Source organism: Parambassis ranga, chromosome 24 (assembly GCF_900634625.1).
Source record: "Parambassis ranga chromosome 24, fParRan2.1, whole genome shotgun sequence".
Taxonomy (NCBI): domain Eukaryota; kingdom Metazoa; phylum Chordata; class Actinopteri; family Ambassidae; genus Parambassis; species Parambassis ranga.
Genome location: NC_041043.1, coordinates 4,269,711 through 4,402,147, shown reverse-complemented (window position 1 = coordinate 4,402,147; position 132,437 = coordinate 4,269,711). Strand labels below are relative to the sequence as shown.

The 132,437-nt window shown below is 42.8% G+C and overlaps 5 protein-coding genes and 1 pseudogene across 8 annotated transcripts in view; 3 read left to right on the top strand and 3 right to left on the bottom strand.

Moving 5' to 3' along the window:
• Positions 1 to 3,426: 3,426 nt before the first annotated feature.
• Positions 3,427 to 9,081, top strand: tram2 (translocation associated membrane protein 2). Its single transcript, XM_028397150.1, has 11 exons — positions 3,427 to 3,649; positions 5,289 to 5,352; positions 5,575 to 5,684; positions 6,118 to 6,234; positions 6,914 to 6,972; positions 7,138 to 7,222; positions 7,366 to 7,436; positions 7,554 to 7,658; positions 7,780 to 7,923; positions 8,185 to 8,342; positions 8,425 to 9,081. The coding sequence occupies exons 1-11, from the start codon at positions 3,530 to 3,532 to the stop codon at positions 8,499 to 8,501; spliced, it is 1,110 nt and encodes a 369-aa protein (XP_028252951.1). The 5' UTR covers positions 3,427 to 3,529; the 3' UTR covers positions 8,502 to 9,081.
• Positions 9,082 to 9,569: 488 nt separating this feature from the next.
• efhc1 (EF-hand domain (C-terminal) containing 1) lies at positions 9,570 to 13,149 on the bottom strand. Its single transcript, XM_028397496.1, has 10 exons — positions 12,942 to 13,149; positions 12,265 to 12,477; positions 11,898 to 12,185; positions 11,521 to 11,670; positions 11,229 to 11,415; positions 10,877 to 11,103; positions 10,449 to 10,589; positions 10,098 to 10,311; positions 9,859 to 10,011; positions 9,570 to 9,737 (listed from the first exon to the last, which is right to left on the bottom strand). Exons 1-10 carry the CDS (start codon positions 13,005 to 13,007, stop codon positions 9,715 to 9,717), a joined length of 1,662 nt encoding a protein of 553 aa, XP_028253297.1. The 5' UTR covers positions 13,008 to 13,149; the 3' UTR covers positions 9,570 to 9,714.
• On the bottom strand, positions 11,712 to 11,823 carry LOC114429284 (uncharacterized; annotated as a pseudogene).
• Positions 13,150 to 15,378: 2,229 nt separating the features above from the next.
• On the bottom strand, positions 15,379 to 75,605 carry eva1aa (eva-1 homolog A, regulator of programmed cell death a). 3 transcript variants are annotated; one of them, XM_028397216.1, is made up of 8 exons: positions 75,380 to 75,605; positions 54,634 to 54,857; positions 53,013 to 53,136; positions 51,769 to 51,921; positions 45,863 to 46,006; positions 19,973 to 20,107; positions 17,910 to 18,107; positions 15,379 to 16,924 (listed from the first exon to the last, which is right to left on the bottom strand). In XM_028397216.1, the coding sequence occupies exons 1-8, from the start codon at positions 75,486 to 75,488 to the stop codon at positions 16,545 to 16,547; spliced, it is 1,467 nt and encodes a 488-aa protein (XP_028253017.1). In that variant the 5' UTR covers positions 75,489 to 75,605; the 3' UTR covers positions 15,379 to 16,544. The 3 variants fall into 3 exon arrangements, with proteins under 3 accessions (XP_028253017.1, XP_028253018.1, XP_028253019.1); XM_028397217.1 differs by lacking the exon at positions 51,769 to 51,921; XM_028397218.1 differs by lacking the exons at positions 45,863 to 46,006; positions 51,769 to 51,921; positions 53,013 to 53,136; positions 54,634 to 54,857; positions 75,380 to 75,605 and adding an exon at positions 36,483 to 36,872.
• Positions 75,606 to 76,148: 543 nt separating this feature from the next.
• On the top strand, positions 76,149 to 78,127 carry mrpl19 (mitochondrial ribosomal protein L19). The gene is made up of 6 exons (XM_028397520.1): positions 76,149 to 76,272; positions 76,442 to 76,562; positions 76,672 to 76,790; positions 76,959 to 77,093; positions 77,345 to 77,526; positions 77,621 to 78,127. Exons 1-6 carry the CDS (start codon positions 76,194 to 76,196, stop codon positions 77,840 to 77,842), a joined length of 858 nt encoding a protein of 285 aa, XP_028253321.1. The 5' UTR covers positions 76,149 to 76,193; the 3' UTR covers positions 77,843 to 78,127.
• Positions 78,128 to 129,432: 51,305 nt separating this feature from the next.
• The window catches only part of mycn (MYCN proto-oncogene, bHLH transcription factor), a 4,588-nt gene continuing 1,583 nt past the window's right edge, over positions 129,433 to 132,437 (top strand). For both annotated transcript variants that reach the window (XM_028397788.1, XM_028397786.1), the window contains exons 1-2: positions 129,433 to 129,563; positions 129,975 to 130,620. In XM_028397788.1, coding sequence (XP_028253589.1) covers positions 129,996 to 130,620 — 625 coding nt within the window. In that variant the 5' untranslated portion in view covers positions 129,433 to 129,563; positions 129,975 to 129,995. The remainder of the gene's footprint in view (positions 129,564 to 129,974; positions 130,621 to 132,437) is intronic.

The following is a 132,437-nucleotide window of genomic DNA, read 5'->3' as shown; positions in this document are numbered from 1 at the left end:
GGAGTATCCAAACAGGGGGAAGTACCATCGTTGTAACTTGGTTGGTGTCTTGTAAAGGTGAACCAGCATGTCTGAAAGGTCAATGCCACCCATATGCTTAAATTTAAGCAAGAATTAGTGATAGGCATTCGCTGGGAATCCTTGCTTTGCTATCTTTGCTCCAACGTTGGACAGTTGCAAGAGGTGTGATCCCACAGGCATTGCTTAGAAGTGTGACACATTTGTTGTCATACCATTTTACAGCAAGCTCCACGTCCTCTCTTCATCAGTTTGTCTTCCACCAAGGTAGCTCCACCAATGCGGTTTGATCAGACTGTGCCAATGGACTTGATACCCAGATTTGTGAGTTTCCACTCAATGTATTCATTCTTTTGACGTGAAATTATTGTAGGTCTCTCATGTAGGAATCTGTTCTGACAGATGTGGTCAAACTCTGTAGAATATACTTGTTCCTCCATTGCCCAGAGCAGCATCAGCAGATACAGGCAGCATAATGGTCACAAAGGAGCAGTGTGCTGTCTCAGAGAGAACAAATGGGAGGGACTTTACTCCTTTAATTCAAAACAAGTGTTTTATCTTTGTGGATAATTAATGCATCCAGAAGCAATGGGTAATTCTGGCACAAAAATGTAGTTCGTCTCTCGGGGGTGTCCTCTTAAAGAGGATAACTACAATGGATGGAGGCAAAAAAAAGAATACTCGGCTAGCAGTGCTGGTGATTGAAAAAGAAAAAAAAGTGTGTGTGTGTGTGTGTGTGTGGGGGGGGGGGGGGTGTAATAAGAAGTCAGTAACGCTTATTCAGCAGCATTGATTGGTGTGTGATCCATGTGATGTGAAGAAGCTGACAGACCTCCACCTTATATGAGGCTTAATTGGAATGTTAAGATCAACATTAAGATCATGGTCAGGCTGTAAATGGGCATAGAAGGTGCACTTTCCTTTGATTGCATGTCTATGAATTTCCAAATGTCAAGAGAATAATCTTAATAAAGTGGAAGAATAATAAAGAAAAAGAAAAAAGAGCAGGGAGTAGTTCCTTATCAGCTACAGTATGAGGAGCCTAGTATTGTGTAACTGAAATGACAGGGGCACAAGCAGCTAGTGCCATCTGGTGTATGAACAATTAAAGAAGAAGGTCTATGCCTTTACACTGACCACACACACACTTATTATATGTGTATATATTTATATACACATTTAGTATGCAAACCCTGTTTTTCCGCACAGCTCTCAGAAGTGACCCGTGGACTGCACATGCTGCTCCTCGGCTGGATTGAATCCTTCTCTGAGCAGCTCTGTGAGGCACAATGGCCACGTGCTGCCTGTCTGAGCACAGGCGTGAAAGCCTGCACTGCTGTTTAATAATGCATCAGGTTCCAGTGTTGTTGGTTTGCAGGACGGGAGGAGAAGGAGCGGTGGTGTGGTCAAACTGGCCCACGTGTCAAAAGATTAATTTACTGCTAAGATCTCATCCAAACTCACACTAAATATCTGCCATGGAGCTGCCAAAGCACAGCCAGGTCCTAAAAGGCAAGGTGTTGAATAGGAATATATTATATGCTCATGCTGTGAGTGGTTTGGCTGTTTAAGTGGCTTAATCATAGTTTTTTACTCTGGACTCTGCATTGCAGTGAAAACATCAGATTGTCTGTTGGACACACTACTCTGACACAGCCTCCCTCACAATTTGTGAATGGTGATTACTTAATTCTGTTGCATCCAAGAATGTGGCTGCAGATTTCATATCTGTTAATGGCTTTTACCAGGCGAGGAACACAACTGAGACTGAGACACAACAAAATATATTTCCTAATTATCCAACATTTACCATATTTAAGAATCAGTTCAGTGTTCCCCCATCATGATATCAGGTTAAGTCAAATTCATTTCTTTTTTAATTCTATATAGCACCAGATCATAACAGGAGCCATTTAAGATAACCTTTCCTACAGAACAGGTCTACACCTTGTTCTTTTATTAAACAAACTAAACAGCTCATGCTATTTATCTTATTTGCACGGCAGCATGTCATTTCTGTCTGCATGGTTGTGCGTTTACAACTCAGCGCTGCTGTCTACACAATGCACGTACACACAGGCACATGCACAGACAAACACAAACACAGAGACATGTGCGCACATACTCCCACCGTCGGACAGAGAACGACATGCTAGTTGGATGGCCTGAACTCTATAGCTGTGTTCCAATTCAGGGTCTGCATCCGGTCTAGGAGGCCGCGTCCTCCTGAGGATCCTCCGGAGGATCCTCAACCCTTGGTAAATGGGACGGTTTAGCCTTCAAAGCACTTCCTGATTGTGGCGCGACGTCATAACTTTTGCCCCCCAAGCACGGGAAAAACAAAAGCAGCGACAGCGACACAACAAGGACTACACAACAAACGACACAACAGACAAACGAGACAACAGTGTGGATTTAGACATTTGGGTTTTTTAAATATATTTATTTGTTGTTGGAGGAAGAGGAGAGTGGGGCTCCCTGGCAGGATCAGCTGTCTGTGCTGGAGGAGGTGTACTGACCATCATCACCTTTGGAGGGTGCATAGCTTTTCATAGTTTAAGCTGCTTCGGAAACCGCTCTGTTGAAGTTATTATTATTATTTTTGCCATTTTTAAAAACATTTTTAGTAACATGGCAGCCGCCGATCGTCAGCTCTGCTGTTCTTTGTAAATAGTATTTTCTGCTGATCTTTTATAAATAATACATTGTACATTTTCATAATGCCCACTGGTAAATAGTTAGTCTTTGTAAATATTGTACATAACAGAACAATAAATTATTTACTGTTCAAAAGAAGTGTTCAAAAGTTTACTTAAATTATAAATAGGTAATGAAACACATAATGTAACAAGGTTAGAAGAGTTTAAGAACACAAAGACAAAAACAATTTAATATACAATTTAATAAGTAACACAGAACATCAAAAAAATCACAGCCTGTCAACCATCCTCTCCAATGAGCTGAAGTCTGTCTGTTCTCTGTCCCTCTCTCTCCAGCCTCATGTCCTCCGTTATCAAATGTCAGATTTCATCTGTTTCCCTCTGCTCCTCCTACAACAAAATGACAACAGGCAAAATGACCGTTTGATGTAATAACGATAATATTGCTCCTAAAGTGAACTATGCTTTATACTATACTACAGTAAACAGTCAAGAAACAACATTCAATCAAAACATTTAGTTTACGTTTACAGCGCCTCGTATCAACAGGACGCCATGTTTGTAAATATAAAACTATCATTTTTTTAATGCCGCTATCACTACTAGCATTTTTAACATCCCTCGAACTACTGCTTTACTTATATTTAAATGTGAATTCGACTCTACTGCCGGTGCGCACTCCGAAGGATGCAGACCCTGAATTGTGTGAATAGCCTCAAAGAAGGTATTTATGGCACTCGCCCTTTAAGACGACGCGCATGCGCACCTCACTGAGAAAGTTAACTCCTGAACTTCGTAGTCAGAAAAATTTTGTATTTATAAAATAGCAGGGAAAACTGCTCCGAGTTGACATGGCATTTCGCCGAAGAAACAAGAGTTACCCTTTCTTCAGCCAGGAATTCTTAATTCAAAACCATGCCGACATCGTCTTCAGTTTGGTGATTTTCATTTTGATTGGATTGATGTTTGAGGTGAGATGAACTCTGATTCTTTTTTCCTCTCCCTTTCCCTCGTCTCACTCAGCTGTTTTAAGATGGCATGCATGTTGCACGTTCAGAGATAAAACTTGAAATCTTTCTTTGCCTGCATCTGAGAGCATCTATCTCTGTGACCAGCTTCGGCGGACGTTGCTACAGATTTTTACTAGTTTTGTGAACAATGAAAGTTGCTGCTGTTCGCAGTCAAGTGATTTAAGCTAAGACAGGAAGCTGCAATTGAAGGAGCAGGGCACAAAGTGTAGCTTTTACACGTGTATTCCTATACGTGTTAAACGTTTTCGGTGACTCTTAAGATTTGACTCGTTTTTAAATCGGGGTATATTTGTAACACTGTTTTGTGTACACAAAAAACGTAAGTGGTTACACACAAAGTACACATCGTAACTTATTCTCCTTTAAGACGAACATTGTACCTTAATGACAGTGTCTTGTTTCCAGCAGACAGTTTGCTCCAACATTTTAATTCCAAAATGTGTCTGCTAACACATGTTAGCTAAAATTAGTTTGGAAGTAAAGTCGTTTCCGTATTCAAATTAAAAGCATCTGTGTCGCTTCGTGTGTGGTTTGCATTGCTCTTCTACGCGCAGATGTTTTATTTTGAAAGTACTAAACGGAAGTAGACTGGCTCGTCTTCGCTGACTTAACGCTAGTCGTTAACTGCCACGTCTCAATCTTTGAGCCGCCGCTGCTGGCTGCTGTGGGCTCAGAAAGCTTTGACCTGAACAGATTTCACCCCTGACATTAATGTTACCGTTTCATTTAACTATTTTTTATGTTACTACGTGCGCACGGACACTCAAGAGCCTTCGTTAGGGCATTTAGCAAACTTTCAATCCGGAAATCTGGTTGTGATCACACAGCTGGTCTAGCAGAAAATAAAACAGGGGGTTTCCTTCATTTTTCTCGTTTCGGAAAAAAAATGAGAACAAATGCTGTAGATATGAATTTCAGAGGTTGGTGACAAGTCACTTGGCGTGCAAGGAATAGCTGGAGACTTACACAGTGTGGTGCCAGGGGGGCCCACAGGGTGCCTTCAGGGACCCTTATTATGAGATAAATGACATGTGTTGAGATGTATGCTTGGCACAAATAAATGAAGATACCCTATTGGATGTCATAGTTTCCAGCTTCACTGGATCTGTCTAACTGAAGTTTATCGTTATGTTTGGCAACAACAGCCCAAACTTTGGTCTGGCAATAAAACAACAATCTGTGAAGGTATTTTTGTTGTCAGGAGGTTCATAATAAAATAAGCAATACATGAGTCATCAGCTCCTTTATCCTCATCAGATCTCATAACACCACTTCAAATCAAACAATCATCAAAGCATGATTAAAGGCATTTGTCAGTGGAGGACATTTTTTCCCCCCAAAACATTTACATATTATTAGATAAGGTTACAGTCACTGATTGCAGTGTGTGAGCCCAGTCTTGGGAAGATTAACCTAAAACAATTTGTAGGGGAGCAGATTGTGAGGAATGCAAAGAACCGATATGCACACACATGCACACACTTACACACACTCCATCATTTATTAGAAAGAATGCAGTTGGATAACCTTTTAATTTGCGTTAACCTGTGCTGCTAACCACATCCTGTCTAATTTCCAGGCAACAGCCAAGACGGCCATACTGTTCATTCAGCCTCAGTACAATGTCACCACACAATCGGCAGGTATGCCACGTCATCATCAATAAGTACTGACTGCTTTTAATGTTTTAATACTGTCTGTAACTCTCATCATATGACTTGTTCAGTTTCACTTCTGCCACTCCTGCACATTGCTCCATTGTATTACTGTCACTGGATTGTGATTATACTGCTGCTCCAGGATTTTTAACACACACCTCTAAATTTACAAACGTGTGTTTTCCTTCTCCTCCTATGTGTGCTTAGAGGGAGAGGTGACGTTGTACCATTACGGATGGAAGGACTGTGCCACCATCCTGTTCTACTTCTTCATTGCCATCATCCTCCATGCAGTAGTGCAGGAGTATCTTCTGGATGTAAGCACAATAAAAGTCTGTATAGTGCAAAAGCACAATCAGTATTAGGATCTAAGTCTTGCATGTCATACATACAGAGAAGTGATTTTTCTTTTTTCTTCTTTTTTTTTAAGCATTTGATCTTAAAGTCTGAACCCCTTCAAGATGTCTTTGTTTAGAAATAGGCCAGCAAGGAGGAAGGAGGTTTTATTTTAGCACCATTGCCACAGTTTCCAAAGCGTCTTGAAAGGAATACTTCTCCAGAGGCGGGTTTTCAGCAGCAGCCATAAATAGTATCTGCTGTCTTTTCATGTCCTACTTATTTGTGTTACGGTGACACTTCCTTGTGTGTGTGTGTGTGACAATGGCAGAGTAAACTTGTCACCTGTAATGGGGCAGGTTCTTGTCAGGTAGCGCCCAGCTCACATGATGTACTGTGTTGTTTATGTTGCAGAAAGTGAACCGACGTCTCCACCTGTCCAAAAGCAAGAATACAAAGTTCAATGAGTCCGGTCAGCTGTGCGTGTTTCACTTGGTGTCTAGTGTGTGGAGTTTCTACATCCTCATAACAGTGAGTGAGATCTTACAGTGATACTGTACGACTTCCTGAATACTGAAAAAACACACACAAACACACCTTATGTAGGACAAACACACATACACACACACACTACTATCTTTGTGAGGACATTCATTGTGACACTGTAACTCTCTTTACTGCAACCTTTTAACCTTTAAAGGGATTGTTTGGATTCTTTGATGTATCGCTGTGTGAGGTGTTTCTTGTACACACAGAGAAACTGAAACTATATCACATTCTGATAAGCCACCAAACTTCATGTACAAAGACCGTTGTTTTAATTTGTACAACACTGGAGTTGCTGGGCTGCTCTTTCCCATTTGTTTGTGTCATTTGATGTGTTAACATTCATTCAAATGAATGAATAAACATCACAGCGGTAGACCAAAGGAATGTTTTTGTTAATGCAATCTGGTGTCTTTGACGGCACAGCAGCATCACTGTGTGTTTGGAAAAGACTGGCAAACAGCAAAATAAAGCAATGATAATATTTTACATAGTTATTTGGTGCCAAAATACCAAAATACTTCCTTCCTGCCATCGGCAGTCCATCCTGTCTGAATCGGCAGACTGAACTGTTCCCTTTAGGCCCCATTTTCATACACACATACACAATGGTAAATAGCATTGTTAAAGCTTTTACGTGTTGTGTTTTAATTTGTTCACACAGGAAGGATATCTCCTGCATCCCAGCAGCCTTTGGGAGAACTATCCTCATGTCCATCTCAGGTATAACAAATAATAACCGTTTCACTACTATTTAGTCCATACACAAACAGCCAGGTTAAGACAGACGCACTTAGCTGGAGTAACCTTCTCTCTGTTTATCACTGTGTCAGCATGGAAATTGTACTGATTTATTGCCTCTTCTCTCTCTCTGTATTTCTGGTCTAGGTTTCAGGTGAAGTTTTTCTACCTCACTCAGCTGGCCTACTGGCTCCATGCCTTACCAGAGCTCTACTTCCAGAAAGTACGCAAGGTCAGTAAGGAGGCCCTGGGAACCGGATTGAGCTGTGGAGTGTGACTAGATAAGCTCTGTTGATGTTTCTGTGGTTTGAGGGCTACATGTACATTAGACGAGAGGAAAGAGAATGTAAAAATGTTGTACCTTTTGTTTTTCAGGAGGAGATTTCTCGTCAGCTGCAGTACATCTGCCTTTATCTGATGCACATCTCTGCAGCCTACTTGTTAAAGTAAGCATTCAACACAAGGAGCGTTTGATGATCCCTAAATAAAAGGAGAAATGCACAGAGGGGGGAAAATGTGTCGCCAAATATGTCATCTGGATCTGTTTTCTTTGTTTTTTATAGTTTGAGCCGTGTGGGTCTGGTGCTCCTCTTCTTCCAGTATGTGTCAGAGCTGGGATTCCACATCGCAAGACTTTTGTACTTCACTGACGAGAACCATCAAAAAATGTAATTAATCACAGTTGACACAATTATAAATTTGGCAATAACTGACTGCAGTTACACTGCCTTGTTTTGCTTCGATGACCCTTTGACTGACCACAACTACTGTGTTTGTGTTGTAACTCAGGTTTGATCTGTGGGCGATCAGCTTTGTGTTTACACGAATGGCCACGCTGACCCTGATGTTTCTCTCTGTGGGCTTTGGTTTGGCTCGTGCAGAGAATCAGGGGCTTGACCTGGAGATGGGTAATTTCAACACCGTGTTGATAAGGTGAGGTCAGGAAAATGACACAACGTCCAGCATCTGTGCATAACGATTCATTTTCTGGCTCTACGGTTACTGTTTACAGCTACTGTGACAACAGTGGAGTGTAGTTACAGCTTGTGGTCATTTTACATGTAGGGACACATGATTTGCAGTGTTTGAGGAGAACATTCTACACAGATGATGGCCATAGAAGTGGTAGGACTGTCAGACTCCTTTTCTCCAAACACTAGTGCCACTAATCTTCTTGCATTGGGCCCCTTTCAGGATGACTGTTCTACTGCTGGTATGTTTGACCCAGTCTTGGCTACTCTGGAAGTTTATCCGCTTCCAGCTGAGACGCTGGAGAGAGTTCAGACACGAACAGGCTGTCCGTAAGAAGGCTGCGGCAAAACAATCCCTACGGCCACTAAAGAGAGACTCGCGTGAGTTCAGTCACAAAATTGTATCAGTTTAAATAATTCTAGAATAATTAGGATTCACATTCATTTTTCTCTCCCTTTTCAGTTGGTCACCATGAAAACGGAGTTCTTAAAGCTGAGAATGGAGCCTCTCCTCGGACAAAAAAACTGAAGTCCCCCTAAGATAACACACCGACTGGCCTGAACAGTGTCCTTAGCCGTGGCTAAGATTTCTCATCAGCACAACGGTGAAGCTGGCGGCCACTGGCCTCCAAACTCCTGGCTGAGTATGTCCTGAGACGTTACAGGGGCTTGGTCGCTACAGACTTTTTAGGCTTGAATGCTGGAAAATGAAATCCAAGGAAATCCCTCGAGCCCAACAGACATTTACTCTTCTCATCATATCAGTATTTTTTTATGCACCCACGCAGCCTGCTATCATACCCAAGGCACGCCATTTTATGCAGAATGATTTAAAAATGATGTGAACACAGTGTGTGGCACATGTAAATGTGGTGTGTCCATATTGAATGTGTTGATGCATATCCTCATACATAAAGTACTGTACTGGTTGTAGTGTTGTCAGATATTGCAGCTCTTCTTACTGAGCTGGCTTTGCTTGTTTTCCATTCTGGTCCACTGGAGCAGAAAAGCGTTACTGATGATATGGTATGATATGATCTTACTGTCTAAAAAGTATACATTTGGCACTGGTCACTTAACAGACATGCATCAAGTATGTGTGATACTGCATGCCATTCCATCTCCATGTTTTTTTCCATTTGTTTTGTTAATTACTTTAATAAAAAATGCAATTTTCTCAAAGAGTTGTTGAATTATTTGTTGTACTTTTATGCACCAAAATGTATTATGGGGGCCTTGAGCCGGTCCCAGCTGCCAATGGGCAAAGGTCGCCAGGCACAGAGAAACAAAAACACCTCACACCTTCAGCCAATTTAGAGCCCCAAACTCCACACGACCTGAGCATGTTTAGAACCAGAAATCTTCCAGCTGTGAGGTAACCCTGCACCACTACGCTGCCCAATTTGAGAACCATTTTTTTTTCTCGATATAGTGTAATTGATGTTCATGATTCTAACTTATTTGTTGCTAATCTTGTTTCTCAAGATGTTGACTTCTCTCAACCCTGTGCCAAAGTCTGTTGGCCTGATATAATGATTCTGTCAAAGTGTCTTCAGTAAGAGACACTGATGTTTAGTAATTAAACTGAAAAATCCCTGGATTATAAAATTCACCACATAGCATTGTATATTATTTATTACCGGTAATTCATAATTTCCATGTTCATTCTATTAGGATAAAAGCTGGGTTCACACTGAATAAATTGCATTAATTCACATTTATTAGTGCACAAGAAGAAATACTTAGAGTTCCTTTATGGTTCTTCTACTTCGCCTTCTGTGGAAAGGAAAAAAGTATCATTAGAGCTGCATTTTCTGTTTTCTTTATTTGGGAAGAGAGCAGCCTACTTTAAGAAATGTATACTAGGTTTCTACATTTAGATATCTTTTTTTCTTACCATTTTGTTCAGTTGGCTTGTTGTTTGACATCTCCACACCCAGCTTGTGTCTTATAGAATTCAGAGTCTCAGAGGGGATCTCACTTGAGATGGACTCCAGGTATGTCAACACGTAGCGGTCAGCATCAGTCAACACAAAGCGGTGGTTAAAAACTACAAAAATACAAAGATAAAGAAAAGATTTAGCAGATCTTTTTTCTTTGTGTATTGATTCTCCTCGTGGAAAAAGATTATGCTACCATCAAGAGTGGCTCCAATGGCAAAGTCTGCAGGTGAGTAAAACTGAGGATTTTCCACAGTGGAGCCTGGTTTGGGGACTCGGGCCTTTTCCAGGAACATGCCGCGAAGATAACCTGAGTTGCGGGTGGGCTTTTCAAAAATGCTGATCATGTCATTGGACAGGTAGTAGGACAAGATGAATCGTCGGCCTTCATTAGCGGGATTCTGGGGGTCCTGAGATGTAACATAGGACAACATGAAAAGAACTTAAGCTTTGAACTAAAACTAGCCATCAGTAAAGAATTAGCTTCTATTTTAAATTACAGCAATAGGCTAATGAAAAGGTTTATCATTATGGGATGCAGCCTCACCAGCCTGGCACTGTAGCGCAGTACTTTGTGGTCATTCATGAGCATCTTTAACACGTCCTTTTTGGGAGGTTCAGGAATCAGATGCAAACAGTTCTGGAGAGAGTCTTCTAGTGAGCCAAAACCATTGTAGGGAGGAATCTCCTGCAAATGTGGGCACCATGAACAGGAGAGGGTCATGGACAAGAAGAATAAACACACACAGACATGAAAAAGTACAACATTTGTTTGTTTTTTTGTTGTTGTTGTTGCTGCTGCTTGTTTTTTATTGTTAGGAAAAATAAAAATAAGAAAACTATCATGGCAATTGAGGCCAGATGTGAAAAGGTATGTTAGGTTCTACTGGATGTGAATGCCTGACTTGTCAATAAATGTCAATAAAAAATCAATTACAAAAAAATAAAAATAAAAAGTACATTCCAGTTTCCTACCTTATTCCTGTCCCTAAGTGGATAAACCTTCTTTGGAACCTCTAAGGGTTTCATCTCCATTTCTGGGTAGTTCTTCTGGTAATAATCTTTGGTGAAGCCATCACAGTCATACAGCAGGAAGTGATGACTGAGCAGTGTTATACTTTGACCCACATGAAAGTCTTTTGGGGAGTAATACTCATCCACTTCATTCTGTGAGATCTCCATCACACTGCTGGGGAAAGTCTCTGGAAAGACATAGAAGCTACGCTTAAGCAGTAATAATTGCATAAGAAGAGACAAGACAGCACACAAGAGCAATTTTCTGCACGAGATACATTTGTAAAGTGGTCTATGCATATGCATCTCGTACCAGGCTTGATTTTCTTGGGTAGCCTTTGTCTGCGCAGCAGGAATGGGGTGTTTTCCCGGCCACAGTTGGGTCCGAGAATCTCTCTGATGTCCACCGTGTCATCCGCCAGGTAGTATCTGATGATAACCGGCCTGATCTCACAATCCACAGAGTCAATGCCCTCCAACAGGGCAAAAAAACGAAGCACCTGACCAAAGTAAAGTTGAAAACATTCTAACTTGCATTACAGTCATTTTGATCATCCTTAACCATTACTGTCCCATGAGTTTGGAACAAAGGGAATTATGTTAACCTTGCCGTCCATGGTGAGAAACTGGTACATGCGGCCAGGTTTGGAGGGTGTAGTGTAGCACTGCTGAGGGATTTTGCGGCGTTGGGTGTAAAGATCCACTGGCATTGGCTCAGGGTCATTCACAATGATGCCCTTACGTTCCATGAAATCCTGTGCAGTCAATTATTAAGAAAACCATTACTTGACCCACAATGGGGAAATCGCTTAATTTAATATAAAGTCCCTGGGTAGGAGACGTATCAGATGTTACACTGAGAAGAACAGACCCTACACTTGATCTTACCAAAAAGGAAGAAAAGCAACAGACAGAAAATGTATTTACAACAGCAGAATCAAACAGACAGAAGCATCAGACACAGAGAGAGTGACTGTTGTACCTTTGTAAAGGCATCACAATGTGTGATGTGGTACTTGACCCCAAAAATCTCCAAGTCCACACCAATATTGAGGTCTGTCCACAGGTAATATGCTCCATTTTTGGTTTTGGGTATTCGCTGGCGTTTAAGCCGCATCCCCTGCTGCAGCCCAGAGTTCTCCACAGTGGGCTCATAGACTAGCATGGTGTCATCCTCCAGGAAGTACTGAATGACCACACGGCGCACACGGAACTGCTCATCTGGGGAAGTCTGGACATCCTCTGTGAAGTATGCAAAGTAGCGCAAAACCTACAAGACAGGCAGGTGGTGAATAACTGACAAACAAGCTCTTCGTTTACTAGTCTCACAGTCTTTGGTGTTACCAGACCTTCTTGTCCAGGGCAACATAAGAGGGCACAAAGTGAGATGCTGTTCCTTTAGAGTAAGCCATGACTGGTGTCTTAAAGATCAGGTTACTGATCTCCTGTTCAGTCAGCTGCTCCGATATAAGTGGTTCCTGGCCAATGCCCACAGTGGGGCGACGAGGCATAGCGCAGCCATTATTGTAGGTCAGCGTCTGCTGACGATGGAAGGCGGACTTCTGTGGACACAGACCATGAAGGAGGGAATACAATAAATACAGTATGTATGAATGTAAAACCAGAGGCAGGCAGAGTAGCATTACTTCAAAATAATATTAATCAAAATTTACTCTAGTAAGAATAAAAAACATGTTTGTAAAAAAGACTACTCGAGTAAATGTAAGAGTAAATGTTACTCGTTACTACCCATCTATGCTAAAACGTTACATTATTGAATTATTTGTGGTGGTTTAGTGTGTATATTCAGTGACAAGCCTAATCTGGATCAGTTACAGCAGAGTTGATTAAACAGAAAGTAGCCTAAACTACTTAGTGTCTGACTACTCAAATTATGCCACACACAAACTCCATGATAGTTAGCCTACATGAGTTAGCAAATGTCATTATCTTAATTCAGCTACTTGATCACTTGAGGAATGCGGGACTGATACAAAAGCGAAACAGCAAAAGTTATGTTACTTACCGTCACATCCCGGAACGTATTGCCAGGTAAGAAAGGTAATCCGTGGTTGTTCCAGCTCAGAGACATTCTTGGTGTTAATATCTTAAACTTCTTTACCAAACAGTAGGTTGACGTTTACAAAAAACAGTTTTTACTGTTGTTTTTGATCGGCGTGTACGTGTCTCTGTGGTGCTAGGCCACCCGGTGCTACGTTTGTGGTATCTATGGAAACAGCAGGACCAGAGAAAGAGTCGCAACACACTTGACGTCACCGCTACAGTGATCACGTGGTTCATGTAAGCCTAGATAGTTCCAAACAACTCCGTGCTGCCGTTTACTTCTATGGGAAAGATAGCAACGAGTGCCTTATTTCATAGTATATGTCAAAATAAACCCCACAAAAGCATATGCCCCGCCGTTATTTGTGTGAACACTGAAAGTACTGCATTTATTACTTTGAAAGTGTTACATTTTGGAGGGAAAGGTTAGCTTGGGTCGCTACTCATGTGAGTGGTGCTAACTTTACAGGTTCGTTCATTCTGCTCGTAAAAAAGTAGGGTGACAGACGTCCCAGTTTGACCAGGATAGTCCCGGTTTTGACCCGAAGTGGGCGTGTGGATACACTAATATGTCCCGGTTTGTCCCGGGTGAGTGAGAGTGAGAGACTCAGGGTGAACGTCGGTCCTGTGTGGTATTTGAGCAGATACAGTAACTTGCGTTAGACAACCTCTAGCTCCCTCATTAGGCTGTTCAGTTAACATCAATGAAAGCTATGAGCTAAACAAAGGAAAAAAAAACTTAACCCACAAATAAATGCTCGTGCCTCTGTGGCGATGAGGCCATTCCGCAGAGACTTGACTCTGTAGAGTGGGTTATGGACTGTAATATAAGATTTAAAAATTCTGGTCACTCCTATCATAAGGTGTTTTATTTACCATTGCAGTTTTAGTATTACAAGACTCTAGGAACCACCTGCAGTATTATGCATGAATACTTAGATACATTTTAAATAATAGCATAACAACAAAATATCTCAAGCAGCTAATTGATGACACTTGCAATTTATGTCACAGCTGATGGACTGAAAAAAGGATGGGTGGTTACAAGAGTTGTCCAATGAACGTATTTATTAAGGAATTATTGAAATGAACAATTGTGTGTGTGTGTGAGTGTGTGTGTGTTAACCTGTGAACAAGAAAATAAAGAGAAAACAATTCAACAGAATTCTTTCACTGCACCATATATATAACAGCAACAACTCCTTGGTATTATTGCAGATATTGAGGGAGAACAGTTTCTCAGTTAGAGGCAAATGAGGAGACGATGAAGCAGAGGTCAGCGTGTGGTCAGAGTGCCAGGGACCAGTCAGTCAGGGGCCGGCATCCAAGGCACCACTTTTCCAGGGGCAGAAACCAGTCACTCAGGAGACACGGCCTGTCATGACAGGGCCAGTGTGGAGGACCTGCTGAAGGAACTAAGGAGGGAAAAATATATGAGGATGAAAGCAGAGAGGGCTCTATAGCACAGCAAGCAAACTGTTTCTTTACCTTTTGCATTGTCTATTGACTGAAGTTACTTCACTTTGCTATTAAAGCTGTTTTCAGTGACTTCTTATGAGTTATGTGCTTATTAAAATGAAACCTCCTCCGTGAATTAGCTTGGCTTACCCTGATCACCAGCTCACTGCTTCTTGACATACTTAGCCATCTAGCTAAAACGAATTTAATAATTTAGACTCCATAATTTGTAGTTAGTGGTTATAGTGGTTAAATCTCAGCAGCTGGCGAAGATAAAAGTTGAAAAAAAATATTAACGAAAACTACATAAATTATTGAAAAAGGAAATTCTGAGTGAACTTCAAAATACTGTGTTTTTTCAAAAATAATATATAAAAAATTATCTTTATTCATCTTTGCATACATTGTTTTATATATATAATTAACATAATATAGGCAATTTGTTTTTGCAGATGGCCTTCAAAAAACAATGTAATCTTGTAGTAATGCACATGAGATTTCCTGTAACGATTCTTTATCATTTAGTGATGTACCCTTACCAGCAGAGGGCGTACTCCTCTAATAAAACTCAGGCTTGTTTCTCACTGACAAAAGTACTTGTGTAACTCTTCTCTAGCACATACATTTTTACATCAAAGCTAGCACATCTGATGTAATATTAAAAATGTTTAGGAAAATTGGTGGTGATTCAGCAATATTGAACAAAAAAACACAGCTTAATTTAAAACACAGTTTATTTTAAACTCAGGAGTCATATTTTGGTCTCATGTAACCAGGTAGTATTGGCACTTTTTGATCAAATTTCAATACAAGAAGTGTCTATATCTATCTATATCTATCTATATATATATAGATAGATATATATATCTATCTATATATATATATATATAGATATAGATATATATATATATATATATATATAGAAATAAAACTGTGTTGACTGTCTTATAAGGACGACCCTAAGTAATTCTATTCTTGAATCCACAAACAGATGTGGATCTGACATTAGCTTATATTATTTAACTGGCATTTAAGAGAAGCAGGTAACAGTCTGCAGTGCTGGTTCCTTATTCAGCATCTGTTCACACATGGAAGTCTTCAATGAGAGTGAGGACCATGCCACTGACATATTCTGGTAAAATACACGTATATCTGTGGAGACAGCAAGTGGTGAAAACGGGAATAAAAGATAAATTTAGGATTTCCAATCTATAAATACTTTGATTAAATGACACACTGGCTGCTATCAAGACTTGATAGCTATAGAAGGCACTGCACTGTGAATTAAACAAAAAAAGGTTAAATCACTACAACCTCTTTGAGGTTCTTTAAATGATATTTCGTTTTCTTTAAATGCTGACGTAGCTGTTTAAATGGGCTGATCCCCTTTTATAGGAAGCAAATACATTAACCAAACACTAGGATTGCATCCCTGAGGTGCCGGACAACCTTCGCCAAGTATAAAAATATCTCATAATAAATCATACTTGAGAACAAAAATACACAACAATAAACTATTAAATATTATAAAATATATTTCATAAGGGTTGAGATGAATTTCCCTCCCACACACACACAAAAAATATCTTTTGGTTTTAGAAAGCTGAAAAGGCAGCATGGTTATTCACTGTGGAAAGATTGTCTTACAATATCTCAGAGCGCACTGGCTTTACACTGCTCCTCTGTTTGAGTTCACACTTGAATACTGGAGGGTACTGAGCATAAAGTGTCACAGCTGCCCTGCGTTCTGTATAAAACAGACCCACGTAAGGCCTTGGTCCTTCAGTCACCGTGTAGTCTCTGCGGGCCTGTGTGTCGTAGGCAGTGTACCCATAAACCCCCCACTTCAAAAAAGGCCGGCTGAGGTCACGGGAGAGGCAGTGTACCCTTTAACCTCTCACTTCCGGCAGTAAGAGGCTAGCATACCATGCAGAGGGGGAGCTTCTAGTCCTACTGAATGGGGTATGACTTATGATACCCAGAGGAGTCTGCAAAGCAGAAGTCTGCATCAGTGTGTGTTGCCTTTGCTTGTATCCTCCCTCTATTCTCCTCCGAATCAAGTGCGTGCTAAATTTTGTTCAAGTAAGCCTTCTGTAAAAAAAAACCCTCAGTAATATCGATTGAGGCTCCGTGTCCCTGGGATGTCCGGCTGCCCATTCATCCAGATCTCTCTGATGATCCTCTCCCTTTCCTCCAGCCTCTGTGCTCTTTCCAGCTCTTCTGCCGACGTGAACACGTTCATGTTAAGTGTGCGCTCGAACCGCCGGTGCCGCCGAGCCGACAGGTCCGAGGTGGTGTCCCAGTCCGAGTCCGAGTCGCTGGAGTCGGAGGACGAGTCGGCGGTCCGCGCCTTTTTCTTTGCAGGAGGCCGTTGGCGGGACTGGCAGTCCGTGCGACAGGAGATCTGGACCACGAGGGCGAAGAGAGTGAGGAAGAGGCCCAAACACACCCCACAGACGAAGAAGAGAGCGGCCCTCTCTGGGTGGTCTGTTGTAGAGGAGACAGAGCAAGAAGACGAGTGTTACATTTAGTTGATTTCTGACAGAAAACATGTCAAACATGTAATTGGAAGATTCTGACTGATGTTGGGTCCTCTGGTCTGTTTAGCTATGTAGATACATATATATCACCTGATGGCACACTCAGTCCAGAGGCTGCTATGTTTGTCCTCCCCTCCTCCTTCCACTTAAACAACCCCTCATCTTCCTCTTTTTTTTATCTTTCCTCCACAACGGCAAGAACCAGAATGACAACTTCTGCATCCTGTTCATCTCTAATATGATCTATAGATAACTCGTTTGCATTCTTGTAGTTCATCTTGATAGTAGGTCCTCCACTCCCTGTGCTCTGACTCACCCTCCATTCATGTACATCATTTGTTTGACTTCAACAAACATGAGCTTGGTTCCAAAGCAAACATAAAGATCAAATACAGTATATGTCGAATGTAAAAAAATAATGGTGGAATGAAAAACTACCTCAGCATGTGCTTTGTCTGTATTTCACAAAGTATAAACTGTTTATTTTAGACACAGAGTGGAAGGTAATAAAACAGGAAACACACTAACTATTCCGGAGGCTGTTTTAGCAGCTGCTTGGAGCAGGTGACGGACGGTGTGTGCAGCCTTTATCTCTGCCTAACATCTGCATTCCATAGGCCCACATTAACCCGCATTTCAGAGCTGGGAAAAGGGAAATCCTCACCCAAACAAAAGAACACCACACACACACATATATGCTATACGCTACATGGGTATGTAGACACCTTAGCCCTTGTATGTGTTTCCTAGTCTCCATTCTTTTGGAGGTCAGGAGAAGAGGAAAGTTCTTCCACATGTAGACCATTTTCTAAACTTTATGCACCATATTGAATCGAAATCCAAAGAATTATTTGAATTATTAACGGTATGCCAAGGTGGGGGCCAAGGTGCAAACATGCACCCATATTGTGATTAGGTGAATCTTGCCCTACCTGATATGTAAGTGTAGGCTGCCAGTGCGTTACTGATGAGGGCCATGTTGGCACTTGAAGTGGAGTTGATGATGGGATTCATATCCGGAGGCTGCTGTGGACTTTCTCCTCCTATTCCTCCTCTTCTTCCTCCTCCTCCTCCTTCTCCTCCTGCTCTTCCTGTTTCCGAAGACTTTGTTTCCCGACTCTTCTTCTTATCTAGAAATGAAACGACAGGACAGCATTTGATGTCACAGAGCAGATTTCTAATGAATTACTGACCTATGATCAATCATACACAAGAAGCAGTTGTCATGTGTACAGTCAGATTATGATGTTTCTGCTTTGGTCATCAACAGTAAAGAGAGAGTTTACGGTCTCTGAACTGCTGTTACAACATCGGTTCAAATACCAAGTCATCTCCAGTCTCTGTGGTTTTTAGCAGCTTTTCGGGGAAGCATGCATCACACATAAGACGCACACATGTGCACAGGGAGCGGTGTGATTCAGAAGATAACACAACATCCGCTTCTGTCAAATTCATTCTGACTCAGGCCGTTTAGAAACAGAGAACCACATGGAAAAAGACTGCACACTGGCAACATTTCAAACAATCTCACAAAAAAAGTTCTATTTATAGATGGGAACAACTGCTTCCCCCTCTGGATTTTCATCTCACTCGAAGTTCTTTCAGTGTTTACATGCTGCGCTGCGTTGTGTACACCAGAGAGTGTCTTGAGAAGACAGGAGCGCAGGGATTTCTTCAGAGGAATTCATTCTCTGAGCCCAGCCCCTTCTAGTTAAGATGTTCAGGTGAGATAATGTGACTACTAGAACTAGAAAATGAGCAAAGCCTCGCTGAAAAACAAACTAAACAGAAGCTTTGTCCTGCGCTCTAAGAATCTGTATCTGTGTGTGAGTACAGTCATATCTGCAGGTAGGCATGCTTTGGCCAACTGTCACACACACACCAATGACCTCTAATTGCAGAGTCTCTAAGGTGTGTCGGGTCCTCTTTATCTGATAAATGCAGTTTAGACTGGAATTGCTCACTGAGGAGGTAAACGTTTCCACCTGGACCCACTGCTGTGGTGCACACATCAGTACATGCTTAAACACAAGCTCTCTTTCTAATAAATGGAAGAATATCCAGGAAAATGTGTCAATAGAAACCTATTCAAATACATCATGGTTTATGTCACTATGTCACACTCTAAAACATTTTTATTTGGAAATTTAACACAGTTTTAACAATGGAATGCTATGTGTCTGTGTGGACATCAGTTCACTCAAGCTATAAGATCAAATCTGTTTTATTACACATCACTTTGGTTTGTTTAAACTGACCAAACAGCATAGCACCCATGAACTCAGTAGAATAAAAGCGAAAAAAAATTACATCTTGTAATGCTACATCCCTTGTTTTTTAGCCATTTTGCCCATTATCACACAATCACAAGCCGGGTTTTTCACCTATAGGTGGAGAGTTCAATGCCGATGCAAGGAAGTAAAGCCACTCATGCCTTAGAAGCTGTCAGCACCACAGCACACATCTCCTGTCCTCTCCCTCTCTTAACTCCTCATTCATTCGTCTATCCTCCTAATCAGTACAGTGCCGGTAGCTGAGCAGAGTAATTAGTGTGCTGGATGCAGGCCACCATCCCTCATGAATAAAGCTTTGTTTGAGGTTCCCTCCTGGCTGGCTGGCGTCTCGTCTTTTTTTCATTCTTTCATTTTATTGTTGTCTCCCTCATTCTTTCTTTCTCTCTCTGGGACACGTTAAAAGACTGACTTGGACTGTGGTTACATATAGTGCAGTCATTGCCTCTTGGAAAGCAGTATATTTTTTAAGACCGGTGATCATAGTAAGTGGTCCTAACCAATGGCTCTGTTAGGATATATACATATGGAAACAGTTGATCTCATGTGACTTTTAATATACACACACGTATATGCCTTGACTTGAGACATGAGCTACGGTTTCTCTTGATGCCTGGGAGGCCTTGAGAATGTTTAGTGTTAACTGCTCACCACAGGAGGCTGTGACTTGGCCTGAGCGTTTAAACGCTCGTCATTTTGCTCACCTGGAACAGAGTCAATGCTTTTGACTAAGCTCCCTTCCGGAGGGCCGTCTCCCACCACGTTGGGGTCATGGGCACTGGATGGGGTGTGGTACACTGATGGTCTGGGGCCCTGCTCCTGGAGCAACTTCTTTGGAACTTCAAAGAGAAGAAGAGCAAGTGTAAGAAGATAGCTGAAACTGAAACGTATACAGGTAGTAGTTATTTCTAGTTAGAGTTCAGAGTTCACCTGCTGATAATCATCTACACATATCAAAATATGAGTTGCAGTTAACCATGGAGAGGCATGGAGAGGTAGAGATACAAAAGTACAGTATAAATTCATAAACCAATACATTAAGCAATGAATCAATAAATAATAAATATTTTATATATAAATATAAAATAAATATTTAAAAAAAAATCCAACACTGACATATTCAACAGTTTTAAATTTGGATATGGTGAAACTTTCAGAAAAACATCATCATATGTCTGGAGACATTATTCACTTGTTCATGACACCCTACCCACTACATGGGAGTTATCTGTAGAGGACTATGCAGTGAGCTCAATGGCAAAATGAAGCATCAGAATAGGGAAGGAGAAGCAGCAAAATGTCTTCAACAAACTCTACTTGACTGAACATCAGTGTTTTTCACACTGTACAAAACAAAAAATGTACACAGATCTATCTCACCACTCATCAAAGAAAAAGAATCTTAACACCGTTAATGCCTCCACAGTCTATATCCTACAGCAGATGCTGTTGATGGATACTCACATTAATGCCTCATGCTTTTCAAAGCAAAAACACTCAGAGGAGTAAGGAGCTATGAATAAGACAGCTGTAGACAGCATGGTGGCAATGATTCACACACTCCGCCGACCTTGCACGTTGATTCCCAAAACTTAAACTGCCCCCCCCTCACCAAACTACCCACCTCTCTACAGCCCCCTGACCTAACAGAGTCCTGTGAGTCAGGGAGTCTGCACTCTTTTCCCCAGACACCAACCCACAATGCAGTGGGCTACACATTCCTGCCCGCTCACATGTGGTTTCAGAGGCCGGGCCATGCTCCGGTCACTGTGTTTGTCTGCCCTGTCAGATCAGCGGTGGTTTACAGCTCAACAGATGACTGTCTGTCCAGCTGTCTGTCATTCTTGCATTTTCATTGCTCTGGACAAACGGAACGGCCGTGAGGAACAATGCTACTGCGTGGTTTTGCTGACATCAGTGGTACTAATATTGAAAACTGTGACATGTGATTTGGGGTAAAAATGGACCATTTGTTTAAAGGCCGACGAATAAACACACTGATCAAATTTCCAAAGACGTATCTTGGCAGCGATCCAAGAGCCAATCAAAGCGCAGGAAGCGGCCGAGGAGACCACAGTGCCTCCCCCTGTTCACTGGATACTACTAATGGCCTGGACACATTACAAGATTTTTCCAATTGCAAGCAATGATTAAAAGATTGAGCAGGCACATTTAACTACTGACAAGAAGTCCTTTAAAGTTCATTTTTACGACATTCTTTGGTTTTTATTAAGACAGCTGAGAGGAATGCAGACCAAACAGATGATGTGGCAGTTTCCTGGTGTGTAAGTCATTGCATTCAATTTTTACATTTAATTAATTCTCATTGCAGAAAAGCCCTGTATCAGTATTAACATAAAAAAACTGACATTGGGGCTCTTGATTTTTGACAGATTTTAACTCCTCTCCACTTCAAACTGTTTCTTCAGCCAAAAAAACTGTAAAAACTCAAATCTTTGATATCTGCTGCTGGGATTTTACTCTTTGACAAGTGCTTGTTCAAACATTATGAAGAGAAGGGCCCTGGAGTAAACGCTGTAGGTTTAATGGTGACATTGCTATTGAGTAATTCTCTCATAATTTTCATTCTTTATTTGCATTTTCTGTCACTATAGTGCAGCCAGTGAGAAAAGCTGGGATTACCTATACATAGAAATAGGCGTAGTGCACATTAAAAATGTTATTTAAGCTATTTTTGTGCAAAAAAAGAAACCTGAGAGTCAACCAACAAGCTGCTTTGAAGTGTCACTAACTTGTTCCTGTCTTTTTTTCTACATATTATGAGCCCAAAGGCTGGAGTTTGATGCCAAAACATGGCACAAGTGGTAAATGCATGTTTCACTGTACCGTGAGAATAGCATTGTGTAAAAATAGCTTTATTAATAAGGTGGCAGGTTTGTTGGGCAGGTGGCAGGTGGGTTGCAAAAATACAAAGAGTGACTAGCCTTCATTTACATATGATTATCACTATATGTATGCATTGTGAGAAAAGCATTGTGGGAAACAGCAATGAGGGGCTGGCTGCAAAAAACACAAACAAAAAAACCATAAAAAAAACCCATAGTATCTGGTTTTTATTTACATCTAATAATCATTTTATGCCATTGCTTTGTGAGAACAGCATTAAGATCACAGGTATGTTGCCATGTTGTGAAAACAGGTCTGAAGTCTTTGTTTTGAACTACTAGTCACTATATGCACTGGTGATGTGAGAATAGCATTGTGAGAACTGCAAAAGCAATATAGCATGAGACAGTTGTAGAACCGTATATTCTTACATTTAAAAGCCTTAATGTAATTGCGTCATCTGCTGTGGGGAACCGCAGCAATCTGTCAACTAAATAGGTTAAAATATAAAAAAATTTAAACCCCATTCAACTCTGGTTGGCTCCAACTACATAAACACAGACCCCCACACAAGGATGGAGAAAAATGAAGAAATGGGATTCAGTCTGGCAGTGCCCCCCCCCCCCCCACCTCATCAGTCTGACACACTAATCATGGGTCTTACAACTCACCGTGCTGCCGCCACCATCCCCATGCCACGCCCTGATTATAGCCTTCTGATTGGTCCTAATTGGGTGCACATGTGGCCCTGGGTCACAAACTGAGAGACGCCATAACATGACATACCCGCTCACTCACACGTTTTCACAGTTCCAGGGCATATAACTGACACACCATAGAGCACATGCACTCACAGTCAAATGGACAGTCCAACACACTTGTCTGATAAATGTTCGTCTTCCTGACAATTTCTCATGTTGTTCTCTGGGCTTCCCATGAAGGCAAAAGACAACAGATTATGTTGCTCCTGTAAAAATAATTGTCAGAAAGCACAAACCTCGCGAAGTAAATGGCCACAAACCACACTTAAGGAGCCAAGCAGTTAAAACTGAACCAATAAAAGAGAGACAGAGGAGTGCAAGGGAACAAAAACCAAGCACATAAATCACACTGTGCAGCATGCATTATAATGACATGGTCACATAAACGCAGGGCAAAATGATTCCTCGCAATTCTTAATATAACTCGCTATTTGGGACCAGTGCCTGAGCTGTACCTCTCAGAGGCCTGTATCGCCACAGGGAGCGAAGATACGAGGCGGGAAAAGAGTGCCCATAACAATGGCCTGTGTTTACACTGGCAGAGCCCGGCTTTGTTTTCACTAGGCTCTGCAGGCCAGAGTGTGTGTGCATGTCTGTGTTTGTGGGCCATGTGCTGACCATTGCAGAACACAGTTGGGACAAAGCCCTGTAAGCCAGCGGGGATATAATGAAATATTAAACCGCGCAGAATCTGAGGTGAGATCTGACCTCGGCCAGCAATTTGAACTTACTCTAGCCTTTATGAGTGTACATGGAGGTGGGTGATAGTGGCAACTGAATATTTTGGATATTGTTTCGAAGCTTAAATACTTGCTCTGCTTTAGCTCTGAAACTGAGCCCTAACAAATGACAAGTTGAATCTACAGGGAGTTCTTTTGTGGAGCTCTCTCTTCTAATTCTACTCAAAGCTTGACTAATGTGGTTAAAATGTGCTATGTGTTCATAAAGCTGCAGGAAAGGTGTGTGTGCACAGACACATTTGACAGAGATAACCCCTCTGCATAAAGTTGGTTTCAACTCAGATATAAACCATCTGCAAAAAAACCCACAAATCTTAACATTTCAGATAATGCTTAGATGACAAAACACTTTGAGAAATTTGTTTCCCTTAAACGGACATTTTGGAAAAATGTCCATTGAAACAATGTGCTGGCATATGTGTGTGTGTGTGTGTGTAGGAAGTCTGAGCAAAAGCGTCTGGTTTCAATCAGCATACAGCCAGTGCCTACTTAATCTGCAACATTAAAGTGCTGGTTACAGCTCCACGTTCACTTGATACACACATACGTGCAGTGCCTCAAAAACTCAAATCAATGTTTATAGACACTTTAGACTCACAAAATGCTTTTTATTCCCTTTTAGGTCTTTGCTTTCGGCTTCCCACTCCAGACACCACACAGACAGGCATGCAGGAATCTGCACACTCACGTAAACCCATCCACCACCCCACACACACACAGACACACAGACGTAGCCATTTTTCACTTAGCTAATGGCTTTCCTGCAGAATATCATGCAAGGTGAATAGGGCAAGAGCTAAAGGTGTTGAGATTGAATTCCTCCTCTGCCTCCCTTTTCTCTCCAACTCCCTGTGCAAAACTAACACTATCCAGCTGACAACAGCTTATTGGGCTTTTGTGTGTGTGTGTGTGTGTGAGCACCTCTGACAGCTTTGTGAGAGACTAATTATTCAATATACAGCCAAGATTGTGTGTTGCTTAGTTGAGGATGGCGTAGTATGAAGCTGCAAGTGTGTGTGACTAAGCGGCTCACTGACCTGAGCCAAGCTGTAGTATTACACTCATGTTTACCTTCCCCTTCCAGATGAAGGCACTGCCTCGACCTCACACTGTGAGAACTAATGGTTTTGTAAATGCCGGCCTATCTAAATGTCACAACGCTTGCTCGGCTGAGAGTGTGTGTGTCAGAGGGCATTATTAACACACTCCATCTTGTCTTATGTATACAAAGTGGACCAGCTTTAGCACCAGTAATGTGAACTCCACTAAGGGACCAGCGGGCCGCACTGAGGGCTTTTCCTGGTTCTGCTTCAGTTTTATGTTCATGTTTTATATCCACATCACTACCAGAGTAATAACATACTGGGACTGTGGTAATTGTAAAGAGCCTTAAAGTTACTATGAACTGCATCTATTTTATATTGCTGTCAACAATTTCCCAAAGAACATGGCTCTGGATTTATCAATACAGAACATATGGAAAATACATACTCATAAATTAAAGTTACTATATGTAAATTTTGTAGTTCAGTGTGAGTGTAATCACTCAAGATCAAGAAAAACTATGATAGGATATAACCATTTTGACATTATTTATGTATTGCTTTGCAGAGATATCTACTGAAGCTAGCATGCTAAACAGGCCATGTTTCTATCTAGCAATCAAACTGAGCCAAATGCAGCAAATGACAATATAAACAACAGCACTACTTTATATTGATCCTCTACTGAAAATTTGGAAATGATATGGTTACATAGTGCACTTTTAAGAGAAAATTTAAAGGGCTAGTTTGTGGGGTTACTGGCATCTAGCAGAATGCAACCAACTGAATACACTCCCTTTCAGTTGCAGTACCTACAGTAATTGCCACATTTGACACAGACATTTTGCTAATTGATTCTGTAACTCTTAAACACTGGACTATAAGATGGCCATTAAAATTATTATGCAATAATGAATATGAACATTACCAGTAACAGTGTGTCCTTCAGCAAGAAACTAAATCCATCCCAAAGGTCCTTCTGGAGCTGGAGCTAATCTAAGGTAATTCTCAGTTGGAAAACTGGCTAAGCTTCATGTAGGAAGTTTCCTGCACTGAGTGAATGAATGGGAAGCAGGCATTGTACAGAACATTATGGCCTTAAACCTTACATTTTGTGGAACATTTCAGTTTTTTCCTCCTGGCTCAAATGCTTAAGTGGTTTTAAACAAACCAAATTATCTAGTCAGTGTGAATTGTGTAGAAAAGTTGGCAGGAGCTTCACTCTTCGAGTGCTGAAGAAGCTCAGGGCGTGTTCTTTAATAGAACACAGGTATACAGCATGGTGTCTGTGTTTACTAAGGCATAGCTGGGAAGTGACACAGTCTGCAACCATCCAGAGTCAGTAGTGAGGTCTGGGAATACATTCCAGGCGGGAGAGACTGGAACAGCTCAACCCCCCATCCTGCCCCACTAAACCCCCTGCCCTACATTCAGCTGCAAAGCGTAGAATTTTTCCCCCATTTTCTTTAATGGATAACACACATCTCTCCACTGTGAGACGCCCACAAATGCAAATCTGTGCACACACACACACAGATGCCACAGCATGGGCCCTGAACGTGATCACTCTCACTTCACCACAACCCTCAGTTAAACTGCTAAATCCCAGCTGCTTTGGGTATTTAAACACTCCCCATACATAACACATGTGAACACACACACACAGTGAGCATCATTAAGATGCAAAGACAGAAATAGATACTACACTCACAGTGTGGACCCCACACAGACAGCACTGAAAACATGGTAGACCCCTTTTTTCATCTTTGCAGACTTTTTCCTTGTTTAATCTTTTAAAAAGACATCTATGAAGCCATCCTCCTCATAATACAGTGTTTATGAACCTCTGAATCCACAGCTCATTGTGACCTCTCACTCAGCCTGAGTGGAGGTTTTAAAAGCTCTAATTCTTTTGTATATATTCCACATCTTTACTGGCTGAATTCAGCACAGCTTCAACACTATCTGATGTTCCACTGGGTCAACAAGGATGTGACCAACGCTGAATCATCAAACCGAGCCACCCGCCTGAACACAATCCTTCATATCAGGGTTATGAGGTAATGGTTGCTGGGACAGAGAGCTGCTGAGGTCATCGAATGACAGTATCTTCTACAAACAGTAAAGACGAGAGATCGTCATTTGTTGTCGCTGATATGAAGGTGGGATGGTGTCTAGACACTCTCCCGACAGAAATAAAACATTCAACAAGCATGTTCCAACATATGTCAAGGCCGATCTAAACAATGGTGCTATCTTTAGCCGAAGGCAACAACTGGTCGCACAAGGCAGTTATTAAAATCAACACTTGGCAGCATTAAAGTCTACTGGGACCCGATGAGTGCATAATGTGTGTGCGTGTGTGTGTGTGAAAAATGAATGTTTGATACTGGTTTCAGTAGCACTTTGTTGTATCATCCATGCTAACAGTACAAAAGGAACAATATCTCTGCTCTAATGAGAACATTGATAATAAATAAGATTAATAAGAAAACAAGATAAAAACTTTTATAAAAGAATAATATCTATAGAGTTGACATTGCTGTTGATGAAGAGATCAAACACCACCAAAAATGTGCTTCAACAAGTGAACACACAAAAGAACCCTTCCTTTAAATTAAATCATTTAGGACAAATCAAAAGCCCCACAATGTTATTAGTGACGTCTGTGTGGAACAGAGGAGTCTCTAAAAGGAGCCAAGTGAGACAAAGATGATGTTGACCCTAACACACACTTCTGATATACTTGGAGTGAGACTGATGTGTTCTCATTTGTTTGTGTGATTGTCTGTATCACACTTTTATTCAAATCTTTCTGTTTAACATACTGTGAAATTTCAGGAAGTATCTTCACAATGACTACTACTGGGAGTCAAAGCAGCAACTATCTCAGACCCTGTGACAATATGACCTCACCGTCAGTGTAATTAGATTACAGGCCATTGTCCTGAGTGATGGAGGATATACCCATAACATCGTAACACAGCCGAGTGTGTTTCAGCATCTGTGTGTCATTACGTGCTCTATGATTTGATACAGACCATCGCACTTGAGTCTCTCTTTATCATTCTGGTAAAACACTACCACATGTAGTAGTCAGTGCTAGGCGCTCCTGTGCCCTGTCATTGTCAGGTAATTAAACAAACCCTAAAGTGAGAGTGAATCACAGCTTTCACAGACAGAGAACCAACACCAGCATCGACACATTCAAACTGCAGTCTAGGAGCTGGTTCATGTATACAAGAATATATTTTCCCCTCACGTGTTGACAGTGTGCTGAGCCATATTAGCGGTCAGGCCTGGTCAGAGATAATGACAATGAAGTCAGGATGAGCCTGTCATCGGTGTTATCACGACGAATACACACAACACCCAGAAATGGAAACACCTTGTGTTTAGTCTCCAACTTTTTTCGATTAGCAGCATGCCAAAAATACAAGGTTTATGTAAAAAATTGACATACTGGACTGAACCTGTCTCATCTGAGCCAGTTCTAAGATGATTCTATGTGCTATTATTAGTACCAATTCCTAAAAAAGACTTTAGCGAGCAGGTGCTGTCACAGGCTACACTCAGCAGCTGTTTGCCATCAAGACAAAGGGAGGACAGATGAGAAGGAAAAAGAGAGGAGAAATTGTCTATAAACATTGCCTTTCTGCATTTATAGTTTAGGTCTCCTGCCAAATTGGAGAACATATATTAAGTGGGTCTCTTACACACTCACTTGAGTAAGTTTTAGGATTTCCATCCCCACTGCAGAGGCTGCTTATCTGTATTTGTCCCGTCGTCTAATGCCCCTGTCAGATCAGCTACGCTCTTAAAACAGCTTGAGCTACAACAGATGCAGATGCATGTCCTCAGGGTTAAAAGAGGAGAGCATGGGAGAGCAGCAGAGAGAGAGGAGTGATAGACACAGAGGCTGCCACAGACACTTTTACAGCAGTCTTTAAAATAAACACCTGCTGCCGCGGCTGAACTGCCTGGTGGACATCAGAGATCCTGCTGTTTGTAGCCATACGTCTGTGATTAGATAATGAAGCAGAGCTCAGGGAGGTTATATTATCACAAACCATCTCTTAAATCCTTATGTCTCCATTAAATATCCTGTACAAGCATTGACTTAAACGGAGATATGGAGATAAGGAGGGATGCACATAAAAAGCTCTTAAACTCTGCAGGGCAGTTATGCACGGCTTTTCATGTTCAGTCCTGTCAAGGTGGGAGCAAGGAGGTACAACAGGAAGTTTGTTGTCAGATCAGGGAGGACACTGAGTGTTTTGGAAAGGACAGATGATTGTACCTTCTTGCTCCCACCTTGACAGGACTGAGCATGAAAAGCAGTGCATAACTGTCCTGCAGAGTATTAGGGAGGACACTGAGTGTTTGGAAAGGACAGATGAAAGTAGTTACATCTAAAGCACGCCTGTATCTGGCTGTACTTCCTCCAAAGTGCGCTGATTGGTCCAATTCACCAGTGGTTCAGCCACATGGCCACATGGCGAATGGAGTGGCAACATGGATTCATGATCTTACAAGAACATTCATTAATAAACGCTGTCTGATGACTCAAACGTTATCAAGTTTGGTTGCAGCACCTCAGTCAAGTGATCAAAGGGACACTGTATGTATATTAAGACAATGAAGCTGTGTCTATAATAAGGATAGCGGTTACTAAGGTTAAAGGACAGATGGATTCTGACAGCACCCACCATTCTTTATCACTTCATAACTTCTTCTATGACGTGCTGCACTAACAGTAACAGTAACAGTAACAAACAGCTCTCTGCCCAAAAGCAATCAACATCTTGTTGCAGATCTGTCTTCTCAGTCCAGCCTGCGGTGTTTTCATTCCAGCTGTGCTGTAAATCTTTCCGGTATCAAACAGCTGCAGAAATCCACCAAGAGTGCTCCAACTGTGGCTTACAGACTTAGAAAAAGCAATTTGATCTGCAATAGTTGTAGTTTTTTTTCCCTCAATGCACTGCTGCAGGGGGTGGGGGTGGGGGGGTTCACTGCAGATTTGATGTAAGGCAGACTCACACAAGCACACATTGACACATGGGTCAGCACTTGACACTTTAACTCAAACACATATTATGCAGAACACCTTCTCCAGCACCTCTATTCAACCCTGAGATAGAAAAAGACAGGAAATGAGAGTCAGAGGGATGGAGAGGGGGGAAAATGATGGCCTTCCCCAAGGGCTGTGCCGGCAGATTAGCTCAATTTTATTGGAAAGGATGCAGAAGGTGCAGGCAGAGTTTTGATGTTCTGTGAAATAAGCTCATGGGATTTGTGGTTGACAGACACTTACAGAGACTATAGGAAGTTACTTATCCTGGTCAAGAAACATCCGGACACATAAGACTTTGTAGAGCCTTGAACTTTACAAAGATATTAATTACGGTAATGCACTTTTGATAAGTTGTTGGCAGATGAGCCATGCTTTGTCTTCAATGCTAAGCTAATACAAATGTGCTAACTATTTCTTTCAATGTATTGTGTTGAGTTTAATTTTAAAGCGTGTTAGCAAGGTCAAGAATGTGTCATCACTTCAAGGAGCCATAGTTAGATTTAAAGGAGACCACCCATGAGTTCATCACTTGTGACCTCTAAAGGGCAACTGTCATATTAACACTAGCAGAAATTTTACTAGGCAAATGAAAGAGTAGAAATGATGTGAATCGTGGTTTTCTGTAACATTTTAAAAGGGGTCTTTGTGGGCCTTTTTACTTTTATCATGTAAGAGCAGATCTTGAGGAATCACTGGGATCTTTGATCTGATGTTTCTACTGTTTCTGTCTGTGTGGTTAGTTTTGTTGTATCCAAATATTGGTACATGTCTACATTCAGCAAGTTCAATGTTAAAAATGCTTAAAATTAAATTTAAATAACTATTTTTAATAATAATGTTTTAGACTGAGGTGATCTGACATCAACAGTGTTTACAACCAAAACTTCTGGATCATCCCAGAATCCGTCAGGCTATGAATGCCTGGATCCACAGCGGCCTCGCCAAACACAACTTGGAGGTCTGGCTTTAGCTTTAGCTGATGGACGTCTTTATGTGCGTCGATTAAAAACAAACACACTGGGAGAGAGGCGTCCAGCTTTTCAGTGTGGGCCTAGGGGTGGAAAATCCCTGTTGGACAGGCTTAGACAGGGGAAAGAGTGTAAGACAGTGAACAAGGCTGCTTCGGCCCAATGGACAGGGTAGTCTAGCTTTTGTATCACTGCAGCTATTACTACCATGCTGTACAGCAGACTAACACATGCAAGCTGCAAGACTTTTTGTGTGTTTGTAACACACAGTTCTTCCTAGAATACAACATTTACATGACTTAAGATGGTTGAGACAGAAAAAAAGCCTTCCTAGTTCACATCAGAGCGAATAGTGAATCAATGATATAGACATCAGCAGTTCCACACACTCTGGATTAAACATGTCCGCTATATCCCATCTGAATCACATGTGGGCCGGTTTGTATCAGCATAAATGACTAGGTGCATTAGCATAGCAGCTATTCATAAACCCCACAATGGCACATGGGTACTGGTGTCATGTTGCAGACAGGAAACAGATGGCCTGCTGGGAAAAAAAAAACTCTGCCAAAGAAGGCCACAGAAAACGCTTCCCTCCCTCCACCATCTCTTCATCCACTGTTGGAAGGAAAAGGAAGAGTGGTGGCGCTTGGAGCGTAGATCAGCAGGCTCTGGCTTGAGATCAGAGTGATGGAGTTCTCTGGTAGATTTTTAAATAACAGCCCAGTGTGGTTCTACTGTACTGGGTCTCGGCTGGGGCTCTGTGCCTGGAGGCTATTTAAGAAAGACTGTACGACACATCCCAGTGGGTGAAAAATGTATTTTAAGCCCACTGGGAATAATGTTGCAGTCGTGAGCAACATAGACACCATAAATACAAGTGCAAAGTAGAAGTGCAGCTTGTTGAAATAAGAGAATACATTTAGAAAAGGGAAACATTTATAAACAGAGACTTCAATGAAGAGCTTGATGAAGACACCACCAGCACGTCTGTGTGGTGACCACTCAGCTGAAGCACCTGAAAGAGCCAGTGTGTGAAGTTTACTTCCTCGTGGCCTGACCTATCAGCTGTTGATGACAGATAACCTTTAACCCCAAAAACCAACTATTAGAGTTCAATACTGTCCTGAGAAGAGCCACCGTCCACAGAGGACATATTGATAAGCGAAGTGACCCCGGCTGTTTGTGGTTGTGATTCCATCACGTGTTTACTCAAAGCTCTGTGTCCTGTGTTTTCTAAATCACAAGCCTCGGATCTTTATCATGGTAAAGCTCCTTATCGGATTAAAGAGAAGCTCGAAGAACAGAAAATGGCAGGTACCCTTTAGGACACCAGTAGGATTTTAAGATTTTTAGATTTCATTCACTACTTGCACGAATGTACATGTCAGCAGATGTTTGCTGTTCCTCTCCACCAGAAGACATCTGAAAACCTGCCACGCAGCTGCAGATAGTCATTTAATGCTTCATTCAAAAAGCCTTGGCTGTAAAATCTACAGACATCATTAAGCATGTCTGCTAATTTCTAAAACCTGAAATACGGCTGCAGTAAAACTACTAAGGCAACACAACTGAAAACACATGTTTACTGTATATTGTAATGTAAACGTGGCCTGACTTGAAACACATGTTTAGATAGAAACCTCCTTCTTGTAGATGTTGAGTCTTCATTAAATTTGCACCCTGTAATCCTGCAGCATAACATTTCAGCCTTTATTGGAGGACTCGGTGGATTGAAGGAGTGTTTGGGCTTTTTAAAAGTCTCCAGACTTCTAATGAGGAGTCACCCGAGCCAAAACATAAAAACTTTGTTGAAGTAAAAAGAGAGCTCTGTCTGGACTCCTCTCACCGTGTCTTCGTCTCTCCTTATGTTTCTCTCACTTAATTTCACATAGATCATAAAAAGTAGCTGGCATATTAGCCTAAGTATATCAACAGCTCATACATTCAGACTACATTTTGATGACTTGAAAACATAAATGTCTCTGTCTTGCAATCAAAAAGTCAACGACCCTCCCACAATCCTCCTCTAAATCAAGTTCTCCTGCCTTGTTCTGCGCATGCAGCACATGTTTCTGGGCTCATAGCGATCCTCACCTCTCAGAACAAATTGAGTTTAATGGGGGTGAGGCAGGGTGAGCTGAGAGGGGAAAAGAGGGGAAAAGAGGGGAAGGCGAAGAGAGGGTTGTAAAAACACACCACATGCTCCTTCATGCCAGTCCCTATGAACGGAGCAGCAGACTAAATGGTGTTCAACAGTTTAACATTCTCCTGCTCTCCAAATGTCAAAAAAATCCTATGATATTTTACACACAGAAAATCACATGAAGTAATCAATAAAGGTTAACTCCTTTACTAAAAATACATACATACATACAATAAAAAATACAGTGTAGGATCAAACTTTCAGTCTTACTGGCAAATGCCAGTGGACCAACGACACACACACAAACTTTGCCAGACAGGCAAGTGAGCAAACTACACACCTTTGGCATCGACATGAACACACATAGTTGGCATTTACCTCACTGCTCTTTTTCTGCCTTCCTCATGGCACAACACTCTGCTTTAATTAAATAGACTACTGTGAAGGTTCTTCTGAGGCCAACACATCCAGGAAAACACACTCATACACACACACACACACAGGCTCTCTGCAGCGTTCTTTACCCTTAAACTGGGTGCCTGAAGGAGAAAATTAATTTCCTTGGGTGAGCATGGCTGGCTAAAGGGCAACTCAAAAGGCAGAAACCTTGCTGAATAAAGCCTTTCAAGAGGTCCTCTGGCACGCTGTTCGCATGTCCACATCTTCCAGATCTCTGCATGACGTGGACACACACATGCTTCTGGGATACTTTAAATGGGAAGCTATTCTTCCAAGATGAAGGAAACTATCCCCCCAGAGCCGATTGAAGAAGAGCTGTCCAAGTTTCTGCTTGTTTCTCCCGTGAAAGATCTTCAGTCTGCTTGGGGCCTAAGGTCATCCCGTGTCAGCATCCCTTTGTTTTTTGTGATTCTTTTTAAACTATTTGTATCAATGCAAGAGAGCCTGAACAGAGTATCCGTTCAAATTTTTGATTTTCAACTTATGTAAAACATGTACACAGCCCCACCACTCACCTTGATGACCTCTCATCAAGGTCGAATCTCAATGCAAGGCTATATGCGCCTTCTGAAATCCCTCCATTCTGGAAAAGTCCAGGCAATAACACACACATCCGAGGAGGCAGTGATAAAGCATTGCTGTCCTCAGAAAAACAGTTTGTTCAAAGTACAAAGAACTGGCCCAAGAGGAAAGGAAAGGCTGCAGTCCTTTAGGTGAATGAAAGGCTAAGGGTTTGCAGTCGTCATATTGGCTTGTAATGTTGGACTTGTTAACAGTAAACTCAGAGTGGGGTACCTAAGGGGCACACTTATGATTTAGGGATGATGTCATGGCTCCATGTGAGGAAGAATCTGAAGCTGAGGCTTCAGGTAGTGACATGAGATGGTGGTGGTATAGGGGGAGAATAGTGTTGGATGTGGGGGGGGGGGAAATCCCAGTTAGCCTTGCAAGCAGCTGCATGATGGTGCTCAAGAATGCCAGGAAGATTTTCAGGGTGCACATCTGCTTTGGCCATCAGAAGACCTCTTCACCCTACATAGCATTTTTTAAAGAAGAAGAAGCTGGAAGTAAGGATGGAAGGAACAAGGGAAGGAAGATCAGTAAAGGAAGGAAGGAAAAAAGAAAACACCCCTTGAGGAGAGTCGAAGCCATTAGGAATGCATGCTGAGTTTCAAAAACAGAGAACAGAGGAGAAAAGGATAAAAATCAAATCAAGGGTAGAGAAAAAAAGAGGGAGTTGGAGAGGGGCTTTGCTTTTCTGTGAGAGAACCAGGCCAAAGCTTAGTACAGTGCCAGGTTCCATTCAGACTAGACAAAGTAAATAAAACCACTTGATGAAAAAGAGCAAAAGGGAGCAAATGGATGGAGCAGGGGGTATGAAGCTGTATGAAGCTGCATGAAGCTGTGAAGATGAAGAGGAGGTCAGTCTTTCTGCTCTTTGTATTTTCACAAGTAAGCCTTATCTGATGGACGGACAAAGATTTACACAGATTATCAGAGCAGGAAGTCACATCTGTGCAAAAGCAGAAGCAGAGGTAGAAAGACAAAAGCCAATTGTTTGGCCCATTAATCATGTCATGTCAATCTCCCTTTCCATCTGATCTGGAATAATAAACTAAAGTAAGCTAATATCCAGCTAATCGAAAATCTGCGGGGCTTAGTCCTGTTCCTGTTCCTGTTCCGTCAGCCTCTGGCCTGCCCTCTCTTCTCGTAACCCAAACCACACACTAATTCATAAATTACAAACAAAGAGTCCCTTGTGGTTTGGGAGGGACCGGGGCTGGCACTGCAAGCTGACGCTACAGCTCCAATTAGAGGGAAACCTGGGAGGTGTGGATGCATACGCGCCTACTAACAGGCTCACACACTTACAGTCAGCCAAACATGGAGGCAGGAGCCCACACCTACTGTATACACATGTTCACAACAAGCAGTAAAAAACACACACAGTCCATTTGGTAGCCATCTGAACAATTTTGTTATTTTGGACCCAGGAACTGACTGCAGCATTGTCTGGTCTCACTGGGCTCCTCAGGCCTGTTTATGAGGGCTGATGTGTGCATGTGCATGCACTGCTAGAAGTTAAGCCTGCGTTTTGCTTGTGAGATGGGCTTCTGTGGAAAAGCACAGGCTGAAACACCCCTGAATGGTTGCTTCAGGTGTGCACGTGGATTAAACACTGAGCCCGTCAGTTTAAAGGGAACAGCACGGCAGAGCTGAAATCTTTATGATAAGGATGTCGCAATTCCAAATGCTTGGTTTGTCCAAGAAACAGTTCAATACTGCTTATATTAAAGCAACAGTGTGGACTATCTGACTCCCCCTACTGACCATGAGAGCACCTACATGAACACTTCTTCTCATTGGAAAGATTTGGCTGAGGGCAGACATGGATGTCACTTCATCACCCTCAGACATGTTGGTATTTGCAGCTTTTACTCTACTTGCACAACATATTATTGTCTGGGTGTTTTTTAAACATGATGCTGGGGATACTGCGTCTTTTTTTTTCTTTAACTCAAGCATAAAATCTTCTGCCGTAATGATTTTCTCTGTCAGTAAGTTTGCTCTCAACATCAAAGAGGTTGTTGTGTTTACAAAGAAACAGTCATCACAGAGTGCAGTATGGCAGAATATCAACCCCACTGTCTGCTCTGAGCCAGCACTCAGAATGTGGTGTATGTAAGTGAAAACACACATACACATATGAAAACATGATTTTCACTGTTATACCACGATGGACTGAGGCATCATTGTGTGTCAGCTGAGTCATGTGCTGCCTGTGTTTTCACATCCTGTTAATCTATATGATAGCTCATCTGAGACCTTCAGCATCTAATCCTGTCAGATCTCCCTGACAGCTCCTGACCACCTGATTCCTCATGTACCAATCTAAAGACACACACACACCAACTCCCAAACAATCAGCACACACTCCCACCTCATACATTCTTACATCCTACTGCGACAGCTCCAACAGCAGCCACATTCCTGAGAAGATTTCAAGGTGAGCAAACCTGAAGGTAAAAAGTTTCATCTCATTTCAAAAGCTAAGCAAAGTGTTTTAAAGTGTATCAGAGGGCTGGTTCCTAAAATCACACACAACATTTCAGCACACAAACCAGCAGGCAGACATTTAAAGAGCCTGTTCAGACAGAAGACGAGGTGACACTTACACACGCATTACTGAACAGAAAATCCTCCAGGGTCCGAGCAGCAACTTTCTCTTTGAGCTCGTGTCTGCCTGTCTGTCTTGTCAAACACTTCCCTCCTCCTTCTCCTCCTCCTCCACCTCCTCCTCCTCCCGTCCGTCCCGCCAGGAGAGCTGGAACTGACTTTTGCCGTAAAAACAAGTGTTCACGTGAATAGTCCACCGTGGGTCTGACCAGAATGAGTGAGCACAGCCCAAAAAAGGAAAAGAGAGGCGGGAGAGAGGCAGGGAGAAAAAAAAAAGGATAGCACCCTTTAAGAAGGTATGCTCCTTTATGGTGACTCCCCTTTTTAAGCCAAATGGAGTGCGAAGAGAGTTTCCTCTTCTTTTCTTCTTCTCATCCGGAGAGAATAAAGCTTTTCTAATGCCTCTCCTTTTTTGCCTTCCTTCCTACTCTCAGTGAGAGAGAAAGTTAAACCCGGCTTTAGACAACTGGAATGTGACAGCAGGAGAGAGCAAGAGAGAGAATGAGGTGGTGAGGGAGGGAGAGTGTGTGTGTGTGTGAGAGAGAGAGAGAAAGAGAGAGAGAGGGACATGTGTAGTGTCCACCTACACAGCCCACTGCTGTGTGAGTGAGCAGTCAAAGAGAGAGGTACAAAGGGGAGGGAGAGAGCACGCAGGAGGAGAAAGAGGAGGAGGAGGAGGAGGAGGTGGGTGTATGTATGAGAAAGAGAGAGAGAAACAGAGAGCAGTGAAAAATTGCGGCTCCAGGAAATGATCTGAGAATTTCATTCAGCTCAGGCTGGAAATCTGGGAATGTGGTGCACCAAGTAGCTGGAACATGCCGCTTCAGGCTACATGTAGCTAAACAAGCACGGCAGGGCCAGCCAATCAGATCCCATAATCCATACTGATCATAACATGGAGTCTTAGTATCCCTGCTGGAATGACTGTTGGTGTTTGACATTTCACTTCTGAAAGTACAGTACATGAAAGCTGATATATTGTGTGTATCAGACTAGAAGGTTTCAGTGGTGTCCACACCTGTCCCCGTGTACATGCCTTATTGGGATTGTTACTGACTTCACAGTGTTGATAGAGGTATTTTCATGTGAAGTTTTAAGGTTGTTTAAGCAGTTCTATGTAGGTTTTTTAAATGGCATATCAACTCATAACAAGGTGACCAAGCAATAGCCCAGGCAATACTGAATATCAGACCAGCTCATGCTTTTTGGCTGAAAGAAGAAAAAGGATGCAAGAGCAATTTGTGATGCAGACATGTTGTTTTTGGTTAGTGATTGTGTTTGCTTTATTGTCATATGCTTTTGAGCTTATTTGATAATTAGCTATTAATAAAGTTGCTCAATTCTAAGTTTATATTCATAAGCCAAGTTGTTGAAGTTATGGAGACTCGTACAGAAGTTATGTGTGCATCACTGAGATTTGTGTTTCCATAAAAAATGTGCGCTTTCTGTGTTTGCCATTCCTCTTTTTCCTTGTCAAAACACAAAAATGTCTTTCCTAACATTTCTATATTCACTAACTTTTGAAATTAAACTCCAAGTAACCACAGAGACATTTTCATGTATCATTGCAGAACTCTAATTCAGGCTCAAGATGCCCTGGGAATTTTTCTCTTGGACTCCTGGCCCCCTACACACACAAACACACACAGACACACACATACACACTGCCCTCTCTCTCATAATCTCTCTCTCCCTCTGTCCTCGTCCACCGCAGGAAGAAAACTGAAACCAGCCACAGACTGGAAAGCATTAGTCCCCCTCATCAGATTCAACACACTCCCCATACAAATGAAAACAAGAAGGATGGATCGCACAGAAGGAGTAGAGAGTAGCTTTTTGCTGTGAGCACAGAGTGACACGAAAACAGTAGTGTACACAGTTTACAAGTGTGCAAAGCCGACAAAGTTCTTGTCCTGAGCTTTGCTTATTTTGCAGTTTCCAGCCCAACAAAGACGCAGTTGCTCATTTGGGAAAACAGGCCGAGCAAAAGCCACAAGAGGAGGGGTGGGGGGGTGTTTGTGCATTTGTCTGTACAGTGCTGGACTGTGTAATATTTGTTTTTATGTCCATGCAAACATGTGACTCTATGAATGTTAACTTGCCTGCATGCTCCTATTACACAACATTATCTAAAGAAGACACACAAGTCCCAAAGCTAAATGCAGAACATTCCTTCTTTCTAGAAAGAGCTTCCTGCGCTGGGGGCTGGAACAGTTACATGATGTCAGCTGCAGGAGAGCGACAGACCCCTAAATGCCCATCAGAGGGGCCCACTATCAACAATTTCAACAGACAGCATTGTTAACGTGGCCTGTGTCCTCAGTACAAGGGCCACAAAGAACCAAAGTGTCAGAGTATTAAGCAGGACAGACACTGATTATCCACAAAGTCACTAGACTATCTGAAGATAAATGGTGGCAAAGGAAGATTTCTGCACAACAGCACATATCAAATTATAAATACATTAGACTCTTGGAGTTTCTGGTGGACATGACAAGCTTTTAACACCTTGACGACTGCTACAGAGACACCCGGGGCCCATGGGTGATCTCTGTCCCTGATGGAGCTGCAAAGAAAGGGGTCAACAACTTCTACCAAGAGTTTTTCTGCAGACACTCAGCATGCCATCCTGTTTCAAGGCTAGATGCTAAGTGTTAATGTTTAGAGTATGGCCATGTTACACACTTGATTCTGATTGGTTATTGTAATAATTGTAATAATAAAAGCAGGACAGCAATACAGCAAATCTTCTGTGTATTGTCCCTTATTTCTGTAGTAATAAGCTACAGATCAAGGAGGAGTAAAACAACCCTAACTTCCCTGTAATACACATCCTGATTGATTGAATCACTCTATCTCATCTTAACAGATAGTTATTAGCACGCAGAGCTAATGAATGTGCTGAATGTCTCAAAGGCTGAAATTAAGTCAATCATACTCATGCTTTGGCTCTCATCCTAACATGCTTAACAGGTCACCTGTGCTATCTGTCTGTATTTTGTTGTTGCCCACAGTGCAGTGTCTGTATGTAGTGGAATCAAAGCGTCTGGTTGGCAGATGATACAAAAACCCAAGAATAATGACTGAGCTCTGACTGTTCTTTATTTGCACTAGTCATAGATGTTGTGGTCAGTTACAAGGCTCTGCGTCATACAGGCTAAAATTATTATTAGTTACAACAAATCGCTTTACTGTAATTAGGCAAGTTTGTGCGGGGGCACTTCAAAAGCTCCCCGTTTAGCAACTAATGACTCCCATTTATTATTTATTTAATTGCTTTTATTCCCACCTAGTTTTCACTTTTTATGTTCGCCTTTATGTTAGCCTCTCAAGTTTAAGTCGCATTTGACTATCCCTTTGAACATGTCAGTAGAACACTGTTATTTACAGCAGCAGCGCACCAATCATTCCAATAGTCAGAATTCATATTTCTTCACACAGACAGGGACAAAAAAAATCAGTCAGGGAAGGCTGCAGAAAATATGGAGACATAGAGTCATACAAGCCTAATTATGTCGACTGATCGAAACGTGTGAGAGGAGGAGGGGCAAAGTAAAAAGGACAAAAAGGGCAAGAAAAGCTGTGAGAACTTAAAAGGGAATTTAACACCTTGTTTTTTTCATATTCTCTTTGTTCAGGGTTCATTATAATCTGATTAAAGTTCTTACCCCGGGGGTCTGTGATCACACTGACTAGGTATTCAACTAGATTTTGGCCTATGACCACATATAGCTAAGTGTGTGTGCATTTGAGGCAGCAAAACTTACCAAATTAGGGTGTGACCGAACCTGTTTTCATTAGTGTGTTGCATGTTGCTTGTGTGAGCCAGATGGTGTAAGTCAATGAGACATGGTGCAGGGCAGACATCAGCTGACTGAACATGCTGGCAAAGCATGAAAACCCACAACAACCTCTGTCAGCAAAAATTCCCCATGTGTTCCTCGCCCTCTTCCAGAGAGGACTTTTTCACTCCACCGGTGGAGAAAGATGATGTTATGCCAGTCAGAATCAGTGCCTTTTATGGACATTGGCTGAACCCACAACTATCCATATTAAAGCAGCACACCAGCACACACCTACTCAGGTCAGCCCAGGTCACATGCTCTGTGTTTTCCCGCAGCACTGTTCCTGAGTGTGCCAACTGTTACCACAGTTTCTGCACTGTCAGGTTGGTGTTACGAGTTTTCACAGAAGCTCCACTTCAGTCTCTCTGGTCCACTCATAAACTCACAGATCACATGTGGGTCAATGACTGTTGTTCTTCTGTTTTGCCCTTTAAAGATTCACAAAGGGTGGGGTTGGTCATACACTGTATGATGATGCACTGACGTTTCCACTGAAAAATGTGAGGGTTAAGTTAGGTTATCCTGTGACTGACTCTGTACTTGGTATAATCAAACCACACCCACTCTGGCACTCAGGTGAATAGCAAGGAATGTACAGAGTCAACATATTATAAAGAATACATAAGATGTTTCCCCCACAACGGTTTCTAAGATCTTCACACTAACTGAGTGTCATCCTTTACTCATTTCAGTCATAAAGCAACAAAAAGTGTGTTTATTACAGGGATTATGTTATGTTCAAAATAACACACACACAGGTCAGACACTGCATCCCCTGGCTGAACTGCAGTTGATTCAGTGTTTTTCTTTGGATAGGTACTGACCACTACAGATCAGGAGCATCCCACAGAGCTTGAGATGCTCTGATGGTGTTCCTCTAGAGGCCATCACAAGTCACTCAAATCTGTCTGCTTGCACATTTTTCCTGCTTCTAACAAATTCAAGGACAAAATGTTCACTTGATGTCAAATATATCCAACCGACTGACAGATAATGAGATAATCAGAGCACCTGTCAGTGCTCATAATGTTACGGCTGTTTAGTGAACTGTCATTAAATGTCTCTGACGCTGCATTGGCTTAATATCTTGTCCCTTTTGCCAAACACTGTTGCTTGAGTTGCTGAGAGAAAAGAGTTTAGGGGTCCTTACATGTTAATTATGGGTCAAGTTACTGTGGAGAGTTTTCCAGAAAGTATAGTATAGTGAAAAGCATAAAACCAATCTAAAGCTGGAACAAAGCCATTACAGTTTATTATGTTTTAAAAAGGGTGCAGTTCAGTTCATGTCCCATTTCTGAGGCCTCTGTGTCTGACAGGTCAAAGCAATACACAACTGCCAAACCTGGTGACATGGCGGCAACCTGTCAAACAGGACAGAGGCATAGAAAGGCAGTGAACCTCAGTTTTCCATCCTGTCCATGTGGTTTTAAAAACTTTGACCTCTTTATCTCCTCAGTCCTTTGTTAGCTGATCACTTAGCATTTGCTATACTATACTGCAACCCACCTCAACCCTCTCATCCCAATGTGGTCACTACAGGCAGCACAAAAATCTAAATACCAAACAAACAGTGGTTCACAAACCACTGGAGACCGACTAGCTCTTTTATAGCGTCTATAACCAGACTGTGGTTTAAGAACCGAAAGTCCTGCAGTGTGAAACTACTGTACCAAATGTGCCACACCAGCTGTGTATGCAAACCGGTTTCCTCTCTGACTATATGTTCTGGGGTGTTTGCTTCACTGATTTCAGTGGTTTTGGTATAGTGTGTGTCCACCAGTCATAGAGCTATAGAATAAGCTATAAAGGGGAACGATGGGGCGCAGCAGCAGCAGCTACTGCCTGCCGGACTGGACTGCAGCTTCATACAGCCGGGCCAAAATAAACATCTTCCCCACAGTTTCCACTGCTGACATGACATAAATGTGTGCAGGGCAGCTAGAGGAGTGAGTGGCCTGCAGCAGTCGCACATCAAGTATCAGTGTGCATGTATATTTGTGTGTGTCTGCATAACCAATTGAGAGGCTTGTGAATTACATCTTTATCTTCCTCTCAGTTCCACTGTTACATCTAAATCAGCCCCTGCTGAGCCATGTGTAGACAGTCACAGCCTCCATGGCTTATACCGTGTTCATTAAAAACAAACACCTCCATCAGCCCCACCTCACACTCCATTGCATTAGTTACAGAAAAATAAAAGCATGTTTAGATTTATTTATACAAGAAAGTGTCTACCATGCCTGGTTTGAGCTCAGGTCGACGTCTGTCACTTTAAATACAAATGAACTTCTACTCCTCAAAGAGGGCTGTGGCTGTTCTGCAGGTGCCATGGATACCACAGCGAAAACAAATCAGGGGAAGTATTACAGCTGATGGTGAAGACAAAAGAAATATACAGTTTAATTGCTATGGATGAGGCTTAGCCCTTTATGACATCATAAGGGGCTGCAACCCCCAAAGACCTCATTTAGAAAATAGTTCTTGGACAACATGTCCTCCTTAAAGTCTCTTTGAAAGAGTGAAATGTCTCTACATGCAAAACCATGCAGTCAAATTGTTTTGTCAAAACAATATTTTAATTGACAATAAAGGTTTAGGTAAAATTACTTCATGATGTACAACAGTGTTTGGACCCAGTTCTACATCTGAAAACACACATAGGATATTAATGGAGTCATTATACTTTCATTAGGCATTCTGGGGGATCCTATTTCGATTTTGAGGTTTTAACCTCAGGGATGGAAATGTCTGAGTGATGATTCACAAAAACCCGCCTCCCAATTTCCCTAACAGCAGATCTTATGTTAACTAGAAAAACGCCACTCTTAATCAGTTTCCTGCTCAGCAATTAGACAGGTCACTACGCTTTCCACAATTTATTTTGTTTTTAAATTTATTATAAAACTTAAAACTCTAGAGGGAAAACCTTGGATGGATGTTTAGGAGAGAGGCCTCCTCATTTTGATAAAAAGTCTGGAGTTTTAATACCAACCAGGGGAGGAAAGGAACTGTACTGTGGGTAGAAAGGCCTGAGTCTGATACAGGAAAGAGGAGGTGAAGGAGAGAAGGATTCCTCTGGACATGATCTGATTAACATGGATGTCCATAAATCATGTTTTGCTAAATTTAGTGACAAAAACTAGGATACCAACACCCCTACCTATAAGACACCTTTACATTATCATGCATAACATATATTCTTTACACAAAATGAGTTCAAACATGCTGCAGAGAGCCAGGGGTTTGCACTGAAACATGTCCACAAGGTACAGGTCAATCTTTGACAAAGTAACCTTAAAAACATAACAAGAAAGAAACATCAAAGGGGTCATAAGGAAACCTGCTTTCTGAAAAACATGACCTAAGCAGTCATTCATCAACTTAAAACCACCACACATTCAGAGTATAAATAATTTGCACACAGAATGTATTGTTAAGCAGGTATTTTTTTTCTTTCTTGTTAAAATCTTCAAATGTAAAACACTTAGAGCAGCACACTTTAGGCCATGGGACTCCTGACCGAGGCCGTTTTTTAACAAACAAACAAAAGGGGGACTTCCTCCTGGGAGTGCGGATGTAAATGAAGCCTGACAGTGCAGGGAGTGTGTGATCTGACGGCAGGTTCCAGGCCATTTGCTGCTGTGTTATTCCTAAGAAGCAAGTCCACCCCTGGGGATGTGTGAGGAGGACGCCAGGGCTCGGAGGCTGATGGCTTTATAAATCACAGACAAGCTGAGTCAAACATCAGGCCTGTGTGTGTGTAAACATAATGTATATTACTCACGGCTGTAGGCAGCCACCATTCAGTCAAGATGCAGTGTCCATGTCTGTCCAGACCAGACTCATATAGTGATAACTAAGGGATTTCGTTACATAAAATAATTTGACTTCACCGATTCTGATTGAGCTACACTTTGTAATGTTTACCGATGATGCTTCAAATGGATAGAAAGAAGCCACAAATTCTGAATGGATGTGGATGCTTTTCACACAGTTACAACACAGGAGATCTCTACGATCATGGACATGGGGGCCTTTACCCCAAGATTAACTTCAACCTTGAGACCGGTGGGACATTTTCTGGCAATGTTGAAGAAATTCCCTCAAGGTGTTTTTGTGATCAGTTCACAAAAATGTAATCGCTTTATCTTTGAGCCCAAGAGGACTTGAAGAAGTTTGGCACAAAGTTTCCCTCAACACATTCTTAAGTTATCAGCCTTAGAAGGGGATGACGTACACTGAAAACATGATAATAAATGCTGTTTTCGTGAGTTTAAAACAGCACACAGGACTTTATGGGACAGTAAAGATTTACAGTGGGGTAACACCTCCTTAAAGAAGTGTGACCCACGCAGCCCATTTACTCGCTGACACACAAACATTCGATATTTCCCCATAAAAGTCCATAAACTGCATGCCAATTAAAGGTATTGAAAAAAATATATTGCAGAAACCACCACACACATAAATACTGCTAATCACGAGCAGACAGACGTGCTCCATCTCCTGCTCTGACAGAAATGGGGTCAACTCTACACACACACACACACCACAACCACCAATGAAAGAGGATCCTCCGAAATTACCACTTTGCCAGAGCCTGGAGCAACCAGTGACTTTATGTCTACAGCAGCATTACTGATTTACTCACGTTCAACCATCTTAAGTCCCACCGCAGCACACGGCACACACCATACAACCCTCCTCTCAGCTCTATGTGTTACCATCCCACATACTTCCTCTTTCTCCCATACAAGCAGTCACACATTTACCATCCCAACTCAGCACCAGAGCTGTTAGGAGAGCATGCCATGTTATCAGAGACAGATAACGCATGTCAGATGGAGATTTAGGCCAAACGACTCCATAAACAGCTCAACAGTCTGTTGTTGTTGGAATAAAGGATGGAAGAATTCTAAAGAAGACTTTTTGACAATATTAACTTAATGGAGAAATATCTGATCAGAATATCAGGATACAGGCTGAAGAAAGGATAGAAAAGAGCTGCTTGCCCAGAAGGAACAGACAAAAATCTCAAAATGTGAACTCAAACATCTCACTGAAGCCTAACAGCACATCAGGGGCCGGTGATTTTGGTGGATTTGAGACGCTCCAGGCCACAGTGCTGATTGGGTAAGATATACAAGCGTGTGTGTGTGTGTCTTCAAGCATGTGGTTAATGAATTACAGGCTTGACATGTCAGGATTAGCCCAGGGGTGGGGAAAAAGATAAAGCAGGAAGCCCATCAATTTCACTCATCTGCACCTAGACAGAGGACACACAGCCAGATTCTGTTTTTCTTCATTAACACTGAAGAGAAGCTTTAAACATCCTAAATGTTCCATACACAAACATACAAAACCATACACTCCCAAAACAGAAAGGCTCACCAGGTTCTTTAGGACAGAACCTATTTTAGTGCCATCAATTCTGAAACAGAGCTAATGCAGCTTTAATAAGCAGATCCGTTGGTGAACATCGCCCCCTGGTGGATGGAAAATGAAGCTTTCGGTAAGGGTGTGCTGGGACTCACCACAGGTATAGATGACACTGAGGTACTTCCTGGTGCCTGCGTAACACGGATCCCCAAAGTCTCTGGTGGAGGCCCGGACTAGACAGCTTTTCTTTCCCTGGCAGCGGGCGGTCAGAACCTGCAGGGCCACAGACGACTGGCATTCTGAAAAGACAGAAGAACATTAGGAACTGCAATGAAAGTAATTTTATATGAAGACTGTGTATTTTGCAATCAGGTGATTAATCAATTACTCAGCAGAGAAATCAGTTGGATGATTTGAGCAGGGGTTTACCTAGGTAAACATGTAGGTATATTATCACAAAATCATGAATAAAAAACTGATTGAACTGATTTTGCTGCCTTTTATTGATGTTTGGGTTTATAGTTGTTTGCAGGCTGTGCTGGTCCACAGGCCACACTGAAGGGACATTGGGGTCTGTCCTAAGACCATTTACAGCTAAAAATGTCTGAGTAGTTTTAAGAGTTTGTGGTTAATCCAGGTCCCAATCATGTTCTGATTGGATGGTTTATAGTAGCTCTGTGTGCTGCAACTTCTATTCAGAGCAAAACAGAAGGCTGAGTTACATTTTAAATTGGATGTTATAATATTAGAAAAACCTTTCCTCCAATAAAGTTAATGTGTTCTCTGGTTAAGTGACAGAGTCCAGTCAGTGAGTCATTTAAGAAGTCTAGAAATCAACAGCTTCTCAAGCTCCATGTTACTGTATCACTACTATATTATTTCTGTTTTTTTAATGAATTGTTTACTTGTAGTGTTGTCAAATGCCACAACACTGCCAACAGTAGAAGTAGTGGTAGTAGTATTTCTTCATCTCTCTGTTCTGTTTGACAGACAATACAGGATCCTGTTTTCCCGTGTGTTGACATCAGTTTGTGTTATTTAACATCAAACATGAAACTTTGGATTCTATATGTTAGTGACTGTTATTCCTCCAATTATGACTGCCAGAAATATAGGTGTAGAGTAATTGATGGATATGTAGCACCAAGACAGAGCAGCAATGGACACACATAAACCCACAGCTTCCCACCATGGAGAGTCCGTCCACATCAGATCCACACAAGAGAAACCTTCCCAGGGCCTTACATTGTCTAAGGGATACCTGATCCATCATATGTGTGTGGGTGTGAGTGTTTGTGTTTGGAGGCCAAACAGAATAATGGATGGGCCTCTTTAGATATCACCACTAAGCACCCACCAACTCCTCCAGAACTACCTCTCACACTTTTTGGAGACTGTGGATTTACAGGTGAGGCCTGATTTGGCAAACCTTTAAACTAATTTAATTATATTTCAGCACTCAACAAAACAAAAGGGATTTATATTATACATTCTTCACATGATCCTCTGTGAGATTAAAGACAGACATGCTAATAAAGTCAGGAGAGCCTCCTGCTGTGTTTTGTGGTAATGTCAATTCACGGTCCATGTAACTCCTAAAAACAACACAAGGAAGCCAGTCTTTGAAAGTGGACACCGGGGCGGTCAGAATGTCTGTCCTGCTGGGCCCCAGAGAGACAGAAATCATGAAGAAAGATAAAGAGAAGAAGCTTGGCTCAAACGTCAACAGCCCACAACAAATGACAGCACGGGTCAAAGGTCAAATGACCCAGTCAGGAAATGTATGAGGCCAATCTAGTGGCCATTAGTGTCAACACTGGGAAGTCTTTTTATATGGCGCCTATGCTGTGGTCTAAGACAAGACAGCACACCGGAATCTAAATAGTATGAAGAGAACCTATTGAACCTATTAGACGTAGTTCAGATCCGGACACTGGTGTGGGAGCCTACAGGGACAGGTGAGTGTAAGTGGATAGCAAGAAACAACGCACCTAATGGGTTAGTTCCCCCTGTAACATTAAACATCTGCACCATAAAATCATTCCCCGATGATACTAAAGAATCTCTTTTCTGCTTTTATTTTTTTTTGTATTACAGCAGACTCATACAAACGGGGTGACTTGCATCCTGAGGACAGAAGCAGCAGCACTGAACAATCTGAACATAATACAAAAAAAACCTTACACCCATCAGCTGATCATCTGCTTCTACCTTAGGCTACAAACTTATCAGTTGCCTCATTCATGTGGCTGCATGTGCAGATTCTGCAGTACAGTGACCTTATGTTCTGCTTGATGTGCTTTCATTTTCTCTGCCTCTTTCTTTTACTTTCCCAGAGGGCTTGTTTGGACGAGCGAGTCCACTGACAGACGGGCCCCCATTAGCTGCAGCTTTCATACCCTGACTGGGTGATTAGCTGAGCACGGGGCTTACAGAAAACGGGTGGGGGCTGAGGGGGTTCAGAGACTGATAGAGACATTTTTAGCCAAGAAGATGAACACACATGCCGTCTTTGTCCACTAGTTCAAACACACACACACACCCATGTTGCATTTCCATGTAGCTTAAAGGAGCTTTGACCTCGTCTGGCTCTCATTTGTAGTGTTAACGCAGAAAGTCAGCCATACAACACACACACATGAAATACATGAACAATCCCTGTTACCTCTAACCTTTACCCTCAACCATTTTCCGAGCCTGTGCAACCACCCCTCTGTCCTCCACACGCCCAACAAGGACAGGCCTATAGTTTAGAAGAAAAGGTCCAGTCAGGAGGGGCAGCGGCTGAGGAAAGGGAGGAGTTTCCTGGACAAATACACATCTATTCTCATTGACTGCAGCATGAAACACAGAGTATGTGTTTTTAAAGTTACTGACATCTCATAATAAAGTAAAACAAAAGCAAAAAATACATCAGTATTTAAATCTGTTTGTTTCTCTGTGAAGCGTGTGCATGTTCCTCTGCCTCTCTGCATCTCCGTCACATCAGTTACACAACTTTCTGCTTGCTTGTATCCAGACACACACACACACACACACACATCCACCGTAATCTTTCCCAGAAAGTCCCATAGCAACACTCCACAACAATCCTCCAGATCTCCCAACCCACGCACACCTTTCCTGAAATTCCAAGACAATGGACAGCCAGACTTGTCACAGGCGTTCATCTCCTCTTTCCCTCTGACTCACCTGCTGCATGTATCATTTAATGGGGAGGTTAAAGTCATTGTTGTGGGATTAAAAGTCTTTGTATCACAGGGGAGTGCCTTTCAGACTGCTGTGATGGGACTGAAGGACCACCACACGCTCAGCACATTTACTGTGACAGATGTAAGGTATTTAAATTGATAAAGTCTCCTGCAGAACATACACACTCCCTGACACAGCTGAGCACACACACACACACACACATACAGTAAATGTGGGCATTTCTCTTCGGCTGTGTTTGTCAGTTGACAGCGGGTCATGCTGTATGAAAACTGTCAACTCTGCATGAACTTGTTATCATGGAAAACATATGCAGAGAGAAATTCTTGGTAGCAAAAGTGCAGATGTCAGGGATGTTATTTTAGCAAGGTGAAGCAGTCACTGCTGGACTTCACTTCTCTTTCATTTCAACTTTATCTAATCTGCAAAGTCCGACACAGCACCGGCATCCTGCTATTTATCACAAATGTCAGCGATAAACGCAGATAGAGTTACAGAGAAGCTGCTCACACCCTGCTATGGGAACGATGCCTTCTGCGGAACCTAAATCTGAACTGCAGCTGTGCATTTTCAGCTTCAAAAAAGCTAATATGATCATCTGAGGGACCAACCGGCTGCTGTCTGCGGTCTGAAATATCTTGTTTGAAGCGCACACTCAAAAGTGAAAGCATGGTAGCCTTCAAAAAAAATAAAAAGAAAAGAAAAGAGAGGGACAGAAAAAAGCAAGTCTGAGATCCTGAATGCCAAGCATGGGGGGCTATTTAGATGTCAAGAGGTGTGTGTGATGGTGGGGTGATGGGGAAGATGAGAGAGGAGGGCTGAAGCAGGCCCCTTTTACTTTGAGGATTCTCCATCACCGCCAAGAGCTGTCCAACTCCACCACTCCCACCCTAAAAACCAAGGAGCAGACAAGATCAAAGAGCGCGTGCCTGTGTGTGCACTTGTTTTTTTGATGTGTACACTTTTTTTGTGCAACCACATAGCTGCTCTGCAATTTAACAAACTCCACAAGTTAGAGGTGTAAATTGTTGACAAAGCTGGTGTAGTCTTTGTAAGGAAACGGTCTACAAGCAAATCAGTGTAAAACCTGTCAACATTGCAGTGAGCATAGAACACCTGGGCAGGTGCAGCCAGCTGTGTGAGTTCAGTGGTTTATCTCACACCTCAGGCTGCGATGAGTTTGCCAGGAAGGTGCGGTTAAGGAGATTACTATAACCTGTCCCAGCGGCACATTTAAACACATGCTGAAAAAAAAAACAATAAATCAAATCATACAGACACGCAAACACCTACACAGAGTGTGTAAGAGGGCATCTCGGGAGTGCAAAGAGCATTTAAAAATAATTAAGAGTGTGTGTCAAAGCTGTCACTCAGGACACCCTCACTTCCTGCCTCTGGTGACATGGAAGCCACATCAAAGGGGCCGCTGACAGGGGAAATCCCTTTACAGCACCACGAGGCTGTCTGGAACCGCCTGAGGAGGTGACTGTGGGTGGCTGGAGTGTGCACACACACACACACACACACACACACACGTATGAGTTAGAGAGCACAACAAGCTATATGTGTACTGTACGTCCGAGTTGCTGTAAACACAATCTGACCTGCATAGAGTCCCTTTTCTGTGACTGCTGAGAGCTACTGCATTTAATCCCGAGTCTGAAACCAGATATCAGGCCGGCCCAGTCTCACCTGCTACACCTACCTGTCGCACATTCCACCTGTATGAGGAGTAGGCCGCTTCAAAGCAGCCCTCAGTGCTCATATAGAGTACAATAACACACAGAGAGACACATACATGCTCACACAATGCCATTCTTTATATCTGTCTCTGATTACCCTGTGACTGACGCCAGTGTCAGCCTTTCGACCTCAGCCCGACACCTCTGTCATCAAGAAGCTAACACACACACACACACAAACCAGTTATCATAAAACCGACTTGAACTATTTTTAAGTAGAAACCTCATATACATTAACACAACAAAGGCAGACAAAATATATGAGCCACCAGGGCCACCACCACCACAGTAGCTATGGTTATACTAATGCTTGTCATGGATCCAAGCTTAGAGTCATTAACATTCCCTTAAACAAGGGCAAGGGTACATCTGGAAATCCACACGCACTCGCACATGCACATGCACATAAAACACACATACATGCTTAAGAGGAACTCAATATGTCCCTTTTTTACGGGCCAAACGCGTTGCTTTGGATGACACAGACATCTGATCTACATTCCACCTAATTCCCCTGGCAATGTTTGTGTGTGTCTACCTGACTCTGAAAGGTGGTTTTCTATGTCTCTGCAATCCTTCAGAACCAGATGAAGAAATGTAAGTTTTTTAAATGTTGTTATTGAGGTTAAAGTAAAAACAACTGATATCATGGCGGCAAAAAAAAACCTGAGAGGAAATGATAAACCACAACAGAATATCAAGGCAATCTCAGCCAAGAGGAGTAGATTCAAGAGTGTTTGTAGTTTTATTTTGTGTGGTTTAGAGGTGTAGCAAGTCCTGACGTGTAAAAGTCATCAACACAACTGCTTCATTTTCCACATCTCCACAGTGTAATGATGTCTGGTGTGCTTCCCTCACCTTGGCAAAAAGAAGTTCCTCTCTCTACAAGTTCATTAATATGTATGAGCAGAACAAGGACTCTCATTTTAACAACATGCAAACACAAGCAGGCCTGATTTACATTCTCAGCTTGTGTCTTCATGTTAGAATCAACCATGCCTCCCCTGACCTCAGCCTGACTTTAGGACTGATGCTATGAATAAAAGAAAATAACGATACAGCCAAAAAGTATTGCTGCTGACAGGTGTGAGTGTGAGTAACTGTCTCACCTACTGATGTGGCCCTCCTGTGGTGAGGGGGACACTCCAGAGTCCCCTGCTGTGTGCGGCCAAACATGGCGGAGTAAACTGCGATCTGCATGCCCCGTTTGCAGCTCAGCCTCATCCTCTCCTCCTCACAGACCACCTTACTCTTATACTCATCTGTAGAGAAAAGAGAGCAGAAATACGCTGCTGAAAATCACTGCTTCCACCATTACTACCCCTACCATGTGACTACTCTCACCTGCATGCAAATAGATACTCTGATGCATATTTAAAAATACAAATGTGAAAAGGATTTGAAAAAAAACCCATCATATGCACAGATAACAAGAAATAGGGGAAACACTTCAGGTTTCGTTTTGGGTAAAGACAGAGTTAGTGTGTCTCTGCGGACATGTAGAGCCATGCAGAGGCATTCCTCACACACATCCAGCCAAAGTGACCTGTGGAGGCGAGGAGCAGCTCCACTGGACTGCAAATAAAAACACAACATCTGCATCTATGTGGGGAGTGGAACAGGAATGCAGAAAGAAAGAGAGGGAGCGATCAGAGAAAATGGGCAGGGCCGGGTTGTTATATCTCTTGGTGATGGACACACTCTTGTTCTCCTTCACCCTCCCTGGTTCCCCTTCACTTCCTCCATCCTCCAGCCACCTTTCCTTTCAGAGGCACTGACACCTGCCCGTTGCACCTCACTAACAACCCATGCTGCCTTTTTCTCTCTCCCCCCCTGGAAGTCATTGGTTAAGTGACAGTGAACAAAGAGCTGTTGATTGGCCCCGGGGTTCGGTGCAGAGAGAAAAAGCAGGGAGGGCAGGGGGATCAGTGGATTAATGCTCACTTGTGGTCACTCTAGTGTGAACTTTTGCACAGCTCAGTGCGGCTCGGCTCGACTCAGCACAGCGCTGAGCTACAGATGGACACTAGAGTCTGGGTGGGATTAGTGCACTGTTGTGGCTCCCCTCTGGAGTGATACTCTTAGCTTCCTGGCTCACAGGGAGAAATAAAGAGAGGAATAAAGGAAAAGGCATGCAGAGTATTTTAAAGGAATTTAAGAGGCTCTCTGAGTCAATACATTCATGCATTGCATTCATAATATGTGTGTTCTGGTTACTGGTTTCCTTTGATGCTGCCCGATAGGCTGACCCCTCCTTACTGGAGGTGTGCGAGACAGAACAGAGAATGGTCCGAGCACAGGGAGGGACAGAAATGTGTGTTTCTGTCAGGATGCAGGGCGATGAGGGACTTACTAGGTCTGCATTTGTACCAGACAATGAGGTATTTACTGCTGCCAGGACACTGGTCCGTCCCAAACACGCGGCTGTTGACAAGGACTTGACAGCTCCTTCTGTCTTGGCACTCGTCCAGCATTTTCTAAAGAAGGAAAGAGTGACACAGAGAGAGAGAGAAGACCAAAGACATGTTTAGAGGGAGAACAATAAGCCAACGATGGTGAGACCAGTAGCAGGCAAACCTAAAACCACTTCAAAAAGGCTGCTTATAGCCATGGGAATACAGGAGAGGAGAGGAGAGGAGCAGGTACGTGGAAAAAAAAAAGAAAGGGAATGGGAAAAAGAACACTCTGGAAACCCCACTCTACTCATTTCCTGGCATCGTTTTGCTTCTCTAGTTTCATCATCTTTTAGGCTGCTGTATCCCAGGTGAGCGCATTCCAACACACTGCAAATCTCCTGTGCTGAAATCCTAGTTGTTTGAGGCAGAACTGCAGAGCAGGGAGCTGAGCAGAGGGGGTATGAATAAAATACACATGCAGGCTCTCAGAGACTGTCAATAAATGGTATGAATAAATCAATAAAATCACATGATGGCCATCAAAGTCTGCAAACAGAGGAGACAGTGCTGGAGGATGGATCTTCCATAAAGATGACATATCTCTTTAAATTTCCAGTTATTGTTCGGCATGGGTTAGACACCAAAAGTACTTGGAGTCAGCTGTTTGAGGAAACCATTTAGCCTGAAAACATCACAATATATATGTTGTTTTTTAGAGCTTAACAGCTAAAAGAGGAATAACAGGATTATGAATGAGCCCCATATGCAGGCTGAGGAAGTTGTTGCACTGAGGGATGGCTCTTGTTGGTTTTGGTCTTTCTGTTTGATTTTTCTGACAGAAAAAAATAACTAAATATTAAAACATACAGCTAGAGCAGGCTAACTTACATTAACCGCACTCAGATAAGGGAAATAAACATTTGGCTCCATTCTCCAGTGTGTGTTTTTTTTTCTATAGGGATTTTCTTAATGTATTGTCAACAAACCAGGAGTCATGAACAGGTGGTCCAATGGGATTCTTGAGGGTTGTGCTCATGTGGGTGGCACAGCAGTCAGTCATTCTCAATTCAACACAAAGCTGTCTCTGTGTCTGTGCATTCATGGCTGTCCTGTCTATTATGGAAATGGGAGGGTGTTTAAAAGGCAGGGAGACTAAGAATAAACCAAACAACTGAATGAATGCTGAACAGGAAGTGTCTGTGTGCTTCTGTTGGTGCTGAAACAAAAAATGGGAAGCTTCTGGTCCAGCAGCATCCCAATTTAGGAGAGGATGCTAAAGGCAAAGACCCCATGAAATCGCTTTGTGTCATAGGAACATACGAGCCAGCTTCCTCTTTAGAGGGTGTAATTTGCCGGAAAACATCCCCACAAAGCATTACATAATCAAGTGGTCCTCTAAAGTCTAACCCTTGGCCAAGTTGACCATTTTACAGAACACTTCCTCTCCGGGAGATTTGCAGCCCAAAAAAAAGAGGTTGTGTTTGTGTGGGAGGAGTGCAGGAGGTACATGCCAGGCACTGATATCCAGCCTGAGAGCACTAAAACTACACACAGCAGTGCCACAGTGATGCCATTTACCTGTAGTGCAGTGGACATAGAACAATATCGATCATCCTCCCGAGCGTTGTGGGAACTGAGGAGGGCCTGGTAGGTCTGAGGACACTGCTGAGGATCAGAGGCGCCTCTTCTCCCGTAGAAAGCTGATTGGACGGTGATGGTGGTGCGGGGTGGACAGCGGACGGACAGGAGGTCACCGTCACAAGCCTGCTCAGTGTAATTCCTCAACACTTTGGACAGGTAGCCTGTGAAACGAATAACAGCAGATGATCGTTGAGTGCACTACACGACGTTCTAAAAGGCTGTGCGTGTGCAAAGGCTCTCCTATTTTAACAAATGTAATCGAACAGCATTCAAAATACATAACCTAACTTCAACAACATGTCACACATAACAATCATCACACAACAAAATCTGATATAACCTCCTCAATTCCAACCTCAAAATTAAAGATGGCTGCCCAGAACATCAAAAGCATTGAAAGCTGCAAAAATACACTGATATTTAGCACTTGTATGTCCTTCAATATGTTGTACATACAGAGCTTTCCACAGGTCTATCTGTGGATATATATGCAATGGTATTGCCAACACTAGCTAACCTGGATAGTAAGCTGTCCTCAGTGTACTGATGCAGCCCAGCTTCAACCTCCAGCTTCTGAAACCCAGCATTTTACCATCATTTTGCTTCACACAAGCTATATCACAACTGCAAGCACTTTATTTCATGATATATCATAGGCAGATAGAGAGAGTATGGATGCCGTATTTTACTTGCTTCCACGGTCAATTGGTGGTGCTGCATCACAACATGCCCTGACAGATGACTGCCTACATCTCTAAGATGCCTCCAGGCTTTAAATACCACAACAACACAGATAAGTAAAGCTCATTCAGCTGTTAGTGCTCACCCTCTGGTCCTGGCTGCAGAACAGACTGCTATGTTTGATATTAAAAGTGAATAGCTGCCAGGGATGAATGTTAAAGTCTGACATTATTACAGTATTTATAGAAGGATACAGGGCATGCTGGACCTTACCCAGCAGGCTTATAAGAGCAAAATGATACCAGTAGGATGATCAGTTCCTCCTTAGAATATCTCCTTGGTAACCATGTTTACTTCCATCACACATGACTGTGAATAGCAACAATACATAAACCATTTAATGGAACAAGCACAGAGTGAACTTAAATTTAATCCTGGATGCTGCTTTAAATGAAAGAAAAGCTCCCATTTGAAGACTCCCTTCTAAGTCTGTTACCCTATTCTGTGATAGCTGCCAGTCGACCCGTCAAGTCACTCAGGAGAACTAAACCTGTCACAAAGCCACCATTAACATTCCAGTCTGGGAGAAGGAAAAACAGATAAAGGAGAGCGCTGATCTCCTGTACAATGTCATATCAATGTGTTTCTGGGCTCACATTTTCAGACAATAATGAACCTTTTTGTTTCTTTTCTGGCTTCCAATTTTATATAGTTTGTCATATGTGATAGAATAAATACACTTTTTGTTAAATTGTGTTAAGTCTACCTTTCAACAACTTCCAGAGTGATCTTCCCTCTACAGTAAGTGCTCAGCAAACATTTACAGAGAAGTCAACACACACACACACACACTTACAAAGTGGACAGACTGTGATTCAATTACCTTTATTTGGTTAGTGTTTGGTAGGAAAGAGGAAATAACACAGTCACTTCAAACACACACGTTAGCACACATGCACTAACACACAGGCGCATGCACAAAACACACACATTGTCCCCTTATCACCATGGCCACAGTTAAAAGGAGGAAGGGGAAACAAGAGACATTCTCAGGCTTTGAAAGGTCAGTTGCACTCCAAATAGAGATGGTTATTAAAGCAGCATTTCTCCCAGTAACAGGTTTCCACCTGTGGCTGCTGGGTGGTGAAAATGGGAAAACAGGTGCACAAGCAGTGCTGCTTTATTTAGAGATGCCAATAGGATGTGGAGCGGAGGCCTACCGCAGTAGGTTTTATTAGATCCTATTTGTAAATGCATCTTATTGATCCAAGTCGTTGTAGAAATTGCATGCATGATGTGACTATGGCAGTTCTTTTAATTGAGTGGGTTTAACTAGGCTCCCTTTCATCATAATCTCATGCACACACACACGGACACACACAGGTCTGCTTCAGCTAAAACATTCCACACAGGGTGAGAGGGAACTTGGCATTCCCCCTGGCAGCGGGACCACACACACACACACACACACACATACACACAAACAACGTGGTAGAAGCAAGCCTCTGCTGCTTGGCTCTGGAAACCTGTGTGTGTGTGTGGTAATGGTGTAACAGTATCACATTATTCAGAGCTGGTTCTTGGCAAAGTGCCAGTGCCATGAGAGACCACAAGTTTTTTTTGTTTTGTTTGTGTAACCCTCCACTTTGCCAGGCCTCGGTTAAGGTCGTGCAACCATGGAAACGGACGAGGTTATGAAGGAGGTGAAACCGAGACAGATGAGGGAATTTGCGCGGGCTGCTTGGAGGTTTCTTGAGAGATCCTTGTGCAACAGTTTGAGCACCACAAACACACCGATACGCTTTCCTCCACCCTACAAAGGGGGAGTAAAAAGCAAACAGATTATCTCACACAAACCCTCAGGTGCTTTCTAAAGAATCCATTTCTTTTTTTTTTCCTTTCACCATCCCACCCTCCTCCCACTCGTTCTCCCTCTCTCTGTCTCCCTCCCTTCTTCAGGATCATCACTATTGTTCCTTTCACGCTACCTGTTGACTGAAGCCTCCTTTCAAGGCCAACAAATCAGGCGGCGTTAAGGCACCTGTGTGGACCGCCCAGCCAATGACAGGTGTCCCTCAAAGGCAGAAGGCTGAACAATGCTGGAGGAACACCCAGGCACCTCTCCTCCTCCCTTTTAACTCCTCGTTTCTTTTCATGTGGAGCCAGACCCCTTCTTTAACTAGCTCTCTGCCCTTTCCCCTTGACAAAAGAGCACTGTGCTTATTGTGTCTGCTCGTTTGTTTATTCGCTCATTAAAAGACAGGAGGTTGCGGTCGCGATACAGATCGTGTACAAGCAGCTTGCTCTTGCCATGAATGGCACTGAAAGGTCCATTTAATCTCTGCACAAGCAGCAGAAGGATTTGTTATGAATTTGCACCTGCCTTTTGTATCTATCCCCCCCAACTCAGATGAGGATGTCACATGATGCAGTGAACAAGAATGTCCAGCCAATCATAAAGCTAAAAAATAGAGACACTAGTGATTATTAGCTCCTCATTTGTGGTCATGTGACAGACCTGAAGACCTAAAGTCTGACCCGGAGAGGGAGGGGGGTCAGGTATGATGGAGATTAGTGATGGGCCACTGTGTTGTGTCAACATGACACAGAAAGAAGGCCTACTTGGAAGGGGTTTCCTTTGTGTGATCAGTGATTAGACACAATCTGCTGCATATCACACACCGATGTCAATTTACGGCTGAGTGTGGGTAACTGCTTAAAATCAGTGAGGGAAAAAAGCTGCAATCTAACCTGCCCCTCCTTCCAAGTCAGGAAGCTCTCAGTAATTCTCCTCATGGTCTGCTAAGCTGAGGTGTTCAGTGTCTGCTTAGAGTCTGACAGGTACATCTGACATGAGCAGAGGGAGGGCGGAGGAGGAGGAGGAGGAGCAATGAGTGAGGAGACAGTTTGGGTGGAAAGTCTGTGTTACTCATGCTCAGGGCTTTCCCCCTCTTTTTGAAAGATGCCACCTCCCCCTATTGGTTCAGCTCGAGTAAAGGAACAATGCACCGCAGCATTACTGACGTGTTATAATAGCATTGGCTTCTTTTTCAGCTCAGTTTTATCTTGCTTGTGAAGTAATGTTTGCAAAGCCTCTTGTACGGGGCAAGAATGTATAATACTGCACGATATTAAAAGATTACAGCTTAGCTTAAAGCCACAATAACTGCATGTTTACATTATAGTTTAGAGATAATCAACAAGCTATCGCTATAAACCTCAACAGCAAGATCATGTAATAAAAAAAGTATCTGTAACAGCACCTCAGAGTGCATTCCATAGAACGTAAGCGAGGCAGAGCAGTGCTGCAGAATTAGAGGCTGCAACTGCGTTTCATCTTAGTACATTTAGGCATTTACAGCTTCATAACTTTATTGGTGTTATTTTAAGCAAATTATAGCCATCAAACCATCAAATGTTCAAAGATACAGAGCTGCAGGCCTGCTGCTGCAGAAGGAATTCCCTTTAAGTGGTAATTTCTGGAAAGAACTGAGGTTTCCCTCAAAGACACAGGCCGCACTCCGGCAACGCTCCAGAGAAGGCTGGCGAGGAGACGAAGAGGAGAAGAAAAGGCAGAGATCAATGCAAATAAGGTGGAAAGGGGTCGATATACACTGCATGATAATTAAGTGTTTTATTTAAGTGTATAAGAGAAGAAAGCTGCATATAGATTCAGAGCAAGACAGCAGTATGGACAGGGGAAGAGAAAAAAAGAGAACAGCCACTGCATACAGGATGTGGCAACAGAGGTCCAAAGGCCAGAGCTGGTGGCTTTAGGCCCTGTAGTAATTACTTTCCTCCACAAACCACAGAGGCGGTGCAGAGGCCTGGAGCTCGGCATGACTTTTAGATAAAACAACCACCAGCTATAAATCACATGAGGTCAAAACTCTGCGTTTACCTCTGCAGACCCGAGGTGAACATTCTATCATGAATGCTGAATGAGACGGGCTAATGAGGTGCGGCGACATGAAATCAGATCCTCACAAAACTCCTGAAGGTTCACACAGATGTCACAAAGCTACACACTGAATGCTGTAAACATGCCAAGTACAGTCCTCACTGTTAAGCCATTCAGATTTGGGACAAAAAAAACACACACACACATTCCTAAAATACATCACATTCCTCTGCTTACAATACATTAGTCTTGGTATTATAGTCACGTTTTGGATTAGCCTACTTTCTAGCCGGCCGCAGTGTGGGGGCATAAAAGGAGCACAGTCATCATCAGCAGTTAAATTTGATGCAGGGATTAACTTTTTAAACTATACATGTACTGTTGTAGTCGCTGTGCTCCCTGAAAGTCCTTTCAAGACCTGCAGAGCGTGATGAGTGAAAAACTGCTTGACAGCTTGAATATAACCAGAACGTCTATACATGATGCCCTCTTTTTCTATCATAATGTATCCCCAAATCTGAAATAAAAAACAATTATTAAATCCACATGAATACAAAAATGTAAAAATGAGGTAATATTGTGATAGTATGTTAGCATGCGGTGCATCAGCATCACTCAAAATTTGGTCAAACTACATAAAGGAACTGGCTTATTCACATGTGATGTTTCTCTCCTGGATGCAACCCTCAGCTTCACTGCTTGTTTCACACTTTACTATTAACACTGATCAAATCGTGAAACCAGAGAAGCATGGCAGAAACGAAAAGAAGCTGAGGGCGCTGCTCATGATTCAGGAAGTATATTAAGATTTATAGGTTTGACCCTCATCTCTGGGTGTGTTTGTGTGGGTTTCAGTCAGCTAGTCATTCAACTTGTCACTTTGAGGCAACAGCGTGAAAATTCATAGTGGCAAAACATGAAACATAAGGGTTCTGCATTTATTCTCACTTTTTCTTCAGCTAGCTGTCACCAGAAGTGATATATAAAAATGCAAAATAAGTCCAAATGTTTAGATTTGGTTCACTGATGCACTGAAATTCTGCGCTGCTGGAAATCAGTGGTATAAAAAGGAGTGCGTGCAAACCTCTATGTTTTATCGATATCCTTATGTGATGGCCGCCTGAGGCTAAACCCACATTACAGTGTTTCAGTTTTTTTAATGTTTAAAACAGAAACGCACCTAAAAAACATGATCAGTCTCATACATAAGTTAGGCTTGCTCGTTAAGGTTTCCTTCCATATTTGCCGTGTTTCCTTTGTTTTGGTAGGCTGCATGGTTCATGTTCAAAGCAATGGCAACTTTCAAAGTGACTATGTTCACATGCACAGCAATACTCCAATATAACCCAAATAAGATCATACTCTGAATAATCCACTGCCATGAAAACACCTTTTCTGGGACTTCCGGGTTGGTAGGCTAGAAGATGGCAGCATAGAGAACGAGCTCCCGACACTTGAGTTAAAAATAGCCCATAACGACCCGAATTTATAAAATAAAAACCGGAAAGAGCATGAAGGACGTTTAGGGCGTTAAGATGCCAAGAGGAAAATACAGCAAGAAGTCCAACGTTGTACAGCACGAGAGAGACCGAGCTGAACAGGCTTCGCCGGTTAGCAGCGCCATGGAGGATAACGATGGGCTACTTGATGAAGGGGAACGCAATAATGACGCGAGCCTGGACCTTATACTCAGAGAACTAAGGGAATTCAGAAAGGACAATGGCACACAGCTAAAGGGAATCAGAGAGGAAATACTCAACACAAACAAGAGAGTGGAAGAGGCAGAAGAACGGATAATGGAGGCTGAAACGCAGATACAAGCTAATGAGGGCGCCATGAGGGAGATGTTAAAACTGCAAACCGAAATGGAGACCAGGCTAACGGACCTGGAGGGACGTTCAAGAAGGGAAAATATTAGAATACATGGTGTCAAAGAGGGATCGGAAGATGAAGCCCCGTCAATGGTTTGCTTTGTGGAACGCTTATTGAGAGAAAACTTAGACCTGCCCGACTCAGCTGAGCTGCGAGTTGAGAGAGCGCATCGGGCGCTTGTGCCAAGGCCACCACCAGACGCGCCGCCGCGATCCATTGTTGCCAAAATAGCCAGCTACAGAACAAAAGAAGAAATACTAAAACTGACCTGGCAGAAACGTGGGTTTGAATACCTGGGAAACAAGATTAACCTAGACCACGACTACGCGCCCGTGGTTCTAAAGCAACGAAGGGAATACGCAGAAGTGAAATCTGTGCTGAAAGAGAGGAAGATCAGGTTCCAGACCCCATTCCCGGCAAAGATGAGGGTTTTTTATTCGGAGGGGACGGTACTGTACGGTTCGGTGGAGGAGGCGACTGGGGATATGGCGAGGAGGGGATTCCCGGTGACCGTAATTAAACGGCCGGAGACCCTTCTGGAGCAGATACAACGCTTATCGTGGCGCACGGAGAAGCGGACCAGAGGACGGAGGAATAAGGATCAGACCGGGAACTACAAGGAAAGACTTCAAGCATTCAGACGCCAAGAGCAGGAATAACTGCAGGACACTGGGAGACAGATAAGTGAAGGGGCTTGATAGAGAGATATAGATGCCACGAAATAAACTGATTAGGCTGGCCACGGATATAGTACACTTGTTGAGATATTTTTATTTGAAAAAAAAAAAAAAAAGTACTATAAATGGCAATGAGAATAAAAAAAAATATATATGGTCGGGTGCGTTACCTATGTTGCCAAAAGAATGGACATTGGCCGATGGCAAAGGAAGGCCCTTTTTCACCCATGGGTGGGAGAGGCCCCCCCTCGAAGCCTCCTTTTCATGGGGGTTTATTTAGGGTCAGATTGGAGACCCCACAGTTGGAAGTCAATATATTTGTTCTATATAGTTCTAGGGTTCATGTGATGTTCATTTATGTATGTTCAGGGAGTGTTTTGAATACATTTAGTTATGCTGGTTTAAAAGCTTTCAAGCAACCCAAATATGGTTAGAGATAAGATAAAAGTTTGCTCCTATAATGTGAATGGTCTGTTAAATCCAATTAAACGAAATAAGATTTTAGCTAAAATGAAGAGAGAACAAGCACAAATAGTGTACTTACAGGAAACTCATTTAGACTGTAAAGAACATGAGAAATTAAAAAGAATGGGTTTCACAGATGTGTTCTTCTCTTCATATAAATCTGGACGAAGGAGGGGAGTCGCCATCCTTCTATCAGGCAAATTACAATTTGAAAAAATACATGAGATAAATGATAAGGAGGGACGATTTATTTTAGTAAGGGGAAAAATTGAAGGGAATCCGATCACATTGTTAAATATATATGCGCCGCCTGGATGTGACATCCATTTCTTTAAAAAAATGGTTGATATGATGATATCAGAGACAGCAGGTCTTCTAATTTGTGGAGGAGATCTAAATATACATTTACAACCAAAATTAGACACATCTAATGGAAAAACACAGGATGCAAAGTCACTAGTTAAGAAAGTTAATATGTTACTTATGGAGGTCGGTTTACTTGATATATGGAGAGATTTCCATCCGAATCAAAGAGATTACACTTACTACTCTTCCCCACACGCAATATACACGAGAATAGACTATTTTATAACCTTTGGAAAAGACAAAGATAAAATAAACTCCTGCGAAATAGGCACAATAGACTTAAGTGACCACGCACCTGTATACCTGTCTGTTGATCTGAACCTACAGCCAAAAACCAATAATTGGAAATTGAATTCGAGCCTACTTAATGATCCTCAATTTAAAAAACAGATGAAAAGGGAGATTCACTTATACTTGGAATTAAATGATAAGGATGATGTGTCTCCTCCCATTTTGTGGGATGCTTTAAAAGCTGTTATAAGAGGGAGAATAATAGCAATATCCTGTTATAAAAAAAAGATGAGAAACAAGAAATTAGAGGAACTACAAAATAAACTTAAAGAATTAGAGGAAAAACATAAGACGAAAATGGAACAGAAAATATTGGGGGAAATCAAAAACACAAGGAACGAGATTAATGAATTGGCTACACATGAAATTAAGAAAAACCTAATGTTCCTTAAACAGAGATATTATGAGGGCGGATCTAAATCAATGAAGGTTTTGGCCTGGAAACTAAAGAAGAAAATTGCACAAAACACAGTCCACAAAATTAAAGATCCAGTGACAAAAATAATAAAAACTAAGCCAAATGAAATTCAGGAAGCCTTCGAAACATTTTATAAGGACCTCTACTCTAAAGAAGAGGGGGGCAACATAGCTGAAATAGACTCCTTTCTAGGTTCCTTAGAGCTGCCAACATTAAATGAAGACCAGAATAGGACAATGACTAAGGACATAACAGAAAAAGAATTAAAATTGGCAATAAGTAAACTCAAATTAAACAAATCACCAGGATCAGATGGCTATACAGCAGAATGGTATAAGGAATTGAAAGAAGAATTAATACCAGTGATGCTTCCTACGATGAATTGGGTCTTAAAGAATGCACAGACACCTCCTAGTTGGAAGGAAGCAATAATCTCTGCCATTCCAAAAGAAAATAAAGATAGATTAGAGTGTGGATCATACAGGCCAATATCAGTTCTTAATATAGACTACAGGTTATTCACCTCCATCATAGCTAGACGATTGGAAAAGTTTCTGCCTAATTTAATACATAGTGATCAAACAGGTTTTATCCGAGAACGTCAAACGCAAGACAATATACGACGAACATTGCAAATTATTAATCACATTCAAACAAATACAGTAACAGCACTGTTAATAAGTGTTGACGCCGAAAAGGCATTTGATTCTGTGAACTGGAAATTTTTATATCAAGTTCTACATAGATTTGGCCTACACGAAACATTAATTAAAACAATTCAGGCATTATATAATCAACCCACGGCAAGAGTTAAAGTTAATGGAAGCTTATCGAATAGCATTAAATTGGAAAGAGGCACAAGGCAGGGATGTGCGTGCTCACCACTACTATTTGCGTTATATTTAGAGCCATTTGCTCAACATATAAGACAAAACGAAGAAATAGAAGGTATAAATATCCATGGGAATGAGAATAAAATAGCATGCTATGCAGATGATATTTTGATCTTTCTTGGCCTACCAACAAAATCCCTGCCCATACTAATGCAATCATTTGAATACTACGGCAAACTATCAGGATACAGAATCAATATAAATAAAACTCAATCTCTTACATACAACTATAATCCACCACAAGAAATTAGAAGTAAATACCAACTGATGTGGCATATGGAGCATATTAAATATTTAGGAATAATAATACCAAAGGTACTCACTGAATTATTAGAATGCAATTACTCACCAATAAAAAAGAAAATTAAGGACGATATAGCAAGGTGGAACTTGATTCCATATCTCAGTTTTAGCTCAAGGATAGACTCAATTAAAATGACTATTCTACCCAAATTATTATATTTGTTTCAAACTTTACCAATAGAAATAAACCAAAAGGAATTCAATGAGTGGAATAAAATTCTGTCTAGATACATATGGCAGGGTAAAAGGCCTAGAATTCGATTTAAAACTTTACAGCTACCCAAAGAAAAGGGAGGATGGGGCCTTCCCTCCCTCAGAGACTACTATTGGGCAGCACAACTAAAGACTGCAATATGTTGGTGTAATCCCTCATATGAAGCTCAGTGGAAAAGTATGGAAGAGAAACTGACCTCCATTCCTATACAAGCGATTTTGGCAGATAGTAATTTACAAGATCTCATTAGACAGATAGAAAATCCATGGATCAAATTAACTCTGACGAGTTGGAAAACAGTAATTACAGAATATAAATTAGAAGAGTCCATAGTATCTCTGAAGTGGTGTGCTTATGATACACACTTTGCTCCAAATAAATTAGATGCTAGATTCAAGAATTGGACATATAAAGGTATAACAGCTTTATGTAAGATAATGAAGGAAGATACCTTACTTAGTTTCGAAAAGATTAAAGAGAAATACTCACTAGAAGCACAGGATTTTTATCGTTATTTGCAGATGAGACATTTTGTTAGTGATAGGATCAAAGGGGTTTCAGAATCAAGCAGACAGCTGTTAAACTTATTTAAAAGAGCATATGGTTCAAATAAAGATAGGGGTATCATTTCAGGGCTGTACAAAGGACTTACAAGCATGAAAACACACACTACCATGTATGTTAAAACAAAGTGGGAACTGGAGGGAGGGATCAATATAACTGCAGAAGAATGGAAGACAATGTGGACATATCAGTGGAAATGTAGTAGCTCGCAGAGTTGGAAGGAATTCGGCTGGAAGAACCAGATAAGATATTTTATTACACCTTGCCAAAAATCTCACTATGAAGGGAACCTCCCAACTTGTTGGAGAAATTGTGGAAATGTAAAAGCGAATCATTATCATGTTTTTTGGGATTGTGCGGTTATTAGAACGTACTGGAAGGGAATACATAAGGCAATACAGGAAATATTTGGATGCCACCTGCCTTTCGACAGTAAAACTTTTTTCTTTGGACTTGTGCCTGGAGACTGGTCGAAGAGAGACAAGTATCTGTTTAATATTCTGTTGGTGGCAGGAAAAAAAGCCCTCACAAGAAGATGGCTTTCACAAGATAGCCCAACTTTGGATCAGTGGATGGACATTATAATAGGCATATGTAGGTTGGAGAAAATGACAGCAGATGTGAATTATAAGACGGACCTGTTTCAATCGCGATGGAAGAAATGGATGGATTATATAAAACAACACAGACCGGATTTTGATTTTGTTCATCTCAAACTCTACAATATGTAATTACAGCAGCAAACTCAACTCACTCCCTAGTTTATTATTACTTGTATTTGTAAATGTTTCGTTTCTCCTTTTTGTATGTCTTTTTTGATTTAAAAAAAAAGGGAATATTCAGGTTCGGTGACAATGATCAACAACGTTGATAATGTATGTTGAACTTGTTATGAATATTAATAAAAAATTAATTATAAAAAAAAAAAAGAAAACACCTTTTCTGACTGGCTTCAGAGTAAGCCATAACTGAACTAACACTAGGTGAGTGCTGATCTTAGTTTCATTGTGAAAACATCTTAATAACGTGGGTTTGTTGAATGAGACTCAAAATGTGCTGGAAGTTTCTCCAGCTTGTCCACCAGTGCTACCTGCAGACTTTCATCCAAACAGAATAAATGATATACAACACAAATGAGTGTTTGTAACTAGAAAATAATACACCTACACATGGCGTCTGCTGCCACTACCAGTGCATGTTGCTGCTTCATAGACAATATGCCTGTTAACACATGAACAGAAATGTTCCTGTGGAGTATCACCTCAAGCTGAATAAATAAAGCTTTAAATTTGAAAATTTGAATGACGGGGTTGCTAAAACACACAACCCCACCAGACAGGAGGGGAGAGAGGGAAACGGACCAGAGCCTGAGCAGCTGAAGTCATTAAAAACCTGGGACAAACACAAACACTGTACTTGTCAAGTCCTTCTCTCCTCCTCCACCTCCACCTCCTTCCTGTGATGGCTTATCTTTCTGACACCTACACATATAAACTAAAGGTATGCACAAGCACACACCTTCCATCCCCCCCTAGACATGAACAACAAACTAGCCCCAGCTCTCCTGAACACAGCTCATTTAATTGTTTGCAACATGATGAATGAATCTAAAAGCAGCCCTCTCCCAGGCTTATAAAGGCCCGTCTGTTTTACAGCCCAATTATAGCACTACAAAACAGCTTTAAATACACCAACAGAAAAAATGAATACATACAAAAGCCAGCTGAGGAGGCAGCCTAACCTTTTCAGTATGAATAAAAAGTCTTTTTAAGCACTGGTTGCTGTGATACCTGTGAATAGAGAAATAATAACATGCTGTTTATTTGAGCAGAAACCTGGAGGAATATCACATGGTGAGTCAGGAGAGATGAGGAGGACCACATGAACAAAAACAAGACTCACACCACACAGCCAAAAAAAAACACACATCCACAGGCTTAAACTGACTGACAAAGGCCTGATGAGTTACCGATATCTGCAGACAATGAGAGGACATCCACCTGTGGGCCTGTTGTCTAAACTGAGGGGGTTTTTGGGTATAAAACATCTGCCATGTCAAAGTCCTCATGAGTCTCCGCCAAGTCTCCCTCAGGGAGTCCCCCAAAAAAGCAAACAGTGGTTCCAACCAAGCCCTCCCATGACCTCTGTTAGCACGTGCCTCTCCTCATGACCTTTGAGGGTCAAAGGGCACGAGGCAAAAGGACACTTTTACTCCCTACCGGTGCCTGTGCATGTGTGTTTCTTAGCACTGGTCGGATGGGGATGTGAGGGTAAAGGGTGAAAGAGTGAAGAGGCACAGGGGTTCCGGGAACCCAACACCCACCATTCCCTTCACTGTGGATGTCCAGACGACCCACAGACACACAGGAGGCGTGTGACAGAAAGAGAGAGAGAGCCTGAGGAGGACAGATCTGTCATTTTAATGGTCACTTTAATGGCCTGGGAGAGTTGGGTGGCAGCCAGACTGCTCATCAGTAACCACAGTCCTGCAGACACCACACAGATGCATCAGTGTGTGAGCTTTATTGTCACACAGGGAGCGACAGATGTGTCCTTCTTCAGACGTCCTTTTACCCCGACAGATCGGATCTAAGGGATTGCTGGGTGGAGCAGTTGTAACCCGAGGGTTTTGACAGAGAGGTCATCATAGCGATGGGTGTCTGTCAATCATTTTCCAGTTTAGTCACAGAGACACTGATTATTCTAGCAGTTAGCTATACAATGAAGTTTGGTTCAAATCGGAGCCCTAAAAATCATGTTCTTATCATATTATTTAAATGCATCATTAAAATGCACCAAGTGTCTTCACTAGACACGATCAATATAATGAAACATTTTGCAGCACCATTCTCTTTATTACACCCATAATGACGTACTGTTGTGAGCCATTAGCCTCCAAATTGCTCCTTCACTTTACGCCACTTTCTATTTTTGTCAAAAGACCAAAAAAAAAACCTCTTTCCAAATCAGATATAATGCTATAACAGCAAGACGGCATACCTCAAACGAGGTTTGGGACATGTGCTGAAAAGAAATATTTTGTTGGAGTGGGTGGGCACTGAAAGGCTGAGCTTTTGGGGGGAATTAACAAGCTTATCTGGTGGGCTGTTCTGTGAAAACAAGCAATAGAACAACTCCTAAGGAGCCGAGGCTGTGAAAAGCTGTCTGCAGCATGTCCAATGGGACTTAGCAGGGAGATCCCCTTCTATTAACAACAAACACAGACAGATTCACGGGAACGTCCAGGCTGAATGAGGAAGCTTACTTTGCAGCAGTCATTCAGAGCTTGTTTGTGTAGTAAGTGAAAAAAGGGAAAAAATGGCATCACAGACATCATTGTTGCTTCTTTAGTCTGATTAATAACCACAACAAAACCCCCTCCCCCTTTACCTGTGTTAGCTAGAAGGGCCAGTAAGCAACAGATTAGCAGCGCTTTGGGGAGCAGGCTGCTGTAGCGTGCTGTAATGCAGACTGTCAGTCCGACACAGTTGGGGGGCGACACAATGCCTCCTTGTTCAGACTGGCCCTTGTGCGCCCCACCTCTCTACCTCTCCATCTCTCCCTGTCTCTCTCTCTCTCTCTCTCTGTGCCCCCAAGGGGTTTAATCAAACTATAAAAACTATTTTTTTTCTACTCAGAAAGCATGACAGAGAGGAAATGATCAAGGGATGGAGGTATGATTAGAAAAAAAAAGAAGCCAGATCTAGGTAGGTGGACATGTTGACTCCTAAACCAAACATAAATCAGCGCCCAGGAAACAGAGGAAGACAGAAAAGAGGGGAGGAGGAGGGGCATCAAAGCATGGTTGACATTCTCCAAGATGCAGGGGGAGAAAAAGGTGTGTGTGTGTGTGTATGTGCTGGTTTCTTTTAAATGTGCATGTGTTTGTTGGGGAGCTCATTTAGAGATATGAAGAGATCAGAGTCATTGCAAACACCAGCCTCTTTCTCAACACTTATCTGCAGTTTTAAAGTTAAACGATGCACCCGTCTATACTTGCAGAAGCAGATATCCCACCTCTCTGACAACTGGCTTTTTTTTGTTTCATAGAATATGACAAATGACACCGCAAGCTTAATTAATTACTCGATTGATGCTTTTAAACAGACGGCAGAGATGTGAGGAAAGCAGCTGCAACACCAGGGTGCCACTCAAGAATCTTCTCGTCTGTGTTTTCTTTGGAGCTCCTACCTCCTTCTCACACACACACACACACACACACACACACACACACACACACACACACACACACACACACACACACACACACACACACACACACACACACACACACACACACACACACACACACACACACACACACACACACACACACACACAGGAAAGGGCAAGTGCAAACACACACCTGCAATGTGTATATATACATCGCTGCTTTAGGAATTACACCCCCTCCTCCTCCTCCTTCTTTCCCCAATACCAGTTATTACTACAAACCCATGCAGCTCAGCATCTGATTGGGGAGGTTTTACACAGCGAAAGAGTAAAAATAATGATTATCACATTATGAGCTGAGTGGTGGAGCAGCTTTCTGCTGATAATAAGCCTTGATGAAGAACCTGGTTGATGGTTAGGCCTGCTTTTTAGCCTCTGTTAGCAATTTTGAAAGCAGCTAGGATTTAATTTTGAAGTTTCACCCCGAAATCAGACTGTTTAAAAAAGAGACACCTACTCTCACTCAAATTATAGTGTTTTCTTTTTTCTTTTCCAAAGCCCTCAGTCAACACACTGATAGCAGTCTGATAACAGGATGTAGAAATGTGTCCTGTGCACACTGACATAAGCTGTTTTTGTGGTTTTTAGACTACAATATTTTCTTCTTTATTACCTAAACTTTACCAACGGCGCCACAGGAGGGACACGACCCCATGACTCCAGGATGAGCACATTTTTGGTGAAGGCTCCCACCTGCCCTCCTTCCTTCCTGACATAGGTTTCAGTGGCTACGTACCATTTCACAGAAACAAATTGAAAAGATTCTTATCAGTGTGCATGAAACAATAGATGAATTAATGACAGAACCACATAACACTTTGAGACTGTTGCTTTTTGGGTGGCATCTTAACCGTGTTACGACTTGACTCGCACAGAGATCACCTTTAAGACTACGTCTGCTTTAAACACACTTTTACATTAATCATGTCAGGTTTGTATTCAGCCCTCGTCTTATTTGGAAAATTCCTTTGCGGTGTTGCTTAAAAACAATTCTAATCATGGTGCAGTGACACTAACTTCACACACTGTGGTATGATTTAATTTCCTCATGCTGTACTTCAAATGAGTGGTTTCCTGTTGTAAACAGCCATCACTCATCAGCCCTTCATTGTTCCCCAGCATGATGTCAAGCTCTGCTTTATGTGTGTGTGTGTGTGTGTGTGTGTGTGTGTTTACATACTTACTGTATCCTAGGGGAGGAACTTACACAGTAGGTCATGTCTTTCGTCAATCTCATGTTGTGCCAGGCAAGACTTCCACCTTAAATTACACACACCCCACACACTGTGTGCCATAAATGCATACAGGGGCACACTCACACAGAATTAAACCCCCACGCTGTCTGCACTCACAGGCGCTTTAACTTCCGTCTCCTTTGCCACCTCACAGCAAGAAGGTTCTCAGTTAACTAGGGATTCTAAACTGGCCATAGGTGTGGGTGTGAATGTAACTAGTTGTCTGTCTGTCTATGTTAGCCTGATAGACCTGTCCAGGGTGTACCACACCTACCATCTAGCCCACAGTCTCCAGCCTGCTCCGTAACCCTGTAGTACAGATAAAAGCCAAAACATTCAGGTGACAATAACTGAGGTTTTGCTCTTCATAATTCATCTACATTTTGTTGCTAAAACCATATTTCAACAAACAAAGGATTTATAGGGTTTAATTTGACAAAGAAAATGTGATTTAGGTGGATTCATAAAGTGAAAGAAGAAATCATGACTTTAAAACTCAGTGTTGGGGGGGCTATCTCTAGAGAATATCACTCTGACTCTGAAGATAAACACCTCCTCTCTCTATTCAGTTGGAGAGAAAAGCAGCCTTATGCCAGGCCCTCGCTGTCCGCCCAGCCGCCTGCCTTCACCGCAGTAGACAAAACAAGTGGGAGGCAGGATTTGTTTGGACAGAGCTCACCTGGCACACAGGCAGACACAGAAACAGTGATCAGGCAAGCCCTTGGGAGGAGTAGAGGCAGTAAAGAGGCGGGGGGGAGAAGCAGTGGAGAAAGAAAGGAGGGGGAGATGATGTGAGGAGGGGGGAAGGGTGCAAGACAGGAGAGCATGGGGTTCAGTGTGCTACCCATACTCAAAAATCAAAGCGGATTAAGATTTAAGGGGGCTGTGAGTGGTGCTGTATCTGTATGTATGTGTGTGTGTGTGTGTGGTGTGTGTGTGTGGGAGGGTCAGGGGTAGCGTAATCCAGGACATAGGGGCAAAAGAAGAAGTGGATTTGTGTGTCTGTGAGCTGCACCGTCATGCAGCTTAGGACTGAGCTGTCACTGATGTGGGGCAATCTTTACACACAAATGGCTAACAGGCAAAGATTTTTGGACATCACTGCTGAATGTGAGAATGCAAATGTCTGAATCAGATAAGACAGACTTTATGCTGGCAACTCCAAAGGTTTCTTATGAGTGTGAACAGAGCAGATGTCCACAGAGAGAAAGTGAACACTGCCTGGTGACTCAAACGCCTATAACGTGCAAGTATTCATGTCAATGCAAAAACATTCATGAGGAGCCTCACCCTCTTCCACCACATCTCAATGAAACCAGTGTTATTTACCCAGTGAGAATCTCCTCCTGTGAGCTACATGTGTCAACAATGAACTGATTCAAACATTTTCCTGATTTCATAAGCAAAAATGCTCACTGTTATTAATAGTCTGATTCCAGGATCATCGACTATCATTTAAAATTAAGCTAAAGAGGGTATCCAAGGTATCCAAACACCTGTATCTCCTTCTGAACCTTCTAAATTTATTACACGCACAAGTCAACAGCGTCGTGTTGACTCCCACCTTCCTCCTGTGTGAGAACAACATGCAGGGAGGTTCGACAGGGGGGGAACAAAGAGCAAAGATGGATGATAAGTCCCCCTCACCACACACTCACACTTACTATGGGTTGACCTCAGTTGACCCCTTGGCCCCTCAACAGCCTCACATCCCATTGACTGGGGTTAAATAGGGCTTTGCCTACTGGGTTTTCTTTTATGACAGAGAAAAAGAAGGAAAGTGGCTCCCTTTGCTAACATCATACAAACACCATTCATCTGGTAACATCTGACAAACAATCAGTGCTTCGCCACAATTCTGCAGCTAAAATACACATACAATATGTCTGTGTGTCATTCGGCTTACAGATAAAGTGAGTAACTCAGGATGAAGGCAGCAAAATGCTCAATTCCTGTTATTGTTTTGACCCCCCACCCACCCCCAAAACAGCACAGCCTTCATCACCCTCTAGCAGCTCAACACTACAGTGTGTGCTGGCAGCAACCTGTTACCATTCTGCGTATAATGAAATCCAGTTGAAGACAGACGGGCAGAAATTACAGCCAATAATTGTGTGTCAAGCTTCAAAAAGTGGGCAATAGAAATGTTTAGTATTATTAGATGACAGGTAGACAGTTTGGTGTCTGATAAAAGATGCATCTGCTCAGTTTTCTGTTTAGAAAAGCCCTAAAACAACAACAAAGGATCATAAACTCGTAATACAAAGCATTAATTAAACAGCCCGATGCCACCGTTAGCCTAAAGGCTCTTAAGTGTTGCACAGCTCACTCTGCACCTCTAATTAGCTGTTCAGGCAGCTGTGTACTGTAATAGAAGATGATAGCGGGGCAGAGGCAGAATTAAATTACCCACCAACATAGTTTTTTTTTTCTTTTCAGCAGTGAGTTCAAAGCTCCTGATGAAATATGAAACTGCCAGTCGTTAACCAAAAAGGTGCAAATTCAAAACGTTTAAAGCAGAGGAACTTTTACTACAAACTGTGAAACCAACTTTTGGCTCCACCGCCTTACCATCCCTGATCCAAACACCTGATCGATCAGTGGTCTGACTGACAGATGTTAGATCTAAACCCAGCACTTCCTTCACCCTGCAGGTCGACAGCACCTGTCAGTCAAAGAACTCTACACAGTTTCCAGGGAGACTCCAACTGGTCAAGAATGTGAGAAGGACTGAAGGATTTCTTTGTCCCTGAGGTATTCTGAGGCAGTCCCTTTTCTCCTTTCTTTTCACAGGCATGCTTAGTCAGCATTTCTATAAAACCATGTCGCACAGAACCCCAACAAACCCAGAGAGCCAAACAAAATCTGGAAAGTTACAAAACAATAGACCATTTTCCACTGCAGGAACCTGAAACAAGAGCAAAGTGGTGCTGACTAGAAAGGCCTTTTGTTTTTGGGCTTTTGGTTTCCACTGCAGTGCAGAATCCACCAGACTCATAATTATGTGATGGATACAACAACTTCAACTGAAAGGGAACCAAAACAACAACAAGAGTGGTCCAGTCAAGCCAAACATTGACAAGTGTCGGCTGTTAGGGCCACTTAAAAGCAAGAATCCCCTGACATAGCCTTGAAGTAGTGATTTTTAACCACAGGAACTTGGGGCTGCCGCTGATTTACAGAAACAGTCTCTTTATCAGCCTGTCCTGCATTATGGGGTTCCCCCATGGTGTATCAGTCACTGGGCGCACAAGGTGATGTTTCAGTTTCTGCTGAGAGGGAACTTTAAGCCATTTTTCTGGGCTCAGAAGAACCTAACGTCCCAGTAGAAGGAACATGCACCAAGTTGTAGCATGCACTTAATCAACCCTTTAGTTCCTGTGGTTGAAAACACCTCAAGACAGCATGCAGACAGGGACAGTTCCAGCATTAATAAGAACACATAGAGGTGACTTCCTGCAGTGGAAAAAGGCCTAATGTCCCTACAGAGCCAGCTGCCAAAAGATTGTCCCCTTTTTCTCTGGAGCAAAGGTTCAGAGCAGCAAAGCTGAGATTTTAACAATTTAACTCCTGCCAAACTGCATTTGCATAATCACGTGTGTATGCCTGGTATTGGTAAACCTGCAGTGAGCAGCAGAAATGGCATCAACACCCAACCACACGTGTATGGCAATTTTACCCAACAGCCTTCACCACACCATAATCTTTTAGCAGCTCATTATAGGCAGCAACATGGACACATGCACACAGAATCATACTCAGGAGGGATGCATGTTACATTCATCTGCTCTTTAGCACCTTTCCACATAGTGTTAGTCCACTCGTTTCTAACCATTAGACCCATTAGTGGCCAATTAACACCGACACAAAGCTCCCTTCCTGTTTTATGGCACTGTAAACAAATCCTACAGGCTTGCCTTTGGGCTCAACAGGCTTTAATGCAACACTTGGTTTAGTAATAACCTAAAAGCCAGCAGCTTGCATATAAACTTAAAGTAAAAAGGCACTAATATGAACATGTGTGGCTAGCACAGAAAATCATCAAACAGCTCTTGTTTTACACAGGGCAGTATTTAGTCTAGACAATAGTTCCTATCCAGTAACACATTAACCACATTATTCCAGTTATCTCTGCTGCATCATAAACAGGGCATGATGAAAACCAACTAATCCCCACGGTTTTAGCAGAGATGTTGATTCAAGTGCTTTATGTGGGCCATCCTTAACAGAATGAATGCCAGAACAGATAAGCATAACACAGGTCTTTCCGCATGTTTAAGTTGTGTCCTCCTCAGTTTATGAAGCAAACATGTGCATGCTGCAGCACGCCACAGGCACGGGTCGTCCTGAGAGGACGGGCTGATGCGACGCAGCGCTCAAAACACTGCTCACGGTTGTTGCGTTAAAGTTCGAAGCGTGCGTAATGACTCATCCGAGCTGGATTTTCACTCCAGAAATTGTGATGGAGTCATATGAGTGCAGTTACGCAGCGCAAAAACAACAAGTGTGGGTCATCTGAACGTGCTCATTAAAGCCTACAAAACAGAACTTTTGTCCCATTTCTTCCTACCTGTTAAGTCTGAAGAGCCCTTGGTGAGATCGCAGAGGACGGTCAGACACGTTATTCCCAACAGGAGTGAAAAACTGACGGCTGACAGAGTCCCATCTGAGAAGAACATCCTTGAAGCCTCAAAGTTTGAGATTTTCTCTGTAACATTAGAAAGTCCAGCAGAAACAGCAGCATCGAATTTTAGATTGTGCGTCGCATGCAGGAGGTGCGCGGCCCCATGTCATCCTCCCACTGCCAGCAGCACCACCACACTGCTGTGAGACTGGGAGCGACGTTCCTGCTCTGAGCTGGAGCACGGCTCTTTATGACTGAGGGCATTTCCAGCAGGCGTGTTGTGCTGTGGAGGCAGGCGGCCCACCTGAAGGAGCGGTGCAGTCTCTGAGTTGCCTGCCAAACATGCACTGGGGGCAAAATAGCCCACCAACTGAAATATAACAGAAAGAAAAACAAACAAACAAACAAATACAAGAACCACTTTCTCCTAGACTGCATAATAAATAAATAGATTCAGATCATTATATATTATTATAATTAATATTTTAATATAATTTGTGTTAAATATATTTACAAGCTAAGCCAGATGTGGCTATTTTACAGACACAAAGATGGAATATGATTCAGATTATTGTTTAATATGTGAAAAAATAATATTTTTTGTGAACAGAAAACAGACCAAACGACAAACGACGGACGGAACTGTTCCGCCATCTTGTGGATATCTCGCTATACTACAGTTTAAAGAAATCGCGTTTCATAGGAGTTTTTTCCGCCACGGCTTCCGTAAAACTTCCCATGTGACAACAGAAGGTCAGACATGGCAGCCTGCACGAAAGGGTTTGACAAATTTATCACTTCTCTAAGGTTATTACGAAACCTACAACTCCAAAATGAACGTAAGTATATTCAACACGTTTGTTGTTTTGTCAAATGATTCAGAGTTTGCTCACACGTGGCGAAAAGTTGTCTTAGCTACCGTGAGCTAGCTTTGCTAACGGTGGAATGTTGCTAGCCCTTTTCCTGATCTTTAAAAAACATGTTTTTGTTTTTCCTGATCATGTTTAGGATTTTTATCTACGTCCGTGTGTCGCCTGGCTCCTGGAAATGACGGCCAACCACCCAAATTCATCCCTCCATCTAAACCTGTCATCATAGACAAAACGCAGACTGCGGCATCTCTGCGAAAGTATGTTGCTTTGTGCTACAGAGACTGTATCTCACAGATACAGACACACGTTCTCTGCGTTACTCTGTAAGGTGAAGGTCTTAAACTCGTGCTTGCCTCTTCCTGTTAGGTTTCTGAGTCCAGAGTTCATTCCTCCCAGACAGAGGACAGACCCTTTCAAGTTTTTCCTAGAGAGGAAAGACATGATTCGTAGGAGGAAAACGCTGGATATCCCTGAATTCTATGTTGGTAAGTGGTCAGGTCCATTCCCACTACAAGATGAGAGGGTCCTATTCACCTCTGCTTATACCCCACTATAACTAATTTGATAGTTCCAAACCAGTTTAATTATTTCTACATGATTTCTGTTTTAATCTCCAGCGTTTAAGTTGTGAACAATATTTAAATTGCTTTCAGGGAGTATTCTAGCTGTGACCATGGCTGATCCAAATGCTAATGGGAAAACCAATCGCTTTGTTGGCATCTGTATCCAGAGGGGGGGCAAAGGGCTGGGTGCCACATTTGTCCTGAGGAACATCATTGACAGCCAAGGTGAGTGAGTGACATTGTCACTGCAGCAAGAACTAGTTTTGATCAATCAGGTGGTTAAAGTTATCACTCTTGTGTTAATATAAAGAGTAATTTATGTTGCTTGTCAGGGTGGCTTCTTTAAACTTTACTTCATAATTTCTTTCCTATTATGTTTTTATTGTCCTAATGATTAAATTATTATCTGATTGATTAGAGCACAGTCAACAAAATGTCAGCAATACATCAATGATTTACTCTAATGTGTGGCTTAGGTGTGGAGATCTGTTACGAATTGTACAGCCCTCGTGTACAGAAGATTGAAGTGTTGAAGCTGGAGAAAAGACTGGATGACAACCTGATGTACCTGAGAGACGCTCTGCCTGAGTACAGCACGGTGGACCCAGAAATGAAACCTGCGCCCTTCTCTGCTACCGGAGATGTGCCTGTGAACAAAGTAAGACTGCAAGATGTGTTAGGTCATATGAATATTAATTGCATATAAATGATGAGGGATTTGATTTAAATGTTTATTTATGTATGTTCACCAGATCAAAGTTAGGATGCGCCCAAAGCCATGGTCTAAACGCTGGGAACGGCCCAAGTTCAACATCCAGGGAATCCGCTTCGAGCTCTCCCTGACGCCAGAACAGATGGAGCACGCCCAGAAGTGGGCACAGCCGTGGCAGGAGTATGACATGCTGAAGGAATACGACACCTCCAAACTGGAGGAGAAGATCCTCATTGATGTACAGAAGGAATTAAGCAAGTGAGGAAGATCCACTGTAGATCTGTAGAGTGAATCTTCATCAATCTAACCATCAACACAGACTTTTCTAGGAATGGGGAAATTATTGGAAAATAAGGTTTGCATGTGGAACAACTGATCAGATAATTAATTCACTGAAGATCATCCATGTCATTGTACAAAAGGAGCTTCAATATGAAAAATGTTATGACTCACATGGCTTCATCTGTCTGCTCAGCATATGAATTTCTTGCCATTATGTGGATATTAAGTTGTTTCTATAATAAAAACAAATACACCTACCTATGTATTTCTTGCATTCTGAATCAAGAAGCTGTTTACTATTTACTCATAATAAAAAGCACTGCAGCTGCCCTCGAAAACTGCACTGGTACATGAAATTCACATGCCTGCATGCTGAAAAGTTGGAAACACCACATCAGAGCAACAGGAGACAGTTTGACCAGGAGAACTCTGCTGATGTTTCTGTCAGCTGTGCTTTCGTTGTAGATACCTCATGTGATGTCATCCATGATGTTAATGCTGTCTTGCATGCTGCAAAGTAAAAATCATCCTGCCCCAGTTGACATGCTCAATAGCATGGTGCAGTGGTTAGCACTGCCATCCCACAGCTAAAAGGTTCCTGGTTTGAACCTATTCCTATTTCCCCCCCACATGCGAAGGACATAGATATTAAGTTGTTACCTATGTTGGCCCTGTGATAGACTGGCTACCTGCCCAGGGTGTAGCCCACCTCTTGCACCATTGACAGCTGGGAGAGGCTCCATCCTCGTGTGACCCTGTAGTACAGGACAGAGCCGGTAAAGACAGTGTGAGTGTTGGAATACACCAGCTGTTAGTCGTCTGACTCCATTTCAGACACTAGGTGGCACTATTTCTCTATTTATGCTGTATCCATCAGCAGTTATATAACTGTTTTGAGGGGAACTCCTGGCTCCTAAAATAAACAATTGTTGTATTATTTATTTAACATATGACTGGTCTGCTCCAAAAAAAGAACGAGTTCAACTATCCAGTTAAAAATGTTAAATCAATTTACAGTCAGAGAGGGTTCTTGTGAATATTTCCAGATAATCAGTAAACCTGCATCCTGGAACAAACCATGGAACTACTAAAAACTAGTATTCAGGGAGTGAACACCAGAGACACCCGGTAGTGTTTTACTGTTGTGGATGGAAAATTGCGGTGTTGAGATGGTATGTTAGAGCGTCAGCCGGGTAGTATAAAAACACTTGGACCCCGTATGTTATGTCTGCTCTCTGTGAATGTGTGTGTATATAAACACACTGAATGAGTCTCTGCACTCTAATTTCTCCATATTACAGGATGAGACGTGGAGAAAATGGTCTCTAATACAGGAGTAGCAGATGTTTGCTGAGCTCATTATGGACCACACAGATTCCCAGTGTGGAGATATAGAGGAATGAGGAGAGTGATCATTCCTGCTACATTTGGGTTCATTTAATAGAAGAAAGTGACAATATGTAGCTCAAATGGCAGAATCTTATGCACCTGTTGAACACATATGTTTCTCACTACAGTATTGTAAACAGTGTTTAATTGACCCTATGCCCAATCAGCCCTGACCTGCTGCAAAGAAAACAGCTCCATCTGCTTCTGTGTACAGTAGACTGAGTACCTGTCCTGCACATTGTCATTACACTACCCACTGAACCAACTGGCCCTTTCACCTTTTCATTTTTCACTCTCAGTATTTCTGTTTGGGACTGATTGATGTCCTCGTGTGGAGGCAGTAACAGAAATGTTTATCCTGCAGCACATTACCAAGTCTTTAGGAGCATTCCACTGCAACGCTGCTGGACTGGTAAACCAGTTTAAACCACAAAGCTGCTCAGTCAGAGTTACTGCTTCAGGGAAACTTCCTGTCTCTCCTTGTGTGTCTGTGTGTACTTCAGGGTTGTGATCTCAACTGTATGTGCCTCCCATGCCCCCAGGTTGACTTTTGTGCACCTGGAGTGAAGTTAAAGCCCTTTGGCTGGGAAAGGAGATCAAACACAGGATCTCTCTCTCTCCCTCTCTCGCTCACTCACACACACACACACACACACACAACAAGTTGCAGACAGGCTATCATATCAGCCTTCACCACCGACAGACACCTCAAACAGTGCCAACTGTAAACGTCTGGAACAACCTGCCCGTCAATCCTCATGTGAAAGCAGATACGCTCCATTCACAGTTGTGGTGAAATCAGAGTGGAGCATGCAGGTTGGAGTAGACTATAATCCCACCCCTCAGTAACGTCCAACTGTAAAGCATGGAGGGCTGATGATAGCTACGGTGCCACACTACTATGAAGGTCAGTGCAGGAATGTAGGGAGGGACATACTCTTCTAATCTGTCTTCCTCCCTTTAGCTGGTGCTCCCATGACCTTCATTTCTCTCTCTCTCTGTCTAAGGCTGGGGGGGGGGGGTTCAGCTTTGAAAAGGAGCCAAACTGATGAATCGGAGAGGATGTGATACAAAGTGTGCAGCAACTCCCACAGGGTGAGATTTTGGTAGTAATGTCTTCCATTGGGCTGATATAGTGAATTCAGCTGGACTCAGTAGCTTTCAGAGGGCTGATCTCTAACATCTTTGTCACTGTGTGATTTCTTACTCTCCTGTCTGCAGGCCTGGGTAAATTAGTCTCACTCTCTTCATCTCTGTCAGGCAGTGTGAACTGTGTTTGAGCTGTCTGTGTGTATGACAAGTGCAATGGGATACTGGGCCACCCATAGGCCCAAGGTAAATTACACCCTGTCACTGTGTGTGTGTGTGTACATGTGCGCTCACCTATGTGTGTATGTGCTTCTCGGGGCCACCCGTAGTCCTAGGTAAATTACACACTTGAGTTTCACCATATGTTTCCAGTGAAACGACACGACCGTCTGCTCCTCTCCAACTGTCCCATGGGTCTGACAGTGGCTCCTGCTGCCATCACTCTCTTTTTGTTACACACAAACACATAGACAACCTGACAGTGTGACAGCTGTTAGGAAACATTACATTGCAAGCAGCTGATAGCTGAAGTTGAACAGGCGCATATCACAGTCGTTTTAATAGTGAGGGTCCTGTGTGGAGCGGGTCTGGCAGCGCTGCCAAGGGTCAGGGGTTCATTTCCAGTTGGGGCCAAGCATCCTGGAAATGTTCGGATAAAAGTGTCCATCAAGCGGCACATGTTCCGCAAGTTTTTCAAGAATCTTCAGCTCACGTTGACAGAGTAGATGAGTCAGGGTTTGAAGTGTATTCAAGAATATGCAATGCTATAATGACAAGGTGTCAATGAACTGTGTTGCATAAATAACTACTGGGATTAGCATGCTAACCAGCTAGCACTGGCACGTATCATAATGTAAAACGATTTTCTTCTGGTATTCACTTCTTCTTATTCACTGAAATGTCTAATCTGAGATTAGGATTACTGAATGTCTATGGTTGGTTAGCATGAAACCTTTGCTTCTGTTTCCAGACTGACCCCATAGACTGTATATTTACTTATGCACTTATGTATACTTATGCAGCAAATCATTATGCAGGTTTGGTAGTGGGTGGTTGCTGTGCTGTAGCTGGGTATGCTAATGGTAAACATGCAGCAAAATAAAGAAAGAAAATGGACTAAAAAACACAGCACCAGTCCAACCCTCTACTGAATATGATATGTAGCCTATATGTAAATCCAGCTATAATTTCAAACAGCATCACTACAATGCTTTAGGAGGTTATTTTATAGAAATGATATGCACTGAATGTGGCACTGAAGTATTTTAAAGGTATTATAAGTAAGGTATACAAATCACTAATTCGACGCCCTAAGGCTATAAACACACCTGTTCAGGACTGATACAGTTCCACATGATATGTCTGCCAGTACAAACAGTGTATTCTGTACATGCACCACTACAGCTGTCTGAATTTGGCATGTTTACGTCTTCTCTTCTGTGATAGTTGGAGTTTTTTTTAATTTAGGACGTCCAAGGCAGGATCCCACAAGGCTGTTTGAAGCATTCTTGACATTTCCTCGGTATCCCTGTGTGTGTGTTCAGTTGTGATTTAATGATGAATGTTGCTCGTTATGACTGGTTTGGTCATGATGACCCTGCCTGCTAAGTCTAAATAAAATAAAAATAAAAATGCTGTCCCGTGGTGTGAAACTATGCATGCTTTGATATGAGTGAGAAATATCAGCAGTTTGACTTCCCTGCCTCTGAGAGGCGCCCTCATCTTCAACATACATCTGTGTGCAGCTTTCAGTTCCCCTGCACAGCTGGCCTTCTTCTCTCCTGTGCTGTAATTGCAGCTCTATCCTGGGAAAAAGAGGGAGGAAATCCCAGAGCTTTTGCCTCGCAACAATGACAATAAAAAAAGAGGTGCGGAAAAGCGGAAGAAAGCATTTCAGCTGAGATGAAAGAGGGAGAGAGGCTTAGGAGTCATGGAAGGGAGGTGGAGGAGTGCTGGCCCAGGAGTGGAAAGAGAGAGGTGGAGGTAGAGAGGGAAGGAGATGAAGGAGAACACAGGGGAGGAGGGATGGTGTCTGTGATGGTAGTAAACTTGAGTTTATTAACCTCATTTAGCTGAGAGGCAGAGAGCGAAGGGAAGGGGAGGAGTGGTGTGTTCATACTGTGAACGCAGGGCTGGAGTTTACTAATGAGGGCTGCAAATGCACACACACACATTTTCCTTAGCTCAGTCCCTCACACATACCAGATTCACCTTGATCTAATGCCAAGTATGTAGGCACAACACACATTCAAGAGACTGGGTAGCACACAGCTCCGTCTCACTGCGCAGTTCTTCACTCATATCAAGCAGCAGCAGCAGCAGCTGAGAGGCAATTTTACCCAAATTGCTGTTGATATGCTGTAGAGAGACCTGAGCCACACAATGATTTGATTCCCAGCCAAACCACATCACTTCAGATTGTCTGATAATCTTATAATTTCACAAGTGCTGCCAATGTAGATTACATGAAACATGGACTGAACGGCATTTATGGAGGGTCCTTACCTTATACTCCAGAGTCGCAGCTCCACTTTAATGCTTATCTTTTGCCTGTGGGAGGTTAACTAAAGGATCTGGAAGAAACCCAGGCGAACTCTGCAAGGTTCAGGGTCAAGAAGGTTAACAAACAACTAAGTGATTCATATAGGGTCTTGTGAGGCAACATGGCCAAGCCTGTTTGTTAAGGGTAAGGCTGACTGAAGATACAGACCTCCTCCAGAAATGTCTGCAGACATGAAGATAGCAGTTCTTAAAACGGCTTTAAATCTTTCTCTTAATTAAGGAACCCACAATCTATAAAACGCAGGTGTGTTTTGTGTGAAAAGGGGAACTTCTACATGCCAAATGTCTCCAACTTTTATCAGACACAGGCTTATTCCCATCATTCTGACAGGATCTGAAGGTGTCAACATCATCAGGGTGAACTTGGCAGGCAGAGGCCAAACACAAGACAGGCTGTCTGCATCCCATCGTAGAGGGAATATGAGGACAGCCTGAGCATGGGGTGGCTTTAGCAGGACTTCCATAGCACGTACTGAATGAAACCATTAACATAAAACTGTCTGACTGCCATCAATTTAACAGATTAATGAAGGCAGAAATGTTACACACCTTCTATCTGAAGAGGGCTTTCTTATGTTTTAGACCAAAATTCCAAACACTAGCTTTGTGTCACAAATCACACTTATACAGCATCCAGACATCTTAAACACAAGATTTAAGACCCCACAAAGAAAGTTTCTACAGATTAATGTGAAAAAAGGGTTCTAGCGTCAACTTTGCACATATATCATACTGCAGAGAGAAGCTCCAACACCAAAGTGTGATAATGAGCAAATGTTTTAGAAGTGTGCGGGGCTTTAGACATGTGTAATATCTTGTGGTTTATGAATTGGATTGCAGTGAGGGTATCACATATATACAGATCACTGACTTTCTCTGTTGTTGTCAGGCAGATGAAAAAGTTCTTCTAACACAATTGTGCTAAGTTGCATTATCGGTTTCAGACAAAAACAGAGACCCCCCCCCCCTCCCCTTCATCCATTACACATGCTGACCACTAATGACCTGGAGTGGACACAAAGAATGCACACTTAAGATGCTTGCTGAAGATGAATGAGTGAAGATGCACTCTGAACTATAGACAAATGGCGAGAAACACACAACACACACACACACATGTGAAGATGGATGACGCAGTGAAGATGCTCCCTGAACTGAACTGTAGCTGACTAATGATCAGACACCTCAGTTTATGTACTGACCCCCTGCTATGACTGGCCGTGGGTGGGGTATTTTCTGAGTTGACAAGGGTTAAGAGACCATTTCGTCTCCTTTCTTCTGCTGATTAGTGGAGTCAGAGATGCACTCCTTTCTATGTGCCTTTTTGGAAATGTATGTGAAGTCATTTTTATTTATTTGATTTAACACTGTATTTCCAGAAAGGTGAAATGGTTTGAGAGAAAGATGTGAGACCCAGACCCACTAATAACATTCAACACATTTTACACAGCAAACATCTTTTATCAGCAACAAACTACTCCACCATTTATTGGTAATGACCAAAATATTTAAAAATATATATTGGAATATACACTACCATTCAAAAGTTTGGGGTCACTTGGAATTTTTTTTTCAATGAAGATAACATTAAAGTAATCAGACATACAGTCTAGACATAGTTAGAAGGGCTGATTTTTAATGGAATATATACAAAGGTATACAGAGGCCCTTTTCCAGCAACCATCACTCCTATGTTCTAATGGTATATTGTGTTAGCTAATCGTGTTAAAAAGGCTAATTGATGATTAGAAAACACCTATGAAATTATGTTATGTATGCATAACAGCAGACCTGTTATGCTGATCAGAAAAGCTATAGAACTGGCCTGGTGACCCCAAACTTTTGAACGGTAGTGTAAATATTGAAGTGATCTGATATATTGTAATGCTCAACTTTGGCTCAATTATGGTATACTCACTGTTCTTTAGTAACCTTTTACCAAAAGTACAAGTTGTTCTTTTTTCTATATTTAGAGAAGCAACTGTGCGACTGACACCTCACCAAACAAACACTCTGTGACCTGCTGTGATACAGTAATCCATTTACCATCTGGAACTTCAAGCAGGTTAAAACAAAAAAAAAGTAAAACTAATTAGCAAATATTTGACCCAAGCCTGGTATAAAAACAAATCCTCTAGAAACCACAAGATTCCACCTCCTAAACACATCAGTCCAGCACTCAGAAGTTTGATCTTAAAGACCTGTGACCGGCCATTCAAGGCAGCTCTGAGCCTTTTGTCTACATGTCAATACACTGCCCATTCGCCATGTTTCACACACAGACGCTATCATTAAACTTTTGACCCTGCTGCGTCTGTCACCCTGACAAAACTCTGTCCTTTGACTAGTATTGATGTCGAACTCAGTTTACTTGGCTTTATTGTTTGCTTGTCATTATCACTCTCTGGGCCACACAGCTACAGGTACAGGTCAGCCTCTGCAACACTGTGAGAGTACCGTAAGTCCACATGCTCCTTCTGACTGTTCTATCTGCACTGCCATCTTAAAATCATGCACCATTACCCTGCAATAGCCCACAGTACCAAACGTCTAAGATCTGCTTCACAGCTCATTACCAGGCAATAATATAAGACACTTTAATTGTTTTAATGGTGACTTTGCTTGACCTTCAGTGAAACCAGCCAGCCTACATACATAAATGTAGGCAGTGAAACATCATACATCCTGCGAAAACCTCAGCTGGCCAGTCCATATCATTTGTTGTTATACCGTGTGGGTGTGGAATAGCTGGTTTACGTGGTTTTACTACAGCTAAGCCAGCTGATCGCCCTGATAACAACGCCGTATCCATTACTCGATGCTCCATCCAGCCACCATTACAAATTACCTGGAGGTCATGACCTCTGAGCCATTCAGCTTCCTTGCTGCACTCTCCCCAGCCAACGGCTGGCCAGTACCACTCAATACCCCAGGTCCAGTTTCCTCATCGGTATCAACCCCCCCACCCCTCCTCTTTCCCACCACAGTCCCCTTAGTAGTGTCTGGATGGGGGGCTGTTGGCGCCTAACCAGCAGCAGATGTGGCTCCGCAGAGAACACCGGCCCTCATTAACTTCAATGGATTTCCTAATGCGACAGCTACCATATTTCATTTACCGCGCACCCAGACCCCAGCGGACCTGACGGGGGCCAACTGATACTTCCACTCTCCTGCACTGCAGAGAGTTGTGCCGGTGAGTGTGGAAGGATATGGATAAGGGGTGCGCTGGGAGTGAGGGGTGAGGAGATGGGCAGAGGTGGGAAGGAAGGGATGTGAGAAACCAGAGTAGAAGACATGACCCCTCTTACTGAGAGGAAATCAATTAATTCAAGCTTTTTTACAGCGTCTAGCTTCAACCAAGTCAGCAATCTGAAGCAGACGTCAGAGGTAACAAGTAAAAGCCTGCAGCAGCACATTATATCAGAGAAAGAGAAAGAGGAGGGGAGAAGGTGTTGTTTGGGTGTGGAAGACAGAAATGGATAGCGGAAAAGAGATAAAAAGAGAAAAACATGGACGCTAAGGGAGATGGATGCAGAGGGAGAGAGGGAGTGAGGGAATTTATGGTCCTGGGTCTTATTGTTCCTGTACACGTGAGAGTGCACAGCTGGGGGAAAAGAGGGAAATGGGGTACAGATGTACTGTATCAAACACAGAGGCCTGAACTTCAATAGATACATTACGATGCACTCCCCTGCTGCACTCCCTTTCCAAACATCAAAACCACCTTCTACCTTTCTCACCCTCCTTCCAGCTACTGCCCCCCCCCCCTCGTCCTCCTTCTAACACACACATTTACCTGACAGCCCCTCTCTTACATGCCCGCCCTCTGTTTTTCCTTGCATTCATTTCACTTTACGCACTTTATTCCCCTCAACTTTACGGACTCAGCAGGTACCAGGCTTTGCCAGCAGGCTGTGGCCTCCTTTGAACTGTGACTGGCTTGTTTTAAAACCTGCCTTAACACGCACACTCATACAGATGTTAACAATGTCCAGCCTTAATGACATGGGTATATTTTCATACCCGGACGACAGTACATCACAGCTGTTCACACTTTCCCCCCCTCACCAACACCACCACCTCTCCTTCAACATGCCTTAAACACACACATACAAATCATTAAGAGTGGACATATGGAAGTAGAAGGGGAAGTAATGGGAGGGTGGAGGAGGATGGTGCCCCCCGAATCTTCAGGATTTACCCCGTCTGTTGCAGTAAGGTGTGTTAATGTGGAACAGGGGTTTCAGTGGAGGCAGTGGAGGTGGAACTGGCCGTGACCCTCTTCTCCTCGTCTTCCCTGATAACTAAAGAAAGGGAGAGAGTGCTTCCCCAAGGAGCAGAGAGCTGAGACGCTGGATAATTCCCGGTGCTTTCCCGGTGCCTATAGAGGAAGGGGCCCCTCTGGATTTGTCAGTTGTGGCTGCAGCTGTCTCCGGGCAAAATGGACCACAGTGGACCTGACACTTGATCTCTCTTCTCTCTCTCTCTCTCTGCCTCTTTCTTGTCCTTTTATCTCTCTCTCTCTTTCTGCACTCTCTCTATGCCTGTCTTGCTCCATCATTCCTTTCACTGTCTCACACTTGCCGTCTGCCTCTCCATTTTTCCCAGCAGTATGTCCTGGGAGTATTAGCTACACTTGGAACTTGTCTTTAAAGAAAGCCACAGCTTTTCCTTAGCAAGCAAAAATAAAATAAGGTTATAATTGGGGCCCCTTGTGACATCACCACATAAAAACTGGTGAACTGTCCTCACAGCTAAAATTAAGGCTGAAAACTACTTAAAATACCGGTAAATCAATTTATGAATGTGCTTGGTGAATCAAACATGTCCATCCTGGAAGATTAGAAACTGAGATTGGAAATATTAGTGGCCTTACAAGTATTACAAGTATTTCTAAAACAACTTCAACTCTGCTGTGGCATTCTGGATTAAAGTGAAAAAAAATCCTTCTTCCATTGTCAACAACATATCTTTAGGAAGTTGGTTTTGCTGCAGTCATAACAACCAAACATGGACATAAAGAAACACACTTTGGGTGTCACCGGGGAACAGCCCAGAATCCCCACTGATCCTGCGGTATAGTAAGTTGTATTTGTAATTCTTTTTATGCTGGTTAGTCATCACCCCCTCCGGTCCATGAAACATGTTTTTATCCTGGTACAAAACAAGTTTTGGGACTGTTGATATAGTGCCACTGAAGGCCTCCCTAACCCTCCAGTGTGTCATTTAACACTGTAAAAAACAGTGGTTAAAATGCACAGTATGACATGCGAAATATGCCTGACGCAGTGTGCTATTTATTTACACAGGCCGCTGTGTGTGCATTGCTCTGCGTTCCCTAAAGTTGTTCGGGAGGTTTGTTGCTTGACTGACCAATCACGGTTGTTGTTGTCGCCTGCATCTCTGTGCTACAGCATCAGCGAAGTGTGGGGCCTGTGGCTGTGAGATACCTTTGGCTCCAACACAGAAACATAAACCAGGCTTTAAGGAGCAGACATATACATTATGTTCTGTGAGTGATATTTTTGGAAAGGCCATTTCACAGTCCATAATAACAAGACACAGCGTCTGTTCGTCTTTGTCTCCACTGTGAGTACATTCAATGATTTAGTAATGGCCTCAGGCCGCATGTGAGAAAAGAAGACGCTCATTGTACAAGAGAAACTTGTTCCTTGTTTATTAGTAAAGATTAGGGACACTAATCTGCCTTTCTATACTGACCTCTAAATATGCAGACAAGCTGCAGGTTTACACTGAAAATAACATAGTAGTGTTTTCTTAAACTTCATCTACCTTATATGCAGTTTTACTTTCCTTTTCCTTGAGTCCGTTTAATTGACACATCAGTGCCTAAGAAAGGCATCGCAGTGATCTTTCATTCTTAAGTAATTGACCTACTTCGTCCATATAACACATCTGGCTCCCAGAGCTGCCTCGGTGAGCCCCACAGTCTCTATAAAGTGAAACACCATCCATAAAATCTCCATTAGAGCAGGGCTGCCTGGAGGTCGTCATGAGGAGAATCGCAGGGTCACTGCTCCACTGTAATGCCTTCACACATGAGGTTAGAGGTGAGCGCTGTTGACATTCCTCCCATGACTGTCTGATATCAGTGTGATTGATCAGTGAGGAGAGAGGCTCTGGGAGGTGTGCACCCACCCAGCTCCTGAACTTAAACATTTATGTTTGGCCCTGCATCTTCCAGTCCATCCGCCCTCCTCTCCTCTCCTCTTCTCTCCTCTGCTTGTGCATCCCTCTGTCACCTACATGTCTGGTAGATCTCCAGTGAGGCTTTAGTGTCACACAGGGATTGACCTTGGAGAAACATCACCAGAGAGTGTTTATCTGGCTTTCCTCTCAGCTAAACCAGATAAAAGAAGAGAGCTGTGATTGATCGCCCACTCTTTGCCTGAGCCTTCATAGGTTTTCTGTTAGCAGTTCCATGTGAACTACAGTAGAGGGTTGTGAGTTATTGCCTTGTCAAATTCCACACCTTCCAATAGCCGCTTGCCTTGAAAGAAAGGTAAAGACCTTTACCTGTGCAGAAGTATACTGTACAAGTGGTAAAATACAATTTCAGATGTGTTTTAGGAATTTACTGCTGCTTTGGACAGAAAATGACAGGAAAAGATTGAAGGAATGGGAGGGGATGGTCACAATAATGCATTTAAGTCTCCTTCCATATTTAAACACACACACACACACACAGTGTGTACAGAGAGAGAGAGAGAGAGGCAGGGACAAACTGTACATACAGATAAGAATCTCTGATGATTTTCAAAACAGAGCTCTTGGCAAATACCTGCAAATAGCCCGAGGGGAGAACTTGTGTACCTGACGTGTCTACACCGTGTGCCATGCCTCGCTCATCAGCCGTGGCCACCATTGTCTCCTACAGACATGAAAGTAGTATTTTACTAATCAAAAACAGGATACAATTATGAGTGATATTTGTGATTTACAGTAAGCAGGCAATTGGACAAAGCACACCCAGCTTTCCCGTAGGCCAGTCGGTCATTAGAGCCTACTCACAGTCCAGCTTATCTCTGCTAATCAAATACACCAGCGCCACAAAATCACATGTAATTAGAGGTTCTTTATTTTTCCCAACTCCTTTCAGCCTGAGCTCTGTGAAGATAAACCCTCTCCGCTGCCGCTGTCTCTGGTGTCTTTGAGTAAACAAACAAACAAACAAAAGTCGGAAAACAGACAGTCACAAGCAGGGCGGGCTGGTCAGGGTTCAGTCGCCAGGGCAACGGGATACTAGCCTGTTAGTTTTCCCCCTGGGAGGTGTGTGTGTGTGTGTGTGTGAGTAGAAGGGGGGGGGGTGACTTGTTGTTTATTACTATAATTTGTCTGAGTGGCTCTGGAGAGATTTCAGGGTCTTTTGAAGCGGGGCTGGATGAAGCCTGGAGCGTGGCATGCTGTGCCCGGGATTTGGGCCCAGTTTCCAACTCATCTAACCCCTGCCTCCACCCAGCCTACACCCTTTCTGTAATCTCCACTTTATCCTGAGCCGCGTCATCCTGGATCCTCCTGGATCTTAAGGGCCACACAAATAGAGAACTTTTCTCAGGAGTCATAGATGTTTTTATGGGTTCTCAGAGCTTCACGTTAAATTTGATTCCCACACACACACAAAATAGAACAGGAAGAGGAGCATAATTAAGTGCTGGGAATTCTACTGGATTGTTTAATCAGTATCCAAATCTTTGTGTTTGTTTATAAGTAGTTATACGCTATATAGTTAACTTAAGAAACGTGAAAGATTAGTTGGACTGGCAAATTCTGATGATGCTGCAAAAAGAACAGCCAAATAGCACCAGCTTCAGCAAGTAATGAAGCTGGTGCTATTTGACAGGAGCAGCATCTCCTGTTCATCTTCCATAGACCGGACCGCACATACAGTAACTGGCTTTCAGAGAGTTTTTTGTGTGCTTGTTGGTGCCCACAATATATTCACCAATTTTAATGATTATTGTGCATAATCATGGGCGGGACTTCTTTGATTGACAGGTGTTGCTCACTCACATGGACAACTGCACCTGCCTTAGCTCCACCTTGTCAACAGCCTCCTGTATGGACTTAACACAGCTTTTTTAGGAACCTATGGATGATGTCACAGACAGGCTGTGTATAATTCTACACAGTCTATGCACCCAAGTAGAGCCTGTAGCAGGAGGACGACTCATCATTGATGGTATTGTATTGATAACACCGCTTTAAGAATGATCAAATCTGTGAATGTGTACCTTAAAAGGAGCTAAAAAGGAAGACAGACAAGCTGCCTGGACTGTGTGTGTGCTGTCTGCATGTGTTTGTGTGTCCATGTTTATATTGTATTTCTGCGTAGGAAGTCCTCTTAACCAGCCCTCAGCCATCATGTGCATGGCGAGCTGTCTACTGTGTCCAGTGAGTGGAGGGGTGACGGGGACTAGGGGGTGGGTGGGTGGTGTGGGTCACTTAGTCCCAGAGCAGGTTTAATTGGTGTCAAGCAGGCCTCGGTGAAAAGCCACCAGGGACTAGGGACGCTCAGCGAGACAGGAAACCTTTTATTAGGGGACTTCCTCCAACTGCATGACTCTCAGTGTCCCTGTTGGTCCTATTGTCTCTCCCCGTATCCCTCCCTCTTAAAATCTCTCATCACCGCTCAGTTTCCATCTGCTCTCTTCCTCTCCCACTCACTCTCGGCCAGCTTCAAACATTTACTATTTATCACTCCCACCCTCCACGCTCGCTCTCTCTTTGCCTCTCTGTGGTGTTGTTTTTTTTTATGTCTGATGTCTGTCCTTGAGTAACTGAGGGAGTTTGTCTGTGGGGGAATCCAGTGACCACAGAGGCACACCAAGCCAGCCGGCCTAATGATGAGCGCATTTCCTGACACACTGCACACACACGCATGCACACACATGGCTTTGCAGGGGCGCTTTTTCCTTACAAATGACAAAGTAGAGTTTGTTTTCTCAGTGTTTATAAGACCTTTTGTCCAAATATTGATACATTTTATACAGGTCTAGTTAAGACAAGCTGATATATTTACCAGTGCAAATACGAGTAACTGTTACAAGGTTGTTTGATTTAGAAATCAGTCATTTCCTGGTAGGTTATTGTCCAACGTTTAAGGGACTTTACACATCTCTAATCTAGAACCCCCCCTCCCCCCAAACATAATGATTAAAAAAGTTTACATAACTGACAGTTAGGAGTCCAGGTGGTCCTCTTGTCGTGAGTCACCGCTATCACCTAAGTAACTGATAAAAATGCTTCAGGGAAAGCAACTGTTGCTCAGTTAATCATCTAACCTTGTCACATCTTCTTAAAGCATTTGCATAAAGGCAGTTGGTGGAAAAGTACTCATATTTATTTTTAATGACTCATTTATTTTATTTGTTTGTTTTGTAAAAGGAAAACAAAAATGTGGCTAGAACATATTTTTATTACATTGTAATACCAGCACACTACATTTGCACAAGTACACACAAACTCATGCACACACATAAAGATGGAGCAGCTGCGTTACCCAAGTGCTGCCTGCTCTGTTTTGTAAGCAAGTTTAACTGTAACCGTAACTGTAACTGTAATTACTGTTGCACAAGAGTGACCAGACAAAGAAAACACATAACTGCAGTGTAGACAGCTTCTCTTCCTACATGTGTACTTATCCATACTGGCTGCCGTTCAGGCACACACACACATACACAAAGGCGCACCTGCCCTGCATGTAACTGTGGGTATCAAACAAAGTCATCACTAAACACTCAGAGCTGCCTAGGAGGGTCAGAGAAGAGCTTTTACACTTCAGTACCTTTATATTTGAATATCGCGTCACTGCGATGCTGGTAAATAATAAATACTCCTCTCCTGGTATGCCTGCATTAGTGGATCTGTGCCAAATGTATCATGGGGAAGCCAAGCCAGCACGTTTTAAGACATACTTGTACCTGATCCAAGAGGGAGCCAGTCCCAGTGGGAGAACATGCTATTCTGTGCAGGTCTGGGTATGTCTCAGTTCATTTGCAACAGGGTAAAAAAACCATCTCAGTAACAGGAACCAGGAAGCAAGGACAAGTACAAACTCATCCTGACAGCTAAGTTGCAACGGTGGATGCCTAACTGCCATTATTACGAAAGCCTGCACAAAGTTCGTTTCTTGTTTCATGACAAGACAAGCTCGCACACTCTTTACAGCGAAACTATCTGAAGGATCTCTGCGTACCTGCAGGACAGGAGGTGTCTTTAAAAACAATCCAGCAGGTTTTGGACTTGTTTCCGTAACAACTATTTAAAAAAAAGAAAGCATCCAGCCGTTTATCTTAAAACAACTCTGCAATCAGCCAGTCTCTCAATCTGTCTCCGTCTTATTCTGCTTTTCTGTCTTTGTTCTCTTTCTTTCTTTTCTTTCAGCCTCTCCTCCTCCTGTCCACCTCTCTTTTACTCTCTCTGAACTCCCCCCAACACTCCCCCCTTTTCTCTTTCTCTCTGTTTCATTGCATTTATTTCTGAATGCAACCCTTTTTTCTAAGTCCTCCCTTTTCTCTCTCTGCCCCCTCCACTTCTTCTCCTCCACCCCTCTCTTGTTCGATCCCTGACTCAACTTTCACATTCCTGGAGCATTCCTGTAGGATTAGCCTTTAGCATTCTCAGGCTATGCAGAGGCCACGGCCCCCCCACTGTGATGGTGGCAGGCACTAACGGACAACAGAGAAAAGTGTGTGTATGTGTGTGTGTTATCCTCTCACTTTCTTTCATCACCAGTCCCTACCTCCTCTCTGCCTGCTGCCCCATTCCCATCATGCTGCAGCTTCCATCACAGTCAGCAAACTTCAGTTCTGACTGTCCTGAGAATAACGCAGCCAGCAGGAGCCAGACACACACAAGAGAAATGTTATCATAATACTACTTGATGCACAAACATGCTGCAAAGGCGATCCAAATGATCCAATGGTGTTATTGTATTGGACTTTGCACTGATTAAAAAAATGACATCACTTCCATATCCCTCCTTGTGCACTAGTTTGCTAAGCTGAGGGCTCAGTCTCATTGATAAGCTTGTGACTATAGTGCTAAGGACACAGTGCAAAAAATGGGGGGGCCACAGAAGCTCCCTAGGGGCCCAACATTAGCAGATAGCTGACCGCTTCGGCTCCACCTCTCATTCTCCACATGGACTGTTAACCTGAATCAAACAAAGCCTGATATGTTGTTGTGTGCTCCTCAGCACCACGGGGGGATCTTATATTGACTCATCTCTATTACTGTTACACTGATCTTTTACCAGTGAGTGAAAGTGAATGATTCACTAAGCACAAAAGGTATTGTATGAATCATTAAATACAAATAACCTAAATTAAGGCTATTATTAGATACTGGTGGGGCGCAGTGATATCATTCATGCAAATTCTAAAAACTCAGCACATCTATCTTTGCCTCTTTAACTTCTTAATGCCAGTCTTCAGGTTAAAAGTGAAGCACTATGAGGTAATTGTGGCCTCTTACTGTTTGCTCTTGTGTTTCTATAAGGGGGCTTTGTGTCGAGTCAGTGTTACAAGCCAAACTAGTAGCACTGGCCTACCACATGTGGAAACACTCACATCACCTCCTAGGATAAAAAAAAAACTTGGCAGGGACACAGATGGGAGGAGGGGGAGAGAAAGAGAGACAGAGTGTGTGTGGTGTGAGAGAGAGAGAGAGAGAGAGAGAGAGAGAGAGACCCTTGTTGCTCATGTGTATCACCTTACTTCAGCCAAAATAAAAGTGCGATCAGAGCCAAAGACGCACCTCAAAAACCTCTCAGCTGTTTCCCCCTTCACTGCTGCCAACATGACTCATTTTTATCCACACCTCCCCTCCCTCCGTTTCTTTCCTCTCCCCCTTTTCTGTCACAGTCGCTCTCAAATGCCTATCCAAGAATTTTAGCACACAATTCAGCGCGGCATGTTTTAAAGTATCCTCGTTCCTTTTCAAAATGCAGCGTTAAGTATTTACAGCACTTATCTGTTTGGTCTTTGGCTCAGCTCTTTCTGCACTCTGTGCCTCAGCTCCTTTCCCTCTGTCTGCTGCCAATTTCTGTCCTTATCCATCCCTATATCTAAATCCCTCTCTGCTGGCTCATATTGCGTTTCTTTCTGTAAATGTACAGCACAGTATTCTGTTCCTCCACATCAAGCTGATTGCTTTCTGTCAGGCTGTGCCGCTGTAGGGGCCCCCAAGGGGGCCCGGTCCCTCACATCTAAACATCTGTCCATCCCATTACTGTAGCTGCCGCTGAACCTGAGCCCCTTTTACTCATGCTGACAGCAACATTGGCGAGAACGGGAATGATATCCAAGGGAATGCCACGGTTCCCGGGTGTCTCCTCAAAGCTCCTGATTATGTGAGCCAGCTGGTTGAGAGACATGAGGAGTCGCCAGGCAGCGTTCCACAGGGCATCCGATAAGGTCCCGGAAGTATGGGGTATGGTTAGGAGCATGTGTAAGGATCAGTGTGAGGATGGGAAGGCATGCCCTGCACCGGGCATCCGTCGGCTGGGTCATTTGGTTGGAATGCAACTCAGGAAACCCAGAAATGGGCTTACTATATGCGCTGTCTGGATGACTGTTGTCTTTTAGCACCGTTGGGGTACAGAGGAAACGGATATGGACAAAAGTGGCAGCGGTGATGATGATGGTGATGATGATGATGATGATGATGATGATGATGACTATGAAGTAAGCAAGAGGTAAAAGAAAATCATCTTTAAAATTTTAAAAAACATAGCTTACTTATCTAGCTCCTAAAAATGTACAAAATGGTGGTGCCATCGCCACCATTTGCCCATCCACACTCCAATACCCATTTGACTTGAATTTGAATAAAAGTAGGCTACCATGCATTTGCAGATAATTTTGGCTACTGGTTTTCTTAGCATGTTAACTGTCACAAAGGCACCAGACAACATTAACAGTAGTGGAGACAAATGTAACTTGCAAGTGGCATAAGATCATAAAGAGTCACAGAAGTGGGTCACAAATTCACACAAAAAGAAGCAAAGGCTTTTTGAGTGAATGACCGAGAAATGACTCCCACTGAAGCTGTCAGCTAGATGTTTTTAGTCCACTGTGAAAGGAGCAAAATAATGTACATAATGTAATATCTGTGACATCTGTGTGACAAAATGGTGGCAAAGAGGTAAAATGTATCTTTATAATGTGTGCAGCTGTGTTAGACAATACAAATACAGCAGCTCACAAACTGCGGCAAAGCTCTATATGTTTAAGTGGCATTGATGGAGGACATGCTGCCTCTGCTCTGCGGGGACAGTCAATAGCAATTCCAGTGTGACGCTGGAACTTGGAGGAATAAGTGAGAGAGACAGTCCATGGATGGATGAAACCATCCATCATGACCAGCCGTAGTTACCAAACCAGAACCTTTTCCTGAATAATCATTCAAAGCAGGACTTGTTTTAACCGTGTCTGTGACGCGTTTGATAAATTTTTGTTTTCCAGCTTTGTCTGTGTCATGCCGAGCAGCTACCAGGGAGACAAGAGCTGATCCTCAGCCATTTGTCCTTCAGATGGACTGAACAGAATCCTGTTGTGACTTTGACCTCCTGTGTGGCGGTAGATCAGATAAGAGCTACAGGTAAACACAAACACTCTGAAAGGAGGGAAAACAAAGCTCCGATGACAAATGATGCACACACGCTTGGACACACACCTACACAGTCACACTGCAGAGACAAAAACCTGCTCTGATGCTGGGAATGCTCACACGCACACAACACACACACACTAAAGCAGTGGTGACCTATCACCTTTGATTGTAGCACATTGATTAATGAGAGGTCATTTGCTTCAGCTAAATATGTTTAGGTTCTACGGGGGTTATGACCAGAGGCATAACCACACACACACACACACGCTTTCTTTCAAATGAACAAAAACAGACACATCCATTCACAAATGTAACTACAAGCTCCTACGAATACAAAAATGGCAACACACCAGAGGCATATAAAAGTACGGATACTTGTGCATTGGCCCCCCCCTCACACACACACATACACACACTGCACACTTGTCTTGTGTAATTGAGATGTCTTCTGTTTCAACAATGTGTGTAGTGTACACTGCCTGCCTTTTCTTCCCTTGGCAGAGTTACCCAATCTCCTGACACGCATTCTGCATGGATGACGGCGAGCTCTTCTCATGACGCCGCCGGAGCCACCCGTTTAGTTCCGCCTTGGTTCTGTACACGCACAGTTCACAGGGTCAGAGGGCCAAGGGGTGCCGACAGGGTGGGGCCGCCTCTGTGTGCGAGCAGTTATGAAAAACCCCAAGTGAAGAAGTCTCTAATGAACAGCTTTGATCCACTCCGGCCCGTCCTCCAGAGATGTAGGTCTGAGTGGTACAGTGCCATGCAGTGTGAAGAGAAATACGACTGGGTGTGATCTTTGAAGACAGGAACACATGAATCCAAACCACTGAGAGCACCCAAAAAAAAAATCCGGTTGACCTTGCTGGAAATCAGCAGATAGAGTGCGATTGTGTGGATTTGTGTGTGTGCATAAGTGTTTGCATTTGTGTGTGCTTGCCTGTGGCTATTCCCTCCCCTCCATTGACCCCCTGGAACGGGCTCAAAGGCGCAAAGGTGACGCTCTATGACCTCTGACAGAATCCAAGCCAAATTAGAAAACTCCACTCATTTATTATTGCAGGTCGTGACGTTCCACGGATAACACGTGATCCAAAAATCAACTGCCGGGTCGAGACCTGCCTGTTGACATGGGCACCCATTATCATTCCTCATTTATTTACACATGCTGTCAGATCACAGAGAGGAGGATTTACTGCTTCAGATTCGGCGACTTTATATAAGAATGAGTCAGCAACTTAGTCCAGTCTATTGTGACAGATCCCTCTTATGACCTATTTTATTGGACATTCCTTCAATGGTTTGACATCATGGGAGAGTGAAGTGAGAAATTTGATTCAAAACCAAATGAAATTTAGACCATTTTTCCATAATTGGTGGCTTTTTGCGCAAGCTCCTGCATGCAGCTGCTGAGCCAGCAACACCCCAGAGCCTCTCCCCAGCTGATTCCCAGAGCAAACAAGCTGTGTGCCTGTGAGACTTTCAATTAAGACACACTGAGCTGGTTATGCCGAGGCTGAGGTCTGGCATGCAGCTCCCATACTTACTCACTTTTTATGATGCTCTCAAATCTATAAACTCACTTATTATATAAACATATTGCAGAGGCCATAAAATAGGGGCTTGTTGGGCTTATTAAGATGCAGTGGGGTTTGTTTGTGTGTGTGTACAGAGGTGCGTTTGGGAGTAGATTATGTGAGAGTGTGGAAATAAATAATTGCTTTTGTTTATCTCTTTTCATCCCAGTTTGTGTGGGTGTAATCTGCGCAAGTGAATGTACGCTTGTGCCGTTGGGAACAGGATGTGTGTATGTACTGTAGACTGGGGTTTGGCATGGCCGCCTCAGAGGCTGGCACACTGCAGACGAAACTGGCACAAGATCATGTTATGACGCTGCACGTTGCGCAAAAAAACATAGAGAAAAATACACACTGCCGGAGTCACAACACGCTGAAAGAGCAAAAGAGGGTGCAGCAGCACGAGGGACTGAGAAACACACAAAAGATGCTTTCACACAGTCAGGCTTTCAGTTTGATGTTAAAGGGATGGATGCAACTGTGGCAGCACAGTCATCTGACTGTTGCAGTACACAGTGAGATTACTTCTTAAAGGTACAGTTTGTAAAATTATTGTAAACTTTTTAAATTCCTATTGTAATATTTACCGATATGTTTGGAAGAGATTGATCAATAAAGTTTTAAGAAGATATGCACTTTAACTATCAAGAATAACTCACATTATCACAATAATTTCATGAGAAGAGGTAAAAAAATGTTTATTCCAACTACATGGGCAACTGTGTATTATAATGTGGATATCTACCAAAGTTAGTATGATAACAAGCTAGCGCCAGCACAGACCACCAGCTAACACCACTTTTTACAACAAGATCCACCAGAAGTGTTGAGCATTATGCTTTCCAGTTGGTCTACTTACCTACCCTCACCTGAGGGTAAGGCACTTATCATCATATTGATATGGTATGGTGAAAGAGAGCAAATTAGTGTTACATCTAAGTGTAAACAATAATGGATAGTGGGAGAATCTTTCTCGCTGCTTCCTAAACATCCTGCCACCTATGGCCCCTCATATGCTCCACAAGGACCTTCACTTCCTTCCAGGGTTACAGCCCAGGCCTTGGCCTGGTCACCAGGTGGCTCCTGTCTGGTCACCAGCCTTTCTCACATCCCACCCTGTCTGGGGCACAAGACAACCTGACCTTCCTGTGTGCAGTTACCTTTCCATGCCCCATGAGACCGTCTGATTACCGAGACTGGCCGACAGTAGTCGTGTTGCGTCTTTTGTTCTCCTTCTGTTAAAGAGGAGCAAATGTCTTTGTGCAACAGGCATCCTACCTGATGTTGCAGTTGAGCACCACGCCCTTTCAGCATGTTGTGTCGGAAATAGCAAAACATGAAGGATTTTCAGTCATTCCTGGCCTGGACTGAGGATGTTTCCATTACACATCCAGCAGCTCTGCCTTCCTGTCTCTGTGTTATCACCTCCGCTCACTTCCACTCTCCTTACAAACCCACTGAGTCTATGTGTGCATTTGTATATTTTTGAACACAACAAGGAGAAGACTGTGTAAATATTTGTGTTGTGTTTTATCTCCCTGGGTTTCTGCATAATAATAGGTTCAAGCTCATTCTTCCCCTCTGATTGAATTGTTTGCCTGGGTGTGTGTATACATATATTTATATATGTATGTGTGTGTGTGTGTGTGTTATTAAAAGGGAAAAAGCATGGCGGATGTACAATGGGGACTCCCAGTCCAGACACCTCACTAACAATCAGAGGGTCTCCGCTCGGTTTCCTGTTTGACTTTTTATTGGCTATGCAGTCATCACCACGGCGACACAGACAGGAAGCTGTGCACCACTACATGATGGACAAATGGACAGGAAGATTAAAAACATGAGAAGAGAATGTGCGGATACACTCCCCCATCTATTTAAGGATTTGAAAATACACACACAGACAGTCATTAACGCACACACACACAAAGGATGCTTTGCTTCCTGACCTTTGCCACCAGTGAGTCAGACATTTTTACTTTTGCTTTGTGTCTGTTTTGAATACCTTTCTCTTCCTTTTAGATGTCAAACAGCATCAAGCCTATGTTTATTTTAAGAGAGGGGGATGTATAATGTTTGAGTGCGTGTACAGAATTCTTTTTAGTACACATGAAACCTTGTAGATTTTTAGCCCTAAAATGTATTTGATGCTGTGGGTAACCGCACACTATGATACAATTTAAACAAGTGCAGTAAATAAAGATTGATATTAAAGTTGTCATTAATAATCAAAAATAATGTTTTAAGCACATGTGTGAACATGTTTGGGCATTTTAAGACTGGAGTCTGCACTCCCTGTAAACTGCTGCTTCAGTCAGGCATCAAACCTTCTTGCATATGGGTTTTGAAATAAATTAATCTTATGGACAAAAACCTTGAACATTGTAAAGTAAAAATGCAAAATGAAAAACAGAAGACCATCGAATAAACAAAACATTATCAATTTGATGGCACATGCACACAATTTAATGCAAACATTCACATCATGAGCGTGCAACACAATGAAAATATTTCCAGGTCTAATGACTTTTAACCATACTGTTGTTTTCCTGGTGAGGACAGCTTGCATCATTCCCTGATTCCAGCTCATGTGCTAGATTTTACATTAAAGCAGATTGCTTTTCTGGGATTTGGGAACGTTTCCCAAACCACACCCTCTCTGTGACTGTTGGACAATTCCAATTTTAAATTTCAGTCTTAAAAAGTCAGTGGCTCACATATCCTTTCGTTCAGCCATACATATTGCTGGTTAAAGTCCTCAGAGGTGTGTCTGCTTTGCCTCTTCCATGCCTACTTCCCATCTCCCACTCCTGTTCCCAGTGGAGTTCCAAGTAATCAGCGTTCCTTTGATGGGGAAGCAGCGCAGGCAGAGGCACAAGGGATTACAACTGAAACAGCCAGAGCTTTGGTTGCAGTCTCTATGTTTTGTAAGCCGGCACAACGGCAATCTGGGAATTTTCCACTGAATCATAGAAATGGGGGGTTGGGGGGGTTGCACATGTAATCACAAAAAAATGTGCATGGTACTATACATGTGTGCATGTGTTTTATGTGCAAAGAAAGGCATGCATGGGGTTAACCGCATGCACAACGACAGAAAATACAATAATCTGATGGTGGTTTACTTACGTTTACCCTCTGCGGTCAAGTAACACAAGCAATAGATGCTTTTATTTAACAAATCCATGAGGGTCCCAACAACAATGGGATAAACATGTACCCGCTGCTGGAATCATGATGCTTCTGCTTTTGAAGCTGTACTACTAGCTGTACTAGAACGAGCCCTCATTATCTAAAAACTACTTGTAAACACAAATTTAATCGCATTTAATCCCATTTTATTCTCTTTTTAATATTACAAGCCCTTCCTGACTATTCCCATCAAAGCTCCTATTAAGAAACATCCCCACCAGGGATGAGTTATAATAGGCTGCTTTATTGCATATTCATTTTAAGCTCTTTAATTCCCCAATAGAGTTCATCTCTCATATTGCTGTGTTGGTGTGAGATGGGTATTCCATTACATCATGACCTCCTTTCAGGGCCTCATTAGCCTGCTTGTTATCTCATTAGCAGATTGAGTGGACCTTGTTAGCACCTGTAAAGATGCTGCTGTTTGTTAATGTGTTCCATTTTATATTTTTTTGTCTATTCTGGGAAGATTTCTGCACTCAAGGAAATCTGGTGGAGAAGGGCAGGGCTGGAAAATCATTTTTATCACCATGGAAGACATCAGCCAAGGCCAGTGGTGTCTGTGTGTTTTATCCTACCAACTTAAAGCTGGAGCCTGCATCCATAAATTTAGACCACAGGCTTGAGTCACTCGCTGCTGCTTAAGATGGTTCAGAGGAATGTTTAACTTAATAGATAGCAGTCTCCTCTTCTGTGTTGGCAACAACAAATTTAGAATAGCAGGAAGGGAGGTTTTCCCTTCAAAAGGATGGAAAAACAACAAACACAAGCACACACCAACTCAATATTTCCCTCTAAAGAGCTTGTTTGACTTACTTCTTTATTTGTGTTAAGTGTCTGTGCCTTTCTGGAAGTGGACAGCCTGAGGATAAGAGGAGGTGGGGTGGGGGTGGAAGGTGGAGTGTGTCCTGTGGGTTAATTTGGCCCTGTTTTGTTGGTGGTCATGCTGAAACTGTGCATTGCCCAGAGGGACAGGCAGTTTTGGGGTGGTGTGGAGTTTTTGGAGGGGACAGAAATGCACAGAGGAAACACTGGTAGCACTTAAGAAAAGCCAAATAAACAATTTGAGTCCAAATGATTCACAGGTGCGGGCAGGCAGGACTTGCCCTCTGTGGCAGGGGCCTGTTTGGTGGCACCCCTCCTGCCACAGCGGTGGCACGGTCTGCAGCCAGAGCACGATTATGTAATTGCTACAGCTGTCGTCAGAGCTCAAACCAAACCACAGACGCAGGGAACATGGGCGCTGTTGACTTTTTGTTGTCGCTGCTCAGAATTTGTCTTCAAATAGCCCTTTATGAATAACTCGGGGTCCCGTCTGTTCAGAGTTCTCACATTCCCCGTGTGTTTTGGGGATTTGCTGAGTGTGCACGGCTCTCGACAACTGGTTAGTGGATGTTTCGCAACACCTTGTTCTCTACATACTACAGCCCATGTTTAAACAAATTCCTGGGACACATAAAGTAAACATTTAGGGAGCACCGTGGGGAGGTTAAAGGCATCAGGTTATTTTTGCTTGCCTGAAAAGTAAAATTGCATTAAGATATGTGATCTTCAAGCACTTAAGCTGGTTAAAACGCACTGAGCACAATGCAACTCAATAATGTTTAAATCAGGCGCCAAACACAAACACTCGATGTAACTTTTTGAACAAGCATCCTTTCAATGATGGCCACAGCGGTCAAAGCCTTTACTTGATTAGCGGGATAAACATCAGCTCAGAAGCATTAGAGTGGTATGGTAAAGCGGTGACCTCACTGATAATGCACATACACACACACATTTAGCAGGCACTAAAACTAAGCTCGACGCGGGCAGCTGCCAAGGCCAATCAAAGCCCTCTGTACATCCTGGGAGCAGCTGTCTCGCCCAATCATGGCCGCACGTGTGTCATCTGCCTTTCAGTTGGAAATGAAGTTCAGAATAGCTCTGTGTGAACAGCGAACAGCGTGACTCTTTTTGGTTGCATGTGTCTCCTTGTCAAAGGGAAGGAGTGTGTTTATTAAACCCGAAAGTCTCATTCAGATTAAAAATAGATTTTAAAGGAAATGTGGCCAATAAAAGCAAAGCTTCAAAAACTACAACTGATCCAAGAGCAGCTTTCAAACAGGCGCCCAGTCTGAATCTAAATGTGTCTGAAAACAGACCATACTTTCAATTATCAAGAAACGTTTGGCTCTGTCTTCCCCTGTAATCCCTCTAATAACAGACTGGCCTAATCACCTTCCCAGCAGGTGATGGAGGCTGGAACTCCCTCTATTTTACCTACCATTACATTTTCTAATAAGCCATCAAAGTCTTATCAGGACACACACGGACCCAGGCAGAGTGATGTGACCTTGGGTGACCTATGTGCGGGTGAGTTCCTGTGCCTAGAGGCGCTTTGTGGCTTGTGAGCAGCCAAAGGTCATGACAAGGGGGGGGGGGGGGTGGATGGTAGAAGGGATGATGGGAAAAAAGATGGAGGTTGCCCCTCTCCAACATGCACACAGTCCAGATTATCAAAGAAAAACCAACTGAGGTGTAAGTGTTCTCCAGATTGGGGGGTGGCACAGAGAGAAGCCCTGTTTCCTCTCCTTCTGAGCACAAAGTGTGTCTGTGGTGAGGTCAGCTGGTGACAGCTGAATGCTCCAAATCTGTACACCTCAGCCAGCCACTGCTGCACATACTTACTGAAAAGGCTGATTCATGCATTCATCCTGGTAGCCAAATGATTCACAGCTCGCTCACACTCACACACATGCTACACAAACACATTTGGACCCCAAGCAGGGGGGCTGAGAGCTCTTAACACAATCACCTTTTCTTCTTTGTTGGGAGGCAGGAAAAACAGTGGTGCGACACGCCGGCTTCACTGCCCATGTGGAAAGACTCACGGGAGATTATCGCAGCGAAGCCTAGGCCGGGGCCGAACAAGGGCCCAGCTGTTGAACAGGAAGTCACCTCTGGCACGGCCCTGCGCCGCCAGTGGTCCTCCTCGCTGCCTAGTTGACAGTCGGTGGAGGGAGGAAAGTCAAAACTGACACTGATACAACAAAGTCTCTGGGTTCAAGAAAGCCTCCAGTGTGCTCAGATTATGTGTATAAATCTGAAAGAGGCAGAAAATGATGGAGAGCCGTACTGAGAGAGGTGAACGCATGAAGGGGAGGATGTGTTCCGACTGATTCGGAACATTCATCGAGTGGAATAAATCCTGGGGAGTTCCTAGGAACTTATGGTGGGAGTGACTGCACAGGGAGGTGTTTAATAGTAGACTGAAATCTGAACCCGAAGGTAAATCAAACTGAACATATAAAAACTGTCTCACAGCTGAAAACCTTTCTGTGATTTCCTGCACAACAGACATCTGATGGAAGGACCATAAACAACTGCTGTAAATGATCTTGCAGATGACATTCACTACCAAGATCGTGCCACATTCTGCACTCAGCTGAGACATACGGCTTCTTTTTGACATCTGGAGCTTTGATGCAGCTTCAGATGTGCTGCCTACGCAACTGCAAATGCAAGAAGAAAGAAGAAGAAGAAAAAAACACAGAGGCACAGAGCTGTACAGAGAAAATGCTGCCAGAGAAAGAAAACACTCAGTCATTAGCAATGCAGATGCTAGCGATAGGAAGTGTGAAAAGGCCTCATGCATACAGACTCAATCTGAGCATTGTCCAAGGACTGCGCAGCAGTCTTACTGTATGCTAGAGTGTGGGAGTGGAGTTAGGATCCAGTGGTTGGAATTCACTGTGGATATGTGTGGGGATTCAAGGCTTTCCTCTTATCACAGCCAAATGTCAAAGTGAGGATGTAGTGGCGCGGAAACAGAATAAAGCATAGCAGGAATACTTCTCAGGCTGTGTCAGCGGCATGCTTCGCATTCAGCAGCCGACTCAAGTGGGGCACTCTCTCATTTCAGATCCAGACCGCCAGCTGATGTGCTGATATTACAGGATATACTGAGTGAGAACAGGCCCACCCAGTTCCCTTTTCCCTGACACAACCATGCACAACTCATCCCTAATTACTAAATACTGATTTGACAAGTTGACAAACCTAAATACACATAATGCCCACAGCCAGCCGTCAATGACCGAGTCTGATAAGTAGGTAAAAGGTGAGGATATCCCCAGTCACCTGTTGACAGGACAGGCTGCCTTTGTAGTTGGGAGATATCTTCTGTAACCTCCATGATCTCCCATCCAACATGATCAACTGCATCCTAACAATGTTAGCTCTGCCCTAACCACAACCTACACTCCCTCATGACCCCCATTAACCAAGTGTGTCTGTGCACTGCATGGTCCGTCAGCTCTGTTTGAAGCGTGTGAGTGTGTGTCACTGTCGCCTCCAGCTCTGTGACAGATGACCTCATGACCTTGTCCTTCAGAGGAAGGAGGATCAATAAATACAAGGGCTCCATCATGCGCCATCAAACAAGCTTGAATACACAAGTGTGATTTTATGTGTGTGTGTGTGGACACACTGTTTTACTTAAGCTTGTGTAATTGTGATTCAAGAATCAATAAGATGGGGGAGCTGTTGGAGATGATTAGCATTAAACATGTCTATTGATCAGGAGAGTTTGTGCTGAATATTCCCTGGTGTATAATGCTCAGTGTTTAAGCAGTTGGCACCCTAATCTATAGAGCCATAAACACTGTTTAACGAAGGGAATTTGCATGCGTGTCAACATCTTTACAAAAAATGTAATGCAAGTAAGTGAAAGTCCACTAAGGGTATGTAAAGTTAGATTTCTGCCTCTGCGAAGCCTCCAGTGTAGCCTGCTTACTTATGCTTAGCTAATAACTGATACGAACGTATGTAAGAAATAAGCCTTTGAGGAGTATGTTTAGTTTAGTAGTTGATACTGCATCATTTTGGGAAGCCGTCATATCATCCATTTTTATATACAGTCTCTGGTTTGTTCATAAATAGACTGTTCTGCACACTCATAACCAAGGCACCAACAGAGCAAACAAAAAACAGCTTTTGAAGAATTGAATTTTGAAGATTTGAAGAAAGACTGTGTGTGTCTCTGTGCATCTGTACAATCTGCATTTAAAAGAAAATATAGACAAGCAGACTTGCAAGAGAAACTGTTGACACGTGATGTATGATGATTAAGTGAGCTGGTATGGAATGACACCTCCAAGCGAACTCCGGGCAGACTAGAAGGAACAACTATGCCTGTGTTGGATCTGCAGCATGTAAATATTATATTCCTCAATGGGAAATCAATTGAGTTTTTTTATAGACTTTACAGAAAAATGTTTTCTGCTGCATAGGTCACTTCAAGGTTCACTTTGCAATGTAAATAAAGACAGAAGCTGGAGAAAAGATTAGAGGATTTTCATCCAGACATTATTGATTCAGTCACAATCTAAATCAAATGAAAAGATGTCCTACATACAGAATAAAGTCTATATCTATATTTAACACCCTTCCAGACTAGAGAGCGATGCCAAAGTCATATGTAATAGCAATCGTCTAGCTTTTTTCCTGTAATACATCAGAGAATTGGAGGATATGAGATGTGATTACTCACATCTTGTATTTTTCTATGTAGAGCTGAATATTAATCTTTGGGAAACTCTGAGCAGAGCAGTGATAGTAAAAATGTCATCTCCACCTTTAAGAATGGCTCACACTGTCGTTTCTTTTTTTTTTTTTTTTTTTTAAACTTCCATTCACCTCAAATATGCAGCCTGAGCCGGATGGTCACGGCGGCTCCCTGAGAGTTTGGTTGAGCTGCATAACTTGAGAGGAAGGCTTGTGTATTTTCCATACTCGCACAGCATGGATTGAGATTCGCCTTCACATCTCACGGCAATCTGTCAGAGAGCCACAAGCAGCACGCTGACACACCAAAACAGGGGCTCCATTCTCCTCAAACGTTTCTCAACCTAGATGAGTCACAGGGTAACTGGCACTGCTTGAAACAAGCATGTCGGCCCTTCGGTTCCTTGCGGCTAAGGCTGAGGGGATAATAAGAGAGCTGGTAGGAATCAGGGGCCTTTCTAATCCTAACCTCCTCATAGACAGCACTATTATCAGCCTTGTGTTTAAGGCAGATTACAAGCTGCAATTAAAGGAGGCATCGGCGGGCTCCTTTATGGGAACAGCGAGCCGAGGGCAAAGGGTTTGGAGAGTTTTGGAGAAAATGCCTTGTTTATGGAGCGCAGAGGCCGACAAACTGTCCTGGTGGTAGCGGTGGAATGATTTAGTCATGAGCTTATGCTAAACATGGGTGGAGATGCATAAACATGGACTGTACACAGAGGAATATTTTCATATACAAGAGGGGAAAAATTCACAGAAAGTCTTCATGCACATTTTATACCCTGTAAGTAGGCAGACGCCTGAGTCATAACAAAAGTATGCTCTGAAAGCAGGAGACATGTTAACACTCAGGCATCCTTAATGCAAATAAAGTCACAGTTCATCTGTTACAAAGCAGGCGACAGCTGGATCAAAAAGAGGTCCACGGCAAACCCAACATACAAACGTATAAATGAAGAAGAGAGTCGACAAGTGAATGCATAATTGTGTCGGGCCTTCTGTGAGCTCCTCTCATTCCCAGCTGCACACAGCACAGGGTGTGTGTGGCACTGACGAGAGGCCAACGGGGAAATCAGTGGAGACGCTTTAAATGCCTTAATGCAGTCAAATTGTTTTCAGATTTCCCATTGATGGACAGTTTCCTTTCAACCATTTAACTACCTTCACACACACACACACACACTCTTAAACGGTCAGTCTGGACATCGTTACAACGTTCTTTGCTTGACCCTTGCCCTCTGACCTGTGATCCTGAAGTGCTGCTGCATCGTGAGCCGTTGAGGTGGGCAGGATGGAGGCCTAACCCGAGGCAGGAAGTCACGGCCGGAAGAGAAGGAGAGGGCCGAGTGAGAGGCTGATTGATAAATACACCCAAATAAACCAATACAGATCAAAGACGTAGAGAAGTCTTGGAAGAAGCGCCGAAAGCCTTCGTATCTGCTTCTGCTTTCTGTCTTTCTCAGAAGCAGAAGTCATGAGGTGTGAGGGATATTTGAAACACCAGTGGCATCCGGTTTCTGCCTGGACTTGTGCTTTACACCTGATTAGTTACAGGAGGTGAACAGATAAGTACAGATGAAATGAGACGGAAGACAAATGGTGATGGAGGAGAAGGCAGCAGAGGAGAAGAAGCCAATCCCAGCTAATGCCTCTTATCCTCATTCACATCTTATCTAGCTGAAGCTAATCTCAAGCCATCTGAATATTCTGGGATAATTCCATCCACTCAACAGATCATCCTGTGAATGTTTACATAGATAAATCTGCTTAAAGACAAATCTACATGACCGTTTTTTTTTTTCAGAGAATCTAAAGAGCTACTTTTATCTATTCACATCATTGCTCAGAAAAGAAACTCAAAACCAAGCATAGATGATGGGCTGAGGCATGTCCAGACAAGTATCAGGGTGTCAGGGGCTCTGAAAAGCTGAGGGACAGATGGATGAAGAGCATGATGGGGGTGGAGGCTGCAGAGGATTCTGTAAACTGGCCAGGAGAGGGACAAGTGGACAGACACCACAAACCAGCTCTGACTTTTGTCTTCAGAAGGAGAGAGAGAGGGGACAATTAAATTCATTCTCAGCTCATTTTCCTTCTCTGTAACTTTTGAAACTTTTTTCAACACAAAATTCTTCTACATCATGCATGTGACATTAATAAAAGGAGATCAGAATAAAAGATGGAGGGCTTCCATGCTGCTTTCTTTCCATGTTAAACATGCCATAGACTGCAGTTTATAGGAAAGGAACCAAGCTCATTATGAATGGTTTTTCCCATGTTTCATAACATTTCTACTCTCACACTTTAAAACACTAAAAGAACATGAACTATGAATCCCACAATCACATTTATGTTCATTTGGCTGTGGACCATGGACCACCATAACCCCAAACCTTCACCTATGAAGGTTCATATTGTTGTCAGAAGATTGTTTTTTTACATTTTTAAAAAGAATTGAATTAATACCCTTTAATAAGTCATTTCACTGCAAAAGAAAACAAGAAAATCTTCATATCTCCACGATGTAAAGACGTAATCCTGACTTTTTTCTTCTATAAATACCCAAATAACAAACAAATGAACATGGCTGCAGATTTATTCTGTTAGTCTAATCTTCAAAGATTTGTTTCAACTTTCCTTTTCCTCAGTTGTGCCCATGTGCTGTGTGCTGTCTGAATTAATGAGTCAACAGAAAGTTAATCAGCAGCTACTCCGATAACAGTTTAATGGCTGAGTACATCCTCCCAGCAAATGCATTCCAATCTGATGCTCAGAATACATGTCTGGGTTTAGACTGTTTGTTGGAGGAAAAACAAAGAATAACCCCCCCCCCCCCCCCCCCCCCCCCCCGGAACTTGTGATGATTTATCATCTCAACAATAAATTGTTCTCAATATCAACAGTTCTGATTGATTGGAGATGTCATGATCTTTAGACTATGTTTTTCAACCTTAGTAAACTTGTGCATACTGAAGAAGAACACACACATTCCTTGTTGTACTTTATCTCTGATTTTTCATTCCAATATTCCACTGAAATAATCACAGTCATGCTGGCTCTTGTCTTTGACACAGACTGAGTCATAGTCAGAGAAGCTCCAGCATACCTGCTACATAAACAACCATAGCAACAGTTTATTTGAACATCACTGCTTCTAGAAATTAGTGTGTTAAGCTGTTTCAAATTAAATTTTCAAAGCCTGACATCATGACCGTTTTATTTGTGACCCTCGTTTCACCTGTTCTGAGGGACGACATGTTCTGTTTTGTAATTTAAGCCTCAATTTATTTTTTTACTCTTCCTTTTCTTCTCTTGTTCTTGCAGTAAATATGAGACTTCAGGCAACAAATTTATCCATCTAGAAAGATTTCCAAGAACAATAACATGCTGTGACCCAGGAAGAACATGCAAGCCTTGCAGCACACATACACACACACACACACAAACAAACAACACACACACAGCAAACATCTGTGTATGATGAAGTGGTCAGCGCTCCAGTAAAATTGGATGAGGCTTTAAAGACATTCCTCTATTTTACAGCTAGGGTGAGACAGAAGGTAATGAGGAGGCGAACAGCTCCGGTGTCGTCGACACCACACCGCCTCCCTGATCTCTATCACAGCTTTCCACAAGACCACACAAACAAACAGCAAACAGCACAAACAATGCTGAGGTAATTGGCATTCCTGATGAGGTGGAACACAACCCTCTTTAGGATTGTATATACGTTTCTGTGCGCACTCACTCTAGCACCCCAGAGCAGTAAATATGTCAGGGTATCAGGCCAGGCTCAGACTCTAGTTAGCTGCATTAACGCAAAATGAAATGAGTAAAACTGCTGCATAGCCTTTACAATCAATGAAGTGTATTGATTATACAGTGCAGATGAGAATAAGGAACTCACAGAGCCATACAATTTGAGAGGGAGGTGGAGCACATTCAGCTGATAATCACTTACCCCTGAATTAATGGTCACACTGCAGGAGCGACACACATGCAAGAATTCCACTATCACACACAGTCGAAACACTGCTGCCATTTGTGGCCAGAAAAACACATGCACTGCTTAGATAGGTCAACTTCGTGTTTTTCTGTTTGTCCAAGTGTTTTTCTGGTGTTGCCAGCTGAATAATCATCAGTGTTAGCAAAAAGGTAGGGAGGTAAAGTCTACAAATAGTGGTAGCATAAGCCATAGACAGTAAAAACTATGGACATCTGTAAGTTTCTGAAATGCTGTTTTGAGCCCCTGTGGGAGCTCTAGGATGCTCCGTCCATGTTGGCAGCATCACAGTCCACCTAAACTCCAAATACAGACAGAGAGGTGGACCGCGCCCGGAGTAATGCACTCACAGCAGCAGGAAGCTTGTAATATAACACCAGGCTTCACTTCACGCCACTTGTTGGCAGCCAAGGTAAAAGAATAAGGATCTCCTCTTTCATGCTCTTTGAGGTATTTATGCTGTTGTGCTGTTGTTGTTTAGCCCCATCACTCAGTCTTTCCAGAGAAAGGATGACTGACATGTTACGAAACAGTGCACACAATTTACAATCTTCATTGTGCATCTTAAAAAAACATTCTTTCAGTTTAGCATAAATATCGATCACGTTTGATCAATATTGCCTGCCTTAACACAATCAATACCTGAATAAAGCATTCATGGAAATTTCAATGGAAATCTTTAAAGCAAACGTGTTGTGGCCCACTCAGAGCTAAGAAGAATTGGGAATGAAAGCTGTGGCAGATGCTGGCTGACAGACTGACAGCTCTCTGCCGTGCCACATTCCTCCTGTGTTGAGTCACGGTATGCTGAAGATCAGACACCATCTTCTCAGCCGACTCTAGGCTAAAAAGTAGGTAATCTGGAGTGTCACACACCCTTTCCAATCCCAGGACAAGCTATCCAAACAAGGCCGGCAAGCAGGGGGAGGAAATTGAATTTCCCCCCCTCAAAGACAGGCCTCCAAATCCCCATCATCAGGAGCTTAGAGAGCCTGCAGTCCATCAAGTTTCATCTGCCACGGTGGTCCAGCCAATCAGGTTCCTCCTTTTGCACACACTGCGTCGGCATGCATGAGCACACATGCAAACATGTCAGGATGCATGCACAAAAACTGAGACTCACACATGCACTCAAGCAGTCAAATGCACAAACAGAAAAATATGCACACAATCAAACAAATGTATACACACACACCCAGCAGCCCTACCCCTCCCTGCAGCACCAGCCTCAGCATCAACAATCAACAATCTGAGGCATTGTGGAGCCTGTGATCCTGTGACCTTTGACCTCTGGAGTTAACCTCAGAGCAGCCAGTGCTGAGAGGTGAACCAGGCAGCTCACTGAAAGGAGGTGAAGTTCCCATGAGAACGGGAACAAGGAAGGTTCAGAGATCCAAGACCCTGATGATGAGGGTGACGAAGAGTTTGAAGTGGACTTCAGTGTTCTGACTTGCTGGTAGGTTTGTTTGGTGTGTAAAAGGCTGCAATGGTAAATACCTTTGCTTTAGCCGCTGGCTAGAGAATGGTTTTAACGGTGGAGTCACTCAGTAGGTGATATGAAGCTCAGGTATAAATTAATATTATTTCTGTCATATCTGTAAAACATCCTCAAATTATCTTAACTAAAACTAATACTAATGTAACCTGAGAAGAAAATTCAACCAATACTCACCCTCGCCTGATTTAACCCCCCTTTCATTACTGTGTTGACAGTCTAACACACAACAGCTGCTCCCTCTAACACCAGCATCATCTCTCTGGAGTCCCAGCTGCAACACCTCTCGCTGGGCAGCCAGGTCATCAACCCCTGGCCCTCCCAAAGAGCCAAAGGTCCTCATGTAAAGGCACCAAAATGGCCTTGCAGTAAAGGCATTGCTTACATGTATTATGGTGACAACGCATCTAAACACACTGTGAGACAGTTTTGCATATGTTGAGTATACTTTCAAAGTAAGGCTTCGACACCCAACATGTCTTCAATAATATGTTTAACCTTTAAAACAGCATTTTACAACCTGGATCGTGCTGCTGACCCATGTTTTAGTGCACTGAGGCTTTTCAAAACACACACTTAGCTCACAATTTGTCACAGACCAGGTGGATACTTTAACCTAAAGAATGACAGGTGTTGCTGACTGTGTTGCGTATGCTGGCACCTGTTGTGTTAATAAATTCTGTATTTTGTTATGAGACCACTGTCGACACACCCAGAAGCTACGTTGCTGTTTGAAATCACATTACAGTGTCCAGCATGGAGCCATATCATACTCGCTATTAACTAGTTTTATTCTGAGCCTCATACAATAGCACTTAATGTTTGTTTTTATTACCAACTTTTCTGATTGGGTATGGTACACTAGATGTTGCTGTAACTAGAATTTGCTTGCTATCTAACTTTGTTGAGTCAATATAAAAAAAACACAAACACACATTCATCGGCCAGGAAGTCATTCATCTGTTAATCATTAGTTTTGACTATGATATTTGACCATAATTTGTCCTTTGTAATACACATCCCAATACACGTGGTTCATCTTGTCTATAGAGAGCATCTTTGATTGAGTTCACTTGCACAATTGACACTGGGTCACTCAGTGTTTTCATTTGCTATGCTGCACTGTTGCTCTCACATTTTCAGACTGAGAAGCAACAGGGTCTGGAAGGCTAATATAACTCAGGCACGTACATGCACACTTATTGCAGATCCATAATAGCTCTAGGCCTCACCTTTATGATCTTGTGTTATACAATCAAACCCAGCACGCACGCAGACACACTTTCTAACAGTGCTCTATATCCTGTGAGGCGGTGCTCCGGCGGCCTCTAAACAATGTATTCTTTAGATAAGGATCTGATTGCTGTGTGTGTTTTGAGTGTGTATCTGTGCGTATGAGTGTGATGCTGGCTATAATCGGCAGTATTCATGCTGCAACGGGCTCCCAGCGTTTCTACAGCTGTCGCCTGTTGTACTCTCTGACCTCGTCCAACAGGTCCTGAGGCCATAAGTCCTCATGGCAGCCACTCAAACCGTGGACTCTGAGCAGAGCTGCAGATCCGCAGAGCTCTCTCATGCTGCATACAAACATTTCAGAGGAACAGACACAGCATACAGAGACCTGCAGTAGAAAAGTGGGCCAGCTTGTGTAACGTTAGCTTTAATGTCATGTATCTCGTTTGCTTCAGAAAGATGTCTAGCTGCATGTAGCCTATAAGCCAGTAAAATCTCAGGAACGAGCACGTCCTTGTGAACAGGTGGTACTCATCATGGATTTATGACAAGTTTATGCAGTTTAGAGAGATTGGTTAATTACACTTGGAAGGTTCATATGAACAAGCCTCAGAGAGAAAAGTAGGAGAATTTTGGAGCAAGGATGCAAAAATGTTCTGACATTAGGCCCATTGTTTCTCTAACAGAAACAGTACAAAACCCAGACTTCACGTTTGTTTCATGTTTATTTTATTTATGTATTACTTTATTTTATAGGGTTTAGCATCATGACAAATATCCTCTTGTTCCACACACACACACATGTATTCACAGACACAAACACATTCATCCAGCCCTGCCTCCAGTGGGCTAAATACCCACTTTCCTTCCACATACTCACAAGTCTTTATTCGTTCTGTAATGGCCATCGGGCAGTCTCCGACGGATAGACCCTTTTTCTGTAGACCCTCAGCCAGTCACATGAGCCTCATGAGTGTGGACTTCTCCCCCCCAACAGAACAAAGCATGCACAGACACAGTGTGATATCCATCACCGGTGGCATTCATATCTCCCAACTTTAGGCCTGCATTGAGTGCAAATGTTCAATATTGGAATCATGTGCAAACAAATAAGTGCCAAGACAAAATGGGACATGATGGGGGGCAACTGAACAAGAGCATGTCCAGTCCCTCTACTACTGCAGCAGGGGTCAACTTAAGTAGAAGGAGGAACATCTCAGGACAGAGTCATCAATGTCAGCACAGATGCTCTTCTGTTCTTTGCTATGTCTCTCTTCCATATGCACATGCAGACACACTGCTCTGTCAATCTGTGACGGATGTCCACTTCACAAATGTGAGCACATGAAGTCTGGGGATTCCCAGAGGCCATTGGGTGGCTTTGGCGGGAGAGAGGACCTCTGTTACGTAAACAAAGCAAGCTGCACTTCCTGCTCAGGGAAAGAAGAGAGGGAGAGAGCACGAGCGATGCTTTATCTTATTTTTGAGACAAAACACGGATCATGGAGGGGGGACATGGGAAGAGAAGGGGCAGGAGGAGCAGGGGTGGCAGAGGAAGAGCCCTTTCCCTCTCAGCTGCGCCTCCACTTCCTGTGTGGGGAGGAAGTCCCTAGTTGGGCGCACAGTGATCTCATCCTAGGTTGCACGGAGCTTCCGTCCTGGAGAGCAGCGGCACTTTGAACAGGCAACCATAGGAGGCGTACGGAGGAATAAGGCGCACGCATGCACACATGCCTGTCCTGATTATCACAGTGGAAAACACACACCCACACAGCCGGCCCGACAGGAAACAGTGCTGCTCGGAACAAACAACCACTTCCTGTGTGTACTGGGGCCCGTTCACAGAGCGAGCCCAATCAAACTCCAATGTTCTGTCCACTGCATCATTATCACCATCATTCAGGGGACATTATTGCTCATTTGCTAACAGCCACAAGGCCTTATTTATGCTTACAGCCCCCCCCCCCCCCTCCCTAACCCTAAACACAAAATGCAACCCCCCTCACCAATGACCCAAGTTTGGACTTTCTCTATGCGGAAGTCCGCTCTTCCTTCAAGTTAGCCACTAATTGAAATACATTAGGCTTAAATTGCCTCTTTTTTCCTTTCACCCATCATGTTGACAGACGACCCAATATTTAAGTTTGCCTCTCTAATTTGTTGTAGAAATACCAAGACAGCAAGGCAATGTGGCTCAAGGGGCTTTTGGGCTGTTGGTTTACAGTACCATTACATTGAGAGATGGCAGGAACAGAACAGCCATTATGTTCCCAGTTCAGAGTGTGGTCAACGCTAACGATGGCCATGTACGGGGCTGTAGGATAAGTGCAGCAAGAGAAGCTGAAATCTCCACATTAATGCTAACGAAATGTTAAGGTAGTCTAAGACTATTTGTATTTTGCTCTATGGTACGAATGAGACAAATTCAAATATGATATATTTGACAATTCTGAAATGAAACATCTTGATTATTTCCTTTAATAATAATAAACTGTTCCTCTTTATTGTTTCAGTTCTGTTTTAACTTTAAAATATGAATTATTAATCTCTTTATTTTTGCACTCCTGCACATGTATGTCATAAAAACAAACACAGAGAGAGACCGGCTTTTAAGTGCAACATCAAAAACTGACATGTTGACATCATGCTGTGTTCTTAGTTGAATTTTCAGAAATTCATATTCAAGCTCATGGTTGTCTGACTTTTGGGTTCCATATCTTTCTTACATATTAATCTTTTTTTGAGTAAGCCAGTTATCACTGCATTTCCTGTGGTTCCTTCACAATAAAAGACAGAGAAGGAAATGATATATTAGCTCTGAATTAATATCTATAATTAGTCATAGCGGTCTTGCAATTTGATTTTATGAAGATTATATGAAGATTAACTGGGAAAAACTGCTGCATTTGTGTGCATTTGAATAAATATTTTCTTTAGTCAATGTTGGCCTGCAAAGATCCTTGTAGTCCTAAAAAGACACTAAGCAAGACACTGTTTTTTTGTCTGCCATTGTTGGTTAAGACAGTGTAAAGAAAAGGGAAACACAGGAAACAGGCAATCGTTAGCCCTAGACTGGAATTAAAGATTATATATTTACACACAGCGTCTGATAGATTTTAAATTGCTAGTTGAATAAAAAAAAATAGATAAAATAAAATAAGGTTATTAACATTGTTTTGTTTTATTCAGTAGCCTGGAGAGCAGAGATGTCCATTAACCAAATACCAACACACACACTCTAAACCACTGAGTCACTTTTCAAACAAATGATACCTGTGATAACACTTCACTGCCTCCCATCCCCCTCTTTCTTTTCTTTGTGCCTTTATTTTCTCTTTTGTGTGTGTATGTTTGGACCAGGAAGCTAGCCTTCTTATCTGAACACACAACCCCCGTGAACAGCAGGGCAGCCTGTGGAAGCTCAACTCTGGGTAAACTTTGCCTTAACTTTGAAGCTGGCCGTGTGAGTGCTTGTCCTCGGGGTTGCCTGGAGCACTCAGCACCGGTGGCTCTCCAAAGAGGAGGTCAATGGGACAGGTAAACAGGAAGTGCCCGCGCGGTGACTGACAGCCTGTTTAGACACAAAGAGATGGATTTTCTGAGAATGCTGACTCACTGACAAATCACCACTCACTGGATGGTGAAAGGCACCAAGGTTTCTTTCTTGTTCTCCTATCCACAAAAAGTTCACATTTTATTATCCATGAGTGAGCATGTTGTCTGTTAATGCTTTTTATGGATATGTTTGTATCTGTGATATTTGTGATGTTTCATCCAACTGACCCATAAATGCTGCTCAAAAATGGGCTGTGATATACAGTGAAAAGCATGTTTTTACACTGTCTGGAGCATGTTTCCCAGGGGGAGCTATTTGTTTGTGACACAGCCCTGCTTCAATTTCTGGGCTAACAGAGGAAGTTGCTGCCTTTTTCCCACAATTCATAAAGTCATAATCTTGACCTCCTGGCCTACGACTCGTCTCTCCATCATCTCTGTCACACTCCTCACTCTTATTGCTTTACTGACTCAACTTTTAGGCAGCTACTTATGGTATTAGCCTTCAGTATTCCCACCTCTTTCCATCGTTCCCATGCAGCAACAGTGAGGGTGCTTGCAGGCCAGCAGCAGCCTGGGTGGCAGACTGAGGTCTGGCGCTGCAGCTTGCTCACGCTAATCACGTTGATTATTGCGATTACAGACCATTTCCCCCCCAAGTGTCAGGCTGCAACTTACTGACCTGGATCTAACAGGAAGTCCTGCTTGCCATAGGCGATCTGTCTTCCTGTTCTCCTCTGTCCAAAGAGTACTAACCGCCCACCCATCTACCCAAAACACCTCCCTCCCTGCTTTCCTCCACTCAAACACAATCTGTCCCCAAGGTAACTTAGTGACTGTTTCCTCAGCGCTTTGCCAAGCAAGTCATCGCCAGGAGGTTTACTAGAAACTCTGTCACACACACACATGCACACACTTTAATATTGTGTCTACATTTCCCTTTTAGGCCAGCTTCTTTCCGTCCTTTTTCATTAAATGCTGGCAATGGGATAAAGTCTTGCCTGCTACTGTGTGGCCAGCAGGCATGCAGATGTTTGTGCCCTGCTCCTTGCCCATATGTTTATCAGATCACCGTGCTGTTTCATAATCTACATTATGAGCACAGAGCAGATAACAAACCCTTTGATTTTGGCCTGATTTCCCCTTATTCCCCATGTTAAATTGAGCACAGTGATTACCAAGTGAGATTATGGTCCTCTGCGGCCTTATGTAAATCATATGGGAGCCACACACTAACACACATAAGTGCCGCATGAAGGACATGAGGGAAATGTAATGTTCAACCAAGTAAGTAGGAACTTATTATGTGTTACCTTACTGTACTTCAAGGGTGCTCACACTTCAACAGTTTTCTGAGAAGGCTCTTATCAGTAACTGGTGTCTGAGATATTTTTTTATTCCTGCCCTCTGTGGCAATATGATAGTCGATTTGACCTCATATGTATGAAACGGAGCTTATTAGTGTTAGTGAGGCGCGGCCATATCAAACCTTATTGTTAATGACACTCAGATAACAACTCACTCCTAATGAGCTACATCACCTGACACACAAAACAGCCACAAACAGCCCGACTTCAAAACTGTTGTTTAAAAAAAGCTGAGCTAACTCAAAATAATATCAGACCATTGTTTTAAAAATCCACAGCACGGTATCTGTGTGTAATAGTTACAGTGCAGCTATAGTTGTGGGAGAACTGTGGCCGCAGTTAATAAAAGATCAAACATTAATTGCAGGTCTGCGACAGAACATGCAATCTTGTTTTCTGCATGAAAGCCTCACACACTGACAGCCTACCAGCTTAACTTGTACAACCTGTACAACCTGGTGCCAAGCAGGACTTCAGTGTTTGTCCTTCTACAGCTGTAGTCTTTCCCTCTTTGGATCAATCAGCAGTAAAACACTGAGTGCATGTTTACATTGTGAAGGTATGCTCATGAGGACCAATTGCAAGAAAACGTTTTACAAATAATGACCGCATTTAACTGGGATGCACCAATTGAATGTTAATAAGCCCTGATATTGATGAAATATGTAGTTCAGGTATCAAATACTGGAGCTGATTGTCTGTACTTTCTGATTTTAAAGAGAAGCATAAAGAGTGGGTTAACCTTCATTGTCAAATGTTCCACTGTGACAGGCCACTCATTCCCCACAGAACTGGAGACAAAACCTAAATGCTTTTCCTCATGAGCAGAGAAATAAATCAAAGCTTGTTAATCAAATACCACATGCACGTGCTGAAACAGGATGGGGGGGCACAGACATTTTGGTGTGAAGAAGAAGAGGGAGACAGGCAGCAGATATTCATTCAAGAAAGAAATCCCCAGAGGAAACACTGGCATGACCTCACACCAGAGGAATGTAAGATGCAGCTTAATTGATTAGAGGACCACATGATGGAGGTCTTGAGAGGAGAAGAAGAAGAAGAAGAAGAAGCAGAAGGAGGGGGATTTTTTTTTTTTGCATTAAGGATGGGGTGAGGTGGGGGGTGTTGACCTTGTGGAGGGCACAAACGCCACAGGCCTGTAGGCTACTGGTGCTTGTCAGGAATTCATCCACAAAGACCTTCCATTCTAATACATTCACATCAATTGACAACTAAGCATGATCCATGATGACAAGACAGAGCGATGTGCAGGGCCAAAGGGTGACTTTACACAGTGTGTCCCTGGGCTCCGAGCATTGTTCTTCCTCCTCTCATTTTCTTTTGCACTTCTTTGCCTCGCAGTCTGTTTTTGTCCCTCTTTTTTCACCATTTGTGCATTTCTTTGTCTTGCAGCGAGGTGAGCGTCACACTCCGGCAGGTGATTTTAATTGTGCTCACACATGAACACCATGAACAGATGGAGCGGCGTGGTATGTCTGACAGATTAGCTTGTCGGTGGTCAGGCTGAACCCGATGCTCCTCTTTCCTCCACCACCAACCGTCCTTTGTGAATGCACAACCGTGAGCTGTATACAAACTCTAACTTTCAGACCGACCTTCAAAAACATCATTATAATAATATAATTATATAAAACATATTATATATTATTAGACTGTTCACTGTCTTGGCGTTTCCAATGAAAAATGTGAAGGAGTACAATATAAGTGAATGAGGGGAGGGGAGAAGAAGAGAAGACACGAAGGCTGCCACATGCCTGTCAATACTCCGATCACAGCTAATTCTCCAGAGACGGTGACAACCTCTAGACTTCAAAGGTGGAGAGGCGTCCCACTGAGTGAGTGGGAGACCACCTCCTGCAGTAATTTACATCTCATTAGGACATAACTGCCTTTTAACACTGAGCTGTCTAAACACACACACTTTCCATAGTATGCATCGGTGCGTGCTGCTGATCCTAATTTCATTTCACACAAAACATTAACTCAGGTTATCAGGCAAACAATCAGGTATTAAACGTCAGTGGTATGTTTCATGTCTTTTATTCAACTGCCTGAGGAGCATGTGGGATGTTTGTCCCCAAATAATGTCAGGAAGCGATTATATTGAGTCAAATAATAATATATGTACACTGTATATTATGTTTCCACAAAGACTGTACGATATAAGGAAATAACTACAAAAGGTACACACAAGTTCTCACACACACACACACACACACACATATATATATGAAATATTGACATTTTATTATGTTATGTATAATAACATAATCTGTGAATGTCACACATTAATCATATCACATATTAATTAATTCATATATGTGAAATCTATGAGATATAGCTACGAACATATTTATTGGGAATTATGTGCATGTTATACATTCATATATTCTACAGATATTTATTTTCTTTATCTCTGATTAAATGCTTAAATCTATATTTTACACTTATTTTATATTTTTTTGGTTTGATTCTTTCAAGTTAAGAAGAAGTTTACTTTCACTGCATACTGTCACCTTCCATAACAAGTGTGAGAGCCCCACCCTTGTGTGGGTGGATGTTAACGTATTTTAAAAGTCAAACAGGAGGCATCAGCCGCTCTCTCTCTCTCTCTCCCTTCTCTCTCTCCTTTTCACATCTAACCATATATTTATATTAGCTTTTTAACAAATGTAATGGTTGAAGAGCAAGTACCTCTTGTGTTTGCTTCGGTTACAAGTTAATTTGCATATCCAGATTAACAAAATGACTTATTATGTGGCCTGTTATTATAGGTGAGATAAAATGAGACTATTAATAATCCCTGGGGGTATAATTTACACAATACCCATCAGCACTGCAGTGAAATTAGCCCTGCCTTTACCAGCTTTTAATGAATGTGACAGTATAACCTTGATATTATATTATTATTCATTCTGTAGAGGGCCATTGTGCATAGATTTACATAGTGCATCATCTTTCTATAGGGGTTTACCTCCATCAACTCTCCCTTCTTACATAAATCTACCCACAGCAGAGAGATATGTACTGCATGTGTACACACACATACAGAGAGACAAACACAGACCCCACACAGAAATTTGGGACGTGTGTGTTAGGTGGACAGGCGTGCCTCACTGTGGGGGCTAAAATGATGAGTTCTGAATACCACAGGAGAGTCCAGCACAGGGGGAAAGAATCACTCATCAGATCAGAGACAAATGGATCCTTTGCCAACTGATAACTAAACATTCTTTGGACAACCATTTTTTCTGAACTGCTGACTTCCTGTTTGGGCCAGGGTTCAACAAATCACTATTAAAATGGTGCTAACAACACTACTTCCTGTCAACACAAACACTGCCCTAAAATTTATGGCATCAATTTCCTTCTTCTTTCTCCTCCTCCTCTTCTCATTTCTTCTTCTCTCTTCTCTCCAGCCCCTTCCTTATTCTCGTAAGTCATGCTAATCTGACTGCAGCAGACTGACAGGACGGAGCATGTTTGCAGGAAGTGAAACGTTCCATTTTCTTTCTCCTCTAAACTGCACATTGATGATCTCAGGGGTGATATATCGACCAGGAGGCTGGGAACCCAACCCTCAAGGAGGAATGTATTCAGACACACACATACATGCACAGACAAACACACACACATACATACATATGGCATGTGCGCATGCACACAAGGCCTCTCCTGCCGGAGGTGTTGAAATGCTTGTAAGTCTTGAAATGCCAGTTGAGACGCTAAGCTCGCCTTTCACACACTGTGCAGCCAGAGACAAGAGAGCTGACAAATGGATGTGTTGAAACATATTAACCATCTCCCTTTGTGAGCAGACAAACATTTAGTCTGGCTAATGACCCCTGAGGATCAAAACAAATGCAGGGAGATAAAGATGGGCAGAGAAAGGAGGAGGGGGAATGCTAAAAAGAGCTCATTGACCTCCAGCGGGACTTCACAGGGTTCAGTAGGGCCAGGGGCCTGTTTGGTTCTGTAGGTTATCTGGATATGAACATAACTGATATGAAGAGGAAGCGAAAGAATTAAACACCCGTTTGTAGACATGAGGGTGCTGCTATGAAACATACAGCGCTCGCATGAGTCTGTGTGAGGTGGTGGAGACAAATCCAAACAAAGACTTTGAGTATCACAGTCTCCATCAGTGTTCATCAATAAACAAATCACTTAGCAGAACGCTATCTTACGCCTTTTCTCCTTTCAAACCCACATTGGCTTTTTTTTTTATCTGAAGCTATGATCTCACTGGTAATGTTTTGATTACACAAAATGCATTACGTGTTATCTGCTATCACAACTTCTATCAAAACTAACCAGCAGCTGCACTAACCAGTCAGGGAGGTCAGCTGCAGTCATGAAACGAACATGACACCTTTAACACCAACGCTGCCTATTTTTTGTTGCATCTTAACACAACATCCGCTAAACATATTCGAACAGTGTTTGTTGAAAGAATGAGTGAAGCTGCTGCTGTTTTAAACTATGGCAGCTTATGTTGTTTAAAGAGCAGAAGCGTTGTTAAAGGAATCAACCACATTTTATCACGTTTTATCATATTGGCCTGTCAGCACCAAGAAAACAACAGCGGTGGTCCAAGTTTGAAGACGACTAAGAAAAGTACCGTTTCAATTCTGATAACTCTGACTTGGGATCACCATGAGCTTGTTGTGACAATGTCTGTAACCTTTCCTATACCTGACCAAAGCATTTAAATGCACAACTGAAACTGAACTGAGAAAAAGAGGAGTCAAAGTTCCTATAGCGGTTCATGGGGCATGAGAAAAGTCTGGAGCAAGGACATGGCCACCATCCGCTCCTTGACTACATCAGAGACTAGTCATTTTTTGGATCCACTGGCAATCAAAGTAAGAATATACTGACAATTGTTCTGATGTTCAAAGCACCAAAAATACTTACAGAAGCCGAAAAAAAGTTAGTTATTCTACAGTTTAATCCTTATAACAAGCAGTCATCAGAGAATGTAAGTTATGGTGTATTTTTGTGTCTGACCCTCAAACTGACTTCAGTTAAGTAAAGCTTCCTTCCCTTAATTCACAAGTACACAAACTCACCAAAGCCTTTTTTCCACACAAAGAACAACAATAGACCTATAAAGCTGTCAAAGCAAAACTGAATTTACACACAACTCTTTGGGCAGCTAATCGTTTCTCCCAGGGCGGGTCTGGACAAGTTCTTGAAAATTGGAGTGAGTTTATGGTGTTAAACGTCCGTCTGACTCCTCCATCACTCAAGCAGCAGTGATGGAGGAGAAGCTTTCAGTTTCAAAGATCCGATCAGACCAACTGGATCGTGTTCCTTGTGCCCATGCTGTTAATCCGTCATTGATATCGATTTCCAGTTGATCGCCAGGCCTCTTTAATGATGTTCACCTTCAGGGCCAAGCTCATTGATTCATGGTCATGACTTGATCCATAACTTGTAATGTGATCCATCCAACAACAGAATGCACAATTACCTCCTATTTTGTGCTCTAATGGGAACTGTTGAAGGCTGCAGCTGATCAATACAATGAATAAATAAAGAGAAATCACTAATAGATGGAAAACATCATATGTTGCAATATACGTTCAGTCACTTGTACGGTTATCTGCCTCTGATCTACACTTTCATTCTAGCAAAAGGATGAAAAAATATGCATATCTTTCTATATCTCCGAGGAAGCTCCCACACAGAGCGAATGCCTGGTTGTCATGTCCATGACGTCTCGTTATGCAACCTTCACCTGGTCCATAAGTACACTAGGTACTGCATGTCTTACAGTAATGTGTCCTATACTTCCGTTACAACACCCTCATACGATGGCTTTATCTGTTTAAATTGACTTCCTTACCAAATTGGCTGTGCATTACTGGAATGCATGGTGCGACTCTGTCCATTTCTTACTGTCTCCACACACATTTGTTATTGTGATAAATGGGGGATTAACCTGGGTGGAATGAATTACACTTGAGCTCCTGGCAATAATATACAGAAGCATTGCTCAAGTGGAAAAAGTGATGTTTACATGCTTCATGAATCATCTGAGGTGCCAGTTTAATTGTACAGGTAGTCCTGTAGGCCTACTTAAACATAGTCTGAAGGCAAGATCTAACAGGAACGCAGCGCCTTGTTTCATACAAGCACACACTCGGAATTTTATCTGAAAGTCAAAATTCTTCTTCTGCAACAAGTTTATCTGTCCCAAAATAGACTTGATGGGAAAATGTCACCCCAAAATAGACATGGGAAAACAAACATCATTTCCAAAACATTTTTGTCACATTGGTTTATATTCAAACTTATTTTTGCCAGGGTTGTTCACTGAGGAATTGATATAGATTCCTTGGGGCTTTGTTGCAACTCGCTTCTATTTCTTCTTTTTTTTTTTTCTCCATGAAGCCAAGCGTCTTAGAAAAATCCTGATGAAGTCACATCTGGCAGCAACATTAATAGCTTCTTTTTACCTGAATCATCATATGTGGCTCATGAACACTCAAGTTCTATACAGTAAGTGCAGGGCATAAAACAGATTACAGTGCTTCTCAGCAACACAGCAAATCAGCTATAAATCATACCCCACCTCCTTCATAAAATTTTTATTTTAGAATGTGTGGCATTTGTAGGAAGGCCATCTCAGAAAAGTGCATGCTGACTTGACTTTTAAAATGGAAGCATAAACCAGAGTAATGCCACGGAATCAAAATGTAAAAGGTTTGATTGCTGCTAAGTGGCTTTAGTTCAGGCCTACTTTAGTTTGGGGTGAGGTGAAGGTGAAGGATGGGTGGAGGCTGCTCTGTCTTGGTGTGGTCTGTGGGGTGGAGGATTTCGCTGGAGCTGAAATGTAATGATGTGGATCAGGGACAAACATGGCCTCTCCTTAGAGTTGGTTTGTTTGAGGAGAGGATGCCACTGTGGAATCTGACCTGACATGATTAAATAAGAGGAGACATAATGCCCTACACAGCCTGCAGGTTAATTTATGGAGCATGCATGAAGCCGCTGGACTCTAAAGGACTTTTTGGCGCCCTGATTCTGCCAAATATTTAACTCAAAACTTAAAACCCAAACTAAAAGCTTATCGATTTTCAATATATTTTGTGGGACATTATAAATTAGAAGTATATAATCCTATTCATAAGCTGTATCTTTGCAGTGTAGAATATTTCCTCTGCTTCATATGCATAGAAATCATCACTTTGCTCCTCTCCATCCATTTTTTAAACTGTATGTGTCTAAACAAGCTGTTCAGATTTTCAGCCTGTTGTGATGTCATAAGGGGATAAGCCCCTAAAACGTGTTGACTTGTTTTTATTTCTGGCAGCATTTAAGCCAACATTCACTTCTCACTCTGGAGTCATGAGCAATTTTTACATTAGCATGTTACAACAGATGTAATATGGGACCTTTAATATGGGACCTTTAATATTTTCCATGTCATCTGTGCATAGCCCGATAACTAGCACTGTGGGACAGCATGAATTATACCTTTGTATTTACTTGTTTAATGTTGATGCAGTAAAATCTATCATTCGTTCTGCTTTCATGCTCATTCTAGTTGGTCTTGATGCATAAAATGAGAAGTGTCAACAAAGTGACATCACAGATACACAATTACAGACTGTAAACACACTTACATGTGGGAGTTGCCTTCAGAGACAAACACAGTTTTGTTTTGTCAGCTACTAAGAGGCTCCACTGGAGTCAACAGTGGGTAAAATGATGCTATAGCAACATAACACTGGAGTGGTTTTATGACTTTAAGAAACATTTATGAAAAATAGTCTTTTATGAAGATTGTTTGGGGAAACATTTGATTTTTATTGATAATAGTATTAAAGTCAAAAGGGGTGACAATCATAGGACAGTCTCTGCTGTTGTTACAACCTTACAGCAAAAACGGATATGATAGAAGGCTCATTAAAACCAGGTAAGTGCAGGAAATAATCATGCAGTGGTTTATACACAGCTGTCAATTGTAGCTGCTACCCGCAATGTTACTACATTCCTTCTCAGCCAACAATACAATTACACATATAAAAAATGTGCTTGTGACCAGGGATCAGTGTGAGGAGAACCAGATAAAATGCTATAAACCGTTTTTAGTTTTTATTTGGGTCCTTGTCCCATTCACTAACATGGAGATGAGGTTTATGGCCTACAATGGAGCCAGTCACCAGGGGGGGCAATCAAGATGCTGTGGCCTCTCTTTTGGGGAACTGTCAAGTCGTTCATCTTTATGCACAATCAACAGTGACTTTCAGCTGAAGAGGAAGAAGAAAAGTGTCATTCAGCTGAGGTCTAAACACAAAGCAGTGGTTGATGAGAAGTCTTCACACTGTACCTCAAAGTCAGTCTAATCCAGACCAAAGCTCATACATGTATTTGTATAACATGATACACATGCATGTGCAGATGATCTCTGCATTTACACATTTGGATTCAACATACAGCGGTCGCAGCATCTGAATATTTGCTGCATCACGGGTGAGTTGAGGTGATGTGACCGCTTACACCTGCTGTGTTATTCAGTTCCACTGCATCACCAAATGTTTACACCGAAACAAAAAAAAAAAGCCACCTCACACACTTCAAATATTAATATGATATGCGTGCTCTCTGACCTAAAACAGCCTGTCCTGATGACACTGCAGCACATTTTACTCACAACATGCTTGTCATTGCACTATCCATGGGGTGACTTATGAATCTTTTAACAAAAACTGGCCTAATTGCTTAACCATCCATGTCCTGGTCCAGTGGTGAATGGTGGGAGGGGAGACTGGGCATGCCATAATTGTCATAAAAACAACAAGACGCCAGCATTGTTCCTCCTCTGACAAGTCCGCCTTTTCCTCTATGGATTCTATTTATTTAAAAGGTAGTGACACAGAGGGCAGGGGGCAGTTTTCTGACGCAGGCTGGATATCAATATGTATTCAACAACATCTGGGAAAGTGTCGTTTTTCCTCCGTTGTTGCCTTGCGGGAAATAATTTGAACTCATGTAAACAGTAATAGCTGTGAATGAACATCATCTCCAGCAGCACAAATCCATTTATTCCTAAGTGTTTTCTGGAGGTTCACAGATAACAAGGAGCAGTGTACAGCTTCCTGTGCTTACCAGATCAACACACTGGACACAAAAACAAAAAAACAACTTTCCCTTCTGTTCTCACTCCCACTCTCTGCCCAGAGGAAGCTGCTGCTGCTGCTGGAGTTTGGAGGGTCAGAGCTGAACAGTAGTTTGAGAAAAGCTGAAGAGGAGCAGACTGGTTAGAGCCTGTGGGGAGTTTCTGACTGCGATCCCATCTCCCAATGTTCCCGGGAACTGACTGAAGTCCCAGGAAACTCCCTGCTATTCCTACTCTGTGGGGCAAACAGCTGCAGATTCTCACTTTTCACTTTTTGTTTGAACTCAAGCTCAATTCAAGAAAAAAAATCTGAGTACTTGTATGTAAGGAGGTCAATTTTTTTCTCATTTTATTTAAAGTAATTTTTGTGCATTTTTTTGTAATGAAACATTAAAATACTTTTTGTGTGTGTTGACACAAGCATATGATTTTTTTTTTATTCCAAAATAAATCCTAAAAATATGAAATGCTGTTTTTATCATCTTCCATTGTTTGCCTGAAAATAACTGGAAGCTGTCATTCTTCCTGCTCACAGCTGGCGTTCAACTGGAATCCGTTTTGTAAACGTTTTCCCTGCAGTCAGTATCAGGACTGTGTGTGTGTGTGCCTGTGCCTGTAATTACAGATGCGCCATTCCTCCTAAGCTGTCATTAGAAAAAGGGAATGGGAATGACTCCAGGCTACAACCACCGCTTGCGGTTACGTAACATGCTCTTCTCGGATCCCGTCTTATCCCGGAGACAGCTGAAATCTCCCCCCACCCCCCTGCGCACAGCCCATGTTGTCTGAGGAAATTCTTCTCTTTATGCAGCCCGAGAGAAGTTTGTTATTTTTTCTGAGAGAGACTCCTTTTTTCCCCCTCTTTCCCTTCTTTCGTTTTGGAAAACCCGACTCTAGTGTTTTTGTCTTTGTCTGTCTGGCTCCCTCAGATGGTGATGATGCGCGTCTCTGTTGTGTCCGTGTGAGGGCGCAGTGAGCCCTACTTTGTCTTTCATCCAGGGATGCTTGCTGGTGGTCCCTCAGACAAAAGAGAAAATGATAGCTGAGGCTCTACATAAGCGCAAAAGAAGGGAGGAAGGGTTTGACATACAGAATAACGTCTCCGCACCTCATTTTCACGTATTTACAGTCAGGTATGATTCCACCTGTATTTTTATTTAAGCCACAAAAGATTTTCACAATAAACCCAAACTGTGTCTTTACACATATGTGAATTGACCACATCAATTAGGCCTCATATACAGTTTAATTAATGCCTAATAAATACATGTTATTTGGGTTCGTGTGTGGTAGGGAGGGTAAATGTGGTCTGTGCTTGCACGATTTAAGCCCTAGGTCAACAATATATAGAGCAGCACACATAGTGCTGCAGTGCCCTTGAGCAAATCTGAGCAAGACGTCAAATCATCAAAACAGCCTATGGGCTACTTCTACCGCCTCATATCTGTTCCTGACATCTCATTGGAGATATAAGCCAGTTCGCCTGAGGCTGTCAATAATAAAGGCTTCAATTCTTTTCTTTTCTACGATTTAATTTCTACTATTTCACTCTTTTTCCTTAACCTTCTTTATTTCTTTTCTCCCTTGCTCACAGTGTTTGGGCTATTTTCTCCATTCACCTTGAGAGAAAGCTCCCAGCCAGCCAGTCTCCTGCGCCGCATCAAACCCAAAGACCGACTGTACCAGCGCCCCCCCCCCCCCCCCCCACCCACCCAAGCGAGTGGGAGGAGTCAACTATCCTCCCGCAGAACTCAGTGTATAACACTCTGCAGCCAGCCACAATGTGTGTCAGAGGACCGTCTGTGCGCCCAAAGTAGATGACTGCTCCAAATCTGGTGTCTGTTATTACTGACTGCGAGATACGAGAAAATTTGGTTCGCACGTTATCATCCCAAATCAGGACGAGGTGAGCCATCTTCTCATTTCAGCAGATAAACATAAAAAACGTGTTACTGTTGTCTCACATGTCAGACAGAACACAGCCTCTGCTGGATTTAATTGTTGTCATCCAGCTTATTTTATTGTAAACACTCTTTTTATGTATCTTCTTTAGATTTTGCCGTGTTTACTTCAGATGTGCCAGTGATTCGTTTTACACTGTCTGTGCGTCACGGTCACATTTTTACGCACGTTCTCCTGTGAGATTTGTGTGGTTTTTAAACCCCACAGTGGAGTGTGTTTGGAATTTAGTGCAGCAGACTGCGTGTCTGTGTGTGGGCTTTTGACTCAGCGCAGTTTTCAGGTGCGATTGAGGACAGGGAATGGAGAGAGACGCTCTTTGACACTGGAGAATAAAGTATCTTTTGTTTCTTCACAGGTTTTTCGATTGTGGGATAGAATGCCGGCGATCATAAGTAAAAACTCCGACTTGGAGTTTGACTCCTTGCAACCGTGTTTCTACCCAGATGAGGACGACTTCTACTTCTGTGGTCCCGACTCTGCGCCACCGGGGGAGGACATCTGGAAGAAATTCGAGTTGTTGCCCACTCCGCCCCTCTCTCCAAGCCGCGCCGCGCTACCGGGAGAGCCGGCGTCTGCCTCCCCGGAAGCAGACCCTCTTGGCTTCGGCTTAGGGGACCCACTGGACTGGGCTTCCGAGCTGCTGCTTTTGCCCGAGGACGATATATGGGGAGCATCCGACGATGGGGACCTGTTCGGTTCTGCATTGGATACTAACCCCAACAGCATCATTATCCAGGACTGTATGTGGAGTGGCTTCTCTGCCAGGGAAAAGCTGGAACGGGTGGTAACGGAGAAACTCGGCAAGGCCATTTCCACGGCCACAGCAGGCGGCAGAACCGTGTGCGTCAAGGCACCGGAGGTAGTGAGCAGCAGCTCAGTGTCAGAGTGCGTGGATCCCACTGTTGTCTTCCCCTTCCCGGTCAACAAGAAGAACGGCAGCAGGGACTCAGCTGGGACTGTTAACACATCCATAGTGCACGGGGGCGCGTCCAGTGACTCAGGTAAGAATGAGGAGATGCCTTAAAAACATCATCATCATGATTATTATTATTATTATTATTATTATTATTATGGTTGTAAGCCCTCTAGCCTACCTAATCGGGATGACTGGAGCTTGTTCATATGACTGGCCCAGAATCGGATTACCTTGTTACATTCCACACACACACACACACACACACACACACACACACTGGAGTAGTGACACAGTGAACGAGGTTTATGTAATCAGCAGGCTCTTCATCCGGCAGATGGCAGTAAAATGGGGAATTGTGTGCCTTACTGAACTCAGTTGGCATCTGAGCCAAACAAAAAGACAACACACACACACACACAGAGTGAGAGTGAGAGAGAGAGAGAGCCTGCAGTCGGACCCGGTTGTAAGAGGGGGTAGATGAAAAGGTGTTCAATAATGTGATGAGCTGATAAAGTGTCTGGTTCACTGTGCCGTGGATGCTTTCATTACGCATGGATTAAGGGACAATTTGCGCACAGTGGGTGAGAAATTGGCACTTATTTTAGACAGTCTGTGCTCACTGCCACCACTAGTTCACCTTATAGCTGAAAGGAACCATAGGAAATAGGATATAAGTTAATGGAAATATTGGGCAGGACACCACAACAAAGAAATAAAAGCTGTTACACGCCCGTTTTAAATGTTCTTTTGAGAAAAAATATAGGAAGTAATTATGTTTAGATTGCTAAATTAGTGAGTGTTTAATAAGACTAAGACCTCGCCTCCCATCTCTTACTGCCCATGAGTTTCCTAAACAAACACTCACAAGTCCTTATCCGCGTGTTTTCGCTGTGAAACAGAAGTACAAAGGCCTCCAGCTTGGCACACAGGGCAGACTCAGTCAGCCTTGCCAAACACCTCCTCCACAGCGAAGAAAAGAGGATGAAGAAGAGCCCTGACTGCTTCTCTCTCTCTTTTTTTGGGAGGGGGTATGAGGGGGTGTCAGCTTTGAACAAGCGCTCCATCTCGACAGCTGTCTCCCTGGCGCCGCTCCAGTTCTGAGGCTTAAAGGGTGGTGATCCGATCGCCCGCCGCCCCACCGTCCAGCGCGCAGCGCCGCTCAAATGCGCTTCCGCCGCTCGCAGCGTTAAGACGCGTCCCTCTTTGTGTCGCGCTGTTCGTCAATGTTTCATCAATTGGACTTTAAAATTTGAAATGTAGGTTTATCCCTAAAGTTATGCTACTCTTCCTCGTGTACAGATGGTACTCACACTGAGTGAAACTTTATTTCTAACCTAGAGTCCTTTTTGTATTTATGATCTATGTGAGCTGCCAAAGGAGGCTAAATCCCAGCCTCACATGTAGCAAAGTCAGCCACACCCCCTTCAAACAGCCAGCTGTGCCTGTCTTTGTTTTGATGGCAGCAGCAGACTGTTGTGTGTGTTCAGCATGTGTGTTGAGGCAGCATCTTGGTACAGTGGTGTCTGAAGTGGCTTGCCATAAGCTGTAAAATGCCATACTCTTCAGATGCTCCTGAGCTGATAATGAGAGCCATTATCACAAAGGCATTTTAACTGGGCCTCACACTCTCTGCCTCATGATTGGCTACTCCCTCTCACCTTCAAAAGCACCGATAAGTCTCATGCATAAGTCTCAGCAGCTTCATTTTAGTGCAGGTATTAAGATCAAGAGTTCAGCTGGATATTGGATTTTTTTTTTCATCAAAGGTCAAAGTATCGCAGACATTCAGGGCGCCTGGAGCGGCACTTAGACACTGAAAGCATCAGACTAGACCAGTCTCATCACACAGACAAAGATTAGGAGAAGTTTTGAAGGAGGGAGTGAGAATGAAAGGCAGAAATC

Coding starts and splice junctions, on each gene's coding strand:
- tram2 (XM_028397150.1), top strand. CDS start 3,530: ATGGCATTTCGCCGAAGAAACAAGAGTTACCCTTTCTTCAGCCAGGAA. Junction 6,235..6,913: donor GTTTCTACATCCTCATAACA/GTGAGTGAGATC, acceptor TTGTTCACACAG/GAAGGATATCTCCTGCATCC. Junction 7,659..7,779: donor GACGAGAACCATCAAAAAAT/GTAATTAATCAC, acceptor GTTGTAACTCAG/GTTTGATCTGTGGGCGATCA.
- efhc1 (XM_028397496.1), bottom strand. CDS start 13,007: ATGTCTCTGAGCTGGAACAACCACGGATTACCTTTCTTACCTGGCAAT. Junction 12,186..12,264: donor ATGTTGCCCTGGACAAGAAG/GTCTGGTAACAC, acceptor CCTGTCTTGTAG/GTTTTGCGCTACTTTGCATA. Junction 10,012..10,097: donor CATTGGAGCCACTCTTGATG/GTAGCATAATCT, acceptor GTATTTTTGTAG/TTTTTAACCACCGCTTTGTG.
- eva1aa (XM_028397216.1), bottom strand. CDS start 75,488: ATGTTCTTCTCAGATGGGACTCTGTCAGCCGTCAGTTTTTCACTCCTG. Junction 46,007..51,768: donor CAGGAGGGCCACATCAGTAG/GTGAGACAGTTA, acceptor CTGTCTTTTCAG/AATGCCAGTCGTCTGTGGCC. Junction 16,925..17,909: donor AGCCTACACTTACATATCAG/GTAGGGCAAGAT, acceptor CCTCTACAACAG/ACCACCCAGAGAGGGCCGCT.
- mrpl19 (XM_028397520.1), top strand. CDS start 76,194: ATGGCAGCCTGCACGAAAGGGTTTGACAAATTTATCACTTCTCTAAGG. Junction 76,791..76,958: donor TATCCCTGAATTCTATGTTG/GTAAGTGGTCAG, acceptor AATTGCTTTCAG/GGAGTATTCTAGCTGTGACC. Junction 77,527..77,620: donor GAGATGTGCCTGTGAACAAA/GTAAGACTGCAA, acceptor TATGTTCACCAG/ATCAAAGTTAGGATGCGCCC.